At 37.0% G+C, this 144,179-nt stretch overlaps 8 protein-coding genes and 1 pseudogene across 16 annotated transcripts; 3 read left to right on the forward strand and 6 right to left on the reverse strand.

Moving 5' to 3' along the window:
* Window positions 1-22,981: 22,981 nt before the first annotated feature.
* LOC109057595 (KH domain-containing, RNA-binding, signal transduction-associated protein 1-like) lies at window positions 22,982-36,210 on the reverse strand. 3 transcript variants are annotated; one of them, XR_006157409.1, is made up of 11 exons: window positions 35,936-36,195; window positions 34,379-34,500; window positions 31,343-31,459; window positions 30,949-31,095; window positions 30,339-30,475; window positions 30,005-30,212; window positions 29,827-29,894; window positions 28,419-28,477; window positions 27,611-27,799; window positions 25,516-25,577; window positions 22,982-25,166 (listed from the first exon to the last, which is right to left on the reverse strand). XR_006157409.1 is itself a non-coding variant. In XM_042746048.1 (9 exons), the coding sequence occupies exons 1-9, from the start codon at window positions 36,027-36,029 to the stop codon at window positions 27,693-27,695; spliced, it is 1,059 nt and encodes a 352-aa protein (XP_042601982.1). In that variant the 5' UTR covers window positions 36,030-36,210; the 3' UTR covers window positions 26,542-27,692. The 3 variants fall into 3 exon arrangements, 1 of the variants encoding a protein (XP_042601982.1); XR_006157410.1 differs by lacking the exon at window positions 22,982-25,166 and having other exon boundaries at window positions 25,515-26,318; XM_042746048.1 differs by lacking the exons at window positions 22,982-25,166; window positions 25,516-25,577 and having other exon boundaries at window positions 26,542-27,799; window positions 35,936-36,210.
* Window positions 36,211-47,053: 10,843 nt separating this feature from the next.
* Window positions 47,054-52,570, forward strand: LOC109057596 (tetraspanin-13-like). Its single transcript, XM_042745143.1, has 6 exons — window positions 47,054-47,296; window positions 48,495-48,662; window positions 49,676-49,756; window positions 50,159-50,272; window positions 50,519-50,629; window positions 51,630-52,570. Exons 1-6 carry the CDS (start codon window positions 47,234-47,236, stop codon window positions 51,702-51,704), a joined length of 612 nt encoding a protein of 203 aa, XP_042601077.1. The 5' UTR covers window positions 47,054-47,233; the 3' UTR covers window positions 51,705-52,570.
* Window positions 52,571-53,096: 526 nt separating this feature from the next.
* On the reverse strand, window positions 53,097-55,109 carry agr2 (anterior gradient 2). 2 transcript variants are annotated; one of them, XM_042745144.1, is made up of 8 exons: window positions 54,934-55,109; window positions 54,685-54,811; window positions 54,382-54,445; window positions 54,122-54,174; window positions 53,928-54,004; window positions 53,601-53,664; window positions 53,421-53,504; window positions 53,097-53,333 (listed from the first exon to the last, which is right to left on the reverse strand). In XM_042745144.1, the coding sequence occupies exons 2-8, from the start codon at window positions 54,800-54,802 to the stop codon at window positions 53,284-53,286; spliced, it is 510 nt and encodes a 169-aa protein (XP_042601078.1). In that variant the 5' UTR covers window positions 54,803-54,811; window positions 54,934-55,109; the 3' UTR covers window positions 53,097-53,283. The 2 variants fall into 2 exon arrangements, with proteins under 2 accessions (XP_042601078.1, XP_042601079.1); XM_042745145.1 differs by having other exon boundaries at window positions 54,685-54,840; window positions 54,934-55,058.
* Window positions 55,110-58,500: 3,391 nt separating this feature from the next.
* LOC109057561 (serine/threonine-protein phosphatase 1 regulatory subunit 10-like) lies at window positions 58,501-70,410 on the reverse strand. 4 transcript variants are annotated; one of them, XM_042745778.1, is made up of 19 exons: window positions 70,284-70,410; window positions 68,326-70,123; window positions 65,093-65,208; window positions 64,926-65,012; window positions 64,709-64,844; window positions 64,560-64,611; window positions 64,388-64,474; window positions 64,125-64,253; window positions 63,503-63,605; window positions 63,228-63,331; window positions 63,016-63,119; window positions 62,748-62,907; window positions 62,511-62,654; window positions 62,070-62,316; window positions 61,381-61,456; window positions 61,056-61,271; window positions 60,831-60,972; window positions 59,943-60,287; window positions 58,501-59,861 (listed from the first exon to the last, which is right to left on the reverse strand). In XM_042745778.1, the coding sequence occupies exons 3-19, from the start codon at window positions 65,197-65,199 to the stop codon at window positions 59,737-59,739; spliced, it is 2,364 nt and encodes a 787-aa protein (XP_042601712.1). In that variant the 5' UTR covers window positions 65,200-65,208; window positions 68,326-70,123; window positions 70,284-70,410; the 3' UTR covers window positions 58,501-59,736. The 4 variants fall into 4 exon arrangements, with proteins under 4 accessions (XP_042601712.1, XP_042601711.1, XP_042601713.1 ...); XM_042745777.1 differs by having other exon boundaries at window positions 68,326-68,399; window positions 68,603-70,290; XM_042745779.1 differs by having other exon boundaries at window positions 69,014-70,290.
* A 149-nt stretch (window positions 70,411-70,559) lies between these two features.
* LOC109057600 lies at window positions 70,560-72,550 on the forward strand (annotated as a pseudogene).
* A 1,304-nt stretch (window positions 72,551-73,854) lies between these two features.
* Window positions 73,855-85,072, reverse strand: LOC109044865 (ATP-binding cassette sub-family F member 1-like). Of its 2 annotated transcripts, XM_042744864.1 has the most exons (27): window positions 84,857-85,072; window positions 84,282-84,328; window positions 83,886-83,963; window positions 83,422-83,554; window positions 83,305-83,339; window positions 83,030-83,140; window positions 82,134-82,193; window positions 81,778-81,879; window positions 81,613-81,681; window positions 80,974-81,051; window positions 80,758-80,859; window positions 78,737-78,859; window positions 78,560-78,660; window positions 78,367-78,452; window positions 76,654-76,793; window positions 76,411-76,559; window positions 76,225-76,308; window positions 75,875-75,999; window positions 75,668-75,780; window positions 75,413-75,584; window positions 75,238-75,312; window positions 75,066-75,136; window positions 74,872-74,904; window positions 74,617-74,785; window positions 74,469-74,533; window positions 74,318-74,390; window positions 73,855-74,140 (listed from the first exon to the last, which is right to left on the reverse strand). In XM_042744864.1, the coding sequence occupies exons 1-27, from the start codon at window positions 84,912-84,914 to the stop codon at window positions 73,974-73,976; spliced, it is 2,619 nt and encodes an 872-aa protein (XP_042600798.1). In that variant the 5' UTR covers window positions 84,915-85,072; the 3' UTR covers window positions 73,855-73,973. The 2 variants fall into 2 exon arrangements, with proteins under 2 accessions (XP_042600798.1, XP_042600799.1); XM_042744865.1 differs by lacking the exon at window positions 82,134-82,193.
* Window positions 85,073-86,457: 1,385 nt separating this feature from the next.
* Window positions 86,458-94,121, forward strand: LOC109111496. Of its 2 annotated transcripts, none has more exons than XM_019124448.2 (7): window positions 86,458-86,718; window positions 88,022-88,254; window positions 89,392-90,066; window positions 90,263-90,351; window positions 91,020-91,220; window positions 91,301-91,370; window positions 92,720-94,121. In XM_019124448.2, the coding sequence occupies exons 2-7, from the start codon at window positions 88,156-88,158 to the stop codon at window positions 92,861-92,863; spliced, it is 1,278 nt and encodes a 425-aa protein (XP_018979993.1). In that variant the 5' UTR covers window positions 86,458-86,718; window positions 88,022-88,155; the 3' UTR covers window positions 92,864-94,121. The 2 variants fall into 2 exon arrangements, with proteins under 2 accessions (XP_018979993.1, XP_018979992.1); XM_019124447.2 differs by having other exon boundaries at window positions 86,459-86,718; window positions 88,017-88,254.
* A 1,045-nt stretch (window positions 94,122-95,166) lies between these two features.
* LOC109057310 (large proline-rich protein BAG6) lies at window positions 95,167-112,038 on the reverse strand. The gene is made up of 24 exons (XM_042744794.1): window positions 111,885-112,038; window positions 111,245-111,335; window positions 110,105-110,222; window positions 108,091-108,320; window positions 107,892-107,963; window positions 107,586-107,708; window positions 107,301-107,467; window positions 106,226-106,373; window positions 105,937-106,140; window positions 105,624-105,852; window positions 103,666-103,973; window positions 103,278-103,356; window positions 102,870-103,195; window positions 102,513-102,795; window positions 102,260-102,429; window positions 100,029-100,082; window positions 99,840-99,942; window positions 99,522-99,646; window positions 99,298-99,432; window positions 99,142-99,210; window positions 98,010-98,204; window positions 97,751-97,858; window positions 97,505-97,651; window positions 95,167-95,942 (listed from the first exon to the last, which is right to left on the reverse strand). Exons 2-24 carry the CDS (start codon window positions 111,320-111,322, stop codon window positions 95,847-95,849), a joined length of 3,567 nt encoding a protein of 1,188 aa, XP_042600728.1. The 5' UTR covers window positions 111,323-111,335; window positions 111,885-112,038; the 3' UTR covers window positions 95,167-95,846.
* A 6,141-nt stretch (window positions 112,039-118,179) lies between these two features.
* LOC109103785 (visinin-like protein 1) lies at window positions 118,180-136,126 on the reverse strand. The gene is made up of 4 exons (XM_019117135.2): window positions 135,972-136,126; window positions 119,964-120,139; window positions 119,070-119,285; window positions 118,180-118,972 (listed from the first exon to the last, which is right to left on the reverse strand). Exons 2-4 carry the CDS (start codon window positions 120,123-120,125, stop codon window positions 118,775-118,777), a joined length of 576 nt encoding a protein of 191 aa, XP_018972680.1. The 5' UTR covers window positions 120,126-120,139; window positions 135,972-136,126; the 3' UTR covers window positions 118,180-118,774.
* Window positions 136,127-144,179: the final 8,053 nt, after the last annotated feature.

A 144,179-nucleotide genomic window follows, 5' to 3' on the forward strand; every position in this document is an offset into this window, starting at 1 on the left:
TTTTATTGTTTATATTTAGCATAGATTTTTCACCTTTTTCACCAATAAGCAGAAGAGACCTGCAAACAATTGGAGAACCAAACTAGACTGAAGACCAGGCCTGACTAGGAAACCAGCTAAGAGTTTTTTAGGAGGGTAATGAAATTTTTCAGTGACTGTGTGTTTTTAAGATAAAAGCAGGAAAAGTGCCAGTCTAGTTGAAGGGAAAAGAGATGTGCTGTTGGAAAGAGAATGAGAGCGTTTCTTCAAGGGTGAAATTAATGGAGAGAGGAGGGGATGGAGAACTGCATACAAGCGCGAGAGTGATCGTGTTTACTGGATGTGTTTACCAGCCCGTTGTTTTCCAGTTCCCCACGGCTGCAGATCAGTGTCTGTAACCAAACAGGGTTTGGGTGGATATTTAACAGATAGAGCAGTTGGTCATTTCACAGCTCATGCATTCCACAAAACAATGCTAAAGTAATTATGCCTAATTGCATCCTAATCTCTCCCTTTCCATCTTAAATCTTTAATTGGCTGCTGCCGACATTAAGATGGACGGTTCGATATGCTATGCACACACACACACAAAAATGAAGAAGAAATCTTTCATGTTTTGCACTGTTTCTAGGTCACTAATCAAATACGCAAATACTTGACACTGAGCATATGAATGATTTCTACAAAAGGTCAGATGTTTTAAGAGAGCACATGATACAAAAAATATCGTTCAAGTGGACAGACCAGTTGGGTGGCTTAGATTACATCAACATGTCAATTATATGACAATGCTTTTGAATTTCAACTGAAAAAGGAATGACATTCCTGCAATTTTTGTAACGTGGCTCATACTGGCAGTGACATCCATTTCACCACATCAGGTGACAATATATGGCTTTCTGTGTAGACACCCAGTTCAGTGTTGTGCATGAAAAGGGTCAGTAAACTTCTGCATATGCTTCTGTGACTGCTGCACTGTTACATCAATGAGCAAATCACCATGGTTTATTTTAAAAATCATTAAACATCAACATTTCAATATGCAAATAGGTTGAAAATGTGAAATTTGTGATTCAAATCAGCAATATTCAGGGTGGGGGAGGGGGCAGAGAATGAAGAAAACTTAGCCATTATCATAGTTTTAGAAAAAAGTAGTAAGAAAAATAAGTGAACCATGAACCTATTTTTAATCTTATTCCAGCTAACAGAAACTGTTTTTAGAAATTCCTTAATGTTCTGGGAATCTTCACTCAAAGTTATGAACAAATATTCTTTCAGTAATGTTAAAAGAACATTCAAAGTTATCTGGTCTTTAATAATGTTCTCAAAACGTTAGCACAAAAACATTGTCTATATATTGTTAATATATATTTTTTTTCCTGAAATATTTTAGTTGAACATCCAACATGTTCAGAGAACATTCTAAAGTAATATTCTCATAATGTTACAATTAAATCTTTGCATAACAAAGAAAAAATGTTTGCAGTGTTTGGATTTCTTGGGAATGTTCGCAAAATATTCTTAGAACATATTTTTGTTAGCTGGGATTCACATACAATCTTCATAAAAAAAATAAAAAATAAAAAAAATCTAAATTTTTGAAAAGTTGATGTGAGGAAAATACTGGATATATTGATATAATTTCTGCTTGTTAATGTGAAATTTAATGCTGCAAATAACATTAAAATAACTGCAAATATTTACTGCCACATAACGAATGACATCAAGTTAGCAAAAGTGACAAAATATGTCAATTAGATATTAATGAGATATTAATAATATGACTTTAGCAAGAACTTTTTGTGATCAGTAGATTTTGATCTTGGAAAAAAAGCAGACTGTGGATGCCGGCGGGTGAAAACTAAGGAAAAACTTGCTGTAGTCAGAAACAAATGGAAACTACAGCCAAATTAATGAATAGTCAGATGTGAGAGTGTTGTAAGAGTAAAACAAACAACTAAAAAAAAGAGAAGAAAAGTAAAACACAACAGAGCCCTACTACTAACATGCTTCTTTCTGTCCTAGTGTGGGTGATGTAGCCTACAGGTGAAATAATCTTGGTTATTAACTAAAAGGTTGTAGTTTCAAATCTTTTAAGGTGTGATCTATGAGCCATCACCACTGTGCACTTGAACAAAACACTTAACCTCTAGCACTCCAGTGGACTGTGTCTGTGATAAATGTATTGTCAAAAGTCAAAGGCGTTGGCTGTATGACTAGTTGGTTCAGTTCTTAATATACACCTTTGCTACCTCCTGAAGTACTTCTGTCACTAAACTTTATTGTAGTTTACTCATGTATTGTATGTAGGCGTTTTCCAAGCATAAAATGGAAATGAAAATGCAAATGTACTTGACTATCAAGTCACTTTCAGGCCAACTTTTGTCCTAGTTTCTTCATGTACTTGGTGTTTTGATTTGGTTGACCCCTCTTGCTCATGACAGAGTGAGCAGTCAAGCAAACACAGATGATGAACAATGCATTAGGAGCAATGTTTGTTTGTTTTCCGCCTGCCCGCACCAAACGCCAGAACTTTTTGTTGAGGACTTTCATGTGAGGTAGCCGGGGGTGTCTCTCTGCCTGTCCAACACAGATGGGCACACAGAGGCAGCAGACCCCGAGAAAGACCGACAAAACAGACAGAGAGAGATTTTACAAATGCAACTGACCTCGTGATGGATTAGAAATCCACATCTTGACATAATTGTTACATAAGACCTTTAAAATTGTTACTTAGGAAATAGCTAGAGGATTGTTGCGGATATGAAACATTGATCTCCCCGAGCAAATATGAGTCAACTGGTGATTATGTGTGGATTTATGCAAGCACAGAAAGAGAGCCATCAAAGAGCGAATTCAAGGTCATTTGAATAATATAGCTGGATTATGCCATCTGTCACAAAAGCAAATCCAGTCTCAACACAAATGGACATTGTCCCACAGTGAAGATCAGTCCTGTAAATTAGAGGACCACAATCCTGTGGGAACAATAAGTTAAAACACAGAGTTTTCAGATTTCAGATTCTTCATTATGTTCTTCGTTTTAGAAATCTTGATCCTTTTTTTTTTTCTTTTTTTTCAGAACAGGAGAAAATCTAATGTATAGTTATTCTAGTCACAAAGGTCTATATAAAGGTCTATTGTTTAAGTCTATAATGAAATTATAAGGGCTGTATAATATAATATAATATAATATAATATAATATATATAATATAATATAATATAATAATAATATATATAATATAATATAATATAATAATAATATAATATAATATAATATAAATTCAGGTTGGTAAGACCAACTTTAATATATATTACAATAAAAAAAACTTTATTATTCTAAAACTTTCTGTTTATTATCTAGTTTTCTATTTTGAATATATTTCAAATTTCTCCAGTCTTCAGTGTCTCATGATCCTTCAGAAATCATTCTAATATGCTGATTTGCTGCTTAAAAACACATATCTTATTATTATCAATGTTGATTTTTTTCTACTCCAACACATTTTTTTTCAGGATTCTTTGCTGAATAGAAAATTCAAAATAATATATTTTGTCTTTAGTCACTTTTGATCAATTTAATGTGTCTTTGATTAACTGAATAAAAGCATGCTGATCAAAGCAAATAGTTTTTTTACCTTACTGACCCCAAATTTAGAAAGTTAAGAGATAATTAGATTAAATAGGCCTACTATATATATGTGTATTTATTAAAGTATGCTAACTTGATGTCAAAGTTAGCTTATCAGCTCACTCTATTTCAAAAATGACTCCCATGGCTACACGTTGCTGGTCAGACCTCTCGACATGCTCTGGCTCTGAGGCAAAATATGGCTCAGTCGCTCTATCTGGTGATGACTCCTCTGACACAGCGGGCTCTGGCACTCCATCTACAGTGGGTGAGCATGATGGCTGGCTGGACTCTGGAACTGGAGCGGGGCTGGCTGGGTCTTCATCCACATATCTGACAGTGAAAGGCAATCCAAAAAAAGTCAGCACCCACACAGCAAAACTCCCTCGAGGAACATCCACAGGCAGGCATGCCTTCAGCCGCTCACTCAGTCATAAAAATGCAAAGTGGGTAGTGGGTAAAGCATGCCATATCCAAAAAGTCCCTTGTGTGGTCCTTGAGGAAGCGATGGACGGCTGGTAAGTCCATACCCAATAATCATTTTGAGGGTCCTGTGTTCTGTTATGGGTTATTGAAAAATCAAAGCACACTACGAATGAGTAGAGACCAAAACAAAGTGTTTTAATCAATATTCTACAAAGAGAACCCTGGAGAACACAGGAGCAAACAAACACAGCCGCTAAAGTTTAAACAACAACAATACAGGACAAAGAACCAGGGGAGAACTCAGGACTTAAATACAAAAGGGAACGTAATCAACAGGAACCGAAATAGGTGTGTAACAAATAGTAACTAAGGACACCAATAAGGGAACCAAGGCAGGAAATCATATCAGTCACTATAGAAATCTATTGGAGGGAAAATACTAACAAAGGAAAACTAGAACCAAACAGAAACAGACATACATGTGACAGTATCATATTGTTATCTTAGCAACATCTTAGCAATCGTCCAACATCTCTATTTTAAGAGACTGCTGTGCACGGGATGCACTCTTTGTGTTTTTGTGACTCTAAATCAAACACAAGGTTCTATTTCAGTTAGGATGCTGCCTTAGAAGGCAGCTGCCTATGTAGGCAGCACACATCAAGGCAGGCTTTGGCACATAGCTAGAGACATCAGTGTCACCAGAATCAGGCCTGGAGGGAGACATGAGGACTCCACACCAAAGCTGGCTTTATTATGGTACATCTGTCACCGTGGCAACAGGGGGTTGTTGCCAGCAGTGATGAAGTAAGGACTTGAGGAAGGCAGTTTAAATACTTGAACATGCCTGTCATAGTACCGCAAGCCAAGGGAACACAAGAAGTCCATTATCACACACTCTCCTGCTCTCTGCTTCTCTGCTACAGGGTGCTAAACACGTCTATAGAGAAATGTTCTCAAGATTCAAGCTTCTCACGAGTAGATTAAAGACTCTCACCAGGTAAAACATTTAACAACACAGTCATTTGGCTTTTATAAATAATGCCATTTTTCATTTTCTTCCAGACTGATCCAGTTCCTAGACTGAGCCATCAAACAGTGCTGTAAAATTCAAAGTACATGACACACTCCCATCAGGCAGCAGTTTTGAAATGCGTGAAATAACCCTCCAAAAATGACTTGTTTTCACATAAAAGGCTATAAATGAATGATACAATGACACAATGATAATAAGTTTTGCCCAAAAGAAAATTCTGCCATCATTTACTCACCCTTATGTCATGTTTTTCCAAACTACAATGATCTTTCTCTTTACTTGTAAAAAGAGAAATTTAGCAGAATGTTCATACCGCTCTTGTCTATTAAAATGAAAATAAAAATATATCATTATGTATTTTCATCATGAATGAGATTTGAGAACCTAAGAAGATCTTCAGAATAAAGTCTTGAAGGGACACTTCACCCTAAAATTAAAATTTTGTCATAATTTACTTATCATTATATGGAAGCATGTTCACCACACAAGAAAATAAATGTTGGTAATGTTTTATTAAATCATATTTACTACATAAAATGTCTAAATGAACAAAGGCATAATTATTAGTTACAAATTTTAAATGAATATAAAAAGTCACAATTATGAGAAAAAATATGTATTATAAAATGTGATAATTCTGATATAAAAAGTTAATTTCAACTTTTATGACATAACTGACTTTTTAATCAAATAATTTTTAAAAGATTTTATGTCAGTTTCAACATTTTGTGTCCATTTTGTCATAACTGAATTTTTATCTCATAATTTGACCTTATATTCAATTTAATTCAGGTTGATTTGTATAGCACTTTTTACAATACAAATCTTTGCAAAGCAGCTTTACAGAAAATTAAAGTTTCTACATTATATTTAGTAGCAGCCTGTCAGTGGTGACTGTCAAGTTGATGTCAATATCATGCAGTTAGTTAATGACGTGTAATCAAACAGACAGTGAACACTATAAACAGCAATAATTATAAGATGCGATCAAACTTATAGCAAAGTCTGGTAGTTTTGTATGTTGTTTCAGGGTTGACATCAGCTGAGGTCCTCTGAGGGGTTGGCATCATCTCTTCTCAGGTCATATCTTCGTAAGGGCTGGATCCAGACTGAAGCTTCTGTAATTCCTAGTTACCTCGGGATGCCAATCCCGTGGCAAAAACAGAGAAGTGAATAGAGACAATATTAGTGTAGCTGCTGTTCCAACCAAGCAAAAAAAAAAAAAAATGTTTATAATAACATTATCAGGATGGCTTTTCCAGAATTTGGGAGCCAAATGTGGAAAAAACTCTACCTCCTTTAGTGGACTTTGCTATCCTAGGTACATAGTACCAAAAGTCCAGAGTTTTGTGACCTTAGGGAGCATGATGGATTGTAGCATGACAGAAGACTAGCTAGGCATGCAGGAGCTAAACCATTAATGGCTTTATATGTAAGTAGTAATATTTTGTAACTGATATGGAACTTAATAGGTAGCCAGTGCAGAGACTGTATGATCATATTTTCTTGACCTGGTAGAGACTTTAGCAACTGCATTTTGGACTACCTGTAGCTTATTTATTGAAGATGCAGGATAACCACCTAGCAGTGCATTACAATAGTCCAGTCTTGAGGTCATGAATGCATGAACTAGTTTTTCTGCATCAGGAACAGGTAACGTTCTGTAGCTTGGCAAAGTTTTTAAGTTGAAAGAATGCTGTTTTTGTAACGTGAAATATGGTTTTCAAAAGTTTCTGTCTAATATAACACCCAAATTTTTGACTGTAGTGGAAATAACAGTATCCGTCTAGATGCAAATTGTAATCTAAGAGATTCTGTGTACTGTTTTTTGGTCCAATAAGTAATATTTCTGTATTATCCAAGTTTAATAGGAGAAAATTATTGGTCATCCGATCTTTTATATTTTTAATGCACTCTGTTATCTTAGATAATTTAGAAGTTTAATCTGGTCTTGTTGAAATATATAGCTGAGTATCATCAACACAACAATGGAAACTAATCCCATATTTTCTAATAACAACGTGCAGTTTACTAAATATAGCAGAGGGCCTAAGACAGATCCTTGCGGCACTCCATACTTTACTGGCGTTAACTGAGATGATTCCCCGTTTAAATAAATAAAAGTGATAACATTCAGACAGGTTGGATCTAAACCATCTTAAAGCCTGCCCTTGAATACCTGTTTAGTTTTGTAATCGATCTATGAGTATGTCATGACCTATAGTGTTGAATGCAGCACTAAGATCAAGTAAAACTAGCAATGAGATGCATGCATAATTTATCAAAGCTTGTCATTTCAATTCTGTTTTAGTTTCTTTCTTCGAAGACAAAGAATGATACTTTTAGAAATATCTTTTGTTTTGTTTTGTTTTGTTTTGTTTTGTTTTGTACAGTGGAAGACCGTGTTACCAACATTTTTCATTCATCAAAATATTATCTTTTGTGTTTCACAGAAGAAAATCATACAGGTCAGAATGACATGAGAGTAGTGAATACAATTTTCAAAAGACTCCGTTCTCTGTCTTTTTAACAATGTAAAAGAATAAAAACATATTGCTTTGGAACACAATGAAAGCAAGTAAATGATAACAGAATTTTCATTTTTGGGTGAACTATACATTTAAGGTCATTTCTGACAGCCTTCCCATTTACATTATAAATACAAATTTTATTCTCTAATTCAGTCCATCTGGAATAAAGAATGATAGCAGACAGTGAATTATCTCATTACTGGTGTGTCCTTAGTGGGATGGAGGTCTTTCTTTGAGAGTGTGTAACATAATGGCTGGACTCAATCAAGTGCCTATAGACTCAGGTGCACTGAGTCAGCACTTCACAAGGAGAGCTCTTCATGATGGAGCCAACCAATCGCCTTTGATACCTCTGCACTCTCTGCGTGTGATAACTGCTCAGATGGAGAATTTAAAGGATGCTCCTTTAAGTAGGTGGGAAATAAATATTCAATCTGGAGAGTAAGGAGTGTCAGGTGGAACGTCAGTGGGAACCAGAAATGCTGCATGTTTGCTGCCTAAGGACAGACAGGTGCCAGAATACATAGATCGCTTTTATTAACATTATATATCTTCGTGAAGTCTCACCATTTCGCATTAAATGACAGCTCTGATTATATGCGAAAGGGATTACACAATATAAAAGCTCTCAAAATCAAATAGCACCTGAAAGAAGGGCACTGACCCTAATCTCATCTGCTATAACATCCACTTACTGCTCAGTATGCACAGTCACACTACGTGGATTCTGTCACACAGTGAACACGCATAAGAGATTTTCAAATGAAAAGGTTAGAACTGTTACGCCAATCTGCATAATGATAAAATTACCATTATTCTTGGCATGACACAGTGCGACTGAAGGACTGATTTTAACTGTAACCATAATAGTGTCACAATAAGGTTAGCCTTAGCCTATGCATTAGCGGTAGGGATTTTTCAGTGATTCTTTCTGCAGGTTACAGTAGGTGGCAACAAAGGGGTTCCTGAATGAGTCAGTGTTTTATTAAATTTTTTCCCCAAAGGAACTGGTTGAGTGAATGTAATATGACTTCAATAAGTCATCTTAATTAATGAGTGAGTCACTGAATCATTCATTTTACTGATTTGTTCAAATACAATAAGGTTGCATCTGAGATCACAAACTAAAAAGAGTTGTATGTCCAAACAGTACCCGAAATGACTTGACATTTCCGATTAGATTGTGAATTGTGCATACAATGGACACTTTGCTCTCCTATAATGCCACAAGAGAGGATCTGTAAATGATAGTGAAGTGACACAACTGATACAGGTAGGTCACGTGACAATGACAACATGGTAGATGTAGTATGTATTGATTATATGCATACTAGAGACATTCTTACTATATAGAACATACTTTATAGAGGTTGCAAGGTAATTGCTTATTCAGAAGGAGTGCCTATTCAAAGAGCATGCAATTTCGGATACAGCCCGTGTTTTTTTTCAGTGAATCAGTTTAGTGAATGAATAATTGAATCATCTTACAGTAATGAGTTAATCATTGAATTATTCATTCTACTGATTGATTCTACTGCATCTGAAATCTCAAACTTCCCTATGTAGTACACAAAAAAAAAAAAAAAATGTGAAAAGAGTAGTAAATTCAAATTCATAGTATTCATAAAACAAAAAGAACTGCCCACCACCCCAAAGACCCGCCCCCCTTCAGTCATGTTCCAGTGTCCGACAAGCCATGGCATTCTCACGCCACACATCATGTTCTCACACAGTGAAAAATTATTTTTGGAGCAAAGAAGAAACTGACAACACAACGACAGACAAGACAGTGCAGTTTACTTTAGGTATGAAACATAGTGTCAGGTTTCAAATTTTGTCATTGTGTAAGAAATTTTAACAATAAATACAGTTTTGTGGCTCTTTGTGTTGTGACAGATCACTGTAGTGCCTCAATTCTAGCAGCATGTGAACCAATCATCTCTTCCTCTTTACTAGTTATAGCATGAAATAAACATGAATGAACATCAGAAGGAATCTTGTTTCAACCACGGAAAGATGTCAATAGACACCATTTTCTTATTTCATTTCATTATCAAACTCCCTGCAAGAGGTCAATTTACTATCCCATGAGGCCACAGGAGAGGAGTTGTCAATAGGAGTGAAGAGATGCAACTGACTCTGGTAGGTCACATGACACTGACAACATGGCAAACATAGTATGCCCGGATTACAGTCACAATTTACTAGAACAAACTTTTCTAGTGGCCACAAGGTAATAACTGGGAAGTACCTACTCAGGAAAAAAACAACTGACTGTTTTGTGTGAACCATTGAATCATTCACTAAAATTATTCTTTAAGGAATGTAATTTGTTTTGATATAAATGCATCTGTGTTTTTGAACAAATCAGTTGAATGAATGATTCAGTGACTCACTCATAAAGAAGACATTCCTTCAGTCACATTCACTGAAAACACTTCTCTAATGTGTGCTGCTCGAAGATAAAAGACTTCTTGCTTTGGCTTTGTTTGGAAACACATTCACTGGTAAAGTGAAAGTACACTTAGTAACTGGAAATATATATTTTAATCAAAACTAAGTTCTTTTTTTACTAAAATGCACATTATGACTGTTGACCAGCACTCACAATAATTGGAACAATTTTCTCAATATCAACTTACCTCAATTTGCATCTATGAATACATAATTGCCAATACCTGAAAATGGTAACTGATGTGTTGAGTGAGTGATGACACACCTGAATATTTCATGAATCACATAAAATGCATTTTCCCTAGTGCTTCATTACACTATAGTTCTACCTTCTATGTATTACCAGCACACAAAAGCCTTCTCTCTGCTTCTTTTCAGCTCATAATAACAATCCCTTTAGCTTGTTTTCACACACCATCACCACTTATATCCTATGTTATGTCTGTGCATCTACCATGACTTGTAACTTTTAAAATACCAAAGGGATCTCCTCACAGGCTCTCCACGCTCAATCAGCAGAGCAAATATGCTGTGATACTCATCGAGCTAAAACTAACCCCACCACTGTCACTGATGATTCACTAACAATAGCATACTTGTGAAATGCATGTTTTCACCTTGTGCATATACTTATGTGAATACAGCATGAGGGGTGGGGTGTCCAAGCAATGCTTCTTTTTTTATGTGGAGAAGGTCAACAGGCCACAGACAAAAGGAAGAATTTGTGTGCGTGAAGTGACTCAGCATACTGAAAGGTAGAGAAGAATAGTAAAGTAATCTAGGTACTTGTATTTTTCCTATCATCTATTTTTCATTCTGGTTCTCTCAGTTCTGTCAAGCTTGCACTGCTTAAATAATGAGCAGAGAGCAAATGCCAAGGTGCACGTGTTATTTACAGGATCTCAGATGTTAGCAAAGAAAATGATGCCGGGTGTTTCTCTTAACGAGGCAATAAATAAACTGAAAAATAATGACAATTTTAATGTTTTGCAAAATGTTTTTTTTTATTCTGCCTCAAAGGGTATATTTATTTATATAATAAATATACAATTTCAATAAACAGCATTTATTACAATTTCTTAGAAAAAAATAAAAGCATAATATAACTATGACTAGATGAGGTGAGTTCAGATTGTATCATGCCATGTGATGCAACTCCCTAGAAACTCTCCAAATATTTGTGAAATAAGGATTCATGGCATTTGTTCGATAAATAAATAAATGCTACCTTGCAAAATATATGTAAATGTTCTATGGAATTTTGTATGAAAAAGCAGTGTGAAAATTCTTCAAATGTCTCCTTTAGGGGTCCAGTATGGAACAGCATGAAGGTGAATAAATAATGTCAATTCTATTTCCGGGTAAACTGAATTGTCCTTTTAAGGACAAGTAAAAGACGGTCTCAAAGTGGTCCTGTTACAGTGAATGAAATGTGAATTTTACGAATCCTGGATCTGATTCATTTATTAAGACCATTAGAGTTTATGGGGCTGTGGACTGTAACTTACAGTTTATTACTTTCAAATCCTGTATAATAAAAATGCCATATTCAATTACAGTGCATTTCAGATAACTTAATGGCAGAAAATTGGAACATAAATCTACAAAAAAAAAAGAAGTCTGAACTGTTTTATTCTGTATTTAATGGTTTATCAGAGCCTATATATTTTTTATAGCAGATGCCAACCGTCAATCATATTCTCAAATACTAGAGAACTAAAAAGAGCAGGACTCCAAACTGTAAGAAATGCTTCCAAATGCCTCTATAACAAGACTATCATGAAATATATATATATATATGTGTGTGTGTGTGTGAAGCAGATCCTTTACATTCTTGCCCCAGAGTGAAAGCAGACGTCCTTGGTTTAACTGTCCATTCAGCCTTAAATGCTTCTCCAGATGCCCATTTATAGCATTATGCTTTTCACAACCTTGTTCTAGATGTGTCTTAAACCCATTTAGAAGTGTATAATCATATTCCTGTGCTTTCAAATGAAAATTCACCACCATTACATGCTGCTTGGCATTTATTTTCACTGGCTTTTACATTCCTGTTGCTCGGCCTGCTGCTGGTTTTCCCACCCCAGTTGCACTGAGAGAGTGATTCAAGAGAATAGGGAGTCTAATACTAATGTGTTTAATCCTTCGGTTCAGCCAAGCCTGGACTCACGACGACCACGGCGTCTTGACACAAGTCGGATTAGGCCCGGGGATTAAGACAATATAAGCCTTGAAGAAAAAGCATCCCCTCTGTGGCATACCGCTCTTGAGGAGATGAAAAGACGCTCTACTGTAGCGTTAACTGTTAAGCACTCACAGTCTCTTTGAATAAAGGCAGTCTTAGGATAATGTACGTGTTCACAGAAGGTCACACAGCCCTGTAGGCAGGCCCAGATGCACTCTACTGAGTTTTTTCACTATTCCAACATTAAATTAGCCAATGTAGTTAATATTTACATGGACATGTAAGGGCTTGGTGTTATATATAGGGCCGTGTGAATTAGCGCACTTGGAACGCCTAGCAGTCAAACAAGTTTGAAAGCAAAAATAACCATTGAATAATTCTTTTCAAAGTCAACAAGGAATGATTGATTACAACCTATTTTGTATCTGTAATATGATATATTTCCAGGTGAAACCACTTACTGTATGCAACGGTTGAAAAAAATAAAACTGACTGATCTTTCAAGATTTGATTGTATGGTGAAACTAGTTGAAAGGGAGAGGTTCAACAATATTGAAATGTAATGTATTGAATTAAAGAAACAAAAAACTTAGAATAAAAGGTGTATTCAAATAAATATTGTCAATTTTGATTCCAGTTAATGAATGATGAAAGATGGATCAAGGTGTCATTAGAGCTCTTCTTTAAGACACGTTACAGTAGCATCTAGATGAGCAGCCATTTCTAAAGCTGCTTTGGACAAGTGAGAACAAGCAAGTGAAATTAGGCCTCACTGTGACTCACTCTTCCCTCGAGCTCCTCACACCACCCTACCTAAACACTCTCAAGGCACCGCCACATCCAGCTCAGTGCTGATGGAGAGAGAGACAGAACAGAGGTGCTTATAACACACCCACTGATGAGAGACAGACAAAGGGGGGAGGCCAAGAGAGAGAACGAGCAGAGAGAGAGAGAGAGAGAGAGAGGCTCATTAAAAACACGTGTTGCTGGGGTGTGCAGCGGGGCCCAGAACAGAATCCAATTATCACCTGCCTTTTTCTCAGCACCGCTGCATCAATACTTCATTACAAAAGAAGCATCCACAGAGATTCCCACTCGAACAGGACCCAGTCTCCAGCCCTGCAGTACACCTACCTGTTCAACTCCAGAGCCTGGATGTGTCCCTCAGATCGCCCCATCTGAAACAACCACTCACAGCTGCCATTGTCTTCTGAGTGTTTGAGGACCCCAAATATTGACATTTTCTTTAAAACAGCTAGTTAATAAGGACAGACAGAGATGTGCCTTTACAGGGTAATAGGGCTAAAATTGCTTCTCCTATATACTAAAACTGTAATCTGTGCTGCTTTTTACACAGATTTTCTGTTGGCATGAATATTATAAACATTTATAACAACAACAATTATAAACATGATGCTGTCAATGTTTCTGACGTATTATTTGTTTTAAAAATGTTCAAATCCTGAAACTTTATTTCCAGGTTAAAATGTGATTTCAGATTTATATATAGACGAGCATCATCAAGAAGCAAGATGGTTTATGCGCAGTGCTAAATCAAAGTTACAAAGTCCAGAGTGTTGTTAGCTGTGCTAATTGGCTGCAAAATGCATTTCATTTAATACTAAAATACCTATTCTTATATTATAGCAGACTGCCAGTGAAACACTAGATTCAGAAGAGCAGCTGTGCTTGTAGCAGAATTGCATCACCTGGCATCTCAGTATTTAAGCTACGCACAGATGAATTCAAGCTTTCAGTGCTCCTTAAAAATAACCTAGAGCATCCAATAAAAAGCAATAGAAAATGTCAGAGATCAACGGTCAAAAGCAGCCACATCAACTGTAAGGTCGAGCAAAACCGCTCACAAATTGGATGTTTGCTTTTCAAAACATACACGCTGCATAATTAAGGGGCAGCAATTTCAAACTGATCGATTGTGCAAGCTGCTGCTAAAAGGTGGAGGGAGAGAGAGAGGGGAAGAGAGAAAATCTCAGGCACAGAGCATTTTTTCTTTTCTAAGTCTATATTCAAGAGTTTATATCAATTTCTATACATAAGTGTGTGGAGAGCTTGAAACTATGAAAACTGTGATTGCATTGATTTTTTTAGAATGTAAGCTGGGGCGTCCGTAAAATGACAAACTGTGAATCTCAAAAGGACTATTTTGATGGTGCTACAGACATGACTCTGCAGACCTGCTCGACTTCACCATGCAGCATTGTTTTCTCAAGAGGTAAACTGAAGCCAGACAAGATTATTGTGTCATGTTACTGGCACTGACAAGTTCTAGGACTGACAAGTGATAATTACCATGTGGCGCTAATATTTTCTTGGTAATATTTGATAATTCATTATTCTAACTGTCAAATTAATAGGGCGCATGATGAAGGGTAGAGACAGTGATTAACTTGCTCAAAGAATATATTATATACACATATATCTCAGGAATACTTGAATCTGATTGGTCAGTCACCGCATACTGCAGTCATGAGTGCTAAACTACATAATCAAGTGGAGAAAACATATTTAGAATGGGGGGGGGTGCTAAATGGTTTTCCATTAGGTACAAATTCCTATCATTTAGTAGATGCTTAGAAAATCCTAACAAAGATTTTAACAAAAATAAATAAAAACATACATACATAAAGATTGATGAGAAAACTCTGTAAGTTTTTTTTTTTTTTTTTTTTTTTTTTTTTAAAGTCTCTTGAAAAAGCACCAGGGCTGCATTTATTTGATCGAAAATACAGTAAAACAAAAAAACGAAAATGTTTATTTCTGCGATGCAAAGCTGAATTTTCAGCATCATTACTCCATCCTTCAGTGTCACATGATTCTTCAGAAATCATTCTAATCTGCTCAAGAAACATTTCTTATATTATGTTGACAATCGTGGTGCTGCATAATATTTATGTGGAAATTGTGATACAAAACTGTTCTTTGATGAACAGAAAAAAAAAACATTTTATAACATTTTGTCATTACTGTCAATTTTGATCTATTTAATGCATCCTTGCATCTTTCAAAACAAAAAATGAATACCTCCAACTACATTGGCACAACAACTATGAATTATTGGCTGTTAGGAGCATGAAAACCAACTTCATACTTAGAATAACTATAAAACTATAAAAACAAGTCTATAATATTTATATCTATATATACTGGTACTATGATAAATACTTAGAATAACTATAAAACTATAAAAACAAGTCTATAATATTTATATCTATATATACTGGTACTATGATAAATTAAAATTTCCCACAAATTTGGGATCTGAAATGAAACCAGTAGAAACTAGTTAGTTAACAAAACCAGCGATGGGAATGTATTCTGTTTATGACAGTGAAATATATTGCACACCCAATTCCAGAAACTCCACAAACATCCAAGCTGCTACACTACAAAGGTAGGACTGATGCCAAGATTCCTTTACAAAAGATTAAAACCCAGTCTGAAGGGGTTTCAGAGGGAAGGACACAAGAGAGATAGAGCGAGCCATCTCATTAGCAGGCAAGTAAGCGAAGACCTACACCCATACTGCGACGTATCGCCTTGTCATCCTGTCAGACAGTCCGAAAGAGAAAAAAATGAGAAGAAACAAAACACACACATCCAGAGAACAATGTACGTGTTTATTTCCATGGTTGGTCTTGTCAGGAGTTTGAGTGTAAAGTGCCAGCTGTGCTAGTGCTGCTGTAGAGTGTGTGTTCAGCTCAGAGGGAGTGTTAATGCCACTATGGGCCACAGAACAGACTCAGCCTGAGGCCCACACAGACAGCGACGCTAGAAGACATAGCACGACAGCATGCTGCTGCACTATTTATGGAGGACAGGGAAAGTAGGGGACAAAAAGAGCAAAGAGGTATCAGAAAAGAGTGAAAGGATAGCGATACGTCAAGTATACATGAGTGAAACTCATAAACACTGTCAAAGAAATAGCCTGGCTATACTGAATCCCCAAAAACCAAAGATATAGTAAAAAGAAATCATATTTTGAGTAAAATAAATAAATAAATGCTGTTAAAAGGACAGTTAAGGGTTAGGGCACCCAAAAGTAATCAAATAAAAAAGGATACAAAAGCCCTTGTGTGCTATTCAGAATCTTCTGAAGCTAGTTTTAAATTCATTATTCACTGAAAGTACTGACATTCATCCTAGGTCTTGTGTAGTTCATGGGATAAGTACTGCTATTTCAGTGAATTGGAATGATTCGGTTCATAAAACCAGTCTGAATGATTCATTCATGAATCAGACTGATCCAGTTCCATTCACTGACTCTGTGAACTTTTTGAAGAGTGAATGCTAATTTATGTAATTTAACAGAAAAGTGAATAGCATGAATTAACATGTGAATAAATGCATATTAACTTATAAATTATTATTTAATATATTGTCATGAAAATAGTGTAATTTGAATGGAAAGTGACAACAGTTAATAGTAATTGAATATTAAACATTAACATTTCATTTATTGCCAAGAACAATGTCATTTCAATGGAAAAGTGTAATTTAATTGATAAATGACTAATAGTAATCAATATTTAATAAGTGAATGAAAAGTTCATTTGCAAAAACAGATAAGTCCGTTTTTAACAATTTTCCAAAATCATGTTTTTTCATTGTGCATTCCAATTAATCTGACTCAAACTGCAGTTAGTTTATTTTGATTAGGTTAAAATATAATTGTAAACAAACAGCTAACACAATAAAAACATCATAACAATAAAAAAGGATGGAGTTACCCATTTTTGCAATGAACTCTTTGAATATTAAATAATATTAATTATATTTTTATATTGTCATGAAAATAATGTCAATGCAAAAAAGGCTTTTGTATATGCAGTTGCTGTTGCAGTTTTTACATTCTGGAGTGTAGTATGATACTTCTATGTGAGCTTCATCCTTCTAATTCTTTTATTCAGACGGAGAATAAGAGAGAATTCAAAGTCCAGCTCTTCACAAGCTAGTGATGCTCTTCCCCTTTTAAATCGCACCCTCCATTCAGGTCAATGCACAATTGCGGCCGACCTCCCTCCGGTCAAGCCCGTTTCAGACACATGACCCGTGGAACGTGTGGCAGAATCCCACAGAGGCAAGAGCCTGGCCTTCTGCTCACAAGCCCAGCAGCCATTTTATCATCAAAGGAGCTTTATCTTCCACAATAGCCCACTTTATCTGACAAACCGACTGTTACCCAAGCAAGAGAAACAGCAAAACGGTTTTAATTCTACAATGTCCCTGCACCAGAATCTTGAATGAAACCCTTGGGCAGGGGTACCAACCCACTGAACGCCGGCAAAATCACTGATATCATCAATCAACTTGAACTGGATTCTCAACCAGCCAAAGAGAAGCTTGCGGTACTACAGCATCGAGTCCTCGACCGGCTCTCTCTCACTAACGAGGACAGAAAAGACTTGAAAGAGATCAATAAAATGAGCGACCACAGGAATGTAAGCCTGGCCATGTTGAGACTCAGAAATAGGCAGCCTGTCAGACAGAGCGCTGCACAAAGAGAGAGGGCTAAATGGAGACAAAAGAGATAGAGACAGCAGAGCCAGCAAAAGAGCTTAAAACCGAGAGCAGGACGCCGAGAATGATGGGTCAGGTATCCGCGATGAGGGACGCTACGGATGGAGGCTGAGATGCAGACAGGATTGTCTAGTCGGTGGCTAATGACATCCCTCGTGACAGGTGCTGGCTTTCCCTACAGGCAGCTGGCTGATTTGCCAAACTCATCTCTTCGTCTTCAAAGGAATGAAGAGAGCAGATGTGACTCAATTCGGTTTGACAGCTCGAGAGGGTGGGAGAAAGCCAGGCAGCAACAGTCGACACGTTCTATTACCTAAAGTAGGAATATTTCCAAGAGTACATTCTTCAAACCTCTTTCTCCCTAGCCTTGGCGATGGACGAGGATGACGCTTTGAGGTGTTTTAGCACGCTCCAAGCACTGATTAAAAGGGTCACCGCAGCCAAGTCATGTGAAAGCAGGGCACTGTTTCCATGCTCAGTCTTCCAAGGGAATGTATTCAGTTAAATTACGGTGAAACAACACATCAGCTGTGTCCAAAGTACTGAAGTATTACAGTATCCATATACAAGTGCTCATTGTGAAAGGCAAACCATATTAAACTGAAGTCTTGCGTCAAAGAGTTCACTCAGAAATAAGTCGTAACTAACTAAAAGTACATTTTTCAGTAGCATTACAGTAGTTCAGCTATTTTCATAATAGTCTAGCATTTTCAGTACTACTTTATTAAGCAGTGTAGCACAAACAAAAGCTGATGCTAATAATGTTTTAGCATCTAAGGGATAATCTAATGCACTTGCCTCAGTGGTCTATTCTTACACTCTCTTATATAAAGCGTTGAAAAGCCAGATTAATTCTAGCGAATCAGTTCATTCAGATGATTCATGTAAAAGAACAGATTCACTTTTTTATACATTACGTATTTGGCAGATGCTTTACAATTCAATTCAAGTTTATTTGTATAGCGCTTTTAACAATATAAATCATTGCAAAGCAGCTTTACAGAAAATAAAGTTTCTACAATATATTTAGTAGTAGCTTGTCAGTGGTGACCATCTCAAATTGATGTACATATAGCAGAAATGTACGGTAAAATTCAGTTAATGACGTTTTTATTATGCTTTTATCCAAAGTGACGTACACTGCATTCAAGGCATACATTTTTAGCATTTTATTTATTCCCTGTATATCGAACCCAAGACTTTAGCATTTCTAGCACTATGCTCTACTTCATTCATCAATTTGTGTCCTTAAGTGCCTCCAAAATTGCATGCTGTCTAAGTACAGCAGCGTTATGAATTACTGGATGTACTACATCTAGTATGCTGGCTTTGTAATGTTACCTACCCTATGGCATAGTGTACTGTAGTGTCCATCAGATGCATACTTCAGAATTGCTAGAAGTAGTAAGTCATCCGGGTGCTTTTCAAATACTATGAATTTTGACATAGTATTCTTTCAGCTGTATCTTACATACTGTTTTTCACTAGTTACAGTATGAAAGTAGACTCTCAGCTTATATTTAAATTTGTATTACTGTATTTAGTATAAATTTATCAAACACTGGAATTAGCTACTTAGCTAACTACTTTTTTTAAAACCGTTCCAGTCAAAACATTTCACACTACCAAACATGGATATGGGTCTAAATAATATTGCAGATACACCAGCACTTCACACAGATCGCGTTCTTGTCAATTCAACCATAGTGATCGCTGATGTAAATGAGCACAGATTTGCCTCCAATTTTGGGTTTTTGTCATGATCTCCATTAATTTGGTCTGCAAGTGGAAAATCAGAGCTAAAATAAGCGCCATTAAGAACATACATCTCTAATAGTCTAATAGTTACGAACCAATGTTTAATACTTCATTGTAATACACACATTGGTTCAAACCCCATGTTCAAACCCCAAGCTCAAAATATGAGCAATAATAATGCTCGTCTTAGAAAGCACCATTAAAAAGCACACTGTGGATGATTCCAGACTAAAATGAAATAAAATTGCAGCTACCTACTGTATAAATGCAAATTACTCAAATTAGCAGCTCTCTTATCAGTTTTGAACTCAAAGCCCCCAGACATAAACTGTTTAACCACTAGTGCTGCTCATCTAGATTAACGGGAATGATAAATTCTGTATTCAAAAGCTTACTGCAGTATCCTGGTGCTCCTTAGGCAAAAGGGAAAATAAGGCTCAAATTGCTAGACCAATAGTCTCCCTGATGACTAATTGAGTATAATGTGGTGTAAGGTTTAGTGACTGACTGATTTATTGATCATTGTTTGATTAATCAGCTATTCTAATCTAATGTAATATTTTTGCATTTGGCAGATGCTTTTATCCAAAGCAATTTACACTGGATTCAAGCTATTTGTATATTTATTTAATCAAACTCATGACCTTGGTTTTGCTGGCGTAATTCTATACTGTCACAGGTGTCTAACTTTGCGGCATCAAGTCACTATTGCACATCGGCTCAAATTGGCAGCTCTTATTGGAATGTATTTTTAGTCACTACAAATTGCTGTCATTGTGATGCCAATTATGAATATAGATCGCTGTTCTCTTGAATGCATCTAAAATACATCTATTTACTTTCTATTAGTCTCCTTTAAAATTTTTGATGCGTATGGAATAAAATATCTATCATACCTCCAATTTACCTGAATTACGTTTTCAATTGACACTCCAATACCAAAATGGCAATTGCACTGGAATCCGACCCTTATTCTCAGTGAAAAGCTCTGATCTATGGAGAAGTGACTGAGTCACCGCTGCATCCGCTGGCTGGATTTGCTGCAGGGAGGCTGATACTGAGGTAACAGGATGGGTAATTAGGTTGGAAGTCTGAGTCTCGCAGAAAGACCCCTCGCCCTTCCCCTGCTAGACTTTCTTCAATCCTACTAAAATTAGAGCTGAGCCAAAGGCAAGGCACATCAACTGCAGAGGGTCAAACATGAGACCAGAGAGAGGAAGAGGAAGAAAACTGCAGGTTGGCAGGAGAGTATGAGCAAGCGAGGTGAATTACTAAGACCTGTGGAGAGCAAGAGACAGCCTGTGGTGGTCAGCCTTGTGACTAAAGCACAAGGGACGTGTGGGAAGCCTACGGCTCGGTAAAGCGCACACTTCCCCACCCCCACACCTCCTTTCAAGGCAACTATTTAACATAAAAATTGATTTATATCGAGCCCTAAATTGCTTCCGAGGGATTCGCTCCCGTGGAAGCGCAGACACGGGTCTGGAGTCAAGTGCATGAGCTAATGAGGCCCAGGGTTTCCATGTGAACAGAACAGAAGAGAAGCAGCATGCGTGGACATGTCAACGAAGACCACAGCAGTGACCTGTGACAGACCATTGGGTTTAAACTACATTCCCAACAAGAAACAATATTTAAAAGGTGATTCCGGGGTTAGCTTGAGGAGGCGGATTCGCTTGGAAACACTAACAAAAAAAATACATAAACTGCATCAACTGCAACTACTTTCCACATGAAAATGCTCCTGAGGCTTTGCTGCCATTTCAGTCTCACTTAGAGTGAACATATTGGCAGCAGACCAGTGAAGAGGAAGGATGAGAGCGGGCGGATTTGTACCATCCACGTAGGTTGTAGGTCAAAATGAGAACAGATTCCTTTTTAGTCATTTAGCTTTGCCAAACTATGCTCTGAAAACACAAGGATGGAAGCAATTACTCATCTATAAATAAGCTACATGAAGACTCGATGCAAAGGTTCTTCTGCAACATCAAGAGTTTATCACCAATAATGCCAAATTTACACTGCAAATGTGGCACAGAAGGGTTTCTGAAGTGGCATTTTGTCTAGCTTTACACAGACTGATTAATACAGCTCGGAGGTGGAGTGAATGCATTTACATGAGAAATTACAATTGTATTCTTTGATACTAAGGGCTGAGGTGGGATGAAGAAAGCATAATTTAGCTGGGATTTTATGCAGCATTGCATCTTTACTGAGCAGGCACAGAGCAGCCTTAACTTGGCTGTGTGAAGACACCTTAAGACATGATACTTAATGCTTGTTGAGCACAGCCAAAGGGCAGACAGGCGCCCACTTCCCTTCAAGCTGTGTAGTGCCCTGCATGTCTCATTGATTCTCATCTGTTGCACCAGGTACCAGAGCGCACTCGCATTAAACACACATTCCATTAAAAACACCACAATTGCTCAACAGACCCTGCTTACATCAAGGTTTTATCTAAACATAGTTTTCTAAGTGCCCGGCTCGTGAAAGCACATCCTCGTTGTGCATTAAAAGTATTCAAGACTAAATGGGAGTCTTCAATTATTCATGAGGGCCGCATGATGCACATATTATCCATCCTTCTTGGTTGCAAAACATGCTCAGCACAGCAACCAGCAGGACAAGTAGTTATTACACAGACTGTCTGAATGTTGCTTGCACTTACAATGGAAGTCTTTGGGGAATCCATAAAACAGCTGCCTCACGGACATCCACTGCAAACACATTTCTGCTGATTTTACAATCTGAGGTATGAGCCAGCATGATTTTCTGTGGTAATAGGCATGCAACATATGCTATTCAAAGAGCTTAACCATAAAGGTTCTTTTCAATCAGAAGTCTTCAACCCTGCTCCTCGTCACTGCAATAACCTTTTATAGTCAGCTAGATAAGGGGATATCCATTTATATAGTGATGTCCAAAACCATTGTGGATATTATCGAGTGTACTCATTCAATCCCATAATGCACCTTATTTACAAGTGTAAAACCGACATTCACCATCCTGCAGTCTGTTTGCAACCTGCTTCAACACACCTGCCTAATTGATCCTGAAGACCTTGATTAGCTGGTTCAGGTGTGTTTGAATAGGGTTGAAGCTAAACTCTGCAGGCCAGTGGTTCTCCAAAAACAGGGTTGAAGACCTTTGCTTTATAGCACAAAGGTTTCATGGCTAAAAACAAAAAACGAAGACAAGGGAGCCACTGACAACGAAAATGAAGTCAAATTACAGTAGCATTTGATAAAGACGGTAGCTGATTGAGTGCATTGCTTCTTCCTTTAGCAACCAAGTTATTGCACTGTATATTTTATACTGATTTATTTTACTGTAAACCATTGTTGTTTTTGAGTCAATTGTAGTCCATTCTGAAACTCTGAGGAGAACAAGCTATCAAGAGACATGAAGACAAGCTTTGAAAGAGAGACATAGGAGCCACATCTTGAATTCAGTTTTTTTTATTTTTGACATTACAAAACAGGTAAAAACATCTGTGAAGTTAAGTATTCTCATTGTAGGCAAACATAATATGCACGCTGTGTGCGAGTGCTCTTGGATGCACCAACTACCAAACAAGTCTGAATGACTTTCAAATGTAAAGAAAAATTCTGTCCGCTCCCCCAAGTCACCAAACGGTTTCTCTGACCCCAACGGCTTTAGTTTGCTTCTACTAAGATAAGGCCAACAGCTAGGCACTTCAATAAGCTCAAATCCAGTTTAGTTGCACTGTAAATACAGGCTCATCAATCTCCTTAGGAAAACAAAAGAATACAGACTCCTGGCATTGTATTTCATCACTAATCCCAAGCAATTCCCATGGTTTCCCAACATTGTGTTAGGTGTGTCTGCTTATGTGGATGTTGGAAAACATGCAATGGAATGTTACTTTAGCGACAGCCAAGGTGGAGGTGTCCAATTTTTAGTCCTGGAGGGCTACGGATTACTCGAGCCAGACTCCACATAGATGGATTCAATTCATTTTCATCACAGCACACTGAGAGAGACCTTTAGGAGGCTTGGTTATTACCAGCATTTCACACTAAAGGAGGTGGCCAGCGGCCACGGTTCTCCAGGACGTGAGCCAGAAACCGTCACAACTCCTCCCCGTGCACTCAAAACCCTGACTCCCTGGAGAGTGTGTACTGGTTAGGTGGGAAACTAGCAAAATAGCCATGCAGGAAGACAGACAGTCAGTAGTGTAAGCGTTTTGCATTTCATTTGCATTCGAAAAGCCATGCTTCCTGTTTTCAGCATGCACAATGTGTGTTAAGAGGAAAGAGCTGCCAAGCCACAATCCCCCAGTTTCAGACCGCCACACATGCCTTGCACATTACCCCACAGGCATTCCCCCAGCAGCTGTAGGCCATGCATGTCCAATGCAAACAGATATGACCGTGTAAATAAAGACCGATTAAGTGCTCACAGTGGGTTTGAACATTTCCTCCTCCTTGAGAGTAGTTTTCTTTACCCCTTAAGCATCTGTCTAGAAAATGAATTAAATATTTCCATTATCCGCTTTTGCGATTTCTTATTATGGTGAAGTCTGTATACAAACCAGTCAACCTCCTACACATGCACACCCATTTCCAACTGTTGAAACTTGAGCAGTGGCTGATGCTTATTAAAATCTGTGCAGAGGACTGATTTGTTTCTAATGAAATAAGGCATTAGTCCTGTTAACCAGGCAGAAACAGTGGCGGCTCTGCGGGGGGAGGACACACTGTCAGTGGCGGTAATTGGTCAGAATGACAGGCACAAATCCTATGTGTGCTGGGTGGGGGGGTGAGCAAAAGATGGAAGCTACTGTGATATACACTGACAGCAACACATACACAGTGCCAAATACAGCGAGGATTAGAAAACAAAGCAGAATTTATGGAAAGCTCTCAATTAGGGCAAGTAAGACCTTTATCCAGAAGGTAAAAAACGTTAGTATGATTTAGATCAACCGTTACACTATGCTGCAAACCCCGGGAGCTTTTTGTGCTTGGTTCATCAGACGCAAGATTCATTTGTGATTCACACAGACTCCAAGTGAGCTCTGCCAGCATAAACCCATTCAAACATATCTACTCAAGAGCAAGATGAAAATTACCATGGCAATTAACGGACAAAGTCTGTGCTAAGAGATATGGGCTGGACAGCTCCAAATTAGCATGTACGTTCCTCCAAGCGAGGAACCGGGGAAGACATGCTTGTCTTGCAGAATAAAGCACTGGAGTATTGTCTGAGGTAGACGTCTGGAGAGCCCCGACAGAATTTTTTGAGCTTGTTAAAATGATTTCTTGGCCAACATGAGCAGTAGTTGTCAATTTAAAGATGAACATTTCAAGTAAAGTGTGCTTAGAAAGCACTTGATGAGGTGAATGGTATAGAGAAACTTTCAGTACAGAGAAAATGACCTTGCATAATGACTGGAGAGCCAATATAAACACCACCAAGAGCTCATGACTTTTCTGCTTTAACATTAAGAGGTTGCTGGATCAAACGTTAGCCGACAGGACCATCGATTTCTGCCATTCCACAATGTTCAGAAGCTGTTCAGTCAGACTGTCCATGATTCCAAAAGGCAGTTGGTGTTCAAAGGTAAGATTGCTCTTACACTGCGAACAAACGCTTGTCTTTTCCTGTAGGAGAATTACAAGTCGATCAGCAAAGCAAGCAAGATGGAGGAGCACACACACAACACTGAGACATCTAGATAATCTTCCATGATGAGTCCATTCATCACATTAAGCCACTGGAGCTACCAGTAATTACAGAGCTGAGTATATAGTGGAAACCGGAAGCCAGCCCATTAGGGCAGTGCAACTTTGTGCCATTTAGCGCTTCTTGCAGAACATGCAGATTTGGAAAGCTTTGACTCATCAGAATTAAAATGGACTAAAACTACAGAAAACAAACAAAAGTAACAAAACTTTTTTAATGGACGAGCATTGATGCATGTTTTAAGTTTCAGTGGAAAAGATAACTGACCTGAGGAGAGGTCTGACACTCGATTAAATGCTCCATTTCCAGGAATTGCTAGGCATCACAACCTAGGGAAGAAAGAATGCTATGAGCGAACAACCAAACATTGCTATGATAGACTATTTTGTATTGAGGAAGCTCATGCAATCTGCCAAGTTTGAGTCATGCAACTCAAGCTTTTCCAGGTAACTTTTTCAGGTAGGACATTTGTGTTTTTCAATACGTTAAACAATTAAATCGCAAAAGAAAAAAAAACAGGAGCAGCATTACAAACATAGATGGATCAAGATTTGACACTGAGCACTTTTAGCATGAGTTGCATTATAATTCTGCTCTGAAATGTTAGTACAGAAATATTATTATAAGCAAAATCTATTACTGCGTGTTTGTATATATATATTTTTCCACTTTACTTTTATATTTTTAAACGATTGAATCTTTTAAATCATTGCACGCTGTTACCAAACAGTTTTAAGTATATAAATGTAACACTACTCACGTACAAATTTAGGGTTAGGGTTACCTTTACAATGCTGCACTTAAAGTTTAACAGTCCTCTCCTGTCCTCTTTACTAAAAGCAGCCAACTTGTCTTTGCATCAGTCTTGACAAATATGGCCCCTGCATAACTTAACTTTTAAATTCAAATTATTTCAGGCTGTAATACATTTCCCATTCTGAGACCAAAAATAAAATGTCATTCAAGAAAAGTTTAATACATACCCAAGCATCGAATGCTTTAGTTCTCTCTATAGACATTAGGAAGCTATCCAGGTTATTTTAAAGAGCACAGGTCTTACCTCTAGGGTCCTTTTTAAGTATAAAAAGAGAGAGAAACATTAAAGGTGTGCTTTTAATTGTCAAATCAAACACTTTAAACAGACTCCTTTAGTGTAGTTTACGTCTTCAGACTACATGCATTGTTTTAAATTTAAAATCTGTTTTTGAAGAGGAAGAAAGGTTGGAACCGAAGGTTATGAGTTATTTAAAAGGCCATTTCAGATTTTATGAAGACAAAGAAAAATAAACCAGGTTAAAGTTTCATAAAAAACAATCTAGGCTTTATTGACATATGCTGCAAAACATGTTTTGGACAGATTTAGTTACCTATTTAGGCAAGCTTACACAAGTCATTCTGCATTTTATGGAGAGGATACAAATACTAAATGGCAGTAAAGTACAGTTTGGATGTGTTTTTTTTTTCTTTTTCCTTTTTTAAATTATGTACAATAGAGTCAGTTTTAGCTGCAGGATCCCTTTACATAAGAAAGAGATGACCCTTGTGGAGATTGTTGTCCAAATCCTTTTTTAAGCAGTTTGTGCATGCAGTTTATATAGCATGGTGTCATCCATGATAATCTGACTTGTTTGATATTTTTTCCCCCATTAAACATAAGTAGCCAAACATGGGTTATTCTACAGAACAGTTTTGAAAAGTAACATCTTATTTTAACAAATTAAGGATTTGAGGACATTCCATCTCAACAGCGTCTAATTGGGCTATATTTCAAAACTCTAAAGATACAAGGAAAAATATTGAGGCCTAAATTTACATTTACAGCTTTTAAGACTATTTAAATCAAATGAGGAATAATCAATGGCTGTTGGAAATACCATTAAAGACATTTTGCATTTCAGTAATTTATACTCCTTATTACAAAACAGACATTACGTTTAGGGTCTTTTTGATATGCTAGTATTAAACAGAATTTTGAAATGTAGCCTACATGGGAATCTGCAACTGCACCCCAGCAGAGTTTTTAAGGTAACACAAAATTAAAGTGGTGTCCTGAGACACATAAAAAGTGGCTGTACAGTTGTTATGCTTTACCTTTCGGCTAAATACTTTTTCCAATCATTGGAACAAACGTTTACCATGGACAAATGCAAAAAAGCAAGGGTAGGTATGAGCAGAGGAAGAGATACTGGCAAAAACAAAAATAAATCAAACAAACAAAAACAAAAATAAACAGCCATGTTTAAACTCTAATCCTTCTAAAGGTTATGTTGATTCTTGAGGCATTCAAATGCCATTCTGTCGAGTTTCTTTAAAAAAGTCCGGAGTAAAAAACACAAAACCAAAAAAACAAACGGACAATTACTTTTGTCGGGTAGCTTAAAGCGTGAGCTGCCATGGGAGACAGTTGTCATGGCGACGCGTTGGTGACGTTCCACTAATCAGAATTAGTATCGTCCATATGGGTGTTCCCTTAACCCAGGCTTAGTCTGTCTCTGAGTGGTAGCTTTTCCACCGCCAGCAGGGCGCTGTGTCCCGTTCCAGTCATCTTGAGCTGCGGGAGCAAACACAGTGCAAGTGGGTAAAACAACAGCAAGCAAACTATAGCTCACCAAAAGCTATAAATGTAAATAAATGATCTTCACTAAGCCCCAGCAAATCTGTATAAGAATGGTTCTGAACGCAAATTCACAATAATTGTTTAAAAATAAGCCAAAACATTGCTGGTAGGGCACTTGTAATAAAATAAGCATAAAGTAAACTGTGAACATCTATGTGCTGCATCCAGATATGGCTACTTCCATAATACACAGTAGGTCAGAGTACCTGACAAGTGTAGTTTGTCCAAATTCATAGCATTCAGAAAGTCATATTCATACTAAAAAGAATGTCCTTCAACAGTAACAAAGCCTCAAAGCAAATACCTACTAGACGGTATGCGATTTCAGACAGCCTGTGTGACGGGCTTTATTTCCAAATATATAAATATAACACTGGTAAGGACTCGTAGGTAGCAATACTTCTGTAACCATCTTGAAATACAGGAATTGTTCTGCTCAGTAACACCAGTGTTATCAATTGCAACATTGTCCACACCCTTGAAGTAACTATAATAAATGTTTGAAACCATCAGCAACCAGAAACCACCAGCAGGACCAGAAAACTAAACTTACCGTAGTTTTCATAGCCCTCCTGTGTCTCTCCATGTCCGTAGTCATAGTATTCTGGTTCTCTGAAAAAAATATGCAAGCACAAACACTGTTCAAATGATCAACTCTTACACAAGAGAACCTGGCCTGAATTTCCTAAAATAAACTAAGCCAGGGGTTCTCAAAGTCTACATTCAAAGGTCCAAATCTGAATTTATCAACGTCAAAGGACCGGAACAATTGGTTATTACAAATCATGCATAACAAATAAATTTTTTTTATTTATTTTTTAAGTGCCTTTTGCATTCAAAATATATTAATAGCAAGCGCCAAAGTGTCAAAACAATTTAATGGCAGCAATAGAGGTCGACCAATATGGGTTTTTCTCTGGCCGATGCTGATGCCCATATTTAGAAATCAGGGCAGCAGATGGCCAATAGTTAATGTAATTTTTTTGGCTGATATGTTTGAAAGATTTTTTTTTTTCCATCATCTCATAAAAGACAGTATGAGTAAATGTTTATTGCAGGGCACAAGACCTTAATAGTAGTAGCAGCCTAATTCTTAGTAATAATACATGACTCAAAACTCAAGCACCTTCTCAAAACAGTTCTGAAGCTTTGTTTATGTTTGCTGACAGACACCAGTGTTTCCCCAGTAACAGCTGTAATCAAATAAGCGCTGCACTCACAAACGCTGGATAATGAGTTAAAATATTTTTAACGCTACTTTATCTGGCATTACAGGAAAGATGAAATGAAAATGACATCAAAGCTTTTCTGAAGAAGGTCTTTTTTAAAGATACATTCATATAAAAACACCCATGGTGCATTTTGATTTTGAAATGTGCAGTGCTCAGTTTATTCAACCAAGTAGAAGTCTTTTGGGAAATCTATTTGTGTCAGTTTTGATATTGTGAAAATAAATCAATGTATGGAAAATACTGGACACTGCCATAAGTCAAATGGCCATAATCTAAATGCCAAAAAAAAAAAAATATTTTAACTCATTATCCAGCGGTGAAGTGTTGCCTGATTACGTCAAACGCTCACTGAATGTCATGACAACAAATGTCACACAGGAAATCTTTAAATATCTCACCTTCACTATCATTTCAGACCATCTCCAAAAAGACATCAACTTAAATGAGTTACAAGTTTAAAATGCCTTAATCAAAGTAGGAAATATAATTAGTCTCTTGAAATACGAAATGGAGGCAAGGTCCGGATTGAATTCCCTCCGGGTCCAGATCGGAGTCCGGACTTTGAGAAGTGCTGAACTAAGCCAAGAACATTGCCCTTTTAAGACACTGGGATGTTTCCAAAAAGCCTCCATAAACCACAGTAATTATAAGCTAAGCTGCACTTTCCAGGTCCCAAACCAAAAACAATAATAACAACAACAATAATAATAATTTGTACTATTAACTTACGCTTGTGGCTGACTGTAGTAGCTGTCATAGGATTCATAGCCTGCCTCTGTGTAGCTCTCGTCATAAGGCTGAATAAATAAATAAAATAAAATCAATGCACAGCAGCATAAACTTTGAAGATACTAGTGCACTCAACATCTTCAAAGCAAATTCAGAAATATCTAATTAAGAAACATACATATTCTTCGTATGACTCTTGGGTTGGAGGGTGTGGGGGTGGTGGAGGAGGCATCCGCTGAGATGCAGGAGCGGGTGGACGGGCGCGGTTGGAAGCTGCTCCTCTGGGCGGCTGGGCTGATGGTCCTCCTCTACCTGCAGGTGCTCCCCTTGTGGCTCCACCTCGAGGGGGTCCACCACGACCACCACGTGGGGGCATACCACGACCCCTGCAAAGATTAAAAGTGTCAGGTTCTCTCTGCATTAATACCAGTTTTAGAATCTGAATGCTAATCCAGCTTAAACTAAAAATTGCAATTAATCTTTTAAAAAGATGCATGCATTAGTGTGGGTACCTGGGTACTCCAGGAGGAGGAAGACCTCCACGGCCTCTAATTGGGGGCCCTCCTCGGCCTCTGCCCCCGTGTTCTTGACCACCATTTAGAAACTTCATTTCCATGAATTGCTCCTGGCAAATCTCATCCATCATGTCCTGTGAGACAGGCACATAGCTTACTAATATGACACTTTCATCACATCAGGAGATGCAAATGGTAGCTTTCCATAAAATCAGATGCTTAAAGAGCTGGACAACAGCATGAGAAACCTAGACTTGCATGGCTCACATGAGGCCATTAGCACAGCACACAAAGGTTAAAGTCATTTACAGTGGAAACGCACACACAGTTTAGTGAAACCTTTCAGTCATTTAGTTTAGACACAGAAGTGAGCTTGAAAACAACCAATTTATCATTAAATATTAATCTGCTGCCACAGGCAGAGCAAGTGGAGTTACAATCCAACAACGCAGGCGGTTTGGACTTAAACAATGGCCCATTTGGAACTCATAAATCACAGCACTATAAACAGAAAGCTTAGACAAAACACAATATCAGCACTTCACTGCAATGAACATGATCTCTGGGCTGCCCTTCTTGAATCTAGAACAGATTTCTGAGTACTTACAGGGAACAAGAACTTTTTGATCTCCTCCATGGCATGAGCCATTCGCACATATGCCTCAGGAACAGGAGCAAACACCTCAATAAACACGTGAAGCTCCATAGACAAGTGTGCATACTTTGGCTCTCCACTTTTCCTCAAGCCTTCCTCCTAAAAAAAAAAAAAAAAACACAAAGCAGTTCAGCAGATCCAGTTTACCCTTAGTTTGTCATTTAACCTTCATTCACAAAGCAAGACAACCAGAATGTGATGTATCAAATAGCCTAGAATCATCCTTTTAATCCTTTAGAGATTTTAGAGCCATCTTAGAAATCCAGCAACAAAAGTGGGTGCCCCTGGTAAATCGTTCTTGCAAAAATCATTCAAAGTTTTAAAAAGAACCTCAATAACACTTTACCTTGGTTTTGTCCCTCATGGATCCTTTCCCCAGCACAGAGATCTTAGCACCAGTTTCCTCCTGCAGTCTCTTGATTGTGTTCCCCTGAGGTCCAAGGATCTTCCCAACAAAGTTAAACTGCACAAAGCAACAGAAAATTAAATATTAAACCCATATCGTTTGAAGAATTCTACAGTGCCTCACTTAGCCTGACTGAAGTTGTTTTCAAGGACTAAAAACTCAATAGTTTTGATCTCCCTGAACAGGACCAAATTAAATGGAATGCATAGAGATCAAAGGCCAGAGTCGTGCACTGCTCGACACCAAAGCGAGGGGTAACATTAGGCAGTCTGGGAACACACGGATGAGGACACTCAGCTAAATGAGAGGAAAAATCACACTCGGGAGACAACAAAACATCTGTTTCTTTGCACAAAACCAAAGAAAAGCACCACTCGAAAAAAAACAAAGAGCTAAGTCCAACATTTAAAATCAAAGTAACTCTCACGGAGAACCCAAAGCCCCTTTCACAGAGATTACAAATAATACACGGGTAATGTGTCCTGCCAATTGTTCCCGGATCGTTAGATTTTGGTTCATTCACATTGCCAGTGATTTCCCAGAATCTGTGCGTGCATTCACACACAACCCGTAAAGGTCCCGTAATGACACGTGACATCAGGATGTTACGTGTAATGAACGAGTCGAAAACACTAGGCACGTTAACTTTCACTTAAGCTGGCGAACGATCTCAGCTTCAGCACGGATAGTGAGGAAGTAACTGATCTCTGCTTCGTTACAGTTTGCACATATGTTTTCGCCACGAACGTTGATCTGCCTTCAAAACACCTGGTAAAAGAGTTGCACGATAACGTGCGTCATCACTACGACACACCCTTTACGCCATTGGTTCTGTCTTTTGTTCTGTTGTTTTGTTCCTAGGTCCCCAACCCGGGATCGATCCCGGAATCAATCCCGGGACGTGTCAGCATTCACACAGAAGGCGATCCGGCAATTTTCCGGAACCAACGTGCAGTGTGAAAGGGGCTTAAGTGTCTGATGCTTAATACATTTTAGGTATGGGTCACGATTTTCAATTAGTTTATTTATTAATAGAATACTGAATAGGCTGTGTGATTTTTTTTTTTTTGACAATAATTCTCCTAGTTTTCGATGCTGATGTGCTGGTGGTCAAAGACAACAGAAGAACAACACATTGTCTCATGTGCATACTGTAGATTTGAGTCAAGATTTAACCACCAAATCTTTTTCTCAGTGGCTGATTTCCTTCATTCTAGCAGTGGTCCGCCCGTGACAAAACAAGCTCGGGCCAAAAGTAAACACAACTACACTGAGTGCAGACCTGACATACGTACAACAGCTTTCAGCAGGGATCAGCCCATAGAGAAAAGCCGTCTGTCAGCCAGAAGTGTTTTGTAGCGTCAGCTTGGCTCTGGCCCGTTATCTTCTCAGCGTTGCAGAGACTGAACCTATAGTGCTGCATTTCAGCCGGAATCAACCCGAATGTGCTTCTATCTGGGTGTTCTCTGCAGCCGGACTTAAACAGTGAACATACTGCACTCCCGTCTACATGCCAAACATGCTCAGTTTTTGAATAAAAATGAGATAGGTTATTGTTATGAAGAAAGACGTAGGGTTGTAAAAAGATTAAACATTTCCAGTTAATCTGGAAACATTCCAGAAATTTTGTTAACTTTCCAAGATTTTTTGGAATATTCCAGGGATTTTTGGAAAGATTCCAAAAATTTTCCACATCTTTGACCACCTAGATCATGTCCAAACTAATATTCACATAAGTGCCTTTATTCAAGCTCTTCACAATGTTTTAACGCATTTAGACCGTCATTATGGCTTGAGGTGATATTCATAGATGAATAAATTTTTGATTTTCGTTTTAAATTGTTATTAATGTTCATGCTCATTTTTGAAATGGAAATGTACTAGCCTTACGAGCAGTTTATGCTAATCGACGGACCATTATGTTAATAATTGCCATCACTCAGTTATATTATATTAATATGTTTCAGCATGTTACAATCATTATATGGCTTGAGTTAAAATAGCCTTTTCCCTAACGAATTGAACAGTTTGTTAACAAACAGACTGAAAGCGTGAATGATCTTTCTCCGTTTATGGGTGTGCAGCCTATACATGAGTGCATGTGGGGGAGGGGTGCGATTTATGAATAATAATCGAATAATACCCAGCAATTTCCGAATATTACTTTTGCTTGAAATGCCTATCCCTAATACATTTGTGTGCAGCTGACAGGTGTGAGCCAAGTCATAAGCAAAGACCTAACATAATTTGCTGCCTCTAAGACATACACTGTCCACACAATGCACATCCTCAGGACAAGACAGTTTTTAATCAAATCTAAGCAAAAGCTTTATATAACAAGCCGTTCTAAAGAGAAAAAGCACATTTTCAATTGGACTTAAGCTGCATAATCAGTCAAGCAAAACTTGCATACCAATCTGATATTCATTTAATACTAAAAGAAGAGAAAAAAAAAAGAGCTCAAGATTGGATTCTGGGAAGAGGAGGAGAAAAATTAAATGTTACTTTCAGCTAGTCTCAACTGATCTGCCAAGCAAACTTGCAAGGTCAAAGAAAAACACTGCTACTGCTACTCCCTCTAAAACAGCAGTAGACTCAATCAAACGCTCTGATCGCCTCTGGCAGGTAAGCGATTACGGCACCCATACAAAAAAAAAAAAAAACATGCATTTAGAAAATACTTTAAGCCTCTTCATGACAGATTACAGGTCTTTTGCAGGTTTAAACAAATATTGGCAAAATTGTCAAAAATGCCTATTATTTTGCTCTTTAATAGTTCTTTCCAATACTAATGCAATCCTTGTCATGAAATAAGTTCTACTTTCCTTTAATTTTTTGCACCCCTCAAGAATCCTTAGGTGACCTTTGCCTCCACTGAGGTGTTCCACATTCATTCAGCACCAGATGTGAAGCAGCGCACACGTAATCGAGTAAACCGGCACAGCGTGTGTACCTGAATACCACAGTGACACTCACCTTAGGGTACTGTTTGACTGGTATGAGAACCCTTTCCTTCAGTTTGATGTTCTTCTGGGTGAAGAGGTCCAGGTAGCTTTCTGCATCTTTCTCGGTGTCTCCTTTCTCAACCCTCTCGATTTCTAAAAGGCACAAAAAAAATATCAGGCATCAGATTTGAACATTTAAATGCAAAAATTTGAGCATCCTGATACATTTGAAGACACTTTACCAATCATTGCTTAACCATCTATTACATGCATAACAAAACTAAATCACCAGACATTTAAACAAGTTATAATTTCCATCAGGCAACAGGATCATTAATGTATCAGTTTTAAGAATCAAGGTTTAAACCTTAAAAATGGCCATCGCTAATCTCCCTCATTTAAATATGTCTGGATCAGAAGCTTATGTTTACAGGCCTGGAAGATTTCCTCTAGCCATCTCTAGGTCATTTTACATTAATGCCGAATGTACTTCTGAGATTTAAGTGTTTGCTTCAGGTTGCAAAGAAAAATGCTTGCCTCAAAGACACTGGCAACAAACGCCATTAATCAACAGACTCTGCTTTTCACTGCAAGTCTGATGCTAAACAACAACCAAAAACATGCCTCTGCAAAGGTAACTTAAGGAACTGATCTGCTAATATAAGCCACAAGATACAGTTAACCTCCCACTAGACTGATGATATAAGACATGTGGTGAAACGAGGCCAGGAAAAGACATTTCCTACACCAAAAAATCCATTTCATCTCCAGATGTAACACTTCCCACACTAAAGACACATATGGTCCGGAACATGGTTTTTATTACTACGACAAATCTCAAACTTGATGCATTCAGCCGTCTTCAATTTCATTCGATCAGACTTGGACGATTTCATCTACAGCTTTCCAGATCTTTCAGTCTAGACACGAGAGATAAGTGCATGTAGGCTGGGACTTGACGCGTATAAAGAAATGCCACGTTGACCCCCTCAAATACAGAGCCCTCCTTACAAACAAACAAAGGGCAGCAAATCTTATTTAAAAGAAAAAAAAAAGACTAAATCATATGCAATTCTAATATGACAGTCATTCTTTATATCTTATGGAAATTTACTCTAAGTCTAATAACATTAAAAGACTGATTTACTGTGGTAAAGTTGTATAAAACGCGTAATCTGGTCCGAAAGTTTCCACTTCGATGAACGCACGGCGATTAAACCCCAATCCAAAACGCGACTCAAACGCTGCACTGGAGCGGAAACGGGACTGCTGCCCGGGGGAGGATGGGGATAAACTCTACACCACTAAGGGTTTTAATGAAGAAGGATACAAATAAATTATATCATCCGGTAAAAGTGGAGTTTGTCCCACCGAAAAAGCATTAACTACACGCGGAAAACGGCTTCGGTAGCACGTGCCTGGCTCGCCCCCCGCGCGCTGAAGCGAGACTTTGTAACGGTCGCCCCGCGTCCCGCGAACGACTACCCTTGATCCCCAACGTTTCTCTAAATAAAACTACGATTTCTCTACATCGCAACAAGTCCCCGGGTTAGATTCCCACACCTCCTCAAAAAACAACGGCGTTTACCTGCGGTTAGAAGTTTCATGGCGTGCGTGAACGACGCGTCCAGGCTGTCGCGCTCCGCCAGCAGCTGCGGGAGGTATTTGTTCTCATTCTCCATGTTGAGTTTCTTAGTTAAAGAAGGCTTAAACACCAAACGTCCGAGGGCGAAACTATTTCTGTATCCACTTCCTGCAAGAAGTAACACGAGCGGCAGCGGGTGCTGTAACGTTACTGAGTCGCAATGGCTCCTGTTCTCCGGCGCGCGGTTACAGACAGATGAACAAAAGCTGGAGACGAGCGCAAATGACTTGAGCTAGCGGAAATTACGTCACGAAACGAGACGTATGGGACCGCCCACTTTGAAAGTTTATACAAAATTGCATTTTCTTTGGGAAAAGGCTTCCAGTCCCATTTAGTAACACACACACACACACACACACACACACACACACACAAATAACATAAATATATATATATATATATATATATATATATAATATATATATATATATATATATATATATATATATATATATATCTGAAGAGTTCAGATGCAAAAGGCTCTAAGTGCCATCTGAAATTTTCATCTAAAATTAGCATTTTTCTCAGGCTCCTATGTTATGTTCAGTTATTTCACTTTAATCGCAATGAAAAGAACCTATTAATTGCCATTAGAGTGAAAAAAGCCTGGCTCATTTTGGAAGAAATTATGTATCTGAACTCTTCATATATATATACATACATATACACACACACACACACACACACATATACAAACACAATATATTTCTTCTGATATACAATATTAGTGGTGCACTCCTCATACAAAAAAAATATCTGTGTTCTTCCAGTAAATATAAATCTGTTATGCATGAATTAATATACTGTTATGCTGTCTGGTTCTTGGAGACATCCACGAACGTTTGCATAAGCTTCTGGGCTCATCTATGTGCTAAATTATGAAGGAATGGCGCACAGTGCATAATATAATGTTTGCTGCCCCCCACTGGATGAAAATGGAAAATTACTTACTTTCAAGCGTCGGTGGTGAAACATTTCATATGGCCAAATACTATTAAAACTGTAAACGCAAACGTGATCGGTTGCATATCCTTTGATGTATAGATTATAGTTTAGTTAATTTACATGTTTATTTATTAATCACAGTTAGCATAGTCTCATGATCTCTGATCTGTTGGTCTGTTTTGAATTATTAGAGAGCATATGCTGTACTTTTACATTATTGCTATTTTATATGCATCTTTGATGTAAACACAAACGTGCTTGTTTTCCTTCATCTCTTCTACGACAAACACAGCTTCTCTCTGCCAGCGCTGGAGAGCAGTGAGGTCAGCCGTAGCTCAGCATTGCCAGGAGGCCAGTGAAACCTTTTTGTCCAGTGAAAGCTTTCAGAACTGTCACACCTGCTTAGGCCTTTAGCACCACTACCACCAGCCTCCGCTCCCCTTTCCCCCTCAGCCTCGCTCAAGGTTAACACACTCTGTTTGCGCATGTCAGACTATTCAAACTCATAACGAAGTGGCTGCTGACCGCTGTGGCCTTTGAGCTTGGCTAGCGTATATATTCCTCACTTTTTCTTCCCTGCTGCTTTTGTGCTTTGCCTCACTCTTTCTCTTAACAAGGCCATTGTTTAAATTCGCAGAGCCCAGGGTAAATAGTTACAGTAGACTACACCATAAAGGACTTCACAGAGTTAACGTGGTGTGGCGTATTGCTATTTGCTAGCTAAAGCTGTCATTTGCCTAAGCATATAAACATAAATATCATAGGCTATTGTTTATTTATTATTTATAAATAAATAAATGTATCGTTATTTATTCCTTGATGTTTCTTTGATATCTTCTTATTTTAAAAGATAATCAGGTGATTAACCCTCACAAGGTTAATTGTAGAGTGGAACAATCAATATTTGGTAACTAAAGCTGTCATTTGCTTTGGCATATAACAATAAATGTCACAAGCTATTATTTATTTACTTCTATTGCTTTATAATGCTATTTGTTTGTTTATTTCCCTGATCTTATAATAAAAAAAAAAACGTTTGAATATAATCAGGTGAGTTGTTTTGTATCTCATTTTGTTCTCTTAAAATTTCTTTCTCATCTTCTCAGCGCATGCTAGCAGGAAACTTATGATAAAACATTGTGTGACATGAGGCAAACACTTGAAATTTCGTTCAAAAGCTGGTGTAGCAACACATTTAACAAATCCCTTCTGTTCTGTTGGTAACTGGCAAATGGCACATTAATTATGTTTAGAAAACCTACATTCCAAAACAAGTTATAATTTTAGGTACTGAAAACTATAGAAGAACACAGCTTCAGACACACAGCTAGTTCACCATTATCTAATCAATAACTACTATTTTTTTCATACTTCCCGGAGAACTAAGAAGCTATTTACATTATTAATGAGAATAATGCATGATTAATTTTAAAGTGTAGATCATGAAAACCCACTAGTAATGACTCAAGTATTACCAAATCTGTAAGAAGGAATTGCTAATTATTTAGAAATGTATTCTAAAGTGAAAAGCATGACAACTCCTTTGCAGTGATTCAAGTCATTGTAAGCTTTTAAGGTTTTTGTAAGGTTGGGTGGGGGTGGCATACACATAAGTGTATGTAGTTTCTTAGTAGTTATGGTATGAAAAAAAAAACGCTACAGTGCTGTTACTGATTAATTAATCAGAGTTTCTTGTAAGTTCAAAGCAGTTACTATAGAATGTTAATATTGTTTTAAACTTTTGTTCATGTGTTGTTAGTCATTAGTGATATAACAGTAATCTAAATTGTTACTCATACAGTAGCATAATAAACTCACTGAGCAAGTAAATCAAGTGATACGAGAAAAGCTCCCATGGTTTTATTAACTGCTGGTGTGTTGTTTTCCTGATGTTAAAGCTGCACATCGGGCTCTGACTTCACATTGTGAAGCCAATGAATAGTGACTTTTCAAGCCAATTTAGAAGGCAGATCTCAGTGAGGAACTGTTGGACTTGTTTCTCCCAGTGACTCGACATCCCAAACGGAGGTCATTCATCATCTTAATCTCTCTCTCTCTCTGTATCCCTTTAAATGAATTGCATGGATAAAACTGAGAAAGCTTTACAAAGGTAAAAATCAAGATTTAAAAATAACTTCAAACCAAGCAATCAATTTGACCCAAAGGGAAGCTGAATAATGGATTATTTTAAAGAAAATCAGTTAAAATTAGCACTCGGTGTGTTTGATGTGAAATAACTACAGCGCTACTTTTAGAAGGTGCCTGTAACGGCACACTTTTCTACATGTCACAGCTTCACAGGAGCCCAGATAATTAATCAGCACAGGGTTTGATTCCCTTTAACCTGCTTAAGGGCCTCAGGCTAGATCTGTTTCCTGAGAGACCAAAAAAAGCATAAGATAGACTAATGATGCTGGAATAATCACTTCAAGCGAACAACATTTTCAAAGCTTTTCCAAGCAAGCAGCACAAACATGTACACACCGGCTGAGAGTGAAATGCCATGTGTAATGTGCTTTTCCCGCTCTCTCTTTGATCAGTTTCCATAAAGACTGCGTGCCAGTGGCACTTTATCCGCTGCACATTTGAGCTCTGGTTTCACCAGTAGACCTGTAATGATATAGAGAGGTTGGGGGAGGGATGTACGCTGCAGGTTCAGAGTCTGAATTGCCAGTTTCAATGTCTCATTAATGGTTTGTGATTTCTCAGTTTGGTCACTGCGGTACATGAGGTTAAAGTGCAACGAACACTGGACGTAACGAGCTGAACTTGTGTGCAGGTTATTTGAAGTTCAGGAAAATAAAGGGCTGTTTTTAAAAAGAAAGCTGCTAGGGATGATGAGCACTAAATTATAAAAGATGGTGCCATGAAATTATAATGAGCAAATAAAAGTAGTGATAAATGGCATCTGTGAGAGTCTCATAATGATTTCAAATCACCATAGTTTGCAAGTTCACTTCTTGTTCAAGTTAGAGGGAATTTCAAGGATATTCCAGCAATGCAAAGCAGAACAAAGAGATTCTAACCCCAGAAGAAAGAAATGACCACGTTTATTTTTCCTAGACAGCAATGAGATTATGGAATTAATATTTGTGTGTGTGTGTGTGTGTGTGTGTGTGTGTGTGTGTGTGTGTGTGTGTGTGTGTGTGTGTGTGTGTGTAATACGTTGAAAATGTGAATTATTACAATTAATAATGGTTTTGTATTTGCATATCTTTTTTAATGTAATTTATTCCTTTGATACAAAGCTGAAATTTCAGCAGCAATTACCTAATTTTTCAGTGATCCTTAAGACATCATTCTAATACTCTGATTTGCTGCTTAAGATACATTCCTTATTATATTTTGTGGAAACGGTAATACATTTTTAACGTATTATGGTTCATTTCAAAAGAAGTCTTGTGGAACATTATAAACATTACTATTACTTGTGATCAAATTTATTTCTCCTTGCTCAGTACAAGTTTTCATTAAATTCAAACAAAGTTGTTAAACACACACACACACACACATAGAAACTGAAGTGATTTATTCATTTTGTTTAATAGCCAAATACTCCTAATGTATGTCAAAAATGGTCTCATTTTGTATTTTATTTCAGACAATCAATGAGACAATGTTAAAAATTAATGGAGGCATAACTAAGAGCAACTTTTTGAGGCATTGTATTGTTTTAATCTCATCTTCTCCGTTTTTATATCACTGCCTTGTTAATGTGTGAAGGTTGAATTTTTTAACCTCATCTTTATCTAAAAGTATCCACACACCACAACAGTGCTTCAATTGCTTCTTTCAGTGCTTTTAAGGACATGATGTGTGACTTCACTTTTAGTTTTTTGATTGGCTACTATATTCCTGAAGCGTTATCTCAAGTCTACTCAGGTGAATTTGACTGTCTAACTAGATCCATCTTTGGCCTTTTGTTTGGGTGAACGCTTGTCTTTCTCTTGTCCACCCGACTCTTTCAAAACACACGATGTAGACAAGCAGTTTGAGGGAGCCGCAGGCATGATTTGCAGTAAACGGCGTGCTGCCAACTTTACTTTGCGCTTCACACAAAAACCCAGCCATATGCACCTCAAGCCATGATTCAGCACATCCCAGAAGCTCTGAAAGCCACACATCCTCATACGAACCAACCAAATTAGGGTTAATAGCCAGTAATTTCCTTTTGTTCTTACTTAAAATGTGTTCCGTCCTTTAGGTGGCCTCCATGCGGTGTTTGTCATTCATGTCCTTCACTGAAGGCCTTCATTGGGAAGCGTGCCAACGCATTAAAAAACTTTATAATTACTCATGCATCAAGATTAGCCCCTCGCATGCCCATCTGAACAGATTTCTCATCCCCCCGCTGACTTTAGTCAATCTATATGTATTGAAACCAAGTAGACATTTTAGTATCTGCAAGGTCAGTGACATTATAGTTGTGCTGTTCCTTTGAGGGAACCTCTGTGGCTCCAACGCTAAAGGTACTAATTACCTCTCACATGCGGCACATTTTCAAAGAGCAGACGCCGAGGAGATGCGAATGGGCTGGGGTGTGTGTATATGCATAATTTAAAAGCTAGGCTGAATATGAGCCTAATGTAAATCATCAGTGGACTACAGTGGATATTAACCAGAACAGAAAAGAAGGAGAGAGCCATGAGTAAACTATGCCACACTTACCAGGCCAGACTGTGTCTGATCCTAATCGCCTGTCAACGAATTAACAAGAGCCCTCAGCACTTGACAGCAAGGCCTTGAGTGCGGTTATCACCCTCGAGTCCCGTCTCAATGTCAGGCTGACCATGTTTCACGAGCACATATGCACACCCCCGCGCGGGCTCACTGCCTGCCAAAGACACAAACACTCGGAGGATGGAGGGTGTAAATGACCTTTTAGAGAAGAGGGCTGAAAGACAGCAAAGAGTGAAGCGGAATATCAAATCATGTGCTCGTTTCACATCCATTGTGCATATGTGTATATTCCAAATATACAAAAGCCCAAAAATATATTTCCATTATAGATGATACAATGTATTTACATAAATATCATTTTTAACAAGTTTGTAAATTTATCTGTCCATTTTTAATATAAATACACTACCATTCAAAGTTTTGAGGTTTGTTTTTAATCATTCAGCAAGGATACATAAAATTGGTTTAAAACGGTTTTTAATTGATTGATTGATTGATTGATTGATTGATTGGTTGATTGATTGATTTATACTAATAAGAAATGTTTATTGAGCAGCATATCAGCACAGGAATAAACAACATTTTAAAACATTCAAATAGAAAACTGTTATTTGAAATTGTAATAATGTTACAGTTTTTAGTGTATTTTTTTATCAAATATATGCAGGGGAGCATAAGATACTTCTTTATAAATAAATAAATACAATCTTTTGAATATTTACACATTTTAATTTACTAAAATGTGTAAACATAATAAAATTATGTATTTTAACATTGGAAATATATTTTATTGCCCTTTGAAGTACATTTTGTACAATATATTGGCATCTAAAGTTAAAAACAAAAGGCATCTTTTATGTTTTTCTATTTTAATTAAACAATATATTATTATTTTTTGCATTTTACCTCTGCAAAATTTGTTGACATGATTGGCCCAAGTCACAACAGCCCATGGTTTCTGTAAATATAAATCTATGAGATTTTTCATTAATTTTATTGTGTGACATGGTGAAAATCCAGGTAAAAAGCTTTGAAAGAAATACATGCCTCCTCTCCTCAACAAAATATGATTTGAGGTTTCATTCAGGTCTGAAGCACAAACAGTGCAGGAGCAATTCAAAGTTTAATACTTTAGATCGGAGGTTTATTCAAATTTAGCAAGCACCTTTAATAATATTGTGTATCGATACATTCTTCAGCTGTAACTGGCTGTGATATTGTGAATAACTCGTCCTGATCTCTAGCGGGCCCAAGTCAAAAGCTATGTTGGCGCAGAGGAGGGAAAGAGAGGTCGAGGGTGAGCTTTTAAGACTCCACACTGTGTTGCTCATTGTAAATGGATGGTGTCTTGCCTTCTGAAAGCTTTTGAAGTCCTCTCTTGATATAACAGGCCTGTAAAAATCTGTGTGGCCGTGACATAACTGAAAGAATGTGCCGTCAGGGGCCTTCTGAGAGCGTTAATGTACCATCACCAGATTAAAAAAAAAACCTACAGGACCCTGGAGAGATGGAGCAGGGCACATCCCAAAGATTTCACACTCATTCAGTAGTAATAGAAGGTTTATTTCAAATGTGCTTGTAGTGCATGTCATCAAAAAAGCATGAATAAAGTGCACAGAAAGCATCGGGGTAATCCTTCATCTTCATCAGGGGCTCAGATCTGTCAGTGGGGTCTTATTTCAGGAGATTCGCAAGTTTTAAAATGCTCTTAACTGTTGGAAATTGCTTTATTGGCATTGAGTCTGTTCTGTTCAATTATTCACTGTAATTTAGGCAGACAAGGTTACTGTAAGTACGTGATCTTGGATGGCAGCACTATTGAGGTTTTTGTATATAGAGTTTGAGGTTTTCAGTATATATTGCTTAATATATCTATTAGCAATATAAATTATGTATTTTTTTTTACCAAGGTTGCATTTATTTGATCAAAAATACAGTAAGAACATTAATGTTGTAAAATATTATCACAGTTTAAAAGAACTGTTTTCTATTTGAATATATTTTAAATCGTAATTTATTCCTGTGATACAAAGCTGGATTTACAGTCTTTAGTGTCACATGATCATTCAGAAATCAGTCCAACATATTGATTTGCTGCTCAAGAAACATTTCTTGTTATTATCACTGTTGAAAACAGTTGTGCTGCTTAATATTTTTGTGGAAACCATCATACTTTTTTATTAAAAATGTCTTATTTTTAAAAATCTTACTGACCCATACATATATTTATATATACACTTAAAGTGGTCGATCAAAGAGACTTAAAATTGCTTATGTGTGTCCCATGAAAGACATCATTTTATATGTTGTAAGACAGGCAAAATAACTCTTAGGCTTTAATCTCGCCTAGTTGCTGAACAAGCTCTCTCCCTCTGTTGCCTTGAAGGCAATAAAATAGTGGCCATTTCCAAGGATTATGCTATGATTTTCTGTTAGAGCCAGCAGTGTGGACAAGATTTTGACAGATTCAGGGCGGTTAGTGTGATTTCTTTTTACTGCACCCCTTAATAGTGGCTAAAATAGGACACGCTGAATAAGTACGGTTGCCAAATCTAGAACTTATCACCCTCTCAAGGGCAAACCAGCAACTAATGTTCTCTGCAATCGTCACACTTTAATATTGAGATCAGAAAACAGGGCCATTTTATCACTTTTTTTTTCTCTCTGTAATCAAATGTGAGATGCATATATCAGCAGAACTGAAGAAATAAAAAGGTGATAATGAGTTCACAACAGCAGCATCACAATCAAGAAGCTGAGATATTGTGACATCTGCAATGTCTGGTGAATCTTAAAGAGAAAAGCCTCCAGTCAGACTAATATCCGCTGCTTTTAACGCCATTAACAACACTGACAAGACCATCAGGAGCTGGTCAGGTGTCATGTCAGTTTTTTGCCATACAAAGGGGAATACACTTAATTAAATGTGTAATGTGTGTTTGTCTAAATGTTTTTGTTTGTTTGTTTGTTTGTTTGTTTGTTTGTTTGTTTTATGTGAGAAATTGAAAATGAAAGTGGTATTCCTGGCCATGGTTTAATGATTAAGTAAAAATAAGCCCATAAAAAAAAAAAAATTGCTTAAAATAAAAATAAACAATAATGGAAAAAAATTAAATCTACAAAAACGTATGTATTTATTTACTTTTTTTATTTAAGATATTTGTCAAAATAACATGTTTCATTTTCATTAAGTTGAATTTGATATACTAAAATAACTAAAACTAAAACTTAAAAAAAAAAAAAAATTATAGGCATATTTATAGACAAGAAGTTTGAAACAAAAAAAACCTAAATACCAGAAATTCTAAAAAAAAAAAAAAAAAATATTCAAAATATTAATAAAAAACTGTAGTAGTATCTCAATGATACTAAAATAACACTGCTCAGGACATCTTCAAAAACAGATAAGGACTTTGCTGCCACCTAGTGGTCAATAGATTAAAACGCAGTTGAAAAAAAATGGCAGAAACTTGCTAATAAAATACAGTTAGACTGCATTGACATTGTATTGCAGATATTGTGCATTGTGTTTGCTTTATTATATATTGACCAGTATGACTGAAAACGTGATTGGAACATACGCTTTGCATAACAGTATAATTAAAGAGTCATAAAGACCTTCACATAGGCTACAATATACAATATAATCATCCCACAATTTCACTCTTTCATTTCAGCTACACGAAGCAAGAGGCACTTTCTCATCCCATAGGCTCTGACTGTGTAAGTGCCCAGGGTCCCCTGAGATCTGAACACTGCCCGCTTCTGTTCTGTTCTCTCACTGGCGGGTCAGCTTTTACTCTGATCTAATCATCTCTGCGCCTCAGGAAGAGTTGTATATCTTGACTGGAGCAGACGACTGCCCTCTAGTGACTGCACCAGCACATCTTAAGAGGAATTTACTCTCACGTAACATGATTCAGATCACATAGCTAAAGATTTACTCCCAAAAAATTACAGTAAATATAAAAAATTAAATCTGTAAGAGTTTCTTTTGATGGTAGCGATTGGCTTCCATAGTATTTTTGTTGTTGTTGTTGTTGTTTTTCGTCAGTGGCTACCATCAACAATTTGGTTACTATTCTTCAAAATACCTTCTTTTATGTTCAGCAGAAAAAAAAAAACTACTTTTTTTGAACTATGCCTTTAATTACAGTGAAAAGGTATATATGCTGAATCTAAAACTTAATCATAATCATTTTTATGCATTTGCTGCTGGATGTGATTACGCATTTATATTATGCATTAGCCTATATTACTTTAAGTCATCTATAATGCATGTTAAATTATTTAGCTCTAAAGCAGATAGCAGGGCTAGATGTAACATGAGGATGTTATCTCAGTAACTATAAGCTTTTCTTTCAAAAATTCAATTATATATATATGTATACATATATATATAATTGTAGTTCAAAACATTTTAATTGCTAAAAAATAAAATAAAATTTTAGATAAACAAGTGAACACAATAAAATCACACTAGCATCCTCAGACAAGAATCTTACCTTTTAATTTTTTGTTGTGTTTCATAAATATTTGACTGTTTAAATGTGAATACAGACACAGAGGCATAAACTGGAAGATGCACAGTATGTATCCTACTGCAATATCATGGAATATTTGCTAACCCCTTTAGTTATAGACATAATATATAATCAACAATTTTCATCTTTGACTTCGTGGCCATTATTGTTGTCTCAAAAAAATGCTTGCCCTCGCAACTGTAACTAAGGGGAGGCGGGAATACGTGCAAACCACGTCCTGTCAATGAGCCTGTGCGATCATTATTCAAGGAAAACTGACCAATCAATATTACCGCGCACAGCCGGCACCGCCTGCGTACATGGTTGCCAAGTCGGAGCAAAGCCTCCTTGGAATGCTTAACTTACGCATATAAAATGTGTATAAATATTTTATGAGAATAAAAATATAACTTGGTATTCATGCGACTTGTTATGGCATCTGACTCATTGGAAAATTATTGTTTTTAGCGTGTCAAAAAATATGTAAATGAGTAATGAGTTGTTGTTGTTGTTGTTGTTATTATTATTATTATTATTATTATTATTATTATTATTATTATTATTATTATTATTATTATTATTATTATTATTATTATTATTATTATTATTATTATTATTCATTTGCTCCTAGTTATTTGAAAGGAGCCTGTCAGATGAACCTATTTAAAGAGAGGGCACCAGTAGCAGTTTTTTTTTTTTTAAATAATCTATGCAGCATATTCATAATACAATAAAGAAATTCCAAAATACAAATTATAAAATAGTTTATTATATTAATTAAAATAATATATAATGTATTGTATATTGTTTTAAATATAATTATAGTAATACAAATTATATAAGTTAAATCATTTAAGTACAATTTGTTAGTTTAGTGTTAGACTAAAGGGATGGATTTTATTTGGGGATCTGGCGACCTCTCATGCATCAGCGTTCACTGTGAATTGGTCTGAACCACACGCGTCTTGTTTTCTCGGTGCTCAACTACAGTTTCGTCTCTTAAATTGTTCGATTTGCTTGTCATGTGACTGATATTTCCAGAAACAGATATTTACACGGGTGAAAGCTTTTGTCGGGAAAAACAACACTGAAGATGGGTTGCGCTGGATTCACCTGCTCCAAGAACTCCCTGTGCGCGCTCAACATCCTCTATGTTGTGAGTAACCAATGCGAGAATGTAGCAGCCATATGGAACATCTTTATCGGCCTTTATCATGACATTAGCACATCTGCTTCATAAATACTCATACAAGAGGTGTTTCTGTATGGCTGTATTGCAGTCCTCTGTGTCTCAGCATTCATGTGAATTATTTAGAGAGACTCTTTGTGTGGAATGAGGCCGACGAGCGGTTCTGGTTTCACGCGCAGCCTGCAGAATAACATCCCGGTTTCCTCGCAACTCGTCTGTTTTGGCAAAGCCGCATCCTGCTTTTGTTCTTCTTATGCAGATATCCTGCCTCATTCGTCTGGAGCTGATATTGTGTGCTGATTAAGCTCTTGTCTGCACTTAATATTTACATTAGATGAGAAAGAAAATATTATTATCAGCTGGGATCATTAATAGGTGTAAGCAGAAGCTCAGGGGTCATTTCTCTCTGTTGGTCAATAAGAGCAATATGGACTAACCTCAAAATACTCATTTCTGCTTTAAGGGATGAATTGGCTGGAACATTTTGCATTATAACGTGTGCTTGTGTTTTATTGCTCAAGTGGCATCACAGCTGGTGTTGGGCCATTCGCAGAAAGCTGTGCCATTTGTGTTCCCATGAATCACCACTGACAGAATTAACAGGAACCGGAACCCAGTCACATTATTTGATAGATTTAACTTTAACTGTATATCTGATTTAACTTTAACTGTGTGTGTGTGTGTGTGTGTTTCATTTAATTAGTCTATCAATTAGTAATTTTTAGTTTTTCCTAGATTATAACTAGATATTTAATAATCTGTCATCATTATTAAAAACAATTTGGAAAAAAAAGTTGACCACTTTACTGAATAATATAGGGCATGTCTCCTTTTGAATCAGGAAAATGCAATACATATTATAGAAAATATTGAAAATCAAAACATTTATGTATAATAAAATAAAGTGGAATCTCCTGAGAATGACTATTAATATTTTAGGCTTTCATTATATTTTCAGTTTTACTTTTGGTATCTTTATTACTTCAACTTATTTATTTCACTTAGTTTCCTAGGAAACATTTTTAATTTCCATTTCAATTTTAGTTTTAAAAGAAAATGTGGTTTTCCATCTAATTGTGTTTTATATCAACTTTATTTCCATTAATGAAAGTGTCTTTTAATGGGGGTTTTTAACACTAACAGTACTGTTCCTCCCTGTCTTCAGATGGTGAGTTTGCTGATGATTGGCATTGCTGCTTGGGGCAAGTGTTTTGGGTTGGTGTCGAGCTTCCAGGTGGTGGGTGGCATCATTGGAGTGGGGGTCTTCCTCTTCTTTGTTGCTCTAGCTGGACTTATTGGTGCCATGAAGCACCACCAGGTTCTGCTGTTCTTTGTATCCTTTACTGTGATCATCTGGTGCTCTACATCTCATTTGTTCGGGTTTTGAATAAATGCAGAATGAATAATTAATTTTAACTGGTTTGCAATAATTATATCAGGGTTTGAAAGTTACTGCTGTGATGCATGTAAAACAGTTTGTATGAATCCTCATTTTCTTGTTGTATCCATGCTTGTAATGTCCAGTTTCTTCTGATAAACTGGACAACGCTGGAGACAAACTGTAATCAGTCAAAATGTATTAACTGGAACAAAATTATTATATTGATTTTCTTTCTAATGTATCAAAAAGTTTATGAATGTTTATATAAGTATTTTAAATGGCCTCATGCAAACAAAACAGCATGTGTGTTAAATAATGTATGTTTGCATTTCATTGCATGAGATGCTCTGTGTTTTTCTTCATTGCTTTTGGAGATGAGACAGGATTATGATGTGTTCATGCAATGCATTTCACTCTGTGACCATAGAGTGGTGCAGTTAACATGACAAATGATAGTGTACCACTTGCATTGTAAAAAAAAAAAAACCGCTCTCAAATGAAATGAAATGAACTAATCCCAAGATGAATTTGGACCATTACTAAAAATGCCCTGGGAGAAGCTTATATATGATTGCATGCTGTTACTCAGGGAGGAATGATTGCATGATTCTTCCGGTAGTCTGTTAAGGGATAGGACACCATTTCAGTATATTACATTTCATACTCAATAAAACATAAAATAAGTCATGTTTGAATTTTAAGCATAGCTTACACCGTAATATAATTCTGCATGTCATTTCCATTTATTATTGAATTTCAAGAGAAAAACCACAAACAACCACCAAATGTGCCGTAATTTACTTTATGCCTTGTTAAATTTAATTTTGTTTTATTGAAAGTTCTGATATTTAATACAGGACTTCTAAATTCTACTGAAGATAGTGGTAGACTTGGTGTTAAAAGTGGCATTATTAATATTTCTGCATAATATGTTTGTGTTTTAATCCTTAATTCATTGACAATAGTACATGATCATCCTGTCCCTGGTGTTTGTAGTTCAGTTTTCAGTGTCGAGTGCATGTCTGGCTATCAATGAGGAACAACAGGTAAGATAAAATTTTTTGAAATTAATTATTTTATTTACCATGGATGCATAAAATTGATCAAAAGTATTTATAAGTATTTAGCCTATGAAAAAAAAACATACTTAACATACGGACAAGTGTGACATCATATACCTCTGTAAATAAATACAATTTAAATCAAACTCCAACACACTTCAAATCAAACATAATTAAACACATAACTTCAATCATAACTAGAAACATGACGTCCAATCCTCAGATCACCAACTCGCAGAGAAACAAAATTCAAATAGAACAAACATCTGAAGCGCTAAGAGAAACATACAAAATGTGCAGAGCAGGGGGGCAAGAGGACTGGAATTGAGAACCGCTGCCATATTGTGTTTTGTCATGAGTTCTCCTGTGTTTCATCTCTGTGTATAGAATCACCTGTTGGAGGTGGGCTGGAATAACTCTCTGACCACTCAGAGGGACGTGGAGAAGAGTCTGAACTGCTGCGGTTTCTCTCACATGGATATCAATGGAAGCTGCGCCGCTGTAATTTCCTCTGATACACAAGTTTCATTGTTCTTTTGTAGTGTTCCTGTAGCATTGCATGTGCTGAATGTCATAAATGACACCTATGTGGGTGATAATGGTTGTGCTGCTAATTTGCATGCTGATGATAGCATAATGAACTGCAAGTGTGTGACAAGTTCACACTAGACAATCACATAATTTGTTCTATTACAATAACTTGGTGCTCTTGTGAAGGTTTTTTTTTTTTTTCTTGGCCTTGTGCAGCCCTGCTTTCATTACAGCACTTGCACCACCTGTGCAGCAAAGATCCAGGAGCACGCCGGCGAGGTGCTGCGCTTCGTCGGAGGGATCGGCCTCTTCTTCAGCTTCACTGAGGTCAGCCTGCTAAACTAACTCCTGCTTTCTCTTCTTTCAGATTCTTCACAACCAGAATGTTTTCTGGATCTTTCCTCATTGTCAGGCATCTTAAAAAAAGAAAGACTAGTACAGAAAACATGAATAGTTTACCCAGAAAATTAAAATTTGCTGAAGATGTACTCACCCTCAGGCTATCCAAGATGTAGAGGAGTTTGTTCCTTCATCAAAACAGATTTGGAGAAATTTAGCATCACTTGCATTTAGCATCACCAATGGATCCTCTGCAGTGAATGGGTGCCATCAGAATGAGTCCAAACTGCTGATAAAAACATCACAATAATCCACAAGTAATCTTTTGATCACATCTTTTTAAGTTAACAGCTGCATTTTTCTACTAAAAAAATCCATCATTAAAGGGATACTCCATCCCAAAATGAAAATTTTGTCATTAATCACTTACCCCCATGTCGTTCTACTTAAGACATGTATCCCTTTAAGACATGTTCAACTTAAAACCGTTGCTTCCAGCTAAAACATGACACCTCTATCTATTATATTGCTATGTCCAGTGAAAAAGTCAGCTCGTCTGAATCAGGAGAGAAATATGCAGAGATCAAGCACAGTTTACAAGTGAAAACAGTCCAAAATATTGGTTTGGGAGGACAGGGGATGCACTGTTCTCTGGAGAAAGGTATTATGGATTATTGAAAGAAGCTTAGAAGTTTTAAAAGCCTTAATGGATTTATTAGAAACACACCGCTTTTTGCTTCATGAGACATTAATAGATGGACTGGAGTGGTGTGGATTACTTGAAGATTATTGGGATGTTTTTATCAGCTGTTTGGACTCTCATTCTAATGGCACCCATTCACTGCAGATTATCCATTTGTCAGCAAGTGATTTAATATAAAATTTCTCTAAATCTGTTCTGATGAAGAAACAACCTCATCTACAAGTTACATTTTTTAGGTGAACTGCACTTTTCAATGGTTAACTTTAAGTTTCCTTCCTGTTTCAGATCCTGGGAGTTTGGCTGACATATAGATACAGAAACCAAAAGGACCCACGGGCGAATCCCAGCGCCTTCCTGTAGGTTTGATTCTTATGCTGAATTCTCTGGATTTGTCGTCTGACCACTGGATTTCTCATTGGAGCTGTTAAAGAGAGTGTGTTTGCTTTTACTGAAGAGGAGACAAGTCTGTGTGTCCATGCTGCTATACATTAATATGTGCTTGATTTTTCAAGAGTACAGTGTGACAGCCCTGTACTGTACGTTATGAGGTTGTACTTGTGCTTGAAGAATTCTTCTCAATGAAAGAACAGAACACCAAAAACCAGTATGCAGTACCTACACTAATGGGCTAAACAACAAAGACTACTTGATTTTATGTTAACAGTTTTATGTGGTAAAAAAAAAAAAAACCTTTAATGTAAAATGAGCTGCCGTGATCAAGACATGCAGTGTGTGAGCATGACACTATTTATGTTGACAGTTTATATATACTGACAATATCAAAAAGTATCCATATCAATTCCACATAAATTTCTTATATTAAATGCACACGTTATCAATTAGCACGACTGATAGAATTAAACTGAAGTTGCTTGGTATCGCTATAATGCAATAAAGTTGCAATAAATAACTGTCAGAATGCTAGATACACTATTGGACTTCATAATTAGTATGAAAATGCTATTTAAAAATTGATAGAAGAATGTTTTCCTGAGCACTGTTTTATGATCTCAAATTTCATGTTACATATTTATCTGCTTGTTTTATTTTCCATTCTGTGTGTGTTACTTAGTTTACCAACTTGATTTTGTGTATCGTTTTGGCTTCTTGCATGAATTCCTCACTGAAATGTACATCTATATCCAATGGTTCTGTGAACTACGCTTTCAAGCATTTGAAATCAGAAAAAAAATAAACAAAATAAAGACCCTGAGGACACAATTGTACTTTGGCCAGTTTTGTCTTTGTATAACTTAATTGTTGGGTTTCCACATTGCTTACGGCTAATGCTTTTATTGTCTGAAATCCTTTTAGGAGTATTTCAGGAGAGCAACTTCCTTTAACCTCAAACCAATCAGAGACCGACACGCTCAGGCAAAGGGCTCAGTCTATAACAAAGGCAGCTAGTAACCAGGCAACACTCAGAAAAACATGCTGCCAGTTACTCTGACTCCTCCCACCAGGATACTATCCGGAGGAGACTCCTTAAAGTGACAGTTAGACCAACTGTCTAGTGGTAGCCATTGACTTCCATAATGTGGAAGTCAATGGCTACCAGCAACTATTTGGTTACCAACATTCTTATAAATATTTTTGTTTGTGTTTAGCAGAAGAAAGAAACTCATAAAGGTTTTAAATAATGACAGAATTTTCATTTTTGTGTGAACTGTCCCTTTAACTAAAAAACCCACATGACCTCTGCTTTGAATAAACGGTGCAAACATAACAGCATAAACAAATTACCAGGAGAAATGAATTTTCAACTTCATTTATTGGAAAAAAAAAACCTGAAAAGAAAGCCTGAAGTTTACCGTAACAATCTACTCAAAGAACAAATTTTGTACAGGGCTTTACAGTGCGTTTCATGTCGTCAGTAAACAAATGACAGAGTAATAGTGACCCTCAGAGAAGTAATATCCTTTCGGCTGGGCTTTTGTGTTCACAGCTCTGTCTTCAGAAACTTCAAGGCTCTTTGCATGTTGCTCAACACTGTGGAAACAAACCAAACCAATGATGCTGTCAGTCTGGTGACGTGGAGTAACTTATTTTTGGCATTAAAACAGCTTTCAGACTTACAGAGTTTCATATCGGCGGGTTCATAGGCGTACAGGCGGTTGGAATATCGGCCAGTGATGTCTGCACGAACGGTCATGGAGGGATCTGGAAAACAAGAAGGATTTTAATCATTTATGCAGACTACTTCATAATGTGTAGCATTATTTATGTAGCCTATCAGTCATGATTAAATCAACTCACCAACAAAGAGGATTCTGGGAACGTACTGGCCATCAGGAGACAAGTGTTTATCTGTGGTCTCGTACTGTAAAAGACAAGACGTTCATACACATAACAGACTAGAGCCTACAGATCAATACACAGACTGCATTATAAATCAACTGTGAGCAATACTTTTGTTGCAGTATTTATAAATCTTTGCTAATGTAAGTTAGTCTAATAAAAATATTCATAAAAATAAAAATAATAGGTATAGAGTAATAGGCCTATTAACTTATAGTGTAGAATTTCGTATTAGTAGATAATGGAATTAACGTTAATATTAACAAATGGTAAAGTTTTACTCACCACCAAGTTCAATATCACGAACTCGTCATCGGCCAGCTTCTGGATCTCTTTATCCTCAGCAAAGGCCTTCTTCAGAGCTGATAAAGTAATATAGAGCATGTAAAAAATAAAATCATGATACAAACATAAGGAAAAAAATTGAGAATTGTAAACTAACCAACAGTGAAAATCTCAAAATAAAAATCAATCCTTACACTGGCTGTGTGGACAGTCCTCCAGATGAAAGATGACCATGAGGGGCTTGTTCCTAATTAAACAGATTATACAAGTTGTAAAAAAAATATATATATATATATATATATATATATATATATATATATATATATATATATATATATATATATATATATATATATATATATATATATATCATTAACAGACCTTCTATACAAACAGAAGTACTTATTATTGAACGCCATACTCTATAATTCTGTATAATATAAGCATTTCTCACTTGGATCGTGACCAAAACAGAGCTTCCTCATACGTCTGTGCCCAAATCAGCTGATCACCCCATCCTGAAAGGAAAAGGATACTGAATATGAATCCTAAAATCCAACATCTACTCAGCCAAATCAGTATTGCACAAAGTGATGTATGAGGCAGCACAGTAAAGAACCTGAAACATTTCTCTGTACTACATTCTGCATAGTTCACATGTAGCTTCAGTTATGCAATTCCAACAGCTAACTAAAGCAACATCATTTTACAAGAGCTGCTAAAAAGCAATATTTTGGCATATTTTCATGAAGCTGACCTCTGGAGAGAGTCTGAGGAATCCTCTTCTCTTTCTTGGGAGTGGTCTTCTCAGGCTTCCCGATGGCTGAAGACAAGGTCACCAGGACCAAGAGCACTGAGAGTATTCCTTTAAGCATCTTCACAAGCTGAAAGAACGAAACGTTTCGAGATATAACTGTTAGGAAATGACAAAGCATGATTTTACCATCAGTCCCAGCAGTTAATGGTGATATAGCAGAACAAAGTCCCTGTGATGTGGAATCCTCACCTGTTCTCGGCTTCGCTGTTGAGTGTGTTCAGACTCCTGGTCTCTCTCTCTCTCTCTCACCTGTACGGCTCTTATACCTGTTCACCTGAAGCTCCGCCCACCTCTCTTCTGTTCTGGAATTTGATTCTGCATTTTAATCTATTCCGCCTTATTTTGCAAGCAAACTTTGCATTAAGTCTTTTATTTGGCTCGGCGCCAAGGACAGGTCAGCAGATAGTCGTGATAAGCTATTGAACATGATTGGGCTTATTAGGATTGGCTGAGCTCTGAGCCGTGATGTCAGAGGGGTACATTAATGGGCTTTTGTAATTTGAGGCATGACGTGGTGTTAGAATGAGAAACCTGTTTATTACGCAGGAATATCTTGATGCATATTTTTATCATATTATCATCAAACACATTGAATTGTAGATTTGAATCTTAACTGTACGGTATGTTTTTAAACAGTGTATAATTGCATCTGAAGGAAATCTACTATTTGCATGTGGGAATATTTTGACATTATAACTTGCTAGTGCATTAGAATCTGTTTTCTGTAATATAATAGGGTGTGTATTGTATACAGGATTCTTAATAGTCTATACCCAAAGTTTAGTTTGCTGGTGAAATCCTGCCTTGCAAACATTTGCTTAATGAAGCGCTCAAAAGGAAGTTTCTTGAACACCGTTCCTTCGAAAGGACTGACGTGTCCTTAAGATGACTGATTCTGTATCAATATTACACATTGAAAAATATACAACAACTAAAAAATTTAACATTATTATAAATATATATTATTATTATTATTATTATTATTATTATTATTATTATTTTATTAATTGTATTATTGTTTTATTATTTAAAAATCATTAACTTTATTTTCATAACTTCTTTCAGTTCTTTTGTTTTATTTTTATTACTTCAACCACTTTTTTAAATAAATTCTAATTCTAATAAAGGAAAAGCATCACCAGTTACCTTTTTTATTTTATTTTATTTTATTTTATTTTATTTTATTTTATTTTATTACTTCTACCACTTTTCCATACCAATTCTAGTAAAGGAAAAGCAACACCTTTTATGTTAAAAATATTTAAAGTATTTTATTTTATTATTTTTCCATACTAATTCTAATGAAGGAAAAAGCATAACTTTTAATTTTAATCATTTATTTTATTATTTTTCCATACTAATTCTAATTTAATTTAATTGAATTTAATTTTATTTTATTACTTCACCTTTTATTATTATTATTATAAATTATTTTATTTATTTTATTATTGTTTTATTATTTTAAAATCATTCACTTTATTTTCAGTAATTTTTTCAATGATTTCATTTTATTTTATTTTATTTTATTTTATTACTTCATTACTTTTCTAATAAATTCTAACTCTAGTAAAGGAAAAGCATCACCAGTGACCTTTTATTTTAATAATATTTCAATTTATTTTATTTTATTTTATTACTTCTACCACTTCTCTGTACCAATTCTAGTACAGAAAAAGCAACACCTTTTATGTACATAATATTTAAAGTATTTTATTTCATTTCATTTCATTTTATTTTTATGTTTAGGAAAAATCATCACCTTTTATTTTAATAATTTATATTTTATTTTATTCATTTTTGTTTTATTTCGTTACTTCTACCACTTTTCCGTACTAATTCTAATAAAGGAAAAGCATCACCAGTGACTTTTAGTGTTATAATTAGATTACATGACAGTTGTAAATGTTATTGTGTAACATCCTCTGTCGAGTTGCTCAAACATACAGACGATGTTAACATTTCCAGAGCAAGTCATTGCTGTAAACTGAAGAGGTGCATGTTTAGCTGATTTCATCTTCTCTGAAACGAAGGCCTGACAAAGCCTCTTTCCACTAGTGGCTGTGGGATAATGTGACAGTGAGGATCAATGGCGCCTTTGTGCCGAGTGGAATGGAGTCAGGGCCTCCACGACAAACACCACTCAGACTCAATGAATCCAGTCTTTATGAGTTCACTCTCTGTCCTCCAGCTGGACATTTCACTGCCCCTATATTGTGCTGAAAATGACAGGTATGACAGCCGAGGATGTGCTTCAACTAAGGCAGCTTTTTTTTATTTTTTTTTACCCTTATGTCAAAGTAAAAGGTGCTTAGGAAATGTATGTAGTAAAAGGTGCTTCAGGAAATGTATGTAATATTAATAATAATAATAATGGACATACAATGATAGCACAAAATATTGAATAAAATAATTTTAAATAAGATAAAACTGTAATATTCTAAAATATTACAATTTAAAGAAAAAGTTTTTCTATTTTAATTAATAATTAAATGTATTTTTTTCCCCTATGATGACAAAAGCTGCGTCCAGTCTTCAGTGTCACGTGGTCCTTCAGAAATAATTCTAATATGCTGCTCAAGAAACATTTTTATTATAATTATCAATGTTGAAAGCAGTTGTGATTTGTTTCTGTGGAAACCATGTATTATTGAAAATTGATACATTATTTCTCAAGATTCTTTGATTAATAGAAAGATAAAAGGACAGCATTTATTTGAAATAAAAATATTTTGTATAAATGAATATAATACACACATACACTGTATATAACATTTATATTAATAAAATGTAAATATATTTAGCATTTTAAGTTTGTAATAATGTATTATATAATATTGTTATATAATTTTTTTGTATAATTTAATAGTATAATAAAATTATATAAAAATACATAATTTTATTACAATTATATATTATTAATAATAGAACATAATTTTGCATTTAATACATAACTATTTTGTAACAATCTTTACTGTCACTTTTGATCAATTTAATGTGTCTTTGCTGAAATAAAATCAATAAATCTCACTGACCCCAAAACATTAAACATTAGAATCCTTACATTTACATTTACTTACATTCTTACATTTATTGCAGTCCTGTTACCAAAATGAGTTACTTATCTGAATACATCTTGTTTGATTTAGTAATTTTCTTGAAACAAACATTAAACAAAAGAATGAATTCCTTGGAAATAAAAGAATGTAAAAGAACATTTGTCAACAGCAATCTAGTATAGCATCACGATCACAAAACTGCTTGGATGTTTTTATACACAGCAAAGACCTAGATATTTTCGGTAACATTTTTCCTCTACAGTGGCCGAGGAGGACACACTGAAAGCTCGTAAAAATTAAATGAACGTTACATAGGACAAATGAATTGCTGAGGTGTCCTTAACTCTAATTAATCCTTCCTGCACCTCGCACACAGGCAGAAATTCTCTGAAGCTGAAGTCAATATTTGTCCTCGAGGGCTGGGTGCACAGGCCACCCCTGATCACACACACTCCGGCAGCCATCTGCACCGACTCCGCCCTGAGAACACGGATCTGACAGACAGGAAGGCAAACGCAACCGCAAAGGACTGTTAGCCATCTGACCGCACTGCCATAAGAGGGGGAGGAGAATTCAGTGAATCCTAACGTAACCCTGTTTGACATTCAAACAACGAGGCATATAGACGTGAAAAAAGCAAACAGGCACTGAGAGAGAGTGCTCATTATATATTGACACTTGCTCCGAAAATAGAAAAAAGTTAATTTGAAAGAAAACCTTTATTAATTCACAAGTAGAAAAACACCTTACATTTCTGAATGTGCCTTTTATTGTGTTTATGTGGCGCTCTGACACATAGACATCTCTCCGACAACAATAGAAAAGCAAAATCATCAGACTTGTATCAAAATAAAATCATGGCAAAATAGCAAATCCAACAAAGAAAAAGAAAATCGAGTCCCACAAGAGACAATGGCCACTGTTTTCACAGAAAACACCTGAATACGTCTGGCCTTGATGATAGTGGTTTGTAGCCTGGGTTAGGCTCAGCTGAACACTGATAGAGCAGGACAGACCCACACGGGTCCGAGAACATGAACGCACAGCAAATCAAGCCACAGCATCAACATCACGAATTCTCCTGATTGTCACACTACACAGAACAACAGCTGATGTTTTTTTAGCAGGCTAGGATCGCTTTCCATCACAAAGTATCGATTCAAGTATTCAGTGGGACTTCAAAAATGCAAAAGGTAGATCTTCTGAATAGTATTAACCCCTTGCGTACATAGTATTTCCAATTCGGGGCAAAAAGTGAACATAATGCCAATTCATGAATACATTTCAGTGCTGCGGAGTATCTTTTTGAAACTAAAAATCGTGGACTGAAAAAACGAGGACTGTGTGTGAGGCAACTACACATTTCATAGAAGCTCTTCGATAGAAACCTGAAAATAAAACATCAAACAGTACAACAGCAGAGGGTCTGAATTCAACCAGAAAATCTTCAAATAAAAGTTCTGTGCTGTAACAACTTTTCAAAGCGTCGATTTCATTGATTTCAAAGAATGAGTGACGTGTGAATTATAATTTAGAGAACTGCACATCCAGTATCTTGGGTTTTTGCCACCAGGAGGAGCTTAAGGAACTGTTCGCCACTGGCTGAAGACAGTTATTTACATCGTGTCCTAGTGGTTCCAGAGTTATGTAGTACAATCTTTAGCAGTCAGGTCAGTGGTACACAGAATCGCAATAAAAATATACATATCCAGGAATCACTATTTACAGGTAGTCTCTTCATAGAGGATCTCAGATCTTCCCACAGCTTTCCAGATGAGGGAAAGTAGTGTAAAATGGAGAAGAAATATTAACGTTCAGATCCAATGAAGCAACTGTACAGTTGGAGGAAGCAGAGTTTCAGTTTCTGTCCAGGAGGCTCATTTTGAGTCCTGTTGCCCACTAGTGGTGAGTTCAAGGAACAGCAGTTTTCGGTGTGTTAGTGTCCGTGCTGGGGAGGAAGCGGTGGGCCGTTTACACCGGGGTGGTAAAAGGCACAGTTATTTTCATACCGACAATTTCCCTTCATCATGAAGTGGCGACACACCGGCCTCTTTGACATGTCTGAAATGAAACAAAAAGATTGCTATTTACATGCTGGCTTTAAATGCTGGAAAATGTAAAGTGTTAGGCGATCAAACTTACCGCCCATGTTGTTGTGTCCCCCACGTGGTCCTCCGCGTCCCCCTCGTCCTCTGAAGCCCGGGTCTCCTCCTCTCCCTCTCCCCCGGTGGAAGTGTCCTCCCCGGTGTGGGCCTCCTCTCATGGAGTCGTCGCCCCAGTAGTTGCCGTTGTCCGCCCCGCGGCCCTGTGGACCAGGTGGAGGACCCATCATGCGTGGACCACCGGCGTTGAAGGGTGGGCCGTGGCCGTGGGGAGGAGGAGGATGGTTGAAATGTGGTCCAGGGGGCTTGTTTGGAGGGAAACCACCATTCATGGGCATTGGCATGTTGTTCATGCCGGGGCCATGGCCAAGCAGACCCGTGTTCACTATGAAGTGAGGGAAACACAACATTAAATATGCTGCTTAACCATCATGCAGTTGTTCCTCAACAAAGCAGTGTTATGGTAAAAAAAAAAACTAATAATAAAAGGCTTCAGTTTATTGAAATAAAATGAACGCTATTAAATGAAAAACAAACTAAAAAAAAAAAAAAAAAAAAAATACTAATAAGTACCAAAATTACTGAAACTAAAACTGAAATTAAAGCTGAATAAACTAATAAAATCAATAAACTGAACTAAAAAAATAAATTAAAAAAATCACTAAAACAATGCTAAAATTAAAACCTTAGATATTAGAGAAATTAAATAAAATATAAAGAAAAAATTAGAATTAAAAAAATAAGAATAATAAAATAAGTGATTGAAAATGAACCTAAATAAAAATATTTTAAAAACATAGCCAAAAAAAAAAAAAAAAAAAACCACACAAAAAAATTATAAAGTAATTTAAAATACGATTAAATATTACAATAGTATATAAACAACACTAAGTAGCGCTGAAACAGTTGAAAGAGAGCAAAGACGTACTTGGTGGAGCATTGGCAGGTTGGTTCTGATTCTGATTCTGGTTCTGGTTTTGTTGCAGAGAGCCCAAAAGCTGCTTGATCTTATCTGAGAAATCAGGCTGTTTGATCAGGTCCTCTGGAGACTGGTTAGATCCCTGAGCACCCTGGAAACCAGAGGAGATGCTTAAAATAAAAGCCTTTGCGCATTCTCCTGGTAAATAACATATACATAGCCATTAAATCTTACCATGATAGATGAGAGCAGTTCCTGCACATTAACAGCGGGGTTATTACTGACTGGTGGGGCGTTGCCTTGCGCCTGAGGGCTGCGGCCGCTGTTGCCCAGACTTCCCATGAGGTTAGCTAGAACAGGAGGCAGCTTGGAGCTTTCATTAGAGCCTGAAGAGCCGCCGGAGGCAGCAGCGTCAGCCGGCTCCATGTAATTCTCCTCCATACTGCTGTCCTACAACACCACAGAGTCAAGAGGTCGTTAACACGCCACATCTGATACTTCAAAATCAAAGAAAAAAATGGAAGGGGAAAGCATATGAAAAGGTCATTGGCGGTCTTACCTCATCCAGTGGGATGAGACGAGGAGGCATGGGCTCATACGGCTCAGGGTCGGGTTCATGAGGACTGTCTGGAACACTGCAGAGAGAAAGGAAACAAACCATATATGTCCATTTAAAGCTCCTGAAGACATGTTTAACCCTGTTTACTTTATTCACCAATGTGGATGATTCATTTGTGCAAGTTTTTTTTTTTTTCAACATCTATTAAAAACTTTTTTTTTGATAAAGCTAAACAAAAAAAATTAGATGAAAAAATATTTTTAATGTTTTAAAACAAAATCCTAACAGGAAATAGATAAATAATAAATACTAAATCTGAAAAATAAATAAATAAATAAATAAATAAATAGAGTAAAAATAAATAAAAATTAAACAAAAATTAAAATGAAAACTGTATTTTTAAAAACTACAATAGCGTATAAATAATGCTAAAATGATTTTTGCATATCATTCTAAGTAGTAAATAATATCATGGCCCACTTTTCATAATCCAGTCAAATCCAATCGGATTCCCAGCCTACATGTGAGTCTTTATACACCATATTGTGGGCATTGAATGCTTTGCGAATGTTGTTTCATGCTATAAACGATCACTAAACGGGACACACTACATGAGAAAAGAAAGAATGTTTCAAAAGAAACTGAAACATCATTCAGTCATTTTTTTCTTCATCAAAGCATGGTCTGACCTCTCTTTGCTGAGGAAGATCTCCTGCAGAATGCCCATCTCTCGGTCTCTCTGGGTCATCTTCTCTCTGCTGCTGGAACCAGGAATGACCAGGCTGCCTATGAGGGTCAAAGGTCGTGGAGGAGTCCAGGTCACCCTCTCCTCCATGGTGTCGTGAGAATGACGACGAGCCATTTCAAACGTCTGCCTGTCCATCATCAGCTCCCGTTTGGCCGCCTCACCGAAGTCCTTAATTTTATTAACGTTCACTGAGACAGAGGGAAACAGAGTGATGATTATTATTGAACAAAACACACAAGTATTTTCAGGTATTACCAGTTTTATATTGTAATAATAGGAATCATTTTACTGTATTTTTTTATTGAAGAGACTTACAAACTGACAAACCTTACAAACCTCAAACTTTTGAACAGCAGTCTAAGTGAAGAAAGTGCTGCCTTACCTCTTTCTGTCTCATCCAGGTCAAAGTAGAAGTACTCTTTGAGATGATCCTCTTCCGCCCACCGAACGCTTTTCTTTTTCTTTCCTTTCTTAGTCAGACTCTCCTCCTCACCGCGAGGTTCAGCCAGAGCATTGGGTTTATCACCTAAAACACACAAAAAAAGGCATTTTAAATTAGCACATCCTTTCATACAGCTCTCAGTGAGGCTGTGGCCCATTTCTTTGCAGCAGGACTCACCGGTTTCCATGGCATCAGGGTCCTCGGTGGGCACGGGTGTGCCAGGCTGCTCCAGATCTTGGTTCTCATGAGGGGGAGTCTGAGATGAGGGCGTCTCAGGGGAAGACGGTTTGGCCTGTGTGCCCGAGTACGACTGCGGCCTGTTGTCAAATGGACAGGGCTGTGGAGCACAAGAGAGATGAGAGGAACAAAACACAGTTAGTGGGTCTGTGGGAAATTAAAATCCATGAAGCACAAACACAAATGAGGGTTGTCTGATGTGGCACACCTTGTTAGTGGTAGGGGAAACTGCTTTTGATTTCTTTTTCTTGATCTTGATGCCAGGTACTGGAGCGGAGTTGAGGGCATCCAAAAATCCAGTGGCTTCCATCGCTAAAAGGAAGAGAAATTCATATTAAGCACCAGTCGGAGAGGAAACCCTACTCTCCTTTATTGCAGATTATCATAATCATATTGCAGGTGCTGAATGGGCATACTCACGCTGTGGGGGTATAAGTTTGACTTTGATCTCTTTGGCAGAGTTGGGGGTGGTGTTAAGGGGCTTGTACTTCTTCTCCACTGGTGGTGCGTCAGTCAGCGATGTGCTGAATGAACAGCAGAGAATGTGTTTAATGATTCATTTTCAAACCCTCTGAAGTAAAACTGCATTCAAATTCATTCAAATCATCAATCAAATGAGAAGGGGCCCATCCTGGATTCCTGGATCATATGAACCTGTTCATTACTTGCGAGAAAGAAATGAAGTGTCCACTTACCTTGGTCTTTTGAGAAGAGCAGGCTTAATGTTGTATTTGTCTCCAAGTTGTGGTGCAGGGGGGGGTTTCTTTACAGGAACTGGAGCTGGACTCTCCTCCAAACCTGAAGACACAATGTTTAGAGTAAATGTAAACAGAATTTTTAAAAAATGTGTTACTGAGACATAAACAATTCTATTATAAATGATTATATATATATATATATATAGTTACAAAAATCATAAATTTAAACCCTAACAAAATAGTTTTTGATAAAGTTAATAATATTAAATATTATAAGTTTCAGTTAATAAAAGGAAAACTACATATAGCATTTTATATATATATATATATATATATATATATATATATATCTATATATATATATATAATATATAATATATATAATATATATATATAAAAATTTAAAGTACTAGAAAAAAAAGTTGAATAGGAATATTAAAAAATAAAAAAAGAGGAAATGTCACAAACAAAAAATGTAAATGTAATAAAACTTAATTAAAATAATGAATAAATACTAAAAACATAAAACAATAAAAATATAATAACAAAACCTAATTAAAAATATAACTAAATACTCTAATATTATATAAATGATACTAAAATAGCACTGGTGACTAACCTGTAGAGCGGATCTTTGCATGACTTGGGGCATAAGCTTTTGGTTTGTCTTTCTTCTCCTCCTCTGCTCCTTTTTCTCGGGGCTTCACCTCTGGACGCACTTTTCCATCCTCCTTTTTCCGTTTCTTGTCTGATGGAAAACAGAGTTGGGTTATACGCCAATAACGGGAACCTCACTTTCTAATAATTCAAGTTAAAAGTGCATTAAGTCTACTTTAACAAAAACAGAGTGACATAGAAGACGATGTTAACTGGAAACCCTACCATTGGGTGAAGCTCCACTAGAGACACTCTGAGAACGGATAATAGCCATCCAGCCTTCCACCAGCACTGACGCCAGCTTCCTCAGCTCTGAGAGAGAGAGAGAGAGAGAGTTCAAACCAGAGCTCTGGAAGACAGACTGTCCGGCACTGATTCATGGAACATGTGCTCTTACCTTCTGTCTCGCCGCTCTTGCTCAGATGTTTCACCAGCTTGGCTGTGTTGTTCTAGCAGAAGAAAAGATAACACACAGAGAGCAGGTGTTAGAAGACTGTGGGGGCATGCTTGTGTGTGAGTTTTATGGGCCATGGTGCGGTGAAGTACCTGTTTGAGGTGGTCCACAGTCAGGGGGAGTTTCTGCAGGGTGAGCAGTATGAGCTGCAGCAGGGGGGTGTTAGTGGTGGTCTTTGAGTAGGTGAGCCAAGAGTTCAACAACTTGTAGCCTCCAACTCGGATAAACCTGAGCAGAAGAGACAGAGTTAGGCATAACCTTGAGAACACAAAGGTTTCAAATGTTTCTTTTGATGGCTATTATTCTTACCGATTAAGTACATCATGTGACTTTGTCTGCAGTAAGATGTTCAGATACATGCATCTGCTGACCATTTTATGCGAGGCCTTCATGAGACTGTTTGAAAAGTTAAATGTTAGAAATACTATTAAAGGAATTAATGGTTTTTTAGAAAATAAAATCGAACAGCTTTTCACCTAAAGACTTTAGCAACTCCCTCAAGGCTTCGTAGCTCTCCATCTTTCCCAAGCAGAGCTTCAACTCCTTTCAGCACCTCCCTGGGGTCCACCGGGCCCACGGCCATAGCTCCTTACTGACAGAGGGAGAGAAAACAGGGGTTATTCATGTGCTTATGCCACTGGGGAAAATCCGGATATGGCATGAAATCACCCAATACTGAAATAATGAGATCATGGCACTTCAGGAGAGCTCACTGGAACAGCACAAGGACAAAGTTCATAGTAATGTACATTTACTAAGGCGACTGTGGATCTGAAATAAACTTCAAACAACAAATTCTGAAGACATTGGGAATGAAAACAGTCACATGACTACCAACGACATCACAGAACAGCTGCTGTCAACTCTGCATGTATGCATTCAAAGAACGGAGAGAAACTTATAAATGTTTTATATATTGTACTTAATCAGATACGGATGTATTATCAGTTTTCTGGCTCACACATCACAGTGCAATCATGACTACAGAACAAGTTGTGTGTGTAAAAAAAAAAGTAATGTCTTCCTTATTAAACACACTACTTCAAACAACAGTTGATTCATGTTTCATCTTTTGGAAAATTATGTTATTGTAAAATAAGGTGGGACTTAGATTATTACAAGAGCCCCAAAACTGTTAGGTAACAAGTATAAATAAATATTATACTCCAACCGACTACAAAGAATCCTTCCTGGTAAATAAAATGTTTAATATATGATGTCTGGTGGACTGTCAATATACTGGACTTACTGTTACTAGAAAAGGGCAGCTGCTACAACTGTTATAGTTTAACATCTGACTGCAGACTGAATTATACAGCGTTCATGTAACCAATCTTCTAGAATAATTGAATAAGTCTGTCACTTATTTAGTTATACGAGAAACTCAAACTGGATGACTGGTTATGTGAGCGCTGCATAATGTAGTTCATAATTTGAAATGATCTATGGTAAACATAAAAGTAAAATGTTATATTACATGTGTCATGTCACTGTCATAAACCCACCTGCTTTTTATATACACTGTACATTACCCAAAGTAAACATCACAGGTACAAAGGACATGTATGAGAATATAATGGCTGTGATCAGTAATGTGCATTCAGATTATTATATAATTTAAATAATAAGAATTATACAAGAACAGAAATAAAAAAAAAGATTTAAATTTAAGAATGCACTTGGTTTTTACAATTTATTTTATTAGCAATTAAGTAATATTGTAAAAATAGTGATGACCCTTGCAATCCTCCAGAAGTTCAATCGTAGCACAACTAATACCATTTATCACAAGTATTTCAAGAAAAACTAGGGAGGGCACAGTAAAAGTGTTCAAATGATTGACTGGATTTTCTTGTTTATCAGAAAAGCATGGCCACACGTCAGCTGTAAAGCACACAGGGACTCTAGCATTAATATCATATTTCCTTGTTAGACACTGCTGTGATCCTTCTGTCTATAACCTAACATCAATAGATAAAAGTTCCTATAATAAAATGAGATGTTTGTAAACACTTACACACCAAAACCTTTACTATATTATAAGTCACACTTATTATAAAGTCTGAAAACATGAAAAAATAGACTTTACCCAAATCCACAATTGTCACTGCTATGGGGTTGGTGGATATAAAATGTGTAGGATCCATTCTAGCTTACGTGTCTTTCAATATAATTTTAACACTTTAAATACTAATTTGATACAATGCACTTATTGTGTACATCCTTGTTTTTTCACTGTACTTATATTTTAAAAATAACTGCATGTAATTATTTTTGTAACTGCATTAACAGAACCTACCCGTGAACCCACCCTGACCTAACCGTACCAGTTTCCCACCTTAATGCTTTGCAATACACAATAAGTGCAATGCACCAAATAAATTCACAAGTAATAGAATATATATATATATATATATATATATATATATATATATATATTATATATTTTTATTTTTTTTTTTTTTTTTTTTTTTTCTGCAAGTACATAGTAATTAAATACACCTAATATAAAGTGGGACCAACGTGTATAATAATTTTAAACAGTAAGCTTTAAATATTTTCCAATAATACTGCAGGTTTTAAAATCTCAGTACATTAAATGGATCTTTTTTATTTATGTTTTCATGTTTTAAGTATGTTTTATGTATACAGAAGTCTAGAACCACTAGGTGATTTTTTTTTAAAGTGCATAAGTGGCTTTGCGAGTCTATTTCCTCATTATAATCTTTTATTTACATTTTTTTAAATATGTAATATTACCTGCTAAACACATACTTCCCCAATAATGTTGACAATTGTGTCCATATTTTGGCCCCAAAAAAAGTGTTAAATTAATTTGAATGATTATAATAATTTTGAATATAATGTAATGTGAAAAAAAAAATCAGGAAATGAAAATATAATGAAGGAAATAGACTCTGAAAGACTTTACTCTTGTGGATCAATATCCAGTTGCAAGAAACTCAAGTAAATAAGTGCATTATCACTAAGGGTTAACTTAAGGGGTTTTGTGCAACTGAGCACAAGACTTTCTAAGTTGTATGTCGCCACCATGTGGTTATTTCTAAATATACACAAATACAGAAACAGTGTATTTGCCACGCAGCAAAAAGAAATGCAAGTATCAAATGTGATCAAGATATATTAAAATACAGAAACAATTAGAATATATGCAATAAAAACGGTACATTATTAGAAAATAAAAATGAGATGGACATATGCCAATGATAATAATATCTGACGTAGTTAAAGGTAATTACAAAGAGATGGTGAGGGCAGAGTGTTTCTGGTCGAGAGAGAGAGAGAGAGAGAGAGAGAGAGAGAGAGAGAGAGAGAGAGAGAGAGAGAGAGAGAGAGAGAGAGAGAGAGAGAGAGAGTGAGAGAGTCACGTGATATGTCCTGCCCACGCGGAGCAGTAGCGAGTATTTCTGCCTCCAGCTCCTCTCACTACAGCACACTCGACTGGACACCGGCGACACCAACCAACTAACTACAGCAGAAAATGAACAACGGGACGAATTACACAGGAAATAGAAATATATATACAGCGAACGTATATAGATTTTTACGACTGTTAAGCATGCAAGTGTTTAGCAACGTTTGAATTCATGTTTTAAATAATTTCCAAGACAGTGAGAAAGGTCTACTAATGTCGAAAAATGAGAATTTACTCACTTTTGATCGTGTTAGAAATCAGGTTTTGTCTTACCCGCAACACTGTTGTTGAAGAACTTTTTATAGTCACAACCGAGCTCCTTAAACACGGAACAATACACACAATTCCTGGAAACGTCACAGTGGTCATAACAAACAAGAACAAGTCAACAAGACTGTACATTCACTGGAGAGAAAATATTATAACAGTGTATCTGTCAGGTTTCTGATGGGATGCAGAGGTGAAGAAACATTTAGTTTTAACTCTTACAGTAACATTACACCCTGTCCTGTATAAGACTGCAGATCAAGTTCAACACCATGTCACCTACTTTCACTTTTTAATCGGGAGTAACATAAACAGCTGGCATCTTTAAGCAAATAGCACGATGGTTTTGTGTTGTAACTCGTCAACACAAAGCATCTAGTGTTGTTCTGACTAAAGGCCAGCAATATGAATTTCTGCATCTGCTCAATAGTGGCCACATGAGGATTTGATTCGCCATCTGTCGAAGTCTCCCTCTCATATAGCAGCTGACAGCGGCTCCTCTGATTGGCTGAAGTCTGCGGTAAACCACGCCCACTATCTTTAACCGCTTGTCTTCGTGAACGGTTGCCCGGTCGCCATCTTTGAATTCCAACAAGTTTTTAAAAACACAACCCCCGCCTGGCATTTGTCTTGCTCGGTTACAAAGTGCTACTATATTTACCCCGCTAACGACTCACGGATATTAAGACGATACCTCGAGCTGTATATGGGGATGATGGCGACGCGGGACAGCCGTTCCGAGCTACAGCGTTTCCCGTAGATCCAGTCAGAAAAACAAAGCCACCATTGCCTCGAGTGATCCGAGCAAAGGACAACCCGTCCGCCATTTTTAAGCAAAGTCGACAAGACAAATAATACCCTATCTACGCACTCGTTAAGCACACAAACCAAAACAAAATGCAATCTTTATAGTCAGACTGCTATGCATTTTATAATTGCCTAGGGAGGTTTATTTCAACTAGCTCAACGGGTATCAAGTTCCGCAAACTAATAACAATTAACGACATTATTATGAACAAAATGTTGCATTTCAAGTCTTTTTTTTCTCTCTGTTCGGCTAAATCCACAGGCGCACTTGGCAATCTTTATGTGCAGATTGCGTTGATTGTTCCAGTGAGCTCTCCTCTGAAAAGAATGCAGTTTATAAAAAGCCCCAATTGAATACTGTCACTTCCTGACTCTGCCTATGGCAATCTTTATGTACAGATTGCTTATTATTCGATGGTTTATCGTTACTTTAATAATGATTAGGATTGCTCCGTCTCACACACAAAGAGGAGCAGGGCGTTGAAGCTGCTGCTCGGCTTTGCGGTGTGAGCTCATACACTAGTCTCGCTTTATCTCAGCATGCTGTCTGCTTCTAGAAACCGTGGCGCATTTAGGTCGCCACGCTCGGAACTTTTAATCTCTATTTATATCTGGAATCATTTTCAACACAGACAACTGCTCAACTGTTACGTAGTTTCGATTCAAATTGGTTTGAAAGAACACTTACTATTAATACCTCTCCTCTGCGTCTCGGGTTGCTATTAATATATTGTGCTTAACAGCAACAATTTTCAGCTTTTTAACAGTTTAAGAGAACGTAAACTGTCATGACTTTAGCATTATTGGCTGAAAAATGGCATAATGGGCGGGATTGTAGTGGCTGAAATTGAGCTTTTCCTTCTTGAACAATCTGGAGCAAAAAAGTAGTAAGCGAATGTCCGTTACTCGAGTAGAAAAAATGGGTTTTTTGGGCTTTGATCTTCGCACACAGTTGAAAAATCCTCGACGCCAGATCTTCACTGAGACTGACTCAGACCTGAAACGAAACAACAACACAAAGAGACGTTAGACAAAAGCGAATGTTTGGCGGCGGAAATCCAGACAACGATCAAAAAGTCGTTTTTGCCGATAAAAACTGAGGTGGTAGCTTTTAAATCGCAAAAAGGTGGAGAACCGTCCTCCGACGTGACACTTACCTCAGACAAATCCAGGAATGCTCTAGAAAGGGTGGGACTCGGTTTATATAGTTCTGACGTTTTTCGCGTCATCATAGGCTCGCGCATGCGCGCGCACTTGTTTCTTTCCACAATATGGAGTTGATGAACACGCGCTCCTCTAGAAACGACCTTCTTCTGTGTGTTCAAGGACGAGCCCATCCCCCACTCCGGTTTCCGGTTATTATACGTGCTTTCTATGCAAAGCTAATCATTAATTTGTTGGAATTTCTAAATTAAAAATGACGTAAGGATTCACTCTACAATCACTGTACACTAATATAGGCGTATTCGTTAATGCAAAGAACTAGCTATTGTAAGGCAGATTCAGCCTTTATATAAATCACCGTAACCCTATTATGTTCAAAGCGTGGGTTAAAATTAAACAATAATTTGTTTAAACGATCATTTATATAACCACAAGTAATATTCCTAAGACAAAAATGCAAAACATTGGCATACAGTGCCATAACTAGCTAGCAAACTGACCAACACGAGGGATCGTTTCTTTCAGGAAACGTTTCACATAAAAATACATTTTTTCATTGATTTCTGTCTGAAATATTTGACTAGGTAAACTGTGTGAATTCATTTAAAACGATCTCCTTTAAAATGAAAAAGTGAGAACAATAAACGCGCACTTCCGTCACAGTACACTTTGACCTTTAAACAACTTCCTTTGATACAAAGACAATATGGCGGCCTCCATACAACGCATTGGGATCATTATCTGCCGCACGTTTCCTGTCATTTTACAAAGAAATATTCAAACACAGGTTGGTTGGTTGGTTACAGACACAATATTTTAATTGATGTTTTTATATATATATACAAGGTATATAAATATGTCTGTTGTTGTCCACTCATTTCGCGTGCAAACAACCTCAACCAACATAAAGGACAAATAACGCGTCTTGTATTGCAGAGAATCCGTGATTGGAAAATAACTGCTCCAGTGCTGCGTCTGAATTTTCGTGCTTTATCATCATCATCATCATCATCATCATCTGCTGATGTCACAGAGTCACCCGAGGTACTGTTTAGATATTCAGACAGACCCTGGGAATACTCAGAAAGTGAAGGTAAATATGAATGATTCGATTACTGAATGGATAACTTGTGGTTAAAACAGCGTTTAGTGTTGCTCGAATCTCTCGTTAGAGTACACTGAGCGCTATGGATCGAAGCCTGTGTGGTCTAACTACAGGAGGAACCATAAGGGGGGCGTCCCTCCCCAAAAGACAAGAAAGACCTGTATTGTAAGTACACATTTATTTTGAATTTTAATTGATTGGTTGTTCAAATTATTATTTTTTCAGTCCATCAAATTAGTGTTAAAGAGGATGATTGTCTTGTTATAGAGAGGTGATAAGATATGCGGCAACCCTTGTCCCATCTGTCGTGATCCAAACATCATCGTCCATTACAAGGTGTGTTTTTCGATTCTGTCCTTTTTTGTATTGTCTGAGGACAGTGTATTTGGTTTTATATACATGCCTTTTCTCTGCAGAATGTGAACCTGTTGCAGCAGTTCATTAGTCCTCAGACAGGAATTGTGTATGATTCCACTCGAACCGGTAATTCATTACAACACAATACATTGAATCATTCAAGAGTCACATTTCTGGTGTGATCATGATCTGATTAGCACTTTTCATCTTCAATTGTTTCCTCAGGTGTGTGTATGAAACAACAGAAACTACTTAACAAGGCCATTGAAACTGCTAGAGATTGTGGTAAACTGACACTTGTTTTTATTGTTATAAGTGCCAATGTGCACAAACAGGTCCTTTTATAAAAAATTATAAGATCAGTTTCGTTATTTAGTGCACAAGTGCTTAATGTAATGTTTTTTTCTCCCTTCTTTTGTTTAAGGTTTACTTTCTGCCCAGTTACCTCATTGATTACTCTAAAGAGGACTACTCAAACACTCATGGTGCTGTAGCAGCAACTCCTGCCCCATCTTCTCTCCGCTCTGGAGAACTGTGGTATCCGTGGTATGGTAGTATAAAACCAGATGAGCGAGAACTTGCAAGAGTGAAGCGGATCTACAAAGACTTCCTGAAACCACATGTTTGAATCTTGTTGTATATGACCTGAGTCAGTCAGAGCAGATGCTGTGTATTTTACACAAGAAAGAGGCAGTTAGGGACAGACTTCCAGTCTCTTCAGTGGCAGGTCCTAAATCACATGAAATTTTTAAAACTCATTTATGGCGTTTTGTCTACTGAAAGCTTTTTGGAAAGACATTCGATGTTTCCATAACATTTCCCAAACATAAATTACACATTCATGTTGTTACATTTTGTCCAGGCAGGACAAGCATTATATATGAAATCCAAAAAAAACACATTTTGTCCATGCAGGACAAGCATTATATATGAAATCTCTAATAAACTTTTTATTTGTTTTTCCATGATATTTGGATGCATACTTTATATGCAAATCAAGTTAGTCAATAGTTTATTTCAACATTCAAGACAGATGAGCTACAGGAAACATCACTGTATGAACATTTATACAGGCTAAACAATGTGGAGCTTGTTTTGAATGTAAGCTTTAAAGGGATACTCCACCCCAAAATGAAAATGATGTCTTTAATCACTTACCCACATGTCGTTCCAAACCCGTAAAAGCTTTGTTCATCTTCGGAACACAATTTAAGATATTCTGGCTGAAAACCGGGAGGCCTGTGACTGTCCTATAGACTGCAAAGTACAAGAATGCACCGTTTTCTGTCAAATCAAAGCATAAATATATGTAGAAAAAGTATCCTTGTGGCGCGGCCGACACAGAAGAGCGCACGCTGCCTGCGTACAGCTCAGATCCGCCAAAATGGCGCTACGCTGATGTGGAGTGAGAGAGGGGAGAAATTGTTAAATAAAGTCGTTATTTTTGTTTTATTCACATACAAAAAGTAGTCGCTTCATAAAACCCAGATTGCACATCTGATGGCAGATGGACTATTCTATACGACAACTTTCATACCTCTCCTGGACCTTGACTCTGTTATTTATTTGGCAGTCTATGGGACAGTCACATGCCTCCTGGTTTTCATCCAAAATATCTTAAATTGTGTTCCGAAGACGAACAAAGCTTTTACGGGTTTGGAACGACATGGAGGTAAGTGATTAATGACAAAATTTCATTTTGAGGTGGAGTAACCCTTTAATGTCCTGAACCCAAGCGCTCCTTTTACAAAGTCAGTTTAATACTAAATATATGCATCAGCCGTCAGACACCATTATCAAACTGCACTCTTCTAGCCCCATCTGTTCACATTTGATAGTGACATAGTATGTTTTATAGCATTGCATCACATGGATGAACAGAGCTGGTAATGATACGGCCTGAATGTAAGCATAATACAAGAATGTCAGACATCATGTCTAAAGAACAAGCGCTGTATGTACAAATTGTCAACAAGTATACTGATCTGGAATTGGTCTTCACCTGTTTTAGAAGTAAAAGTTGTGAAAAACCCATCCTGGTATTTGTAGGGTTTGTGTATATCACCCTACACAGTTTGCATGCAGGTGCTCAGCACAATCTGTCAATTTACCAAGAAGAATTTATTTTAGTATTGAGGCTTTAAAAATTAGCAATTTAGACGCAACAAAAAGCCCTTCAGTGATGTAGTTTGACACGCTTGTTATTAATACCAGCCGTTGTTCATTCTTTAGGCTTGTTGACCAGGGTTTCTCCAAGAACCTCCAGCACTTCTCTCTTGTAGTCTTCAAAGTCTCCATCAATCAGGTTGATCGACTGGTCCTCAACCACCCACAGCTGGCACTGGGTCTCCGTGATCAGCCTGGCATCGTGGCTCACAATTATCACAGCTAAAAATATTCATATTAAATGTTAATAATAAAAAAAAAACTTTACCCTCTGGTTTCCACTAGTATCATAATCATTGTATATAGTTTAGAAATCTTATAGAACATCTGAATGGATTTACATGCACACAAGATCATTCAGCGCAACAAATAAAATGAATGGAAAAAAAAAAAACATACCTCCTTTGTATTCATTGATGGCTTCTGATAATGCATCGATCGACTCAATGTCCAAGTTATTTGTGGGCTCATCCTGTACATTTGTATGGAAAGAAAATGTTAAAGTACTAATTTTAATTAAATTGAGACATTTAAAACCTTTACTCCTTACCAAGATGAGGACATCAGGTTGGCGACAAGCAAGTTCAGCAAATACCACTCTTGCTTTCTGACCACCTAAAATATTCAGGAAAAAAAATGTCAACAAAAGGACAGATGACTTTGAAAACCATCCATGAATGGATTCCTAAAGTGCTTACCAGACAGTTTGGAGATCAGGATGGTGTGTGCGTGGCTCTCTAAGCCAAAGCGACCCAGGCACTTCCTGGCGTCCTGGTACTGGAGGTTGAAGTTCCTCTGGAGGTACTCTGTGGGAGACTCCTCCATGTTCAGCTGATCAGCATACTGCTGGTTGAAGAAACCTACTTTCTACAGGCACAGGCAGAAGAATGAACCAATTAGCCAAAGTCAGGTAAAGGTAAAATAAAGAGAATGATTTTAAACATCTGCCCTACCAATCGATGGTTCTTCCTCATCTCTCCTTTTGTCTAAAATGAAAAAGCCTCATAATTAACACCATTAAGGAATCAAATCAACAAACATGAAGGAAAAAATGAGTACACAATGATTTTTATTAATATAAAAGCATTTTTTTTTTTTTTTTTTTTTTAGCAAATATGAATACTTAATAAAGATAACCGGTACTTACAGGATTTAATTTTCCAGTCAAAAGTAGGAGCAGTGTACTTTTTCCAACTCCATTGGGCCCAACAATACATACTGAAACCGAGAAAATGAGAAAATGAACAACATTTTCTTGTGTATATTTGTCACCATAATTAAACTACTAGTCATGATTTCTACAGACATGTATGACTTACTTCTGGACTCCATGTCTATACCAAAGTCTACACTTTTGAACAGAGGCTTCTGGCGTTCATAACCAAAGTCAACACCTGGGATTGAAAGAGAAAAGAAACCAAACTAGTCATCAACCACCCAACAAGTCTAATAAAAATAAGAGGCCACAATGAGCAAAAGTCATAAAAGACTTACTGTACAGGCCGAGAATTGGCGGTGAGAGCGGAGGAGGGTTGGGGAAGGTGAATTTGACGGTATATTCTCTCGGTCTCTTGAGGAGCTCTGTGGCCTCACGGCTCTCCTCCTCATGTTGGGTCTTCTTTCCCTTCTGCTGTTTCCTCGTCAGAGCCTCTTTCGTCTGTTTCTCCTGAAAATGAATGATGGAGAATGAGTGGAAGGGTTTGAGAAGACTAGGACTGTGTAGAAATCGAGAAAAAGTCAAGGACTTACAGCTTGTTTGGTGGATTTTCCTCCAGCCTTCAGATCTTTGAGCTTTTTCTCTTGTTTCTCATACTGCTTCAGGAGTTCTTTCTGTTTCTGTACATACATCTTCTTAAACGTCACTAGGAGAAATCAAGCAAACATAAAATACAGTAAAGATGATTAAATGCCTTTCATAAGATTTCATCTGCGTTGCTGTTCAGAAACGAATCTCACAGTAGTTGCCCCTGTAGTAGTAGAGTTTCTGGTTGTCCAGGTGAATGATATCTGTACAGACGTCATCTAAGAAACTCTGGTCGTGGGACACAATTAGAAGCGTTTTCTTCCAGCTCTGTAAGTAGCTAAAGGAGAAAATATGAAATGGTGATTCGTCAGAAGATTATAGCACAAAGGTACGACTTTTTTTCTACTGAAAATGCAGCAACACACAAGATTAAAAACACAGGAGCCTGATAATCTTTAGTGATGCAATCACTGTGTGACCTCCCCTTAATACATGAAATGTAAATACATCAACTAGATGGGTTTGTTTCCTTAACAGCATTGCTTAAAGAAAAAGTAATTACTTGTTAAGCCAGATGACGGCATTAAGGTCCAAGTGGTTAGTGGGCTCGTCCAACATCAGCAGCGTGGGCTCCATGAACAGTGCTCTGGAAGAAAAACAACTTTTCTCATTTCTCATGTCAGAACAGATTTTATTTTACATTTATAAAATTAATAAATCAATGCATCTTCTTCCTCATTGTGCCCACCTAGCCAGGGACACTCTCATCCTCCAACCACCAGAGAACTTCTTAGTGGGTCTGTTCTGCATCTCTGGAGTAAAAGACAGACCAGCCAAGATCCTACGAGCTTTAGCCTCCGCTGACGCTGCTCCAATCACCCTCAACTCCTCATAAACCTGTAAATGACACACACACACACAGAGTTATCCTCCACTACTCCATGAATCAGCATATTTAGTGAGCTGAATATGCGAGCTGCTCCCATCTGACCTTGTCGAGTCTCTCAGACACTCCGTCGTCTCCTTTCTCCAGCCGACTCTGTAGCTGCCGTTCCTCCTCCAGGAGCTTCAGTCTGCGCGTGTCGGCCTTCAGCACCGCCTGAACTGCAGGAGTGTCGTCCGCCACCACCTCTGAGGAATGACACAGAGAAAGTAGTCAGGGATCTGTACAGCAGGATTAACTGTATTTAGGGTTGGGAATCGAAAATCGATTCCAATTCCAGAATCGGATACTTGTTGTCAAATAAAAATTTTGATTCTGCTCTTTTTTGATTGAGTCTTTTCTTCATGTGTGAGGACCGGACATAGCGATCTGCCAGGACCTTGCTCACTAATCTAAGCGCTCCAAAGTTTGGCTACAGTTGTGAACAGAAGCCAAAAAAGCTAAGTATAATATCTGTGATAGCTAAACATGTTGCAAGAGAGGGGTCACCACCAACATGACAAAGCACTTTAATTTAGATCGTTAAAGATCGCGAACACGATTCAAACACCAATGTGATTCTATTCCTAAATTATAATGATTGGTCTGTTTCATTCCTTATTCCTTCACTGTTTTTTCAACCACACAGTATCATTTTTTAGCCCATAAATTACTCACCCTCAAGGCATCCTAGGTGTATTTTCTTCTTTCAGACGAATCCATTTGGAGTTATATTAAAAATTTAATCTTTGATCTTTCAAGCTGTTTAATGGCACTCAGCGGGTGTTGCAGTGCATCAGTCCAAAATAAGTTAAATAAAAAGCGCCCATCCATAATAGAAAGTGTATCATATGGCTCCAGGGGCTGAACAAAGGCATCCTGTAGCGAATCAATGCATTTTTGTAAGAAAAATATCCATATTCAAAACTTGAATCTAGCTTGCGCTCACTGTTGTAAATGAAAGCAGCTCTGGGCTGATGACGAATGAGGTCAGCATTACGCATGCACCGCTCAGAAGTGACGAACGAGGAAGCGCAGGGGAGAGATCAAAACAAAACAATGGTCACTAATTAGAAGTACGAAACAAGGATTTGTAAAGAAGAATGTCGGAGGATCTCAATATAAGCCAAGAGGAGACTGGTTTTCCTTTGCTAAAGTAAGGAAACTTTGCTTCCTTTGCTCCTGTTAACAAACGTTGGTTTTCACGAGACTCACCTGTGCATACGCAGCACTGACCTCCATACGTCATGCTCCCGGAAGTGCTTCTGTGTACAACTGTTGTACATTAAAGTGATTATTACGTTTTGAATATGGATATTTTTCTTACAAAAATGCCTTTGTTCTTCCCCAGAGCTGTGTGAGACACTTTCTATAAAGGATGGGCGCTTTTTATTTCACTTCTTTTGGACTGAAGCACAGCAACACTCACTGAGTGCCATTAAACAGCTTGAAAGTTCAAAGACAATTTTTAATATAACTCCGACTGGATTTGTCTGAAAGAAGAAAGTCATATACACCTAGGATGAATTGAGGGTGAGTAATTTATAAGCTAATTTTCATTTTTGGTTGAACTAACCCTTTAACTGAAATAAACATAAAAAAGTAAACTTTAAATGAATAAATCCAAATCTCAACATGTCTAAAAAAAGACATTAAAAATTACTAAAATATTAACTAAAATTAAAATGAAAAAAAAAAAAAAATATATATATATATATAAATTTTAATAAAACCTATAATAGTATCTTGATTATACTAAAATATCACTGGGTTGTACTGTACCTTGCTCACAAAGCAGCACATCGATGTTAGGAGGAATGCTTAGAGCTCTGTTGGCGATGTGCTTTAGTAGAGTGGTCTTCCCTTTCCTGATTCAAACAGTAGTACGGAAACAGGTTTTACTATCATAACATTTCCAAACTGAACAAAATCTTACATGCAATGTAGTAATGTCAAATTAAAACCATCAACCCACCCATTTGGTCCAACCAGACCATATCGTCTCCCAGCAACAATCAGAAGGTCTGCGTTAACAAACAGCTCTTTACCATGGGCTGAAATGCTGAATCTTTCCAACTATAAACATATAACAGAAATTAGTACATAGTACTAAGTGTTTTCCAATCTCTCAAACATCTCCCAATCGTCTAACCTTGATGTCTGAAGCGTTTTCCAGCATGGCCTGTCGAGAGGACAGCTCAGCCTGAGAGATGGAGAAGTCTCCCTCGATGTTGTCCTGAGCTCGTAAACTAGCCACCTGCCGCTCATACTCCATCTGCACAGCACAAGACGAAGTATCTACAATCAGTGTTGTTATTTTCAACTAAAACTATTACTTGGTTATTAAAAAAAATATATAAATGGCCAAAAGCTTTGGCAGTGGCATTTTGTATTTTGCAAAGTTTGCTGCTTAAGCTGCTGTGGTGTTCATTCACATTGTTTCTAGATTATTGTGTAGAGTGATCAGATTCATCCTAAATTATTGCTAAAACTTCATTTCCCAAAAAAGTTTTTTGATCCTGAGACAAAATGACCAGCTAACATTAACTGACTAATCATATCAGCAGCACATGTGAAAGTGTGAATGAGTACTAGTCAGGTGAAATCACCATCATACTAATTAGATTGTAAGAGCAGACTGATTGTTATAAAAGGAGGGAAGAAGTGATTCTAATAATTGTGTTCTTGTTAGCAATGGTTACCTCCAATGAAACACGTGCAGCCATCATCGCTTTGCATCAAAATGGCCTCACATGTAGGGAAACTGCTACAAAGACTATTGTACCTGAAAGAACCATTTACCGGATCATCAAGAACTTCATGTCCAATCCCTCACTTTTTCTAGTAAAATAAGGTTAAAATGTTTTGCCTGTTTTTTTTTTTTAATCTCAATAAAATATCGATATATGAATTTTAGCTCATATCGCCCACCCCATCAGAGCTTGCGCAGAGCTTGCTCAGGAATGTCAGCAGGTTGGTGTGAGAGCACCTGCACACACAGTGAGGCCAAGACTTTTGGACAACGGCCTGGTGTCAAGAAGGGCAGCAAAGAAGCCACTTCTCTCCAAGAAAAATGTCAAGGACAGACTGTAATTCTGCAGGAAGTACAAGGATTGGACAGCAGCTGGCGCAAGACTGGTGCAAAGTTATTTTCTGATGAAGCTCCCTTCCGACTGTTTGGGACATCTGGGAAATCGATTGTTCAGAGAAGAAAAGGTGAACGCTACCATGAGTCCTGTGACGTGCCAACAGTGAAGCCTCCTGAGACCATCCATGTGTGGGGTTGCTCTTCAACAAAGGGAGTGGGCTCTCTCATAATTCTGCCCAAAAACACTGCCATGAATAAAGAATGGCATCAAAACGTCCTGCAAGTGCGACTTCCAACGATCCATGAGCAATTTGGTGATGATCCATGCATTTGCATTTTCCAGCATGCAGGAGCACCATGTCACAAAGCAAGAGTGATAAAAAAAAAGTGGCTCGAAGATCATCACATTGAAATTTTTCAGGCAACTCCCCGGATCTCAATCCCATACAGAACCTGTTGTCAGTCCTCAAAAGGCGAGTGGACAAGCAGAAGCCCATGAATTGTGATCAACTCAGAGAACTTATAAGGCAAGAATGGGTCGCCATCAGTCAGGATTTGGCCCAGAAGCTAATATCCAGCATGCCAGAGCGAATTGCAGAGGTTATGAAGGACAAGGGTCAACACTGTAAATACTGACTCTTTATATATTTTTTTTGCCAAGACTTTACAACTTATATGCTTATCATTGTTTTTCAGTGTACCATAGACACATGTGGAAAAATAATCTACAAATACTGAAGCAGCAAACTTTTTCAAAACACAAAATGAATGTCACTGCCAAAGCTTTTGGCCATGACTGTACATATTAGATTAGAAAACCTTAAAGATTAGAAACATTGCCTTGGAAACTAACTGCAACCAAATAATCTTAAGAATAAGTTGAAGTACTAAAATTACACTGAATAAAACTAAAATGAATTATAAATATAAAAAAAAACATTACAAAAACATGAAAACTAAAATCAAAATGAATATTAAAAGGTAATTCAAAATATAAGTAAATACTACAAGAATATATAAAAAATAACACTTCTATACTTCTATGTACTTCATACATTAGAGTATTAAAAATTTGCATACGCTACCCTTTTCTTATTCTTCTTTTTCTCTTTTTTACTCAAGTTTGCACAAGGGTCATCCTTTTGTTTCTCTTTGGCCTGCTCAGCTGCGAGGGCATCCTCGGCACTCTATGGGACACGGAGCAGGATATCAAGAAAATAAGGACAAAGAGATAGAAAGTGGATGAATGAACGCTTGGAAATTATGAATATTTGGAATACAAAAAGAGAAAATTGTTGTACCATCATTGTGTCATTATCATCACTCTTTTCCTCCTCTTCTTCATCATCACTAGGAGGAGGGCGAGCAGGCTTCCCTTTCTAAAAATCACAGAAAAGAGACTCTATGACAAACGTATTTAACTTGGAACATTTTACTACGATACTTATTTTCATTAACTTCCTCTCTGTGAAATTAAAAAAAGACATTCTGAAGAACACATTTATTTATTTTTTCAGTAAGGAAATTAATACTTTTATTAATCAAAAGTGACAGTAAAGACTTATAATGCTGCAAAATTTATATTTCAAATAAATACTGTTATTTTGAACTTTCTATTCATCAAAAGAAGTATCATGGAGTCTACAAAAATATTAAGCAGCACAACAGCTTTCAATAATATAATACATAATAATATAAAAAGTTTTTGAGCAGCAAATCAACATTTTAGAATAATTTCTGAAGGACACTGAAGACTGGAGTAATGATGCTGAAAATTCAGCTTTGCTTCACAGAAATAAATCACATTTTAAAATGTATTCAAATAGAAAACATTTGAAATGGTAATATTACAAAACTCTTTCCAAATAAGATTCCAAATCAAAAAGAGTACGTACGCACATTTTAATGCATAAATACATACAAAAATATCTTAATCTGACCTTGGGCTGTTCCTTCTGGCCTTTCTTCTGAGACTTCTCTGGTTCTTTCTCTTCAATTTCATCTTCCTCCTGTCAACATTAAGATGCCCTTTAGGTTGCATACACTTGGATTTTTTTACTGGCTTTTCAAAACAAATCATATCTATCAAACCCTGAGTCCCACACCTTAGATGGTTTAGCAGCGGCTTTCTTGCCCTTCTTCCCTCCTTTCTTTTCATTCTCATCTTTCTTCTCCATTTCTTCATCTTTTTCCTCCTCTGAGGCTTCCTGCGTTTGAGAGAAGAGAGTAAACCAAAGATCCTGGAGGAAAAATCAGAGCACCGCTCACCAATCAGACATAGTGTTAGTAAGACAGACCGGAATGTACAGAAAAGGGTTAGTTTCCATGATGAGCGACGCACTTCTGTCATGTAGCAATAAAGAAAAAAACTGCAAGGTGGGAGAAAGACAGAAGATGTGACTGTGGAAGAAAGAAAATAGTGAATAAGAATATATATATAGAAACAATCCCATGTACCCACCTGTATTATCTTAGGTTTAGCCATATCTTTTTTCTTGCCCTTGGTTACCCTCTCAACTTCCTGAATCACATACATACACGTACAGACACAGGCAATGTGCTTATGAATGTAGAAATATTCAAAATGCAGCCCAATATGTTCTTCCCTTCTGTATAACAAACAATGTGACTGCATGCAATCTTCATTACTGGAATGATAAATGTTATAATTTGAAATCAGGATGACAGATGAGTGCCAATATTACATGATTCCACTTCACTTCCACTAAACTTCACTTTTAATGACTGAAACAATGAGTGCACTGGCCCTCATCTGGAAAAGAAATGAATGAATGCAAATGGAATGAATTCCACTGGGAATGTCATGAAGAGAGAGAGAGAGAGAGAGAGAGAGAGAGAGAGAGAGGACATGAGGGATTGGCTGGAATGGGACTGAAAGAGGAATAAACACAATATTGGAGAGGTTGAGTTGTGTGGTGTGTGATGCATATGTATTGTGGTTAGGTATATGAAATCTGAAGAAGCTGTAAAGATAATATCATGAACAGTGATAGTACAGATAGCCACTAAAACTACTGAAAAAATATGTAAATAAGAATTTAACAAACAATGTCTTCCATGCAAAAAAAAATAAAAAATCTGAATTATAATATACTAGTTATAAAAACATATAAGCCTTATCAACTGCAACCTGAAATCTAAAATAAATTAAAAATCCATGGATATGAAACTAATATTAGTAATACTCACACTGCAGATTTAACTGTAATGTATAAAAAGACTCCATGAAACTAAACATACGTTTATGTCTATTTCATGTATGTGTATATAAGTCTATACATATACATAAACTAAACCTGATACATAATGACTGACAGTGAAACGGGAAGCACGCACCTTTGAGCTCTTCTTGCTTTGGGGTTTTTCATCAACATCGTCATCATCGCCTGCGTTCTCTTCATCGTCATCACTTTGCCCCTGACTCAGAGCAGCAAATATGTTCCCACCCTGAAAGAAAGAGAAGGACAAAAAAAATTAATAAGCTCTGTGGACCGGATCACATGGCTTAAATTGCACTGTTCTATACACTGTGCAGCAGGAGGAAAATTAATCTGTCCATAAAGTGCATCCAAGTGAAGAGAAGTACCGCATAGTATATCAAAGCAACTCACTTTGTTTTTCTTTCCTCCTTTGACTGGAGCAACCACTGCAAAATACAAATAAACCACGATGTTAAAAATGTGGTGTGATGTGTGACATACTGGCACAAACCAAGCTTATGACATTACCCTCTTCCTCTTCTTCATCTTCATCACTGGGCTGGACCGATAGTTTCTTGAGGCGCTGCATGACCTCCGCTTCATCATCATCCTCATCGTCTCCGGGTTTTCCTTTCCGCCTGTCTTTCTTTTTCTTCTGAGGCTAACAGCAAATTAAAAAGCAACCCAAAAACATAACATATCTGATTGTAATTAAATGTACTTTAAATTTAATTAAATATATGGTAACACTTTATTTTAAGGTGTCCATGTTGCACGTTAAATGTACTATTATAATAACAATAAATTATGCATAATTACATGCAAGTAACCCTAATCCTAACCCTAACCATAGAGTAAGTTAATTAATACTCAGTACTGACATGTATAATTACACTGTAACAAGGACACCTTAAAATAAAGTGCAACCAAATATATTTTCTACTTTATATAATGTATTTATTATACATTATAAATTAATGAAAATAATGCACCTGTTTCCCTTGTGCCTCTTTCACTGGTGGCTGCTCTACTTTTTCTGGTTTAGTATCTGATGTCAGCTCCTCAAAAAACTGTCAAGATAAAAATACAAATATAAAAATGCAGAAATATGCACAAAACAATTCTGATGACAGACTCAGAGGTATTGGTTTTAAAATGTATTTACTATTATTTTTGCAATTGTGTTTGGTGCTGTTACAGCTGGTGCATAATATTAAACAAATATTAATTAAATATTCATACGGGTAACTAAAAATAAAACATCATATAATGCTTCGATTTTTTACCTTTGTTCGAACTTGAATGAACTATTGATTTCAAGCATAATTATGTTTATAATGAAAGTTACTTCAAATCAGAGTCATGAATTAACACAAATAAAAACTTACAGTCTTCTTGCCCCTCTTATCCTTCTTTCCTTTTTTGACATGTTTGTCTAAACAAAGAAAAATGAGTATGTTAAGCACTTTTGTACACATAAACACACTCAACATGTGCTATTTGACAGCAGTGTGACAATGCCACAGAAAGAATGGTTTGTGTATAGGATTTAAAACAACAGCTTTCTCAAAAAACCCAGTGAGCTGACTACCTAGACAGCATTTTAGGGCAGCACAGGCACGTTCCCAAAAAATGCTGTCTAGGTTGGCAGCTCACCAGCATTATCCGCTATATCAGCATTTAAAGCTTGCGCAGCTGAAACATGGATCAAAAAGCGAATATGGTCTTAAATTATATCAGGCTGACAAAATGATGCAATGACAGTGAAATATCAAACTCCGCACCACCATTAACTCGCTTCTCTCGTGGGCTAACGGGCTAAGCAAAATATAACAACAATATAATAATAAAGATAAGATATAACATATAAAGAGTTGTCATCATGTAACGTTAAACTTTTTCAATAATCATATTCATGTCGTTAGTATTCAGACTGTGGTGTAACAGAAACGCATAATCTCACCTGTTTGTGGTTCTTCATCACCCTCCCACTCAGCGACTTCTTTTGATTTCTTTGGCATTTTTCTACCTAACCTTTTCTGTCACGAGGAATGAAAATACGTTATGTTAAATGAGACTCGGATGTATCACGGCTGACAATGCACACGACCACACTGTAGCTCAGTACACTCACATCACATGCGGCCTACTGCTACAGACACTCAAACCCCGGCAGCTCGGCTCGCGACAGCGCCACCCCCTCACTCTGGCCGCCCAAGGTATTGCACTGGCGCTGCCTAAAACAAGTGATTTCAAAGAAAAAGCCCTATATATTTATATACAGTACAGGTCAAAAGTTTGGAAACATCACTATTTTTAATGTTTTTGAAAGAAGTTTCTTCTGCTCATCAAGCCTGCATTTATTTGATCAAAAATACAAAAAAAAAAAATGTAATATTGTGATATATTATTACAATTTAAAATAATTGTTTTCAAATTTATTATACTTTAAATTATCATTTATTTCTGTGATGCAAAGCTGAATTTTGCATCATATTCAGCATATTAGCACATTCTAATATGATGATTCATTATCAGAGTTGGAAACAGTTCTGCTGCTTAATATTTTTTCAGAACATGTGATACTTTTTTTAGGATACTTTGATGAAAAAAAAGAAAAAAAAAAAAAAAAAAAAAAGAAGCTATGTTTTTAAAATATAAATATTTTGTAATAACAATATACACTACTGGTCAGTAATTTGGGGTCAGTCATTTTTTTTTTCTTTCTTTTTTTTAAAATAAAATCAATACTTTTATTCAGCAAGGATGTGTTAAATTGATAAAAAGTGATAGTAAAGAAAATATATTATTAGAATTTTTTTTTTATTTTGAATAAATGCAGTTCTTTTTAACCTTTTATTCATCAAATATATTAGACAGCAGAACTGTTTCCAACACTCATAATAAATCAGAATATTAGAATGATTTCTAAATGATCATGTGATAGACTGGATGTTACATGTGACACTGAAGGCTGGAGTAATGATGCTGAAAATTCAGCTTTGCATCACAGAAATAAATTATTTTTTTAAAGTATATTCAAATAGAAAAAATATTATTTTAAGTTGTAATAATATATCACAATATTACTGTTTTTTCTGTATTTTTGATCAAATAAATGCAGGCTTGATGAGCAGAAGAGACTTCTTTCAAAAACATTAATGTTTCCAAACTTTTGACCTGTACTGTATATATTAATTTATATATATATATATATATATATATATATATATATATATATATATAATATATATATATATAATAAATCTGAGTAATTAAATTAAATGCTTTGATGACAATGTAGACCAGGGATAATCAAATCTGGGTCACGGGATTCACTTTCCTGCAGAGTTTAGCTCTAACCCTGATCAAAAACACCTGAGCCTGCTAATCATTGTCTTCGGGATCATTAGAAAATCACAGGTCGATGAGTTTGATCAGGGTTGGAGCCAAACTCTGCAGCGCACTGGCCCTCCAGAGCAAGATTTGAGGATGTAGACCGTGCGTTGAAGACTTTTATTTTGAAAAGAGAAGGCCGCCGTGGCTCATAAGGGGCGTGAGCGTCTTGCAGTAGGTCGCGTTCGCCGCTAGATGCCGCTGTAACGGGCAGCTCCCGCTTCTAGAAGGCGGTGGACGCATGCGCAGTGGCGCAGACTGGCGCTGGGCAAGGACACAAGGAGAGTGACATTTGTGTAACGTTGACAACGGATTCATATTCTTTCTAAATCAGTCAGAAATTTGCGTCAGTCAGATTTGGACACACTCTCGCATCTCTGCACAGTGTGCTGACGCTCCACAGCATTTCATCCGGTTCACGGAGGACGGGTAACGTTATGCATTTCATGTTTACAAGCGGGACAGCTAACAACTGACTGCATGTATAGCTATGAAGAATTAACAGACTAACTCTTAACTTATCTGTCCAGCCTAATCACACAGGAAACCTATGCTTCTTGACCGCGTTCAGCAGAAGCCCTGTCTTTTTGTAATCGTGTACTTTGTTTCGGAATTAATCGGTAGGATCTGTGAGGTTGTCCGCTCAGAGTGAAAGTGTTGATTTGTAAAGTGTGACCGAAGCGTGATGTGCATGTGTCCGGCTGTGTCTGATCACTGTAAATACTGCCCCACTGTAAATATACCATATTGATCTAATCTAAACCGTGGATACGAGCCTTCATTTAATTCAAACAGATGACTGAGCAATTTATTACACACTTCCACCCTTTCTTTTTTATTGTATATTTAAGAATTAAGGTCTTGTTCGCATTTTTGTGCATCCAGAAATGCAGCACGGCCATCATAAGCACCAAAATGCTATTTATATTGGTAATTCACTAGGGTTTGAGACACTCGTGTTCAGCTTTTCTGCATCACATTTGTTGCTGCCACTCACTCTTTAGTGAGCTGCCTGCTCAGACAGCATTTTTGGACATCTAAATGGGTTGCACACTCCTATGATGGCCAAAAGGCTGTCTAGGTAGGCAGGTCACTGGGTTTGAGACCGGATAGCTTGTGTACCTTTTCCTTCTTAAACCTCTGCTGCCTTTGTCTGGCAGTAATGAAGGTCTTGTGCTCCTGCAGCACTGGAGGTAATCTCTCACCTGAGATGTAAAAGTAATATTTATAATTAATGTAGTTTTACCTATGTTTCACCATGACTGTTTTCAGCAATGATGATAAGAAATGTTTCTTGAGCCGCAAATCAGGACATTAAAATGATTTCTTGTGGATCATGTGACACTGAAGACTGGAGTAATACATTCAGCTTTGAATCACAGGAATAAATTTCATTTTAAAATCTATTACAATAGAAAACTGTATAATATTTCACAGTGATTTACATGTATTTTTGATCAAATAAATGAAGAGACGTCTTAAAAAAAAAAACCTCTTATCAGCCTCGAACGTTTGATTGCTAGTGAAGTTTAACTAGTAGAGCAATGTTATCAATGGCATGAGTTAGATTCCTTGGAAACAAAACTGATCATAAAATGTAGTCACTGAATGCATTGTGAGTTGCTTTGTTTAAAAATGTCTGCCAAATTCATAAATGTAATAAAGAAGATCTGAATATCTGGACTTGTTAGTGTGATTGAAATGTTTTTTGAATTATTTTGGCCCAGGTTAGGTTTTGAAGGACAGGCGTTTCTTTGTGGATGAGTGAGTAATCAGAGGCAGCGTTCATGTTTCGTCCTCTTTGAGTAGCTTGATGATGTCCTCTTACTGAGACTCCTTCGAGGTCACCTCAGCATCCTGACTTGAATGGCTGTGTGCAGAGGGGGTGTCTCTCTTTGGGTGGGGTGTGTCAGGAACCATGGCGGCAGGCAACCGATGACGAAACAGTGCTGGAATTTATGCCAGGTACACATTGTAACACTTTTTACCGTAAAAAATGTATTTAAAAACAATTTTGAAAATAAGGGTTAAAGGGTTAGTTCACCTTAAAATGAAAAATAGCCCATGATTTACTCACCCTCAAGCCATTCTAAGTGTATATGACTTTCTTCTTTCAGACGAACACAATCAGAGATATATTAAAAATGTCCTGGCTCTTTCAGGCTTTATATGACAGTGAATGGGGGTCGAGATTTTAAAGCCCAAACAAGTGCATCCATCCATCATAAAAATGGCTACATCATCCACACGATGACTCTCATATTAGTTCTCATGACACTCAGAGGAAGCTAGAGATTACGGTTTGTACATTTTAAATATAAATATTTTTCTTACACAAATGCATCGATTCGCTTCAGGAGGCTTTTATTCACCCCCCGGAGCCATGTGGAGCACTTTTTATGAGGGATGGATGCACTTTATTGCACTTCAAAATCTACCACCATTTATTGCCATTATAAAGCTAGGATATTTTTTAATATAACTCTGATTATTTTCTTCTGAAAGAAAGTCATATACACCTAGGATGGCTTAAAGGGATACTCCATCCCAAAATGAAAATTTTGTCATTAATCACTTACCCCCATTGTCGTTACCAACCTGTAAAAGCTTCGTTCATCTTCGGAACACAATTTAATATATTTTGGATGAAAACAGGGAGGCTTGAGACTGTCCCATAGACTACCAAATAAATAACAGTGTCAAGGTCCAGGAAAGTATGAAAAGCATCGTCAGAATAGTCCATCAGCCATCAGTGATTCAACCGTAATGTTATGAAGCGACGAGAATACTTTTTGTACACGAAGAAAACAAAAATAATGACTTTAGTCAACAATTCCTCTACTCGTTTGGAACGACATGGGCGTAAGTGATTAATGACAAAATGTCATTTTGGGATGGAGTAACCCTTTAAGGGTGAGTAAATCATGGGGTAATTTTCATTTTTAGGTAACCTACCCCTTTAACATCTGTACTGTACATGCAAATATTTTCAAAGTGTAAAGAAATCCACTAATGTTTAAAATTTTTTCAATGAATCAAAATCAAAAGTTTTGACCAATAAGACTTAGTCTGATTTCTAATCAGATTCTGTCTGATTTGCAGACAACTGAATTTCACTTGAATGACAACTGTAGGACCCTGAGCAGTGCATCATGGGCCTTGGCTCCTCCGAACAGTCTGCGTTACCTGTCCATTAAGCAGCCATCCCTGTCCCATCCCTTCCACCACGCGTGCCAGCCGAACCGAGCGGCCAGCCTAGAGGAGGAGGAATGGGAGGAGGCCATCAGTTTGCCTGTCCTGCTCAAACCTGGAGAGACCGATGAGCAGCACACCGTGGTGGAAGTGCCCTTTCTCGGGCCGGCCAAACTAAGCGAGCTCCTTGCTTTGGGACCCAACAGACCCTTTGACTTGCTTTTTCCTTTAACCACTGTTGATGGGAGCAGAGAGGATGATATTAGCATTACCGTAAAGTTAGAGACTGAGGAAAACCAGCTGACGGAGAGAGGCTCCTTCAGGAGTCTGTTTGAGACCGAGGGATGCCCTGCACCTTTTATGTTGGGATCTCGCTTCTTTTGCTTTCACTGCCCCGGGATGGAGTCTGTTTCGGAGATTGTGGATAAAGCAGGAAAGGGACAGGATGAGCAGAGCTTCTGTCCGGCCCTCAATGTCACACATTACAGCTATGCTGAGACTGAGAGAGTGGACAAGAGCTCCAGCCAGAGAGACATGGAGGATGAGGAGAAACTGGCCCTGATGCATGAAAAGCTGAGGGTGGAGGTAAGATGGATGGACCACTCATAGAAAAATGAATGGGGGAAAAAGTGCTTGATATGGAGGCTATGGGAATAGAAGTCCTACATCCTCCAGCTAAAGATATTACATTTATGATAGTTTTGTTGTCAGATTTTATTTTTGGTTAATGTTATCGCAGTGTAATCTTGATTAATTGTTAAGGTTCTACATTGTGTTTCAGCTTCCCAGTTTCTTTGTGAAAAGTCATGACTACAGCATATACTCTGAAGATGTTGAGTTCATCAATGGTCTTCTGAACACCAAAACAAGGTAAAGGGTTTCTAGGTGCATGTTATTCTGGTCTTTAGGCCTCAAAGTAGGTTATACTAGCTGTCATTGAACCACTGTGACTGTTGTTTTCAAACTCCGCTGGTTACATATTGCCAATAAATGGGTGTGGTAAACTCAGAAAAGGATTGTTATAGCTATCAACAACACAAGACAAAACTGATATGATATTTTAAATTTGGCTGAGGTTTTTGCAAGCAAAACTATAACATATTGTTACCTTAAGATGTTTTGTTTGTTTCATGTTTTGTCAATTTTTTCTTTTCTTGTGTTTTTCAAAGACATTAAAAGTTTTAGACAATGTTTGTTGCATCAAGACATTTTAATGTCTCAAGATTTGTTCTCAAAGGTTTTTCTTTTATGTTGGAAAACATTTTGCTTGCAAAGCATTTTCAAAGTTTTACCAAGCAACATGTTTTCAAATGCCGAAAAAAGTCTTGCAAGCAAAATGTTTTAGATCTAAATATGTTTTGAGGAAAACAAATGATTGTTGGCTTTGTTTGCTAATTCCACAGTGACAGTAGTGACCCTCATGTTCCAAAACGAGTCAGAAGTACCATTGATGGCTGGTTTTGGCTTGTTACCAAAGTGCCGGTATATTTGAAGCGGCACGGCTGACTGGTATAATGCCTGTTCTTCTATCTCTAAAGGGGTCGTGTAGCGTACCAGCTGACTCTGACGCTTTGGCGATTGATGTGTCTGTGTTACTATGCGGAGGCTCAGCTGGAAGTGCTGAAGCTGACCAAGCATCCAGAAGATGGCTCCATCAAAGCTCGCTGGAGAGTCAAAGGCCTGCCCTTCCACTCCATTCTGGTCTTCTTCTACAAGAAAGACAAGAGCCACCTCTACAGGTGAGACATGCTGTGACCGGTCATCAAAACCTTGCTCTGTGCTTGTCTTTGCATCTTCTTAATTATTTTTTTCGATTCAGAACATACGATGCATTCTCCACCTTCTATGTTGGCTCTGATGGACGAATACACCGGCATAAAGTTGAAAAGGTGAGGTTTGCTTGCAACTAAATCTTTTCAGAATATCCTTGTTTTCTATAAAAAAAAATTTTACAATTTTTTTTTTTTATTATTTTCCAAGAAAGTGTCACTGAAAAGAAATTTCAGAATCATATTACACTCCTGTTTAAAAGTTTGGTGTCAGCATGTTGTTGTTGTTTTTTTTTTTTTATTAATTAAAATTTTTACCTGATTAACTGGAACACTGTTGGATATTTCAGAGTGCTTTCCCTCATTTTGAGCAGATAAAAGCAGAATGTTCCAGATTTATTTCAGTAAACCGATGGGGATTAGAAGTGAAAAGGGGGGGGGGCAGTTTTGTTTTAAAGCGCTGTGTGAAAAACCTGGAACATGATGTGAGGATTTGGAGATAATAGTAGTAGACCACATCTGCACAGTGTCTGTTGTCTTTTCATATTAATATAGTGAAATACAAAGAAAAAGAAAATAATCAGGAGGAACAGAACACAGCTAGAGGACTAAAAATAGATTGTGTCACAGACAATCTTTTAAGACTAATGTCACATTAATATAGCAAACTTTATATTCTATTCCTGACAAATAAACAGTGTTGGGAAGGTTACTTTGGAAATGTAATAGGTTACAGCTTCCAAGTTACCATATTTAAAATCTAATCAATAGTGTAACTATTTTAATTACTTTATTAAAATAATGTAACCGATTACATTTGATTACTTTTCTAAATTTCTAAGGAATGTTTTCAACTGATCCTCAACACTGATTACTGTCAGACTTTCAGAATCCTTCATCATTTGAATTAAGATTATAATTTATTTTTAAAGCAAAGCCTCCACAAAATCAGACTTTAGCACCTCTTTTTACTTTGAGAACATTCTGAGGTTATTTACAGATTCATAATCATAACAAGAAATAGTTTAATAGCTATGATACATACTGTTTTTGAAATCAAATCTTTGCATAGCTGGGACAGGAAACACAGGCATCTAACAGTTCATCTTAAATAATAAAGCATATACATAAACCCAATTAGCAAATAAAACGGTTATCTAATAAACTTTACCTAAACAACAAACAGAAAAAAAATACTTTGGTTTCCAACATTCCAACATTTTTGGGTGAATTGTCCCTTTAAGCCGTCCTGCGGCCCCCTTCAAAATATCTTCTTTTATGGAAAGAGACTCATACAGGTTTGGAAAAGCCTTTAAGCCGTCCTGCGGCCCCCTTGGAATTTTTGGGTGAATTGTCCCTTTAAGCCGTCCTGCGGCCCCCTTGGACATCTGCTGAGGCCTTCTGATGGAAAAACAACATGTTATCGTGTCATCTCTGGTTTAATCGTAGTGTTTTATCGATGTTGGCAGGTTATGGAGGCTCGTCCTCCCTTGCTGCCCAAAGTGACCTCACTGCTGGCCGGGGCTCTGGTGGCGCTGGGCATTCAGGAGCACCGGCCCGCTCTCAACCTGCTCCCACTCCTGCTGTCCTCCCTCCGACAGAGCCGAGCCTGAGCCGCAGAGCAGCACCAGAGCCATTAAAAAGACTGAAATAGATGCAGCGCTGTATTGTGTGGGTTGACTGAATGAGATATTGGAAATCAATTTTTTGGGGGAAAATCCGAAAACTGTTCTCACTTGAAACAATCTTCTTTGTGCGCTCTTTAATTTCCATTTTTCGAATATCACCAAACTGGTTTGACTCGTAACAGGTTTTAGAGAATATCTAATACATGAGGCCTAAGAGGTTAACTGAAAGGCACAGCTGTTAACAAACAGGTTTTGATGACCCAGTACGTTACAGGTAAATTCAATGCTATCTGTGTAAATACATTTAGGCAGCTCAGCTGTAAAACTGGCTTTTAAAGCACATGCCAGATAAAAGGTGAAGATGGTTCAGCTCACATTCAAAGTAATGAATCAGCAGATGAATTGCTCGTGATATTTAAGTCTTGATCAGCTTACATTTTGTATTTATATATTAATTGGAGATTTCATCAGTTGCACTGGTGTAATGGTACATGAAAACCAGGTGTTTCCTTTAGTAGCAGTGAACGTCTTTAGGGTCGCTGCCTTTTTGGTGACCTTTAAGGGAAGGGGATGCCAGGGACTGCCTTTGAGCACAGAGAGATTAGTTTCCTGTCTGGACTTGTTATTGTTTGCCCTTACTTTCCATGCTAGAATTGTTTCCAATGTGCAAGTCACATGATAGACGTTATCAGCCAATATGGCTCCCTGCATAATTACATTGCCAAATCTGCACTGGTCTTGTGACGCCGTCCATGTAAATTAAGCACTCTTATTTGAAAAACACATGCTTTCAAATTCTTTCCCATTGAAGTATATTCAGAAGTGTATTTGCATCTGCGGAGCAAAGCGTGGGCTATTTTCATGCAGGTGAATTGGTCAGTTTAGCTCAGTAATGACTGTCAGTGTATTTAGTGTGATAGCACATACTCTCCACCCACATGAACAGTTCAACTGCTCTAGCTTCCTGTGGTAAAGACGTAGACCAAACACTTTAATGGACTAACTGTGTCACAAAGTAGTCAGAACACATCTGTCTCAAGTGCTTGCGCTTTTAAATGGACAATAAAAGCATGAAACGCTATCACTCCACAATCTGCATTTCAAAGCTGAAAGGTCAGAACCTGTTCAAGCAGATCCATATAAAACATGGCTGAGTAATTGTTCTGGTGATTATTTCTGCGCTAATTACCCAAAAACCTGTGTTGAATATGTCGTGTGACAAATAAATGCATAATGACATTGATATTTTTGGTCTCTGTTCTTCTGTTTTATCCACTTCAATTTAGGTATTTGAATTATCTCCAAAATTATGTTTTTGTTGCATATAAAGGCATTTTCTATAAGGTAAAAAATAAAATAAAATTGAGGTTCAAATAGGACTTTAAACTTATATGAATACTTATTTAAATATTGTTTAATTCTCTATTGTTTAACACTTATGGTACACCACCTTTCAATTGTTTTTTCTTTTTTATATACATATATATTTAAATAAATGCTGTTTATTTGAACTTTATATTTAAAAATCTATCATGGTTTCCACACTTAACTGTTTTCAACATTGATAATACAAAAATGCAAATCAGCATATTAGAATTATTTCTAAATATAGTAAGACTGAAAACTGGTGTAATGGCAGCGCTGTATCACAGGAATACATTTTTAAAATATTTTTTTAAATAGAAAATAGTTATTTTAAATTTTAGTTACTTTTTATGCGTTTATAGAGTTTTTACCATAATTTTGATCAATTAATGCAGCCTTGGTAAGCATTTGAGACAAAAACATTAAAAAAATCTCACCAACCCTAAACTTTTGAATGATAATGTTTTATTTCTTAAAATGTTCTATTTATTTTATACTAGTTTTACTTAAAAAAAAAAAAAAAAAAAAAAAAAAAAAAAAAAATTAATCTGTCACCAAAGTTTGAGTTGAATAAAGATTGAATAATATCAATAAAATATGGGTAACAAGGTTGGAAATTTACCATAATTTAAATCTTCAGCTAGCAGTTAAGGGGACAAATGCTGGTTTATAGTTATTGATAACAAAAATCAACCATTTTTTTTTAAACATGATTAAATGGTTGAGACAATATTAATGTTATTAATGCAGAAATTGTCATTATCCAAATTATCTTATTTCCTGATTATCACAGTTTTATATCTTAAAGTAATGAGAAAAATTTGTATCCACATAGAAGTCATTGTGTTTGTTTTAAAAACTAAACCATAGCAAAGGAGTTTCTTTAATGTAATAGGCCAAACATATGGAGGCAGACACAGCTGTAACTTTAAAACTAAAAGTAATTCTAGACTTGAACCATTTATTTTGTAACAGCCACATTTATGAACAACATGATAGAGCCAACAAGATGTTTTAGGCATGCAAGAAATACTTACAAATAACAGCTGTATGGCGTCACTATGACTAAAACGCTTCCGGTCCTCAGTGACGAATGTGCAATTCTGTACATCTAATCATGTTCAACATGTCTGGAGCTTGTAAACATCAATCTTGGCATCTCCTCTATCTACACACAGAGCAGCTCAAGCTGGAACAAATGACGTTTTCTTCATGTATATGTGCCTGCTATTATTGTCATTATTAAAACAACTTATTACAACAATGTACAGCTAATTTACAATGGACAGGGGCATATATGAATCCTGTCAGAGTAAAACTGAATGTTTAGACATCTACTAAGATTATAAGATACTGTTTCCGACAAATGGATGCCACGTAGTGGAAAGAAAGTCTAGTTTCTTCTGCCTCCATGGCCGATCTAGTTCACCGGCTCCATATTTAGCCACTATCCACACATCTGACAATGGCAAACATCTGAGATATGTGTTGGTCGCTGATTTCAAAACAGCTTGAACCCCTCAATGCACGAGACGCTATTGGCCGTTCCTTCGAGACGTCATGGTCATGACTATGTTTGACAGATGACAAGACAGCTGATGGGTTAGGAGTCCTCAGAAAAAGCTCTGTGAGTGTTGGGAAACCGCTGGTGGTTGTAGTCTGGATCATCACTCAGTCGTTTCTTTATATCACTCTTCACCTGGAAGTCAATGAAGGATGCAAAAGGTTTCAAAATGTTCAATGCAATTCAGAGAGCAAGATCACAAACTGTGTAGTCTGCATTCCTATTTTCTAGCAAAACTAAATTTGTAGCTATGATAATGCAATAATAACGTAATGTGGGATTGTGGAAATGGTACCTAAATTGAGTGTGTAAAGGGGTGGCAAACATCGGTCCCGGAGAGCCACAGTACTGCAGAGTTTTGCTTCTTCCTAATCAAACATATCTAAATAAGCTCATCAAGGTCTGAAGGGTTACACAAAAAAAAAAGCTCCAGGCAGGTGGGTTTTAATTAGGGTTGGAGCTGTGCTCTGCAGGACTGTGGCTCTCCAGGGTCAGAGTTCGCCACCCCTAGTGTATATATTAAAATTCTATAGGAAAACTTTGAAACTCACAGGAACAGTATGGAAAAATCAGCCCTAAAACTAAGTTGTTTTCTTTAACTGAAATATGATAAAATATAAATATTAGATGAAAAAAATAGAAATGTTATCTTGGCAACTGAAATAAGTTAGTTGCCAAGTACTTAAAGAAAATAAAATAAAGCAAAATATAATTATTCAAAAAATAAAATAAAGGCAAAGCACAGAATTAAACAGAAGGAATTAAACGGAAAACAATGTCTAAGTGTAAATGTCTAGGGAGAACACAGTGAGTTGTATTAGCAACACTTCAAAGTCGAGCCCCATTACATTTTAATTAAAAACAAATTAGCTCATAAAGAATATGAAATAGTTAGAAATACCTGTTACTGTACCGTCTGATCACACTGCAAAAAGTGATGATGTTCTTTAGTATTTTTGTCTTGTTTTCTACTCCAAATATTTAAATAAAAAAATCTGCGCATGAGCTTAGAAATGAGAACTCAATTAAAACGCAAAACAAGTTTTCAGACCCTACCGAGACATATTTGTTGTTGTAAGAATAAATTAACTTGACACTGATAGCCCTACGGGTCAACATGCACTACGGGTGTCCCGAGTTCAAATCCCGACTCAAGGACCTTTCCCGATCTCACCCCTATCTCTCTCCCACTTCACTTCCTGTCAGTTTTTTTTCTCAGAAAACAAGTGTTCATATGTTCATTTTGCATCTGAAGTTAAGGTATCTTGATTTAAGGATATCTGAACTGGAAAATGAGACAAATACTGTGGAAGATATTTATTTTTTTGCTGTTCGTGCAACATTTCATGACACAGCTTTATCAAAATACTTTCTGCTCTGATTTAAGACCTTGTAAGGCAGTGGTCTCAAACTTGATTTCTGGAGGGCCACAGCTCACAGAGTTTAGCTCCAGCCAGCTCCAAATCACACCTGCTTGGAAGTTTCTAGTGATCCTGAAGACCTTGATTAGCTGGATCAGGTGGGTTTGATTAGGGTTGGAGCTAAACTGTGCAGAGCTGTGGCCCTCCAGGAATTGAGTTTGAGACCAATAGCTGTGTTTCCACTGTCGGGCCAAAAGCAGACTTTTTAAGACTCCTGAATAACACTGGTCCACGCAGGTGTCTCAGGACAGATCAGGTGAGATTTTAGTTTCTTACCTGTTGTGTGTAAGCTTCCTGCAGCTCTGGTGCCTCCAGCTCCCCCTGTAGGCTATCTGGGGCAGTGACAGGTCGCACCCCTGCTGTCCTGGCAGCTCGACTCACAGCCTCAGCGAGAGAGAGGTGAGGACCCTCCCCCTGTGTGGTCTGTGAAGGGAGGAAAGCAGTTCCAACTGAATTGTTCATTTTGCATTGGTGATCTTTGTTAGCGTTCTAGAGTTCCGTTAATGTAGTTGACGCACAGACCTTCCTCCTCTTAGCTGGCATCCCATGCAGATACGCATCAGACAGAGGCGGCTGTGCTTTCATCTTCCTCTGGGTTAACATGTCATGTCTTATGATGGGTACCCACTCCTGATTAACATATATTAAACACACATTACTATTATACACGATATCAGTTGTTGGTTTATTTTTGCTCTCAACTTTGTCAGTGCACTAGAAAAAGTTGATAAAATAAACATTTAGCAGACACACTAAATCACAACAGACAATGGAGTCTCACAGGTGGAACAGTTGCTGCCCATGGCTCCGCCTCTCCAGTTGACTCCTCCCTGTCTACGGGTGACATGGCTCCTGCTCCTCGTGTCTCCTCTAACGATGGCCTGCCAGGTGGTTCATCACCATCAGCAGTGTCTCCTGAGGATGCCATGACTTCCTCTGCAGTGGTGGCAGGAGCAGGAGACAGACCCTCTTCCATCTGTAACATATAATCACATCTTACTATTATGACATACGGTTTATAGTGCAGACAATCATCCAGATGTGTTCAAGGCTTAAGGGATAGGATATACACAAAGGACTTGCTTATGATGTGTGTTTGTTATTGTTAACTATTTTTTGTTTTTGTTTTAATTTAACGGCAATTAACTGAAATTTAAACAGAAATACTAAGAATACTTAAAAATAACAGAACTTAAAAAAAAAAGTAATTATTATTATTAACTATGATAACAGGAAAAGCACAAAAATGATTAAAAATTAAAATTAAAATATTTTTAATAAAAAAAAATTAATTAGTTTTAGATCAGTAATGCTTTTTTTTTTTTTTAAGGCTGTTCTGCTCACCAAGGCTGTATTTATTTGATCCGAAATACATTAAATAAATAAATAAATAAAAACAGTAATATTGTGAAAAATTACAATTTAAAATAACTTTTCTATTTGAATACATTTTTAAAATGCAATTTATTACTGTGTTGGAATTTTCATTCTAATATGCTGATTTGCTGCTCAATAAACATTTATTATTATACAATTTTATTATATTTTGAATTTTCTATTATTTTTTTCCCCTCCTGACACTGAATACTGGAGTAATGATGCTGAGAATTCAGCTTTGCCAGCACAGGAATAAATTGCATTTTAAAATATATTAAAATAGAAAACAGCTATTTTACATTGTAATAACATTTCACAATATTACTATTTTTGCTGTATTTTGGATCAAATAAATACAGCCTTGGTGAGCAAAAACTGGTGTCTTTTAAAAACATTTTAAAAAGTCTTACCAATCTAAACTTTTGAATGGTAGTGAATAGACTTATGTGCTGATATGTTTTTATCAGCTCACTTAGAAATAATAATTCTTCTATGCACCAGTAAACTAGACTCATTCTCGTTCAGTTAAAACGCACCTCAACACTCATGTTATCTGATCGCTGGCTTGCATGTGCGTCTGACTCTGTTCTTTGAGACGACTCGCTCTGTACGTGAAAAGCATAATAGAAGCATATTGATTTCTGTGTTCTGTGGTTCAGTTTGGGAGTGAATCCTGAAGAGAGAGTGAATACCTGCGTATAAATGACGTAATGCTGGATCTGGTCTTCAGTGACTGGATTGTGCTCTAAAATCACATGCAGCCTCATGGACATCATACTGGTCAACCAGTTCACCAGACTGGGGTTCACTTCAGCTGACATCCTCCTCTGAGCGAGGAGTAAAACATGAACGTGTCAAAACATGCATTCAGTGCATCACCAAACAACCTTCATGAGGATGAGTCAATGAATCTTACAATTCGGTGGTTGATGACAGTGGTTAAAGCTCTTTGCTCTCCTCTTAAGCAGTAGAGATTAAGAGCCAAACACTCAAATAGACCCTGGGTGCACATATACAGCAAGCGCTGGCCAAATGTGTTATCTGGAAACACACAAGAAAAAGCGTACAGATTGCCAAAACAATTTCCATTTGCCATTTGTATCATATCTTTTGAATTCTAGATTCAATTGATTAATGTACAAATGACCCCAATAAGGAATAAAGTTGTGTAATTGAAATACTGGGGTCAGAGCAGTTTTTGGGTCTGTGTTTGTGTGGACAGTATGGTGGTCACCTGTACAGCGCTGAATGTGAGTAGCCATGCGAGTGAACTGTTGTCTCAGGAAGGATATGTTGGTTTGGATGATGTCCACTCCCTCGCGAACAGTCACAGTGGACTGAAACAGATACAGTACAGAGACTATCAGTTAGCGTGTATGATGAACAGATGGTACAGGATAAATCAGGTGCAAACAAGACTTACAAAACTCTCTGCAATGTACTCCTCTAGTCCATTGATCAGATCCTCAGCAGCACTCTAAACAGCAAAATCCATACCATTACCAAACACTAGTACAGTGCCAGTATTTACATTTAGCTGGCGCTTTTATAATAAGCGACTTACAAATGAGGACAAAAGAAACAATCAAATCAACAAAAGAGCAATATTTGTTTTTTTTTTAAAGAAAACAAGCAGTTAGAAAACGAAAAGAGAAATAGAGTGCAAGTGTTAGAGGGCCTAGTATTTATTTATTTAAATATGATAATTTGTTTTTTTTTTTTATTAATTTTTTCATTATTTTCATTGTTCTTTCGAAGTGACAATTTCAATGAATCAGTGAATCAAAACACTGAATAACTATTTTGTTACATCCAACATGTTAAAATAAAAGTCTGTTAGGTGTGTGTAATGTTATTTCGTTAACGAAAACTATGATGAAAAATGTTCCTTGACGAACTTTTTCCCCCTGACTAAAACGAGACAGTGACGAGACAACAATAAGGTCAATAAACAATAACTGTGATCTAGGGCTGTCAAAATGGCTGAAAAACTAAATTCGAAATTTGTATCAAAATATTATCAATATTCAAATTATATTAAGGCATAATTTCTTTTATGGGTAAAAAAGCTTTTGGCTTCTCTCCTGAGGCCACAAGAGGGCGCATCGCCCAAAATATTACTAATGCACATTTCTTCTAATCAATAAAACAACACAACTATCTTTGAAAAAAAGTGCATAATGTTTAAAAAAAAAAACAATTATAAACAATATATAATTAACTACGATGCTTAACAATTAGAAACAAAACAGCATCAAATGCTATAAAGTCTAGAGACGTTTTTTAAAAGTTGAACAAATTTTACATGGCTTTCTTTTAAACATGCGGCTCTCTTGTGTGAGATGCGAGTGCAACGCTGATAGATGTCCCTCTAGAAAATGCAATAAATATACGTTCTGTGAAAACGGCTCGGTTTCAGTTTTGACGTAAACTACATCTTACGTAAACTCATTGTTTACAAGTTCTCTTTTTCCACAATATTTTGGATGAGCAGCACCAAATCTTGTGTGCCACTGATAAGGCTGCCTGACGCACACCTAAAATTCAAATGCAACCTATTTGCATTCGAATGTGGATTTTTATTCTAAATTTGATGAATATTTGAAAATCTTTTATTTTTTTGACAGCCCTACAGTCATCATATCAACATGCAAATATCGTTCATAATAAAGACGAGACTAAAACGTATTTTAAAAAATAAAATTTTTACCAAAATCTCAGAAAAAAAAAAAGGAGATAAAATATTATTGCGTACTGCTGTATTACGTGTAAGCTTTCATGTGTGAGGTTGCCAGATATCAAGACTTCAAATCCTCGAATCAGAGCTTCTCTGTTAAAAGGATACATTTTCTGCTCAGTTTTTTGCGTCAGTTAAGGTGGTAATTTTTTGCGGGGCAAACTTTAATCTTAATTTAATAATGAAGTTTTCATAGTAATAATAGGGCTAATACTATAAGAATGTAAAAAGCCTACATTAATTGGAAATGCCAAATTCTCTTAATATTGCCAATAACTGATGTTTTTGACAATATCTCTGGCTGTGGTCAATACAAGATCATTGTCTTTCGACAACCCAGCAAGTGGGGGTTATCCCGGGGCTTTTCCCAGCACGTGCCCTGCGTGCCCGTCTGCTACGCCACTGGCGCAACACATTGCCTGTTAAGTAGTTTGGGCTTTCTTGGTGAGCGCAGTGGCACTGAGAAAATTATATTTCAAACTCTTTGAGCTCTTTTATTTTCCAAATGTAACAGGATTAGTCCAACGAATTGTTCGGTTTGTTATGTGTACTGAACGGTTCAATACGAATATGTTTATCATTACACCCCTAGTATATATATTTTTAATTATTTAACCATTATACAGCATGACGAAAATGTGACTAAGATTTCATTGACTAAAACTAGACTAAAATGTTCAGACATGACACTTGACTAAACAAAAACAGGACAAGGTTGACTAAATATGATAACTAAAAAGTACATTTGACACCAGAACTGACTAATTTAAAAATGGCTGACAAAATTAACACTAATGTGTAATATGTATAGTCAAAGATAATATCATAATTGAACCAAATTATTGAGTATGTCAACTGAGTATGTAACTCATCTGAGATGAAAGTCATGTATGAAAGCAGTGTGAGCTCAGACTCACAGCTATGTTGGCATCGGTGGGCTCTCGGGCTTGCAGATAGTGCTCAGTGAAGAAGGCCGTGAGCTGGGGCTGGATGCGGCTCAGAGGCTGAGGATTACCATGTAGCAGCAGAACCATGTCTACCATTGAGAAACTCTGACACACCAGAGACAGCAGATCTCCAAAGAATCCTGCCAAACAAACACAGACATCGAGTCAGTACAAGTACATCAAATGCAACTTTGAGTTGAGCCAATGAAACACAGAAACTGACCCACTGCATCTCCAGTTCCAGGAGTGAAGAGGTTGCTGGTCTGGGAAAGTCTCTGAATAAACTGGGCGATGCTCTCAGTGTTGCCTTGACCAGCACCCAGAGAGCCCATCATTGTGGACAGGACGCCCTGCACGATGCCTGTGAAAAGCTCAGGGCTGAGGGTCTCTCCACCTCCACTGGGAGGCTGAGGGGCGGTAGTGTGGGCGGCTCCTGAAGGGGCAGACGGCGTGGCTTGTGAGGGTGGAGGCTGCTGGTTTGGCGGAGGAAACACAGGCTGGCCGGACTGCAAAGAAAACAGGACGTTCAAATGAACATAAAATCAGACTACAAAAACCCAATTCTTAGAAAAGCACCAACCTGAATGAACTCAGACAGGCCCTGGATAAATGCAGGGACACCTGGAACAGTCACTGTAATTGATGGAGGACCTCCAGACACCCCTCCACCAGCTCCCGCAACTCCTCCCAAAAGTGAGCCCAGCAGCTGAGCTAGGTTATCTCCTGGGCCGCCCTCCTGGGACTGACCCACAGAAGCCGTACTGGTGGTGTGGGTGGACGTCTGACCGGATGTGTTGGCAGAGGAAGGAGGAGCAGTGGAGGAGGAGACAGAGGAGGAGGAAGGGGTAGCTGTGGAGGTAGAGAAAGAGAAGGAATGGGACGATGAGGTAGTGGACGCCTGGTCGCCTGATGATGGAAAACATGGAATGCTTATAAGCTGTGTGATGTTGGATCCTGAACAGGAACTGAATAGGTAAGGACCACTCACCTGTGTGCAATGGCATCAAAAGCTGCCCTACCAAACCACTGACCATCTGTGTGAGAGGAGAGGATGCCATAGGATCGCCCTTGATTGAAGAACAAAAATGAACTATGAGTTTCATGCAAACAGATTAGATTTTTAAAATTGTAAAACCGTCACATCACTGAAATATAAGCTTTTTTAAACAATATTTGAGCATAAGAAACAACATGAACGGGACAGTTCATGTCAGATTTTGTTACTGATTTGAAATATGTAATTTAAATATGAATGTGGTAGTTTTTGAGACTTCAGGATTTTCCAGAGGTGTTGCAAATATGGCCACCAACTTTCTTTGAAAGGGAATTTGGTTTAATGTCTCTCCAAAACACAATAATTTATCTTAAGTTCATACTTGGTTAGTCTGTTGTCCTGCTGAGGGGGGCACTGTTGTCCTCAGGTTGATGGTGGTCCCTCTGGTGCTCATAGGTTGGGGGATGCGTGGAGATAAGGTGGGCCGTGTGATGACAACCCTGGCCTGAGGTGGCAGAGGAGCCGGGCTGTCTGCATTCTGGGCACCTGTGCCTGCAGTGCCCTGCTGCTGCCCCTGGTGTCCGGCAGTTGCTGTGGTTGCCATGGCGACAGCTTGCTGGGAGATCTGATGCATGATGGCCTGCATGAACTCCGGTGGCAGTCCTGGTACATGGATGGGTGCTGTGGTGCCTAGAGAACAGACACACAGAATTCAGTGAAAAGTGACTACTAACACTGCTGTAAAATGAAACTGTTGCAAGGTTTCAATTTTACACACAAGACTACAAACAACTGACAAACAACAGCTGTGTTACATCCCAGTGCAAAAAATAGTACTTTAACACCACTCAAAAATGAACAATTCTGTCATCATTTACTCACACAATGTTCCAAACCAGAATGACTTGATTTCTTCCACTGAACACTAAAAAAGGAATTTTGAAGAACGTCCAGAGCAGTGTTGATATCATAAATTAAAAATATAAAAAAAAACATTTTTGATAATTAATTTTAATTTTGGGATGGAGTATCCCTTTAATAATGTGTGTGGTTACCTGGATGATCTAAAACTGTTTTTTGTTTTGTGATGGTTATTCATGATCCCTTGTTTGTTCTGAACAGTTAAACTGAGCTCTGTTCTTCAGAAAAATCCTCCATGTCCTGCAGATTCTTCTGTTTTCCAGCATCTTTTCCATATTTAAACCCTTTCCAGCAGTGACTGTATGATTTTGAGATCCATCTTTTCACACTGAGGAAAATTGAGGGACTCAAACACTACTATTAAAAAAGGTTCAAACATTCAGTGATGCGCCTGGAGGAAATACAATGCATTAAGAGTCGGGGGGTGAAAAGAGTCGCTGCTGGAAAGGGATCAGGTAGAAGAACAGAGCTCAGTTTAACTGTTCAGAACAAAGCAAGGGTCTCATTAACAACCATTAAAAAAAAAAAAAAAAAAAAAAAATAGTTGCCGATAATCCAGGTAACCACACAGTATTAAGTATTAACTTTTGAAAGGGGTTATTTAAATAATATATATACACATATATTATATATATATATATATATATATATATATATATATATATATATATATATTATATATATATATATATACACACACACACACACACAAACACACATATGTACCGTATATATTGTTTTAAAATGTTTTTTTGTTTGTTTACTATTTTTCTCTGAAATTGTCCATGGGCCCCTAGCACCCCCATGGGCAACCCATGTTTAAAGACTACAACATATATGGTGAATTTAATTATTATGATGATGTCTGGATCTCTTTAGGCCCAGTCCCCATTTTAATTTGTTGCATGGAAAACATGCAGTGTAGAAATTCTGCAAATATTTATTGTTTAGTGTTTTGCAAATATTTATTGTTTAGTGTAAAACAGTTTAGTCAAACTGGTTTTGAACGACATGAGGGCATGTAAATGATGATAAAGCTTATTTTTTGAGTGAATTTCTTTCTTTAAGACACTATCACATGTTAATGTGGGCACGGCTGGTTACTGGCTATAGAGAGAGGTGGAAACTAACCAGTCTCTCCAGCAGTGCTGGGGTTCTGTTGCCTTTGGCCCTGCGCTCCACTGTCTGAATCTGCTGCACAGAAATGCACAGATCAGTGGTCGGCAGCTACACTACAGCTACCCATTCCAGGTCTCAAAATTCCTTTTTTGAAAGCAACTATTTTAAATTGTAAAATCATATCATGATGAAGAAAAGTGTTTGATATATTCTGAAGTGCAGCAGACCAGGAATGGGCAGCATGGCTAAATCACAGTGCTAAGAACACTGGGTTTCTGATTGGATGGGTGGGTGGCATACCATCCAGGTTCATCTGCATCATGACCACTGGCTCCATGGTCTGGTGAGTTATTCTGATCACTCTTGGAGTCCCCGGACCGTGACCCGTCTGTTGACTGGCTCCATTCGGTGGAGGAGGAGGTGCCTGACCCTGAGGCTCTGATTGGTTGCTGGGCTGTGAGGTTTGGGCCTGACCCTCGCTTGTCTGTCTGCTGTTTGCCGTCATGGTCACAGTGGAGCCCAGGTTCATCTAGAAGTTGACATATATTTTGAGGCTGACTGCTTGTTACTAATAGTATGTAAGTAATTTTGTATGTATAGTTGGTTAGCTCACTGGAATGGGAATATGGGGCAGTCCACTCTGCAGCACAACAGGGGAGGTGTAGTGAGACATGGGCCGCACCACATGTAAGTGGCGGGGTGGCTGAGCTGATAAATTGCATCGGAGGTCACTCAGAGCCACCAATGTGTTGCCAAGGAGATGGAGTGACTCTCCAATCAAATTGAGAGTGCGCTGATCCTCCTCTCGTTCTTGAGTCTGTCCAAGAAACCAATTTTCAGAAAATGAACATGCCTTACAGTGCATATGACAATTATGTAACATCAAACTATCTAGGGCATACATTGTTATTGTAGTCAGCGGAACTGGCCGCTCCAAGGATGGAATGTGTTCTCTCCATGAATGGACGGAGGCGCTCCTCCACCCTTCGCACCTCTGACAGAACCTCCACCAACAAAAAAGTAACGGGCCAAAGACATGACGATACACCACTGTTCAACGTTCACATGACGATACACCACCGTTCAACGTTCAGGGACAGTGAGTTGTTGTTGTTTTTTAGCTTTTATTTAGAAAGGACACATCAAATTCAGCAAGGACACATATCAAAAGTGACAATAAAAAATGTTATAATCTTATGAAATCTCTTTATATATTCAAATAAACATTCATCAAAGAATCCTGCAAAAAATGTATCATGGTTTCCACAAACAATATTGAACTGTTTTCAACACTGAATAATATTTCCTGAGCAGGAAACTTACATGTATTAGAATGATATTTTAAAATGTAATAATATTCCACAATATTAGTGTTTTACTGAATTTTTTTATCAACTAAATGCAGCCTTATTGATCATAAGAGACATTCGAAAATATGAAAACTTGCCTAAAACTTTTGTATGGTAGTGTATATCACATGATTTTATCTTTTTGACAAGGTAAGATTCGGGTGATAAAACATCAGTATCTCCCCCAAAATAATATTAAAAATAATCATGATTTTTAAAAAATGACTTATCTTGAAAAATATTGAAATTATTAAGATGTGTACATTTATGTACACATGTATTATGTACATGCATTCAAGGTTTAAGGAAACTACACTAACTTTTTACTTCGAGGGATGGTTAATTTGCTCTTAATTTAGTTCAGGTAATTCAGGTAAAAATAAAGAGTAATTGTTTATTTTTGGGTGAACTATCCCTTTAATGGTTACACCACGTGACATTTTTAGAGCCATTAAATCAAAATATTCTTGAAGATTCTAGACAATTTTCTAGTAACCATATGAAATCAACATAAATACCAGAAATGTATTTCTAAGAGCCTGGCGCATGCTTTTTACCTAGATTGTTAAAAGCTTTTTCCTCATCATGGACAATTTTATTTGTCCTAGATCCTAATATTCTCTCTTACTTGGGTCCAGAGTGAGTTGCTCCTTCTGTCTGCGAAGCTGAGGATGAGGAGGAAGGTGGAGGTGGGGAGCTGTCCATTGGCTGTGCTGAGAATGATGATGATGATGATGATGGCTGAGGATGTGGTGTCTCTTGCCGAGATGACGGTTCACTTGACTGACCCTGAAACTAAAAGTTAAAGTTACTTTTACCTGAAAATATGCATCAAGCCGAATGACATTTGATACAGAATTAAGAAATCCAATAAGATTGTTTTATTTGTTGGATGTAAATATTTGCTCTGCACCTCAAGTCTGTGGATTAAAGCCTGTGTCTCTCGCAGCAAGCTTTCAGCCAGCTGGAGCCTCATCCTGGGCTCGCTCTGCACTGATTGGTCCATGTTGATATGGACATCCACAGAGCCACTGCTCTGTGAGAGAGGAAATAAATTACTGTAGATGTGTCCAGAGATAACCTTTCGTTTTAAACAACAGACTGTGACCAGACAAAGCATAAGCGCTTCTAATACAAACATCCAGTACACTGTTATAATGTTCATAATTACTGTATGTAAGTATGGTTGGTGAAGTTAGAGGACACAAAGATGACTCACTCCTGTGCTGGTGCTCACTCTGACATTACGCCCCATTTCTCCAACACCAGCCAGCATCTGCTGCACCGACATCTAGAGGGGTGAAATTTAAATTTCCTTTAATAACAAGACCTCTAATATATGAATTACAATTGCTATTGAGGTTAAGTGGTCACGTATTGCAAACATGTGTCTCTTCACATTAGGAAAGCACTGTAACCTGTATTTGCTGTGGGTCCATGATGTTCACAGGCACGTTAAAAGTGCCCAGCATTACGTAGTTGTTGGCATTACGGTCATGTGGAGCTCCTGGGAAAGTGGAGGGCTGAGAGGAGGTGGATCCCCCATCCGTTGTACCTGAGGAGCCAGAAACTCCACATCCTCCACCCCCAGACTGACTGCTCTGAGGAGGTGCTCGCTCCACGAGATGAATGACCTTCCCATCAACATCTGAAAAACAGCAAAGATGTTTTTATCATTAATAACCACAAATAAAAACCAAACAAACTTTTGGCTAAAGTTATGACAGATCTCAAAAAAGGCTGCACGATAATGATTAAACTGATAATAAAGATCGTTTTGCTCAAAAATTAAGAAAATTATTTTCATATTTCATAAGAATCATTGCACTTTGACATTAGCAAAATTAAGAGAACATACACTCTCATCAAAATGTTAATTTTCAAACAACAAAAAGACTTTGTATTGTAGCACAGAGGCTGTGTAAGTGCATTTATTCAGCAACCATACTCATAATCAATATAGTCAAGATTCATGTTTGGATTTATTAGATTTCGTCACCAAGATGGTTTCCTTGCAGATTTAGATGCAGCAAACAGCACAAGTGGAAAAAACACAAACTGGCAATATTACTCTTTCATTTGCGCAGAATATCTCAGTTAAATTTGAACTTGCATGTTTGTGTGTGTTTTCAAATAATCAGCAGTTTTTGTTTATCGGCAGTGCTGAAAGAGCGTTTGCTCATGGTTGCCAGGTTGGAAAGATTAAGCAAAACACACTGGGTGGAAAATGTAAGAAAAAAGCACTAATTGGGGAATTTAAACTTTAAACCAGTGCAAGATAATGGAAATGTTGAATAAAAAAAATCAGGACAAACAACCAGCCGATTATGCTTAATTAATAAAAAAGAAGCAGAAAACATAGGCTAATCCTGATTAGGGCTGCAATGACTCCTCGATTCTATGTGAATATTAAATTTTAAAAAATCTGCATCAAGTAATCTGCTAAATACCGGATGTGGCACATTTCACAGACGAGAATCCATGAAACGCATTATTAGACAGTTTCCCAAAGCTGCATGATATATTAAACCCATTTAAAAATCATATTAAAGTATAATGCTATTGTGAATTCAAAAACGCTACGATTCAATTAAATAAATACATGTGATGCAGATTTAATATATGTGCTTTAATTATTTACATGCGTAGGTAACGTACCTGCATGTCAGAGTGACTCTGTTCACATTAAATAAATGCTGCTCACCGCGAACTGTTATCATTTACACGTGTGGAGTATCTCAAACTCCATTTCTGCATGTTGTTGTTTGTTTGGGTTTATTATAACATTCATTTGGGAACACAACATGTGCCATTTCATCAGATTTGTAAGAAAAACCATTTATAAACCAGCGCTAACATTAGCTCTATTGTTTGCAATACATTATGTATTTTAACAGTTTTGTTCAATAAATTTTAAGATTACTTACTTTTGATACTTTATTTGAATTAATTATTATTATCTCATTGCTATTATATATGTATTTTAAGTAATTTTAAAAGCAATTCTTTGTTTAGGTCTATTTTTATTACCACAAAAAAGTATTATTATTATCCGTTTACTTTTGCCAATGAAAATATTTACAAACTTTAATTCTTGAATCAATCAGCATTTTTAAATAAATCAATGACTTATTTAGACATTTTGAATTAAGAATCTCACACAGCTTCTACTATTCCTGCCACAGAAAAATATGGTCAAAAATAGAAAGAGTAGTATGCTGTTCCGAATTCACCCACAGTCACTCGTTCAGTTCCTGAATGAATCTGTGTTTTGAATAAAACGGATGAGCGATCGTTCCAATGACTCACTACAAAAAAACAGTCCCTCATCACCACCTTCTGGCTGGAATGCACCAAAAACAGACATGCGAAGTGATATACAAACAGTTAACAGTCCCAGTGCCAAAAAACAGACGCAAAGAAGTGACTCACTGTATTCTGTGAGTGTCCTCTCATCCTGCAGCACTTTACCCTGGTAGATCAACCTCTGTTTATCCACCGGGATTTCAACAGCAGAAGCGATGTGCTCTTTAAACTGCTTCACTGTCCACTGAGAGAAAGGAAGTAAGAGAGGTGACAATCAGATTACAAAGGCAAATGTAATTGGTTTATCAATTTAAAGTGTATTTAAAGGGATACTCCACCCCAAAATGAAAAGAACCTGTACACAAATAAAACAAAAATAATGACTTAATTCATAAAAAGCTCTGTTCATCTTCGGAACACAATTTAAGATATTTTGAATGAAAACCTGGAGACTGTAAATAAATAACAGTGTCAAGGTCCATAAAAGGTATGAAAGTCGTCATCAGAATACTCCATCTGCCATCAGACATTTAATCTGGGTTATATGCAGCAACGAGAATACTTTTTGTAAGCGAAGAAAACAATAATAACGACTTTATTCAACAATTCCTTTGTCAACAGTCTCCTCTGTGTCTCTCCATATCACCGTATATGCGCTGTTTTATTTCTATGTCATCCACGCCACAAGGATGCGCTGTTTTATTTCAAATCAAAGCTAAATACACTAGAAACAGTGCTTCCTTGTAGCGTGGATGATACAGAAGAGCATAAGAGACATGGAGTGACACAGAGGAGACCGCTTCATATAACCCAGATTGCACGTCTGATGGCAGATGGAGTATTCGCTTGCAAAAAGTGTTCCCTTCGCTTCATATAACCCAGATTGCACGTCTGATGGCAGATGAACTATTCTGATGACGACTTTCACACCTTTTATGGACCTTGACACTGTTATTTACTTGGCAGTCTATGGGACAGTCACAGGCCTCCTGGTTTTCATCCAAAATATCTTAAACTGTGTTCCGAAAATGAACAGATCTTTTACGGGTTTGGAACGACATGGGGGTAAGTGATTAATGACAAAATTTTCATTTTGGGGTGGAGTATCCCTTTAACAGCCTTTCAATATAGCAGTCTGGTTTGTAATTTGTTAAATGAGCTAGTTGGACTACATACAAAATAATAATAGCACATTAGCACAAACAAATTCCTCACATAATGTTTTTGTCTTTGACTGATAATATTATAAAGCACACAGAAACAGACCTCTCCCCTGACAGTGAACGTCCTGCTCTGGGAATCCAGAGTTTTCACGGTCACCTCTATGGCTCCTGGTTCCTCCATGACTCCACAGTTTCTTTAAAAAGAAGCGCAGATTAAGAATGCTTCCAAAATATATTACAAGGACTAATATTAGCCAAAAAAATATCATATCAACAACACATACACAAAAAAAAAAAAAATAAATAAATCTCAATGTAATCAAAGAAGCGGACTAACGTTACTAGTTTACCGGGTATTATGAAACCATAGAAGAATCATACAATTGCATTGCATCTTCAAGAATTATAACACGAGCGTCTCGTTTTGTCTCCATAGTAACGTTGGGCGCTACTAGCACTGTAAATGCTAATTGATAACGGATATCGTAACACCAATATAATAAACACAAGCCATATTTTAATACAGTGTATAAACAAAATAGCGACGCCTATTATTACAAACACAAATTTACCAGTGGCCACACATAATTGTTACTGTTCAAGACCATTACTATATTAGGTAACGTTACCGGGCTATCAACAGTCAAAGCGATTCGGTTGTGCAATCTAGAAAAAGCTAACGTTACACATGAATAGCAGCAGAGTATATCTGGGTAAGAAATGTTAAGGATTAAACATCTTACTTTTAAGGGATAACTGTGGAAATTCGGCGATTTAGAGTTTGATTATAATTTTATCCCACACAACAGCTATAGGGACATGCTAGCTAAGCAGCTAGCTAATCCCAAACGTTGCTTTGCCAGGAAGTGATGTCACGTTCTGCAACTAAACTGCGATTTCAAAATAAAACTACAAATCGAAATCCGAAAAGTTATATATTTGTTTGTTCGTCTATTATACAACCTGGTTTGTCGTCATTTAAATGTGTTGATTTATAATTTGGTTTATAATTTTCTCCTAAACGTTGACAAAACTAACAAAATTCATCAGATATACTCAAATTATACAAATAAATGAATGAGTTCATCACCAGTAAAGGAGTGATATTGGAGGTGTGGTGTTGTCCCAGCGTTTTTAGGAAAATCAATTACATTTAAGCAGATTAATTTGCAGAGAAATTGGTGCCTTCTACAGAGGCACCATCGAGAGCATTCTGACTAGCTGCATCACTGTGTGGTATGGCGCCTGCAACGCGTCCTGCCGGAAGACTCTGCAACGCATAGTGAGAGCAGCTGAGAAGATCATTGGTGTCTCTCTCCCCTCCCTCCAGGGCACATTTACGGAACCCGTCTCACTCGAAAAGCCCTCAGCATTGCAGGTGATCCCACTCACCCGTCACACAGCTTCTTCAGTCTGCTGCCATCAGGGAGGAGACTGCGGAGTCTCCAGGCCAGGACCAGCAGACTGAAGGACAGCTTCATCCATCAGGCTGTCAGGAAGCTGAACTCGCTCCCGAACTTACCCCCCCGTCCCTCTTCTGCCTCAGGCACCACTGAACTATGAAACCCCCCCCCAGGTCCTTCCACCCCCCCCTCCCCTCTAACATACGAATGTCATGCACCAGTCACTTTGTGCAGCAGTGGTCTGCTCACTACCTCATTCACCATGGATCTGACATCATTCTACCTCCTCATCAGTCAGTTTAATAAAATAACTGCTCTGAGCCCTTTGTCACTTTGTCACTTTTAATCAGACTGAATAAGCTATTTTTTTATGCACTAAAAATCTTTTTATCTGCACTGGTTTGTTCACTGGTTTGCACTCTATCTGCCAGTGTGCCTGCGCTGCTTTTATTTAACCTTATTTTTATTTTATTTTTTTCTATTATGTCTTTTTTACATTCCCTTATTGTATAGTTTTATCTTATATTTTATATTTGATCTAGATATTTTAGGCTCTACTGTTAGTGTTATCTGTATGCACCGGGGGGTCTGAGAGTAACGCACAAAGCAGAAGCCTTGCCAGCTGTGTAATTACACCGGCTCAAACTAACCAAAAGAATGTAGAATACAAGAGAAAACAACGCAGAAGCCTTGTCAGCTGTGTTTTTACGCCGGTGGGCGGGGCTAACGAGCAAGTTGTAATGCTATTGGCTCAAACTAACCTTTCGTTTTGATTTCAGCCAATCAATGTGGGCGGACGCATGATTAATATTCATGAGACAATAGCCAGACAACTAGATGTGATCAAAAAGAGAAGTGTGTAATGTTGTTCAGCGGATAAAACATTTAATATTTCTGTAAACTCATTTTTATTTACTTATTTCAGAAACCCTGAATGATAAGAAAAATAAAATGTCTCAAGCTCCACTACCAGCATATATTTCTCTAGGGTCTGTGTAATGTGAACAATATTGAATATGTATACTATTTGCATTCATACATGGTTGCAAAAGCAGCACACCTGACCAGACTAACCTTTCTGTTAGACCTGCAAACCAGTTTAGGTTGGTTGAAGTCAATTTCAGCAGAGTTGTAATGAGTGAGATGAGGCAGGCAGGAAGAGACCGATGGCTCAGAGCTCAGAGCTAGCTTAAAGGTTGAGTGTATCAATTTGTTGGGAAATTGCATGTGAAATGAGTGTCCCTGATGGAACGTCTACATTTATGCAATTCTCCCATCACACTTCAGATGTGCTACAGCCCTGCTGCCATGACAACAGCATTTATCATGACATCACCTCCCTAGAGTGACTCATACTGCACAGGTCTGCATAAAAATTGAAATATTTGTGTGCATCACAATGAGAGAGAGAGAGAGACAAAAGGAGAGAAACTGATGAGTTTGTCTGACAGCATTTACCTAATCAGTAAGGACGACAAAATAAAACATAGCCGGAGATGATTCAGTAGACATCCACATATTTAATTCTCTATGTAACAAAAATAATTACACATCTTTGTTCCAGGAGCTTTACGATATTGAAAAAGTGAACAGAAACCAGACATTTAGAAATGCACAGCACACATACAGTACAGAAAGCATTGTATTGCACGACTGGACACAATTACTCCCTTTTCAATGTTATCATTTTTGGACAATATCAGAATCTGCAGTGGAAGGTTACACACATTTTTAAGCTGTAATATAAATGTTAATGCAATCAAAATACATTTTCAATAACTGGGTGCAAGTTCAGAACATCTATGTGCATGTGTATACATATCTCATTTATTATCCAATTTTATGTTTTATAGTCTTTGGCACAGAAATTGTCATATTGGACTTTAGCTCACTGGCAGATCAGCACATTGCACAAAATCCACAAGGCCCATTTTGCACTTCCCATAATCATTACTCACGACCATTACTGCGTTTACATAATCTAATCACAGTGATCATTAGATGGTCAGATGGTCAGTCTGAAAGATTGCAGACCATATATTGAGTAACGCTGGTACAGCTCTGAATTGCGGTCAAAGATAAAATTCAGTGACAGTGACCAATTAAATTAGATTTTCCCTTGTGAAAAAGAAGTACACTTTAGCATACTTTTAAATAGAGTACTTAATATACTTAAGTGTGAACTGAATGCAATGTTTTCGGACACTTAACTGCATGTTATTTGCAATTAAATGAAATATTATAATGGTTTAAATTGACATTAAATGCAATTAGTGGAATTTTAGAGTTATTTATTTGACCCACTTAAGTAGGATTTAAGTACATCGTTGTATCACATGCATTTATATTAATTATTTAAAGTAAAAATACTTTAATGTAATTTCTATTGAAAATTTTGTCACATATTTAAATAATTTTGTAATTCTACATTTGTAATGATGAAGCTGCAGTTAAGTGCTTTTAAAATATATTAACCAAGTACTTTACATACACTTTAGTATGTTAATAAATACATCAAAGTAAGAGTGTCTTTAAAAGCATGACAAGAGATTATTAACACATAATGATTTAATTATGAGCACAGTTTAGTATAAAGAAAGCTATTATGTGACATAATAAGAAAGAAATTACACTTGCCGCTCATGAGCAGAGGTGTAAAACAGCAGCAGAGGTGTGTGAATGTGACAGGAAACACATCCCACAAGGATTTCACAAGATTATGAGTAGTGTAAAACAGTCGTGACAAAATGTGCTTACAGGCGAGTAAAGAAATTGCTTAAACTGTTGTTACTGAAGATGTAACATCACAGGATATGCTGCAAAATGAATCGCAGGATTAATCTTTGAGTATTGCTACAGCCTTTCACTAATGAAAAATAAGTCACTTGGGTAAAGCTAAAAAGATGTCTAAATACAAATAATCATTGCTTTTTTTGTAGCACAATGTTCCAGTAAGACCCTCCTTATTGTGATCTAGAAGTATATTTAGGGTTTAAAAGAGAAATCTGGAGAAATTACATCACTTGCTCACCAACGGATCCTATGCAGTGAACTGGATGAAGCATTATTACGGATGTATTTTGGCAAAAAGCAACAGTTTAAATTTAAAATGCCTTAAAGATTGATTTGTTTATTACAAACACTAATCTTTTTGCTTCACAGTGGACTAGAGTTGTGTGGATTACTTGTGAATTATTGTGATGTTTTTATCAACTGTTTGGACTCTCATTCTGACGGCACCCATTCACTGCAGAGGATCCTTTAGTGGGCAAATGAAGGAATGCTAAATTTCTCTAAATCTGTTCCAATAAGGAACCAAAACAAAGTTTTCAGCAAACTGCGAGCTATTCCTTTTAAGGGGGGTTCCTGCAAAAATTCACAGAGGCTACAGTATATCACATAAGGAGCTTGGTTGGACCCCTTTGACCCCCTGACAGCTCTGTTTCTGAGTGAAATCATAGTGTTTGAAGATCTGGTGCTAAAGTTAACTGGGCAAGTTAATTAACATCTTTCACCACAGGGAGGCAGTCTAAAACTAAAGCTGTATTGCCTCTACTCACTACATAGTGCAACAGTAATCTCATGTTAGTAAGTATTGCGGTATAGTAACATTGACAAGTACTACACATTCTGCATCTGGTTTACATTTGTGTCCACTTATATTACAAGAGTATACAATTAAAATTCCCTTGGGTGACACCTGCAAAGCTTATGAAATAAGAGATGAACTAATAAAGACTGAACTAAACTAAAGCTCTCATGACAAAAAAAACACCTCACCAGCCACATCAGGTAACAACAAACACAACGGCGTAATACTCCTAGCACTGGCATGAAGATCATAAGAAAGAATTAATACAAAGGTTGAGGCATTTGTGTTCTCTTACGTGAACTCACACACTCACACTGCAGCTTTCACACCAGATTATAGTGAAGAAAATGCACACATTAGTGTCCCTGTTTCACAGACCGGCCCACATACATAAGTACCGTAAGGTTTTTTTGTGTTAGCACACAAATCATTGCAGCCGTGTCAGATTATGAAAGCAGTTCTAAGGTAGAGAAACATTTACATGTACATATTAAGCATGTGTATAGGCATTATGTACAAAATGTCATCATGTACATATATTGTCAGTTCTCTAGCTACTCCTTGTTTTCTAGCATTACCCGTTACGATATCACCCGTTTACTCAGCCATGGCTTTTCAGTTTTATCTCGGCCAATAACGCAATTAGAAGGCTATGCTTCGTGATGGTATCGTCAGATTATGGCAATGCGTTCAAACTGCACGGATGTGTCAGTATTAGTTGCTGGAGTGATATCTAGTGGGGTAGAGCGCTGTATATGAAGGCACCCACAAATATCAAAGGATTCAGTCCTGCCTTGAACTCGCCATAATTCTGTAATGCTCTTCCTCTGGCACAACCTGTAACCGGCATGTTACTGTACTGACATTTTCAATTTGGGCAAAAAATAAATAAATACATAAATAAATAAAACAGATGCATGGTATAAACATTTGGCCGATACCGATAAGCAGATAATTGTTGTTATGCGCAATAACCGATAAATTACGGAAGCTCTCTTTCTTGTGTTGAAAGATAATCTAAATGTAAAAATAGGGGAAATGAACATGAATTTTTAAGTATCTCAAATACCAGGTAATTTCTACGGGGCCCCGCACATGACACGTATGCACGATTTACTAATTAGTTCCATCGATGTACTAAAATGTGCACACGATTACTATTTCGCTCCCTAGATTTGCTAAATTCTGCAAACAATTTACTTTTTCGTTCTCTCGATTTATAAATCATGTGCACGATTTAGCAAATCGAGAAAACAAATTAGTAAATTGTGCGCACAGTTTCTAAATCGAGGGATAGAATTAGCAAATCGAGGGAACGAAATAATAATCGTGTGCACGATTTAGCAAATAGAGGAAACAAAATAGTAAATCGTGCGCACAATTTATAAATCGAATTAGCGAATCGAGGGAACGAATTAGCGAATCGAGGAAACGAATTAGCAAATCGAGGGAACGATTTAGCGAATCTAGGGAACGAATTAGCAAATCGAGGGAATGAATTAGCAAATCAAGGGAACGAATTAGCGAATCGAGGAAACGAATTAGCGAATCGAGGAAACGAATTAGCGAATCGAGGGAAGAATTAGCAAATCGAGAGAAGGAATTAGCGAATCGAGGGAGCGAATTAGCGAATCGAGGGAACGAATTAGTGAATCGAGGGAACGAATTAGCGAATTGAGAGAACGAATTAGTGAATCAAGGGAAACAATTAGCAAATCGAGGGAATGAATTAGCGAATCGAGGGAACAAATTAGTAATCATGTTCATGTTTTAGTACACTGAGGGAACGAATTAGTAAATTGTGCGCACAATTTATAAATCGAGGGAACAAATTAGTAGATTGTGCGCACAATTTATAAATAAAGGGAACGAAACAGTTAATTGTGCACACGATTTATCCTACTAATTTTTTCCTGCATGCCATGTGCATTTCAATATCCACCAATAAATAAAAAAATCTGTATTATTTAATACTAAATAATATGATTTTTTTGTAGTAAAACAATTAATATTTTAGAATGTTTTACGTAAATACTATTTCAGTCTTTCTACTTTGAATTTTTACATTTAATTTATGTCTTGTTTGCCATTTCTTTGTCGTTATTTGTGAAACGTACTGGCAATTTCTGAGTGAAAATTGTTTGTACACCATATTAATTGATATATTGATATATTGTGTATCCCTTATATAATTTCAGGCCTAAAAATGCTAAAATCCTTTGCCTTTTGTATCTTTAAAAAATGTTATTATCATTTAATTTTTTGTAATTATTACATTAAATTGTTGAGAGTTAGTTGGCTCAGAAGTGACCTTTTTGAGGAAAGAAATGTCTTGTATTAAAGATTCAATCTTTTGAACTTTCTGACTCTCTCTAGAGGCTGGAAAGCAGACAGAATGTGTAATAAGTGATACAGGGTGGAAAAGACTCTCTCTTGCATTACTTTGACTAATCATTCCAAATGGCCATAATCATTCCCTTAACATTCCCAAGATTAGCATGCAGTCTAACTTATGTTCAACTGTATGTACATTTTCTCTCATTATCTATTACCTACATCTCTCTAGAAGTCTGTACATAGTTCTCCTCCCCTCCCTACACCCCCCAGCCCACTTCACTCATCTTCCTGCTCTCCTTCCTTACTTCTGCATGTCACACTGCAGTAAAAGAACAATGGAGGGGTCACTCTTGGCCGCCTCTTTGAACTCCTCCAGCGTGATCTCATCGTTGTGGTCCTTGTCCATCTTGCTGAAGATTTTGTCCACACGCTGTTGTGGGGTCAGCCCATCCTCGTTCATACGCATCATGATCACTGTCCCAACCATCTTGTAGATTGCCTGGACATCAGAGACATCACAAAAAATGGGATGAACACACTTCTAAAGCAAAGACGTATTTCATTATGTGATGCAGTGCCTTCCCTGAATCCCTCACCTCAATGATCTCCAGCATTTCCATGCGTGTGATCTTGCCATCTCCGTCCAGGTCATACATGTTGAAGGCCCAGTTGAGTTTCTGTTCAAAACTTCCCCTGGAAGTGATGGACAGCGCACAGATGAACTCCCTGAAGTCAATGGTACCATCGCCGTTTTTGTCAAATGTCCGAAAGGCATGCTGGGCGAATTTTGAAGCGTCGCCATAAGGAAAGAACTGAAAGACACAAAACAGCATCTGGCTTTTAGTACACCTTTTAGCAACTTAACTACATAGCCCTACTTAAGAGAATAGTTCACCCCAAAATGATAATGCCCATTTTTATGATATTATTATAGTGACTTTTCATCATTTTTGTAGTTTTACCGTCCCTGGTCATAATGTGATCTCATTTTATGGAAAATATGAAGGTCAAAATTCTGCTTAACATCTTTTGTGTTCCACATAAGGAGAAAGAAAGTCATACTGGTTTGGAACAGCATGAGTGTAAGTAAATCATATTGACAGAATTTTCGTATTTGGGTGAACTAACCCTAATATGCTGGTTATGTTTTGAAGCATGGCAGCTGGTTTGGGCTGGTTTAAACTGGTCCTTGGTTGGTCATGAGCTGGTTTAAGGTGGTCTTGACATGTTCCTGAGCAGGAACTAGTTGCTAAGGACCATCTTTGGACCAGCACATGACCAGCTTTAACCAGCAAAGGACCAACTATGGTCCAGCTTAAACCAGCTGCCATGCTTCAAAACATACCTTACCAGCATATGCTGTTTTTTTTCAACAGGGAAAGCCTTAAACATATTTTTCATTATGTTTTTTAATTTCCTTCATGTACCTGAGGGTCACACTGAGAGTAGGTATATCTAATGTGTAAAGCATCCCTTTGACTTCCCCTCACCTTGACATAGAGTTGCTGGAACTCTTCCAGATTGAGGATGCCAGATGGACAGTCCTTCAGGAACCCCTTGTACCACTGCTTCAGCTCAGCTTCGTTGAACTCTGTACTCTTGGTCAAGTCTTCAAGCACCTCAGGAGCAAGCTTGCTGTTGTGTTTCCCCATCTTTCTACACCTATCTGTGAACAAGGTGGGCAAAGAGCCATTAAAATGTATAGCCATTAAAATTAAATCTTCTAACTGAGACTTGTTATAGCACTTATATATCATTGCCCTTTTGTTGTTTTTGATTGCTTCCATTGTCCTCATTTGTAAGTCGCTTTGGATAAAAGCGTCTGCTAAATGACTAAATGTAAATGTAAATGTAAAATACATTCATGCTTTATAGCAGTGGTTCTCAACCCGCGGTTATCAATGTGGAAAATGCCAGCAAAGGAAGACATACAAACAAGAATAGTCGCAGTATCAGCAGTAAAGGTAGGAGAGTGCTGGACTTTCGGTTTGCCCTGCAACTCACTTGATGTTCAGGCAAAAGGAAACACCCATACTATGTAGCAATCATCCTTAATTGTAGAAATGTGGCAAAACATCTCTGGACAGAACCTCAGATTATTAAACTTGAAAGTTCTTTCCATATTTGGATCAACATAGACTACATTTGTGAATGCACATTTTCTGCAATGTCGCACATCAAGTCACACTTCCGTGCACTTACAACTTACAATCGCAACTTCATTGTGCTGTTACTCCTTTCGAGCCGAATTTCACAAAATTGGTCAGCTCCCGACAGCATCAGGTGTTTTATTAATAGTGAGTAGATTTATTTATTTATTTATTTATTTCAGTGAATGTAATCTATTAGATATCATAATATTTAGGCTATAATATTATAAATCTGGTTGGTTTGTATTGGTGACGTAATATGTAAATGATATTGCTGTGGTCCATGAGACCGTGAGGCCCAGTGGAAAAAAAATGTTGAGAACCACTGCTTTGTAGACTGACAACAGCAATCAAAAACAAAAATGTATTGTGGACAGTAGGTCTCTTGACAAGATTAAAGTGAAGGAGTAATGCAACTGAGAATTGTCTTAGAATTGTATATAGCAAGATTGTATCATTAACAAAGACTTTTGTTAATTAAATGGTATTGCATGTTCTCTCAAGTCGAGTTCCCATTCATTTTCTCTATAGAGAAAGGGATAAAACATTCAAGGCACACTTAACATTGAGCTCTGAGGTTAATAATCAATGGTTTATGTTTCTGTTGAAGCCATCAGTCAGTGCTATTTCACCATTTTTGTTAAAATATAAATACATTCAGGTGAAGAACTACATGACCATGATTCTTTGTTTCTTTAATGTTTTAGGTAACTTTTGTGAAAATAAAATGTTAAAATATGGGTGAAATAATGTTCCATTGTCATTTAGTGTAACAAATATGTTTATATAAAATTGAAACAACATTAAAGATGTAAATGTTAATGTTTAATCCCTATGAAGCAAATGAACAGGAAAATAATATTTTTGAAACCAATGAAATATTGTTCACTCTTGCTCTCTGTTATGTGAATCAACCATCAGACTGACATGTAAAATCACCACTAGCTTATTGTGTAAAAGATGAATATTAAAACAAATGCTAAACAATTTCTAAACTTACAGCTAAAATATATGAGCAAGTGAAACAAACAAACACTATCCACCTCATTTTAAAGGGATGGTTTACCCAAAAATTTAAATTCTGTCATCAATTACTCACCTTCATGACGTTCCAACCTCGAACGACCTTCGTTTATCTTCGGAACACAAATTAAGATATTTTTTGATGAAATCCGAGAGCTTTCTGACCCTGCATAGACAGCAACACAACTACTACTTTCAAGACCCAGAAAGGTACAAAGGACCATGTCTTAGTCCATATCTCTTGAACGTGTCAGTTCAAAAATATCATCAAAAATATCTAAATTTGTTTTCCCAAGATGAATGGAGGTCTTACAGGTTTGGAACAACATGAGCAGAGTAATTAATGACAGAATTTTCATTTTTGAGTAACTATCCCTTTTAATGCAAGAGTGTGTGCGGCCATTTGTAACTTGAAAATGTCTTTTGCTTCCAGTTATTTTAGCTGTACAAAACAGTTATGCTGCTTGATATTGCAAACTGGTTATTTTAATGTAATGTTAATTATAAACACACTGATTTTCAGTGCAAATAGTTTTACCATTACTGCGCTTTGTTACTCTTGTAGTTATTTACCTACAATGCTGTGTAAAGTACAGACTGATTAGAAATAGTCACAGTTGATATTTCCATTTCTCTGTCTTCTGTTACAGTAGCAGCTGTTGTCTGCTATTCTTTTGGGGTTTAACACTTTGTCATGACATTATGGCTTATAACATGTCTGCCTCTGGCAGAATCCGAGATATATTAAACCAAATCCAAATTGCCCTGGGCTTTGAAAATGGATATATTTGGGTGCACAAATGACAAATGAGGCACTGCGTTAATGAGTCATTATCTCCGCTCTCGGATTATTAAAGTTCATTAAATATTGAACAGGTCTAAATAGTTGACGAGGGGCACATGGCGACGGAATACAGCAGCAGCAGCTTTGCAGAGGAACTCATCTGAGACATTCAGAGACCTGGTCGCCCACGGTGCTATTTTCTCCCATGACGGAAGGTCATTTTAGTGGGATCACGATGACTAATCAGAGGTGAGCATTCATCTCCTCTCGTTTTCTCTTGCTCTTTTTCACTCCCTCTCTGTCGCTGACCTTTTTTGGAATTCTGTGGTCTGGCGGCTTTGCTAATCTTGGCACCTTTCTGATTAGTTAACTTTAGACAGGGGGTTTAATAAAAGATCTAAGTGGTTAATGAACTGTATGGCTTACAACATTCGCCTCAAGGCTCTAGAAAGCTGATTCTTTGGGGCTGGTGAGACAATCCACTATTGTTTTCAATCAGAAAGGCTTCTGCAAGCACGCATGCCCACAGGCCGACCTTTGTTAACTCGTTTGTAATGAGTGACTGCTCAAAGAGCCGGCGTGCAAGAGGAAACAAAATCTGTCAATCATTACTCCAGAGCCCTTCATGAAACTGCAAAGGAAATAAAGATTGGCTCAAACTGGAAAGCAATGTTGGCGGAGGGGCCTTATGAAAGTTAATCTACACCCATATTGCTTTGGAACCCGTGAGTGAGTTGTGTGGTTACCTGGGAGTTGTAACATCAACTTGAACACGCTTTGTGGAAACATCTTCTTCCCATTGGTTTTGGATTGTTGTTTAAGCAAACATACACTACAGCACTGAAGTTTGTTGTACTTTGGTCTAGGCCCAGAGGCCTCAGACTGGTGCACCTTAGCAGCATCTTCTGTGCACACTTGTGAAACACACTTTGACAATTTCAAACTTTGTGAAAATAAATTGTTCAATCAGTAGGGAAAACTATGGGTAAAATATAGATTTTTCCAATGAATTGCGATCTTCATTTGAGCTATCCTGATATTGATTCTTGAAATCACTAGATCGATCTTTACTCTATTTTCAGTGGCTGTGTGAAAATGTATTTGCGGCACTTACTATTCTGAAGCTGTCTGTGTTCAGCTAAACTCACTCAACTTTGTTGCTTGGACCCTGTTGTTAATTCTTAAAATGAATATTTTCATAATGTGAAGTAGTTTTCCTGTAACCATGGTTCCTGTACCACTTTTCCGCAGTAAAAATTTAAATTGATGGATTTTGACCTCTTTTGAGGTGGTTCTTTTAATGAATAGTTGGTCCCACTTTATATTAAGTGGCCTTAACTAATGTGTACTAACATTTAAATGAATCATTTGATACAATGCACTTATTGTGTACATACATGTTTTTACATTACACCAAATATCCCTGCATGTAATTACATCTGTAATTAATTTCTGTAATTACATTTATAATTACACTGTTGACCCATCCCTTACACCTTAACCCTTTAACCTACCATACCACCAAACCTGCCCCTAACCTTACCCGTATCCCACCTCAATAGCAGCAGAAGTGTTTTGCAATATAATATGAACACAATAAGTGCATTGTACTTATTTTTTGATGTAAGCACACACAGTACATTGATTGATTGATTGATTGATTGATTGATTGCAAAAATTAACAAAAAGGTTGTTTGATGACATATTGGCAAGAACCAAATCTTTCATCACTAAGTGTGCATGTTTGTGTTGCAGTTCATTGTGGGATCATATTTAGAGTCAGCAAAGGAGGAAAATGAAATTTTTAAAGTTCTTATGACCAACATGACAGAAAAAAAGAAACTGTCAGTCTTTAAATGTTTTTCATAGCACACCCATGACCATTTCTTTTAACCCATTTCTACAATTCAATTCAGAACAACAGATCAGGGCTACCAGCATGTATCTCTTCATATCACACAATGAGGACAACAAGGGACCCACGGTAAGCTGGAGAGGAGGGTGGTAAGGAACCACGATCAAGGTGACTAAATAGAAACATAAAGACCTTGTTGACACCTGGTATTAAGATGCACTTTCTGTCAGCCATTCACAAGTGGTCATTCAAGAGGCATTACCATTTACACCTGCTATTACCATGTGTTTTAAATGCGTCTCCTGTCAACACTTGTATTTGGATTTCGTCTCAACCCTCCCCTCTTATTTTGTCACACTCTACATTACTTTCACGGGAGCCATAAGTATGTCACACAAAAACAATTGTTGTTTACAAGCATTTGGGAAAGGATATGAATGGTAACAGAGATTTTAATTGCTTTGGCTCAACATTGCAAATGTGGAAATTATTGTTTTGGTGCGCTTTTCTCATAACAAGTCCCATAATGCTCACATGTTTGGTAAGTGGGTGGCGATTAGGCGGCACATGAATACAATTGAATAAATGAAGCTATTACGGTGCTTACAATTAACTGGGATTGATATGAATGGTAACAGTGCTTCAATTGTTTTGGCTCAATCTAATGAAGTTGGAATCAATTGTTGGGGTGTGCTTTCATTATTTTTGACTCCCTCTGGAAGAGGTCGAAAGTGGACAATCTCAAAACATTTTAGAACCCATTTACGACTGTATTTAATGTCATCGACTATTGATCAGATTGACGAAAACCAATCATAATACCAGGTTTAAAAAGGGCCTTTAAGGTTTGGAAGGTGAGGGAAGTGTTAAAGAAGGAGAACACGAGTGGAGGGGGTTTTTAAGAGGGCCAGAGGCCAGCTGTGTTTGGTGCCCAAGGTGAAGGTTAAATAGAGCAGACCCATCCAGAGCCATGGACAAGCCCCAATTTAATGCCTGTCAGGAGAGCAAATGTTGCAGAAAACTGAGCTTCCAAAAGCACCTCAGCTGATAAGAAATATGCAGTTTAAAAATGAATGGAAAAAAATAAAAAGTACACCAAAAACCCTTTAATCTTATGATTGGCTTGTGTTGAGAAATAATGATTTAATTGGATCTTAGAGTCACAATAGAAACTCAGTCTTCTTTTCACCAGTTGATTGCTGTGGAATAAAATCTCTCCTGAGTTTCTGTCTGATGAGTCATATCCTGCTTCATTTGCCACTCGAGAGGACATTTCTGCTTATCAACGAATGCTTGCGTTTTTGTGGCTCCTATAGGATTATGACGGCTGCTTGCGGATTAGTCTAGCGGTGCTGAGGAAAGAAATGTGCGAGACATTGTAAAGGCGCTGCCGTCACTATGGCGCTTCTCTTTCTTTGAGCAAAAGTGATGCTTATCTGTGAGGCTTTGCAAATGAATGCTTCATGTTTTAAGTTGCTTGAACCACATGAGGTTGTGGGGTTGCTGGCTTGTCAGTGAAAAACAAACTTCTGAAGGGCAGCCAGAGAGGGCTACACGGTTAGCTTTAGGCTTCCGAACAGGTAAATGATTGCTCCGATAACTTTCTAACAACTGCTCTTTCAAAGCAAACATTAAACTCCTCTCAGGAAAATCAAAACAGTTAATTGGAAGTAGACTCAACTCTTTGGAAGTACACTAAAAAATCAAGATTTTAGATTCATATTTACATGCATGTATAATGGAAAATGTCTGGTTTTACATGCTGTAATTGGTCACCTTTTCTTAGTTTTTTCCCACCTTTTATCTAGTTATCTATTTATTTTGCCTTCACTAGTTGAATACTATCAACCAATTTAAATGAATCTGTGGTATGAAAAATTGATTTTTAAAAAAAACAAAAATATTATTCTCAATAAAAATAAAATGACATGTACACTAATAATGTTTTTTTTTTTTATTTATTGTATGAGATTAGGATGAGGAATGTCAGATTTTCATATATGTATATAAACTTCAAGTCAACATGAAATGACATTTGCATATTTTATTTCAGTAATGTGATACATTTAAAAGAAAAACATTATATACAAATAGTATAAAAATGTAGAACAGGAATTGATTTTGTTGGGAACCAAGATGTGTTTGAGCCTGAAAATTTCTTAAAGGTAATTTCAAAATGTATTTATTTATTTATTTTATTTTTTTGGCTATTAGTAGTAGTAGTAGTAATAATAGTAGTATTAGTATTGGTGTTTGTTCAAGTCTGCATTATTTTGGCTATTTGACTGCTGGTTATTTTCCCCTTGCTACCTAGCTGACATCCAGTAAATATTGTTTTATTGTTTCTTTAGAATAACTTTCACAATAAACTTTAAGAAAGTAAATATTCTAGTTTGACTTTATGTTTACTTTAAAGACCATAAAATACAAAAAAATGAATAGCTCTCACAAACTTCCTGTGACTAGGTCAAGATGTCACGCACATTAATTCTGCTTCATGTTCTTTCAGTGATTTTTTTTTTACAGAGTCACACATAGCTGTTACCTTCCTGTCAGCAAGAAAATGAAGCAAATGTCTTTTGTGGCCTTGTTTCATGGCCTCTCCTTTCACTTTCTCTCTTTCATCAGTTCTCCACTGTCACTCAGATTGATCGATGGACAGTGATTGCTTGTGTGGTCACTGCTGATGTCTTTGATATTCCAGCCACATCAGTCTGTGAGTGTTCCTTTTAAGAGCCACCAAATGAGATGAGAACCCTGGGAGCTGAGATGTGCTGGACACTGGGATATTGGCAGTGGATTAATTCCACCACAGCGCACACACACAAACACAAATACACACAAACAAAGACATACAGGTCTGGCGCTTAAATGGATCCCAGGTGGGAAAAATGATTTTTTTTTTTTTCCAAGGCTTGGACATTGTACTGGCAACTGTCAGAGATTGAACGAGAAAAGAAGAGATGACTCAATTTGAGTCTCTTACAGACTTTATTCACCTCAGTGAACCTTTGAAAACTCTTTTGAGATTGACACGCAGAATTGGCAGAAGGAACAGAGATGAAAGAGTAGTTTCAAGATTTCTAGAAACACACAGAACCTGTCATATAACAGGTTATATGGAGGCCAGATAGTAGTTCACCACTTTGGCAGCACTGGTTCACCTGCTAGATTAGCATTACCCAGACATTAGTATGGGAAATTGTAATTTGCCTTTTTAGCATTCGCAAAAATGAAATTTGCTGATAATGTACTCACTGTCATGTACATCCAAGATATAGAGGAGTTTGTTTCTTCATTAAAACATATTTGGAGTAATTTAGCATTACATTACTTGCTAACCAATGGATCCTCTGCAGTGAATGGGTGCCATCAGAAAAAGATAAAAACATCACAGTAATCCACAAATAATCCACATGACTCCAGTCCATCAGTTAACCTCTTTTGAAGAAAAAAACAACTTTTTTTTATTCAAACGAGTCCGCTATCCATAATATTGCTTTCTCCAGTAAAAAAAGCTGTGTCATCTGAATCAGGAGAGAAATATGCACAGATCAAGCATCGTTTACAAGTGAAAACTGTTTTAAATATGTCAGTGGATTTTGATGTGAGAGGACAACAGGGGTTGGACTTTTTCATTGAAGGAAGCATTTTATAGATTATGACCTCCTATTTTGGCCAGAAGGAACAGTTTAAAGTTAAAATGACTTGATGGATTTGCTTTTAACAAACACACAGCTTTTTGCGTCACGTTATGTTATTTGATGTACTGGAGTCATGTGGTTATTGTGATGTCTTTATCAGCTGTTTGGACTCTCATTCTGATGGCACCCATTCACATTGATGAGCAAGTGATGTAATGCTACACTTATCCAAATCTGTTCTGATGAAGAAACAAATTCATCTTCATCTTGGATGGCCTGAAAGTGAGTACATTTTCAGCAAATTTACATTTTTGGTTTAACTGCTCCTTCAAGACTGCTGACCTTTCTTTCCAATAAAAACTACTGTGGCGTCTCTTTGAGTTTCTTGTCTGAGCGCATGTGTCTCTGCTGAGAGTTTCCACCAATTCCAGTCACCACTGTCTTCCGTCATTGCCTTTAACTCTCTCTCTCTTAACTCCCTGTGACAGCTCAATATAACAGGGGCCATGAACCTCACAGGGACAGAAACTGGGTTTTATCTGCATAGTCAGACATAATAGATCAAACGCAATGAAGTAGCTGTCATTTAAACAAATGGAGCTCCAAATGAAGGTTTGGGAGGAGCATGTTCATCTAATCCTGTCAATCACAAAACAAGGATAAATGGCTGCTTTCCTTGTTCCTGTAATAGTTCTTGTGGCATCGTTCCATAATCATTGCCTTTTCTTTGCATTATTTTGGTATAGTTAGATAATTGATTAAAAATTACATTTAGTGCTTTTGAGAATGCATCAGGAATCCTTAAATTGATATTGTTATATTGATGTATTTACAGATGTTATTAAAGATAGCAAACATGTTTTTAGCAACTAATATGGGTAAAAACAACTTAAAACCCAAATTTCTATAATCTGAAAAGAGATTACTAAAATGTATTATTATTAACATATAATTGTGAAACAGGACACACACACACACACACACACACACTAACACACACACACACAGACACACACACATATATGCACCAGTCCAGCACACAAACACACATCCGATTGAGCGTCACTGACCTGAATAGAGAGGGTGCTTTAAGGATGCTAGCCTTTTCACAACAATGTTCCGGCCCTTTTATGGTGCACAGAAGTGGCATGTTACAAGTGTGCTTTATCAAAACCCTGGGATGATACCACTGGTGAATAATTGGTTGTCCTAGCAACAGACCAGGAAGCTTTCAAAACCCTTGTGTCACAAAATTCAGCAAATAACAACTGGTTAGATGATATGCCATGAATGGATGTTAGCTTTGGTTATTTTTGCTTTTTCATTTCATTAAATAAAAAAACAAAATCAAATCAAAAATAAAAAATACTAACTACTATCTACTAATCACTGCGTTGCAATTCAAAATTAAACATGAAATGAAAAAAGAAAAAAAAAACATATAAGAGGTCATTATGCTATGAAAAATATCCTGTAAGTTTCAGAACTCAAAACTTTGTCGTTAGTCTAAAAACAGCTTATATTGAAGGCAGTCTGCCAAAACGACAGCTTTTGGAATGTTCTACTCTATGATGTAATAATGTGGATAAGCACTGCCTCCGCAGAAGAAGATCGACATCACTGCCCACCTATCCACGCACCAACTATTCACGCATATAGTTTAAACGAGAGAGGTGAATGTGCGGGTCTATGCAGAAACCAAACGATAAAGATGGCTCTGAAGACAACAAGATGCTGTGCAGTGCCAAGCTGTGGAAAAAAACAGTCTTTGCATTGCCTTCCTTCTGATCCCAGCGTTAGGAAAGAGTGGATGAACTTATTTTTAATTAAGTTCCAGATGGGCCTATACAAAATCCAAAAATACAAAAACCAAAAATTAACAAAAATCATAACAACTAAAAACATAAATACAAAAAACATAAAAAAAACAAAAATATAAAAATCATTATTATAAATATAATGATAATTATTATGGATGTATGATATATAACAGCACCATATCAGTTATCAACCAATACCTAGAGGTCCCTCTATAATTATTTGTCTAATTCAAAAATTTTACTGTTTTCCATAGCTGATGGGATATTTGTTCTTTCAGCAAAGTAAAGTAGTTAAATACTATGTGTGTGTGTGTGTGTGTGTGTGTGTGTGTGTGTGTGTGTGTTTTCTTTCTCAGAATTTTTTGTCCATCTGTCATTAAAGCAAAAGGGACACAGACTACTATTCTGAAATTATATTTTTGCCCAAAAGTTTTCAGTTAACTTTTTACTAAATGTAACATTACTGTATAATATATATAATATACAGTAAGTTGGAAAAATGCAAAATCATGATCAGAAATTGTGGTCTATATCATGATCCTTCTCTCAATCTGCGAAAGTTTCATGGATGTTTACGTCACTCCTGAAGCTTTTTATGCCACCTTTTAATGACTGCAGTTCAATTACAGGTGAGTCATAAAATTCTCCACTGACTCATGTGGTATAACAACCAATAGTGGGCATAAATAATGCAGCTGTTTAGAGATATGCACACTAAAGGTCAGTCATGCTTATATGGAGTCAAAGGGGCACATCCAAAACTGTCAGTCATCATCATTATCATCATCTGCCAAAGGAGCTTTTGTGAGCAAAAGAGCCAGCATAAAGGAGATTCTTCAATTATACATGAACAGATCAGTGTGGAAAATGCATCCACAGTCCCTTTATTTTCCCCTGACTCTGTCAGTAGCAACAAACCTATAGCAGGACTGTAGTTAAGCTGGGACACTAAACGCAGGATGTTTTAAAAAGCATCAAATAAATAATGATTGTAGATGCATCTTGAATTTTGAAGAGGATATTTTGTCTCTGTGTTTTTGCTTATATATAAAGGTCCAGCATTCTTTTGGACCCCATTATCTTTCAATGTACGGACAAAAACAGTTAAAACCATTCTTCAAAATATCTTGCTTTATGTTCTACAGAAAAAAAGCAAGTCATACATCTTTGGAACGACATGAGGTTGAATATGTGAATTTTCAATTTTGAGCGAACTATCCCTTTGGGCAAAAGACTTCAATTTGTGTTCTTTTACATTAAGGACTTTCAGGAGAAACATTTCACACAAAGTTGATACTAAAATGCAACATAGCTGAGAATCCCGTCTCCTGAGCTATGAAAGCACAACCCCTAAGCAATAAAAAAATTTCTTTGGGATAAACAGCTAGTCATGTTTACTGGCTCTAAACCAGTCCCATAGCATCATGTTAAATTAGACCCTCTGGTGTTTCTATAGTGATGTTTCCCCACTCCAGAGCTGAAGTAACATATTCTCCTCTCTCTGGAGAAGAGGGCAACCCAGTGAAGCTCACCGCACCTGCTCTCTACCTCTCAAAATACTGTATGTACTAAGTACTGTCATTTGTATCTGCTAATGCAACACTGTTGGGGTTGATGGCTAGAAATACAAAGAAGCATAATGCTGTATTTTGAGGAACCTAAAAGCACTATAGTTCCACTCCACAGAATACAATGAAACTCCCAAATGCTTCCTCAAAAACCAACTGTATTATGTTCTGAATTAGAGGTAATTCTGTGCAAGGAGTAAAAAAGGGGTTAATAGTAATACCAATTAGTGTTATTGCTAAGGCACACAGGGTGAGTGATTTGAACCCCTAATACAAATGCAAACCCATCCCAAACCGTGAAGCTTGTTGAGCAGAGGTAGGCATTTAGATTTTTCGCAGATTTTAAATAATATAATATAATATATAAATTAAAAAACATAAAAGGGATAGTTCACCCTATTTGTTTACTCACCCTCAATCTGTCCCAAACCTGTATGAGTTTCTTTCTTCTGCTGTACACAAAAGAAGATATTTTGTGTTGGTTACCAAAAAGCTGACGGTAGCCGTGGACTTCAAAGTATTTTTCCATGCTATGGAGGTAAATGGCAATGACCAAATTTAAATCTCTTTAAGTTCATTTCCTTGTTTAATTTAAAAATTATACATCAGATGGTTGTCAGATGATAAACTAACCACCAGCTAAACAAAATATTATAAAATAATTACCATGCTTGTGGTTTAATAAAGTTTTTAATGGTTCTGCCACTACTAGAGTACAAAAACGGCAACATTGTAAACAGTTGATTTCAATAAGCTCATGCCATCCAACTCTGTTAAGCAGAACAAAATATTGTATCATTAAACGGCTGTCCCAGATGCTGCAATAATACAACTTGTGCAAAATTAGTATTTAGTATTCAGAGCGGCATGTCACACAGGTGCACAGTCTTTCTGGGTTCATTTTATTGTGCTGCATTTGATTTAAGTGGCTTGGCAGGCTGTATTTGAACTGTGCCCTCTCAAGGATGGTACTTGGTGGGGAAATAAATGGAATTATGAAATGTGTTGACCAGTCTGGGCAGTCGATGTAGTGCACACTGCAATGCTTCTGAAAGAAGTGCACTACATAAAATGTGTTGCATCAGATACGGTTCCAGTGAAAAAAAAAACTGCAAATCAATTGTAAACATCAAAAGTTTGGGATATCATCTCTCGGGAGGTGCAAATGTTACATATATGCTAAGTTTCTATTGTCAGTTCAATGTAAAATCAATTTGTTTTCAGATCAATAGGCTGGAAACTGACAAGCAGTCAGAACCTAAAGGAGGTGCGGCACATGCTATCTATAGAATGGAAGCACAGTGGGCGTCATTCTATGTCAACACTATGTTTGCCATGGAACAGTCAGTCCTACTTCTCAAAATCAGCTTTAACATGGTTTGAATTTCATTTCCTGCCTTATCTATATGCTGTAACGTGTTGGGTAAGCGCATTGAACAATTTGTTTCTAACACCCCGGGGCGTCATCCGATAACTCCAGCTGCTAAATGTATCTGACAGCATCCCCCCGTTATGACACTGTACTTGCCTCTCATTCAAATTCAGAACAGGAAGCAGAGCAAAGAACAACAACAACAATGCCAGAAAAAAAGATTAACAGAAAGAAAACAAGCCAGAGCGCTTTGTTTGACATGATGAACATGCACAATATTAACAGGATCCTATCAGAGAGGGGAACAAAATGCAACAGTCCTCTTTCATTCTTCCATGCAGGCATTCCTTTGTTTTTCCATATTGAGCTGCCCGGAAGCCATTAGATCAGTCCCGCCAAAAAGCTGACAACTGTGTGTGGCTTTCAGAGCTCAGCCATTTTAAATCTGCCATCCATCTCCATGAAAACCAGAGCATGTGACGTGGGTAATCAGTCAGTCGGCCATGCGTGTGAATGTAGTACGATACTGCCCACTGCTCTTGTTGGGGACAAAATCAAGGGGACGGCTGGACGTGTGTGTGTGTGCTGACCCTATGACCCATCCACAGCCTTTTAGTTCACCTATTTTTTTTTTTTAATATTCAATACGCAAAATTTCTGAGGTCTCTAAATTATTAACCTGATCAAAACTTGCTGTACACAATCTTGTACATGCCTTCTGTCATATAATTGATAGTTTATGCTTTTTTAGCAAGTCAGTTAATTCTTGTGCCTATTTGCTGTGAACGTTTAATTGAATTTTATAAGTAAAAGTAGGAAAAAAATATTTTAAGAACTGTTGACTGAAATGTTCTTTTGGAACCTGCAGTCTTTTTTGTACAGCTCTCATTCAAGATTGTATTGTATTATATATATTTGCCATCATTCATGTTTAAATATGAGCTATATATTTTTTAATATCATACTATATGGACCATAAAAGCCTGATATATCAAATATGGTTCTCAACAAAAAAACACATGCAATGTTTTTGATAATATATTCATTATATTTATCAAAAAGTTCAATAAAATGCTTTAAAATAATACATGTCAGGCTTTACTGAGCTTTACAACAGGACAACTTTTCAGACATTTCAAACTAAGTACGGATTTTACAATCACCCTGCACTTCAGCAACTGAAGTGTCATGGTCAGATGAAGTATGAGATGAGCCCTCCACTTTTCTCACCACTGAAACCATCCCACATCTCTCTGCCCTCTGCCGTGTTTCATCTAAGCATACATAATCACTTCTGCATCGATTCATTATTTGAATTTAATGAGCAGTGGCCGTGAGACATACTGAGCTCATTGAAGCTTCATGGCCACTCACAGGCCCAAATGGCAGCATGGATGCAAACAGATGTGGTGCCAACACACCGACGCTCTCACAACTCGCTGCTGATCATTTTAGTGACAGTTGAGTGGTGAGCACTTGGTGACCGGTGAGCAGAGCACTCAAAGAGCAGTCAATTATTTATTAAAGTTGAGCACTTTTATGCAGATTGTTTGCAAATGTAAGAGCACACATTCACAAAGAAAGAAACGGAACAGACAAGGGATGTGTTTTAAAACTGTGTATGCTGTTTACAGCTTCTTTGATGCCTAATGCCTGATGCCTAAAAATTCTATTATGACTAAAAAGGCTTAATGAGCTTCTGATGCCCAAAACTGCTGCAGTGTCCTATAATGCCACAAAATGCTGCATGCATCCATGATGCCCAAAAAGTATCCCAAGAAATATGCTCTATGCACCTACCTTTAAAATGCACAAAATTGCTGCAACAGCCTATAATGCCTAAACAACTCTGCATGCGTCTTATGATGCCAAAAACATGGCATGTGCCTATGATGCAAAAAAAAAAAAAAAAAAAAAAAACCACTGCATACATCCATGATGCCCAAAAATGATCCCTGGGAACAAGCCTAAAATATGCTGTATGCACATAAAATGACCAAAAAATGCTGCAACGGCCTATGATGCCTAAACAATTCTGCATGCATCTTATGATGCTAAAATAAATAAATAAAGCATGTGCCTATGATGCCCCAAAATGCTACACGCATCCATGATGCCCAGACATTACCCCTAAACTGTGAAACAAGTCTCAGATATGCAGTGTGCACATATGATGCCCACAGTAAGCTGCACAAGTAATGCCAAAAATGCTGCTGAAAGAAAAAGGCTGCACATGTTTATGATGCCCAAGAATGCTACAAGCACATATGATGTCCAAAAGTGACGCAAGTCCATGATTCCCAAAAATGCTCAATGCACTATGAAAGACGCATTCATGATGCCCAAATATGAGATATGAAATATTTCTATAATGTGTGAACCTGTGATGACCCAGAATCAACCCTAGAGCAACGAAATATGCCTAAAATATACTGTACGCACATGATGCCCACAAAAAAATGTTGCCCAACGAAATCATCCAAAAATGCTGCAGGAAATTATTCTCAAAACTGCTGCAAGCACCTATAATTGTCAAAAAATGCTAAATACAAAAAAGTCCATGGTGCCCAAAATGCCATACATACCCAGAAATGCTGCAGTCCCCTATGATGGCCAAAATAAGGTTATTTAATTGCCAAAAATGCTGCCTAGGAAGGTTTTGAGACACAGCCATGTTGTCCCCTCATACATGCGTGGCGCAGACACAACATTGACTCACATCCACGCATCCATGAACTTTTCTGGCACCGCGCTATTCATAAACAAACCTTAACGCCTCAAGCTTGTGTCAACAGCACAAGCTTATAAATGCAACAAACCAAGTCGCCAGTAGGATATAATTCCACAGGCCAATTTAACACTCATTTGAATATAAAACCAAATTAACAATTTTGAGTTTATTATTGGCGGCGCTCAAATGTTTTGTTCACATGTTCCATTTTGTTTAATCTTACTTTAATACCATCAATATGAATGCACGATATAGCAATGCATGACTAAGATTAAACAACATAGCAATTTTTTTTTTTTTAAGTAAAAGTTGTAATGGCACATTAATGAAAAACATTTGTCCCTTTATAGCAAAGAAAAAAGTGAATGCAATAGTATTAATGCGTTTTAGTATATGTGGATCAATTTATCAAATGTTACTAACTGAAATATAAAATCTGTATGTTGTATTCAGCGAAGCTTGAAGGAGCAATGCGCGCATTATGAACTGACATGATGAAATGACAGACAGGTAGATAACTATTTCAATACAGATATGATATTATTACTCACCCAAATGTCGTGAGAAAAGTATCCGGTCTTTTATTTATCGCTCAAAGTGACTTGTAGTCTCGCTGTTGGAGGTGTAAAGTGTACTTCAACAGAGAACCGCCACCTATTTGTTTCTTCTCTGTGATGAGGAGGATGAATGGAGCGGTTTCGTTTCCCTTGCCAACACATTTGCATAAGGACCGCCTAATCCGTTCTCTCATTGGTCGATATCAGAGATTAGCGCGACTGTCAAAAGGTATTCGTTTTTAATTGGATGCGCTCAACTGTCAGTCAAGAAACAGCTCGTTGCCGCATACCTTACGAAGTATCGCTTGTTGCACCTTCCTGCGGACATCACTGCGTGCCTACAGAGGAAATGTGCATGCTTATTTTCACTCGAACAGGTACTTTAATCATTGGTTTCCATGTGTACATGTGGAAGAAATGTGAAATATCTATCTATCTATCTATCTATCTATCTATCTATCTATCTATCTATCTATCTATCTATCTATCTATCTATCTATCTATCTATCTATCGTATATGTCTGTCTGTCTGTCCGTCTGCTAAGCAGTGGGCATAAGAAAAAAAACAAGTTCAAAAGTATTTTTTGTTGGTGACGAAGTAACCCACATAAACATTTGATCAAGTTTGTGCTGGATATGAAATGAAGTCAGTTTTAGGCTACATCTGGACACTATTTTTACATTTTTTTGCTCAATTTCTTTGGCTTAATTTTGAAGCCATTTTAACATTTTCTAGACTGTAAGTGCAATCACAATTAAATTGCATGTCTGCAAAATAGCCTATTGTAACTTGCCCAAATCTTTTTTAGATACAGAGTTTAAAAGTAGGTGAAATTTTACTGGAAATGTCAAGTAGTGCACAGAAAAAGATTTGTATGTTTACAGTCCATTTATTTTTGGAGCAGTGTGTTACATGTAAATGGAAAATTTGTATGTCCAAATTATAAAGTCAACATTTACAAATTTGGCGGACATCACAAACATTTCATGCCATATATTTACAGAATGTACATGAATGTCTGACTGATTTTGATAACTAAATGAATAATTTTGCATTTGATGGCTCACAAAGTAACTTGTCAGTTTTGACCAAAAAGCCATGTGTAGTTATAGTACAAAATTGTTGACAATTGCACTTATTCAATTGCAGAGATTAAGACGCATTAAGAAATTCAAATCTGGTGTGAACAGGAAACTAATTATTTAGAGAGCTGAATCTCAATTAAGAACTAAGCCAAAGCAATTGAGAAAAACTGTAATACAATACCAGGTGACCTTGTGTTGTTTTGCATCCAATACCAAACACTCAATTCCAATTACAATATTGACAACTCAACAATTGCTTGATTAGCAAATAGTTTTCTTCTGAGACACAACATTCTATTGTTGTTTTTTTCCCTTTACTTCTTTTTAAATGGTCTCGTCCTGTCCTTCCTTTTCATCACTTTGCCTTTGGATCTCCTTGGCCATTTAGCATCACATCAGAAAGGGTGTAATTGTTTGCTGGACTCACCTTCACGCATATTCTGGGTCACTTTAAAAGAACATCAGCAGACATGTCATGCACGTCCCTCCTGGTGTCCTCCCACTCCAGACTCCACGGATGAGGAAATATGGCGTCCATCACTTTAATGGGAGGTGTCAGTATGAAATGACGTTCTGAGAGGAAAACAGCAGGTATCTGGTTTAAAGTCTCTTGCAGTTTTTAAAAAGTATGCTTTGTAATAATGTATTGTTGTAATATATTTATTAATAATAATTTTGACACATGAAAAATGACATAAAGATGTGTGAAAGTCTATCTTAAAGGGATAGTTCACGTAAAAATGAAGATTCTGTTATTAATTACCCTCAGAAAGGTAGTAAGGACATTGTTAAAATAGTCCATGTGACATCGGTATTTCAACCTTAATTTTATGAAGCTAATATTTTTTTGTGCACAAAGAAAACAAAAATAAAGACTTAATTCAACAATTCATCTCACGTGTCGTGGTACCGTCGTGAACGCTTGTCGAATACTGACAAGGAAGAGAAAAAATAGTTGAATAAAGTCATTTTTGGTAACATGGTAGTTGCGTTGCTGTCTATGCTGGGTCAGAAAGCTCTCGGATTTAATCAAAAATATTTTAATTTGTTTTCTGAAGATGAATGAAGGTCTTATGGGTTTGGAACGACATGAGGGTGATTAATTAATCACAGAATTTTCATATTCCTTTAGAGGTACTCTTAAGTTTAAATAATTTAAACAAAATTTTATATTAAATTAATATTTAATATATTTTTATAATACATTATTTTTATAATACATTTAATTTCAAATAACATGCAGTTACGTGTCTGAAAACATTACATTTAATTTGCACTTGAATGTATTATTTTAAAGGACATTATTTTTCATAATAAGTATACTTTTTTCAAATGGGTAGGCCACACAGAGCAGTGTAACGTTATCCAGCTAGATATCTATTTAAATATTGTTTTAGGGTAGTGTTGAAAGTAATGTAGACTTTCTAAAACCATGCTAGCAGTAATTTGATGCCAGTTCCAGTTTGTAATGTTCACAGAATCCTTCAGTGATGGTAAACAGATTTGGCTTGCTGTTCAAGAGGGCTCGAGCCTGAGACTTGACTCAAGAACTAAAGTCCCTCCAAATTATTTAATAAATGAAATTAGTAATGAGCGGACAGAAATAAGACATGAGATAAAATTGTGGAGGGATGCCAGAAGAACTGTCTTGGTATTGATGTAGGCATCTGTTTATATGCTCTTCCAACATTAACTGTAATATAATAAAAGTTTATGGCAATAATGGCCAATAAATATAGATTTGGACCATTGGGATACTCAAAATGCTCTTGAGGGTCTCAAACTTGACCTTTAGCCTCCATGGCCTGGTCAACTGCAAGCTCCATCCTTGCATCAAACAGATACAAAAGGTCCTTAATAGTGGGAAAAGGTTTTTTACATTATTAAAGTGTTCTTATTGCATTATGAAAAAAATGGTTCTTTTAAAACTACTTACTGAAAGGTGCTTTAGGGAACTGAAAATGGTTCTTCTATGGCATTGCTGCAAAACCCTCTTTTTGGAAACCCTCTTATTGTAGTTCTGATGAGCCCATCCCAGTGTCCCAAGGCGCTGCTATTCATGGAAATGCTATAAACACTGTGATATAAACAACTGATAATACATCATTCCCAAACCTATAGCACATTGCAACCTCAGCTTTGTTTTTACACACACAGCCCCATTTAATCTTCATCCATTTTTTGGCATGATGGAGAACAACAGTTTAACAGTTTAAATGACCTTTCCGCTTGTCTCAAAGGGCACCCTCCCCACCCTCTCTCCCTCCATTTCTCTGCCAACAGCCCACCATTGAAGGGAAAACAAATTAATTAGAGTCTGAAGAGCTGGAATCTTTGTAGCCAGCTAATCAACAGTGGTAATAATTAAGCAAAGAAGGGACGGCGTGTGCATTTAGAGAGAGGTGACGTGGCTGGATCAATGGGAAAGGTATCATGGAGCTACAGAGCATCCAATCAGGCTAGTGTGGCGCTGTCGCAGAATTATCTGACCTCAGTTCCCCTTCCCCACACATCCTGACCTTTAAAGAAGAGAGACGGTTTATTTCCTTTTTTTATATCAGAGGCCTTTTAATCAAATTAGGGCAAATGTCTCCCTCTGACCTTCTTTGCTGAGGTCATAATTTGCCATTTTGTTTATCCTGTGACATAAAGGTTAGCTCAGAAGATGAGTCTACATGGTTAAAGAGGCTCACGCTGAATCCTTTACTAAAAGCAGGAAAGAAATCAATCGAAATTTTCCTAGTTATAAACATATATAAGTATGAACTAGATTTTTACATTCTCAGAAGAATATGTGCGAATGTTAGCTTGATGTGCAAAACAATACTACATAGTTGCTATGCTGTTGTTTTAGGTGGTGGGATAATTTGTTCCCTAGTTGGCTAAGTTTCCTCCTGCATGTATGTACATTTGTAACACTATACTTTGTGTTTTATTACCTTGGCCTTAAATTACACAAAACTAGTTAACCCTGCTCAGTGTTTCTAATTCAATGGCTGAGTGATAGAAAATTTGACATCTTTATTTTCACCAGTGTATACTTTTTTTGAGTAACAGTATTTTGTTCCCCCCTTTTGGGAATTCATAGAAAAGCAGTTTCTTTTGTTATGGGTGTGAAAGGGATCATAAACATTGTATTTGTTGTAGTTTTCTGCCACTAGTTCACCAGTTTACCAAACTACATGGCTTCCACTTCTGAGAACCTTAGAAACATAAAAATTTGGCCAATAATAGATATTTACTAATTTCTTCTATTTTTACATTTAGATTATATTTGCCAAAATCTAATGATCATTGAAGGTTAATCTTTAAAAACACTTATTAAATAATTTTAAATAAACAAATAAAAACTGGTAGAATTTAAAGCAACTGATTTAATTTTTTTCTTTCATTTAATTTATTTAGGTAAAATCATAATCAGCCATAATATGAGAATAATTTTCAGTTTATCTGTATCGTCCAGAATTTAAAAAAATAGTGCATTCCTATGCAATAGTCCTGCTTAACTTTAGCAGTCACCTCTGGTTAGGCTTGAAATGTTCAAAATGTTCAAAAACAAAAAAGATTGAACTTCCTTTATAATATATGCGCATAAGAAAATGAGATGCCTCAGGTGCCTCTGGGGCAGCTGTGGCCTAATGGTTAGAGATTTGGACTTGTAATCAGAAGGTCGCTGGTTCAAGTCTCGGTGCTGGCAGGAGTTGTAGGTGGGAGGGAGTGAATGAACAGCGCTCTCTTCCACTCTCAATACCCATGGCTGAAGTGCCCTTGAGCTAGGCACTGAACCCCCAGTTGCTCCCTGGGTGCTGGATATATAGCTGCCCACTGCTCCGGGTGTGTGTTCACTTCTCACTGCTGTGTGTGTGCACTTGGATGGGTTAAATGCAGAGCACCAATTTCGAGTATGGGTCACCATACTTGACAAATGTCAAGACTTTCACTTTTCACTTTACTTAAATATATTTAGAAATGATACACTGGACAGAATCACCAAATGTATTCCTGAGTTGTGGATAACCAGAACAGCACATCTCAAGTTTCATTTCCTAATGCTCCATGCAAACACATCCTTCTCGGCTCTGGCTAGAGAGATTTATGAAGTTCAGTGTGTGAGGTGGACGGCTAAAACCTGTAAGCTGTCTGTCTGATGATAGTATGTTACCAGGGGCATACATGCCAAAACCCATGACCTGATTCACACTGACGAGCAAGCTCTGAGAGTCCATGCTGACATTCAGACTTAACACAGAGTTAACCAGTCTTGAGCATCTCTCATGGTATCTAAGAGAAGACCTGACGTCTGAGTCATTGGGGTTAATGGCCTGAGGTCTTACTGAGGCCCTTCCGTTGTTAACAAGAAAAATCTCAATGACTCACATAGTATCAGTCTACTTTTGCTGTCAGAAAACAACAGAGAAACCTGACGTAAAGGGTCTGTAGTCCAAACAGTTTGCTCCTCTGTTAACATTTGCGTCAGTGTGATCCAATGACACAAAGACAGTTTCTCAGCTTGTCATGTAGACAGATAGTCTCCGGCAGTGACATTGATGTTTGATGTTTTGGTGGCTGTTGGCTCATCCGTTGCACATCTGCCATCAGCAATATACACCCTGACACAAACCATATCTCAGATGTTTGATTCTAAACACACAGCCTCTGAACACACACATCCATTAAGGGTGAGTTTAGCTCATTCACTTTACGTTTTGTTAGTTGGTCTGGATAAGAGCATCTGCTAAAAGGTTTAAATGTAAATGTTTACCAGTTTTGCTAAACTGAGAGATTATTGGTGAACAGAAATGTCAGTCAGACACTGCACATTTAATAATGTGGAATATAAAAAATACCGGAGATGTAGAAATGCATGAAAAGCAAATCAGCTAAAATGTAATATTTCACTATTATATAAATGATCAGCTACTTTCTGGGTTTATTGTTTAGAGTTGAGTGAGGTTAGGTTTTATTTATGCCATCAGTTCTATGAATAATTGGTCTTGTGCTTTTAAAGGAAAAAAAAGTGAATTTTTCTCTGCTGGCTTGACTAAAAAAATACAGTAATTAAATTAATAGTAATTTAAAATTAAAAATGAGTAACTGGCATTTTAAACACAATATTGTTATTTTGGCAACACACAGTAACTGTGTTTTGTTTTTTAATGAATCAGTGTTTTTAAATCAGTTGAGTGAATCATTCAATGACTTGCTTACAAATACTCTAATTTCTGGATAAATATGTGTTTTTCAGTGGGTGAAATGAATTATTCAATGATTCACTAATAAAGACCATCACTTGTCACCACCTAGTGAAGTGTTTAAAATACAGAAAAAGTAAAAAAAAAAAATCCTTATCACTAAGGCACAGACTGACAGTATGGAACAAACAAAAGCAGACAACTGTCACTCTTCATCTTAAACATTTTTTTTCTTACAAAATTCCAGTTTTAAAAAACATTTAAAGTTATTTTTGTGCATTAGTGAGTTGCTAAAATATATTTACTAAAATATTAGTTTATATTTTTATTATTATTAAAGTACTTTATGATATGAACAGTTCAGCTTTACTGCAGATTTTGTGATTTCATTTAAACACACAGGCTGAGTTTAGCTGAATGACGGTACAGAAACCTGCTTTTTCATCTCTCATCCTTGTCAGTCTTCCTTCCGCTTTATCTCGACCCCTCCTTTCCTCAGCACCTCTTCATACACCTGACACACACTCACACATTCTGCCTCCCTGGATGCGGCAGCCCTGACCTAGTTTCTATAGCAACCACACAGGTCCTCCAGGGCTAAGAAAAGGCCTGTGACAACCACCTTGCATGTTCCTCTTCTTCTTTCATCTGCAGAGAGACTGGTGAGAATAAAGAGGGAGGGATGGAAAGAGAGAAAGAACAAAACAAACAGAGAGTAATCTATCTATGAAACATCTACTTTTCCATCCTTGATTTCCTCATATACATGTTGCTATAAATATCCTCTCGCTCTCTCATTCCCACGCCTCTCTCTTCTTTTCTCATGCCGGCTTGTTAAGTATCTAATCTCTCTTGACCTCACATTCACTGCCTCTAAAGTGGAATATTACTTATTCCTGTTTCTTCTGTACAAAAACACTATGAAGCACTTTTAGAACCACTTACAACCTTAAATTACAAGAAGAACATTACAATTAATATGATTTAATAAAAAGAATGTGATCTTCTTAATTAAATGATCTGCATTTAAATGTTCTTGTAAATTATAAATCATCAAGTATTGTAGTACACATACAGTATGTATATATATATATATATATATATATATATATATATATATATATATATATATATATATAACATTTATGCATTTAGCAGACACTTTTATCCAAAGCTACTTACAGTGCATTCAAGCTACACATTTTTTTTACCTAACATGTGTTCCCCTGGGAATCAAACCCACAACCTTTTGCGCTGCTAACGCAATGCTCTAGCATGGAGCCACTGGAACAGACACACATAGAAGCTGAAGATAAATGCATTAATAGTCTTTTAATAAATCCACACAAGGGTAAATTCAGGATGGACAGGCAGGATCACATGTAGGGAAACATCCACAATCACATCAATACCGGACGAGGGAAAACAGGAAAGACTACACTTTAAATACTGAGGCAAATGAAAATAATTAATGACACACACCTGAACTAAATGACACAATCAAACATGAGGGAAAACTAGTTCACACAGAGCACATGGTGGAAGAAAACACAACAAAAGTCCAATGGAGTATGACAATATATATATATATATATATATATATATATATATATATATATATATATATATATATATATATATATTACACATACAGTATATACAGTATATTAGAGGTTGCATTAGACTTTCCGTCATTTTGATGAACAGGGTCGTAAAAATTCCATTGTAATCTATTATTACTCATCAATTTAATTTTCATGTTTTAATTATAATAACACACACACGCAGACACGCACACACACATACACTGTGTCTGTGTAACTTTCTTATATATACATTTAAATATACACAGTACAGAACTTTTATTTTGAATGTGATTGTGATTGTTTTTTGTAGCATATATAAAAAAATATTAAAATGATTT

The sequence above is a fragment of the Cyprinus carpio genome, chromosome B19, assembly GCF_018340385.1.
Source record: "Cyprinus carpio isolate SPL01 chromosome B19, ASM1834038v1, whole genome shotgun sequence".
Lineage (NCBI taxonomy): Eukaryota > Metazoa > Chordata > Actinopteri > Cypriniformes > Cyprinidae > Cyprinus > Cyprinus carpio.

Bases quoted from the DNA above. Each gene is read 5' to 3' on its own strand.
- LOC109057595 (XM_042746048.1), bottom strand. From the start codon at position 36,029: ATGGAGAATGAGAACAAATACCTCCCGCAGCTGCTGGCGGAGCGCGAC. The intron at 31,460-34,378 runs GTGAGTGTCACT...TGCTTTGTGCAG, and splicing joins CAGTCAAACAGTACCCTAAG to TTTAACTTTGTTGGGAAGAT. The intron at 30,476-30,948 runs GTAAGTACTCAG...CCTGTCTCACAG, and splicing joins TCAAAAAGTTCTTGTTCCCT to GACATGATGGATGAGATTTG.
- LOC109057596 (XM_042745143.1), top strand. From the start codon at position 47,234: ATGGGTTGCGCTGGATTCACCTGCTCCAAGAACTCCCTGTGCGCGCTC. The intron at 48,663-49,675 runs GTATCCTTTACT...CATTGACAATAG, and splicing joins ACCAGGTTCTGCTGTTCTTT to TACATGATCATCCTGTCCCT. The intron at 50,273-50,518 runs GTAATTTCCTCT...GGCCTTGTGCAG, and splicing joins TCAATGGAAGCTGCGCCGCT to CCCTGCTTTCATTACAGCAC.
- agr2 (XM_042745144.1), bottom strand. From the start codon at position 54,802: ATGCTTAAAGGAATACTCTCAGTGCTCTTGGTCCTGGTGACCTTGTCT. The intron at 54,175-54,381 runs GTGAGAAATGCT...CTGTTTAATTAG, and splicing joins CTGTTTTGGTCACGATCCAA to GAACAAGCCCCTCATGGTCA. The intron at 53,505-53,600 runs GTGAGTTGATTT...CTTGTTTTCCAG, and splicing joins TCCCAGAATCCTCTTTGTTG to ATCCCTCCATGACCGTTCGT.
- LOC109057561 (XM_042745778.1), bottom strand. From the start codon at position 65,199: ATGGCCGTGGGCCCGGTGGACCCCAGGGAGGTGCTGAAAGGAGTTGAA. The intron at 65,013-65,092 runs GTGAAAAGCTGT...CTTTTCAAACAG, and splicing joins GGAGTTGCTAAAGTCTTTAG to TCTCATGAAGGCCTCGCATA. The intron at 63,606-64,124 runs GTTAGTCACCAG...TTGTGTCTTCAG, and splicing joins TGCAAAGATCCGCTCTACAG to GTTTGGAGGAGAGTCCAGCT.
- LOC109044865 (XM_042744864.1), bottom strand. From the start codon at position 84,914: ATGCCAAAGAAATCAAAAGAAGTCGCTGAGTGGGAGGGTGATGAAGAA. The intron at 83,141-83,304 runs GTGAGTTGCTTT...TCTTTCTTTCAG, and splicing joins AAGGAGGAAAGAAAAACAAA to GGTGGGAACATATTTGCTGC. The intron at 76,309-76,410 runs GTGGGCACAATG...TTTTTCTTCCAG, and splicing joins ATGAGAGTGTCCCTGGCTAG to AGCACTGTTCATGGAGCCCA.
- LOC109111496 (XM_019124448.2), top strand. From the start codon at position 88,156: ATGGCTGTGTGCAGAGGGGGTGTCTCTCTTTGGGTGGGGTGTGTCAGG. The intron at 88,255-89,391 runs GTACACATTGTA...TCTGATTTGCAG, and splicing joins AGTGCTGGAATTTATGCCAG to ACAACTGAATTTCACTTGAA. The intron at 91,221-91,300 runs GTGAGACATGCT...TTTTCGATTCAG, and splicing joins GACAAGAGCCACCTCTACAG to AACATACGATGCATTCTCCA.
- LOC109057310 (XM_042744794.1), bottom strand. From the start codon at position 111,322: ATGGAGGAACCAGGAGCCATAGAGGTGACCGTGAAAACTCTGGATTCC. The intron at 102,430-102,512 runs GTCAGTTTCTGT...TTTGTTTGGCAG, and splicing joins TGGAACTGGAGATGCAGTGG to GATTCTTTGGAGATCTGCTG. The intron at 97,859-98,009 runs GTGAGACTCCAT...TATGTTAATCAG, and splicing joins GGGCAGCAACTGTTCCACCT to GAGTGGGTACCCATCATAAG.
- LOC109103785 (XM_019117135.2), bottom strand. From the start codon at position 120,125: ATGGGGAAACACAACAGCAAGCTTGCTCCTGAGGTGCTTGAAGACTTG. The intron at 119,286-119,963 runs GTGAGGGGAAGT...TGTGTCTTTCAG, and splicing joins TCCAGCAACTCTATGTCAAG to TTCTTTCCTTATGGCGACGC. The intron at 118,973-119,069 runs GTGAGGGATTCA...TCTGATGTCCAG, and splicing joins AAATGCTGGAGATCATTGAG to GCAATCTACAAGATGGTTGG.